A 144,179-nucleotide genomic window follows, 5' to 3' on the forward strand; every position below is an offset into this window, starting at 1 on the left:
CCGTGTTTCAGAAGTAATAAAATTTTCACTGCAAAAGCTACAATAGGTTACAGTTTGACCCATATGTCTGAAACAGCTCAGTTGTGACAGTTTATGAATGAATAGTCCTTTACATAATTTTTATCAAAGCATCAATGGGACACTTGGTCATATTTGAAAAGTGTGGATTTGCTGGATCCTCAGAGATGTCAGGCAGAGATGCAGGAAGAAATAAAAGTGTTCACAGAAGTATGTGCGTTGTGATTCTGCTTGCAATTTCCACATTTTAAATGAAAGTACAGATTAAAAACATGGATGCACACTGACCTTCACCTATATGCTTCCTGTTCTCTATTTTTTCCAAAACCTTTTCCTTTTGCATGGATCCTGTGGGTGGGTGAAGGCAACTGAGATTTAAGGATGTCCTACATGGAAATAATCTCTGTGTGTCACAGGAAGCTGCCCTCCACTGAATCAGACCATCGGTCTATCTAGGTCAGTACTGTCATCAGAGCTTGGCAGTGATTCTCCAATGTCTCAGGCAGGAATTTTTCTCTGCCCTATCTCCAAATGCCAGGAATTTAACCAGGGATCTTCTGCAAACAATGTGGATGCATTCCCACTGAGCCATGGCCCTTCCCCTAAAGGAAGTGTATAGTGCATTGAAAGATGTATGGCACAAGCGGTGCTTTTTTTCTGTAACTACACCAAATGGCAACCTCATCATCACCTCAGATGATGGCAACCTCATCATCTCAGGCTAAAAGAATACTCATGCCATATTTCAAAAAGCATAGGATACACTCTTATTTGCTTCAGGGAGAGTACAGCTTTGCTGTGCAGCCAATGGCCTAGTTCATACAGAACCATGGTTTAATCCTAGTTCTGCATGACACTCCTGACCCTTGGGCTCATGCACTCAACCCCTTCAATCCCAGTATTTTAGCTTGTTCATAAATTCTGGTTAGAACAAGCCAGGAATTGCTGTGTTCAGACATCACAGCAAATCCCTAAATCAGATGGTCAAAACTTTCCCCCCTTGTGCATGATGGGGAATGGTGTGCAAATGGCTCATGCCAAACCGTGATTAACCACACAAATTTTGAACAGGGCCAGGTTGTAATGGGGCCCTGAGAGCATTTAGAGAAACCATCTCAAATCTCACATAGTTTGTCATAAACCCAAGATGTGAGTTCCAAATTCAGCCTTTGCTAATATATGCGGGAGGCTTATCCCACTACCCATTCTCTTCTTTTCCCTGCTACCCAGTTAGACACACAAGGAAACACAAGGAGATTTAGCATAGGCTAAAAACAAGGGAGGTTCACAACCCTTGCTTGTAAGGATTGGAGATGGCTGACTTGGATCGTCCTTAAGGACACTGCCAGCTGAATGAAAGCTGCTGTCACAATTCCAGCAACACACTGAACTTCCCCATTGCTTTTGGTCTTCTCAGCTCTTGAAAAGACAACATTAAATCCCTATGAGTTATTCTTGTAACATACCATTGCACCATCATAGCCTTCTCTCCCTCCATCTTCAGGATCTTTGAGCTTGCATCTAACAATGTCAAAATCCCCAGCTGTTGTTTTTTAAGTGAACAATAGTATCACCATTGTAGAACACCATTTGGTTTTGTTTCTGAATAAAGAGTTAAACAAGCTGACACAATACAGATGTAAAATAGGTACCTCTTGGAGTTCTTGCTGGCTTTCCTGCAGAAGATCCACAGAAAATGCTTTGATTGCACCCACCTTGACAAATACTGGTCACTTCTAATTTATCTAGGTTTTATGTTCGTCGCTGGTGATGTATGTGAAGTTGCACAATTTCCCCAAGGCAGTTACATGAGATGAGACTTGGGCTGCAACTTTTCAAACTATTTTTGTTACAGTAGTTTCATTTTAATGAGACTATGCTGGAAGAAGCATGCTTAAGGTTACTATTTGTCCAGTCTTTGTAAGAGTGAAGTGGGAATGAAACTGGTCTTGCATTCCAGGACAAAAAGGCAGAACATAACCACTGGAGACTTGGAGCCCTTCAAGGTACTAATATAGATATGGCCTTAGTCAAATGTTAACGTGATACTTTAGCATCTAACATCCAACTTTTTTCTGGGAAAAGTAGAAGTAGTACATTGATGATAACCTATTGTACATTCAAAAAATGTCAAACTTCTGCAAGGACTCCAATCTATAAGATGATGTATAAACAGGAAAAAAAGTTTACTGTATTTTGTGAACACACACACACACACACCCCATCTGTATATTATATTAGCATCACGATGTATAAATGGACATTTTTGGCACACAGAATACAATGTAGCAAACTTTTAAAATGAGGATTATTTGCTATTTTAAGGAATCAACTTCTATATTGTTGTATGTATGCAAAGATGGTGGTTTCTTAGCCTGTTGAAACAGTATATAAAATCTCAGCCTGTCTGAGAATTTAATGCCAAAAGGGTACGTGTGACAGTATTAGCCTCTGACTTCCGTGTCTAAGAGAACCATTTTCAATTTAAACTATTAAACTCCTTTTATTAACAAGATAGCTGTTGGGTGTTTGAGTCTTCATGCTTAGTTAAAGGCAGTATAAGAAAAAAAGGCTCTTTCTTTTAGGACAAATAAATTTGAATGGCTTGGGGACATGGGTTGGACACATCCAACGTTGGACAGAAATGGCTTAATTCTAGGTAAGTAGAGGGCCGGCCCATCTATGAGACCAACTGAAGCAGATTTCTCAGGCAGCAGATTGGGGGGAGGCACCCATATCCTACTTGCCTGCACTGCTCCTACTCCTTCCTCTCCCTGGATTGGAAAAAGAAGGGGGGGCAGGCAGGAAAAAGGAACTGTGGAGGGGAGGAGAGTGCTGGGCTAGAACATCCGAGAGTGGAAGGAGCAGAGACAGAAATGTTATCACGTAAACGGGAGGGCAGCATTTGGCATGTTGCTTCAGGCATCAGGAGGTCTTGGATCTTGGTTAACAATTCTGGATCTCTTCCTCTCATTTGTGGCATGTGGGGAAGTGTTCAGTTCCCTTTGTTCCATGCAGCTACCCACTACTCTGTGTGTGTTGGCGGGGGGGGGGGTTTCTTTTCAATTGCAACATGACTCCTCTTTCTTGGGAACTCAATCCATTCTCAAGGATGCTTAAGGCAAAAGGAAAACAAGAAAACTGTCAGAAATTTACAGTGCAAAGCTAGCTTGTGAACAGAGGGTGCAAATCATGTTGGCCATTAGTTATACCTGGGTTCTAGGGATAGCACAGTGGAGAGAGGGTGATGGGCAGCTGTTAGGTGGAATGTGAATAAGGAGTTATTGGGGGAGAAAGGAGGGGAAAGAAGCATGGGCAGAGAGAGGTCAGCTATCTTCCAAGTTAAGATTGGTAGGTTTACTTTAGCAAAACGGCAAGGAAGCAAAACTGGTGAGTTCATGGGCTAAATAAAGTAATGCACTTTCTGATAGAATGTTTAAAATATTAACTGTACAGCTCAGCAAGCGCACGTGCACATTTTGATGGGTAAAGAGCGCATGTCGCATAACATCCTCATTCCTGAGAAGGGCAGAACTCAGAGTTTACACCCAAAATATTGCCAGCAACACCGACATTTTCTAGAAAGATTTGATCTGCCTAGGGTCCATTCCAAAGTTGCTTGGTTGGATGAGGAGCTCCCTGTGCAAACAAGGTTCTGCACAAGAAGCTTCTCTCTCATATCTTGCAACTGGGATGGGAGAGGGAGCCCTCTGGAAAAAAAAATGGTAATGATACACATCAAGGAATTCGTGGAGGCCTGTTGGAATTGGCTACTCTTGCACCCAACAGCTGATCGGTGCAATTACAGTGTTATGTGTATAGTCCTGACCGGAGAAGCAGCCACATGGAAACATTAGTATACATTCAATACACAGGATGAAAGTGGCCTAAAAACTTGCTTACTTATTTCTTTGAAGATGTGTACCTATTGCCTTCCAAATAAACATTTTTCAAAGTTATTTGCAATGCAAGAACACAAAGAAGGAGGGGGGCATAGAAACCATATCAAGAAAAAAAAGATACAAGACCCAAACAATATGAAAAAAGCAGTACAAGCTTCAGTATTTTTCATGAAAAATCATACAACAAGGATGTTGCACAATACGATATGATGCTCAATTATGGGCATACAAACACACTTGCCATTATAAAGAAGAGGCAAACAAACAAAAGGGCAAACAAAAGGTAGATCAGGTCCTGGGAGGGGGTGGGATTGGCAGTGCGCGCCATATCCTACCCCCCCCCCTTCTCGGACCAGATCCACTAACCCAGATCCACTCGGACTTGTGCCAGCGATTTAGTAGTGGACCCGAGTAGACCCAGTGCTGCAGCTGGGGCTTTCCCCAGGGCAAGGGGACAAATGTCTCCTAAACTTGAGGAGACCTCCAGACTGCAAAATTCCCCAGCAGGATACAGCACAAGCTTCTCTGGTCCCACCGCATTGGCAAGAGGGAATTTCAGTAGATTTGGGCTGCCCAGTTCTAAGCAGGTTTGGCCCTGTAAGCTGTTTAAATGGGAAACATATTTGTATGTAAGCTGCTCTGAGCTCATCCGAGACAGCACAGGGCATAACAAAAAAGCAACACAATAAACTTGGTACATGCCAGCAACCTGTACGCAGTGAAGAAATAGGTGCTATATTAATTAAAAGAATTGTGGCTGGGAAGTATGCTCTTGTGCATTGTCATGCAACTATTTTGGCTGACAGATTTGGTGTACAGTGTACATTAGAAGTAACTGAATATCTTGTCGAATAATGTCCCACAGGCTCTTTCCCAGCCTCCATTTCCTGCTCTGCCTTGCTTGTGGGTGCAAAATGTGCACGTCACTACAAGCCTACTCCTGCCAGAAGCGTGCAGGCGTGCATATTTTGCATTCAATTCAGTGACTCAGGCACATGTTTCTGCTCCAAGTGCTTCTCTATGTTTCAGCTTTTCAGGAAGCTGGTCGCGGAAGCGATAAACTCTAAACTGGCCTGTTCTTCCATATAATGATGGTGTTTATATTGGGATCCAGTCTAAGTTGTCTTAAGAGATGATTCACACTTCGCCTGAAAAGTTGCTCCAAAAGAAAAAAAGAAATTTACAAGAGATACTGAAGCACGACAGGGAGACTGCAGAGCAAATGGTTGAACTGAGTCAGTCTTCGCTGGGGAAGCCATTGACAAATACCCAATCTTCCATAAAAGAGCAATTCATACGTAAGGACATCTGAAGAACTATGTCAAAGAGCAGTGACCAGAGATTAAGCACTAGGGCTAACTGGGAAAATAAAAAATTAAATTTAAATTGTATTAAATAAAAACAACAATCATCATATTTGGATGGTATATACCCTGGGAGTTCTTAAAAGGAAATTGCTTGTCTCCCAACAGAGAGATGAAACTGGTTACTAAAATCTGCTTCTAACTGGCCAATTTAATATCAATTTTTTAAAAGGGTCCCAGAGGAATTTAGGAAAGTACAGGCTAGTTAGTCTGATCTAATATCTGATCTGGGTAAACAGGTAGAGCTATAATTATTAAACACATATAAGAACAACATAAGGAAGATTATATGAAAGTAACAATATATGGAAAGAAGTATCAACAATGCTACTTGGTTGCCATATAATTTGAGTAGACTGGGTCCATAACCAAGTTCCAGAGTAAACTTAACAAACATGAGGCAATACTGATCCTCCTTTGGATCCGTTGCTGGTTAAAGAACAGGAAGCAGAGGGTAGGAATAAACAGACCTCATAATGACAGGAAGTGGTTCTGCATCCCAGTGGTCTGTAACTAGGCTGGTCTAATTTAAATTTCTTTATAAATGATTTGGAGTCAGGGTTAGCAGTGAGGTGGCCAACTTTACAGATGAGATCCAATTATTCAGAATGGTAAAAACTCAGGCAGCAAAGAGCACCAAAACTCTCCCTCCAAGCTGGATAGACAAAATAGCAAATGAGGTTTAATACAAGTGATGTACATTGGGGCAAAAAACTGAGTGTTCATATATGGGTGTGCCCCCATAGTTCCGGGGGTTCTGTTCTGGAACCTCCTGCAGTTAAGTGAAACCGCAGGTATGGGCAAATGCCACCCCCCCACCCTCCAGAACTGAGGGGATCTCAGTTCCCCTTGCCTCTGAAGGTCTGTCTGAGCCCAGCAGAGGCCACGCACATCCATACCTAGCACCTGCAGAGCTCGGACTGAGCTTTAGAGGTAAAAAAAAGTAATGGGTTTTTTTTTCATAAAACTCAGCTTTGAAGGGGACCACACAGAGGAGTCCAAGGACCCAGTGAATCCACAGATACTGAATCCGCAGATATGGGCCCCCCGTATATGCTGATGATGTGGTCTGAACTGGAAATAATTAACCAGAAGTGAGATATTGAGTTTGGGGTGGATAATCACCTGGGGAGAACATTCATTCTACTCCAAATTGTGCCACAACTGCCTGGCAGCTGAGGCTGGGCATCTATGGCAAACCAGGTGTGCCAGCGCCATGACTACCAGGCAACCAAGGCTTGGTATCAGATCCATATCAAATGGAGAGTAAAAGGTCCATCTGCCAGAATTGGACCTATCTCTGGGTAGATGGCTAAAAGACTGTTCAGCCAATTGGGCCTGAGGGCCAAGGGTTGCACTGCTGCGCATGGCAATGGCCAGATGCGACCGAAGCTGCCCCTGCCTGGCATGGGCACCCATATCCACATGCACAGCTGCCACCACATATATGAATGATTCCCATGCTACATGCAGGAAGGTGCATGTAAGTGGCACAGACAGACCCAGGGCTGGGGGGGGGGGGTTTGCTGCTCCAGCTACACACACCAAGTAAGGTACCCTGTGCATCAGCCACATATGGCAGAAAGGACTACTGTCAGCATCCGGCCCCCTCCCCTGCCAGGGAGCCCACTGCCAGGTAACTGCCACTGGCAGCTGCAGACACACACAGCACCACCCCATCTGCAGCATGTGTTACCATCCCCATGGTACAGTGAAGCTGCACATGGGATTCATGGGGAGGGGGGAGAGCAAGGGACACATGGGGAGGTTTCACACACCTGGTGGAACCCCTGAGCGCTGATGGTATCGCCAATGGCTTTAAATATGTTCTGCACTGTTCAGTGAACCGGTACCACTGGCCCCAGCCCAGTGCCAGCTCAGGGGTTCCAAGTGTCTTCCTGACACAGCATTTGGAGCTCTGCCAGCCCAAAGTTGGGTGCATGGGAGCCCCAGGAGCCCTCATCACTAGAGGCGCATGCCTGGTGAGATGGTGCTGTGGCCCTGCCACCCTGGGAGGTCATGTGGCCTGTTGCACCAAATGCCCTGGGTGATGACTTGCACTGTCAGCAGCATTGGAGCAGCCGGCAGAGAGGTCTGGCAACAAGGCCTCTTCAGCATGTCTGCCCTTTATATACAGATGTTGGGGAGAGTGACACCCCTGAGCCAACAACAGTGACAGTTATGGCTCCAATTACCACTATTGCTAACAACGTGCAATGGGTGTGGCTCCAATTACCACTGTTGCCACCAACAGCACACAACAGGCGTGACTCTGGCATGCCACCAGCCCCTCTCTATATTTGGCACCTGCTGGCAGAGTGCTGGCAGAGTGCACCATGGAGTGCTGTGAAGATGACCAGAGGCAGTATCAGGCCCAGTTGTTGCCAGAGCAGCAGGAACAGCCAGAGAAGGCAAGAGCTGGGGTCTTCATCAGGGCAGGGATGTATGCCCATTTGTGTGCAGAGGACTCTCTCCTCACAGCCACCCTGCACCCTTCCTCCATGGCAGGCCTCCACAGTCACCAGTCAGGGGCTGATCCAGCCCTTGCACTCTGAGGGGCACATGGGAGACAGCTAGCTGCAGTATGAATAGTCCATGGTCCATGGGCGGGGGGCACATAGCCAACTGTAACATAGGGCTCAAAGGGAGAGGGGATGGCACCAGATAACTTCTGGATCCATGGGGGGGGGGGCTGCCAGTCTGGCAAACCGATCATTGATGAGGTTTCCCATCGGGCACAGTAGTTCCTGCTACACAGGATGTATGTGTACCTACTGTACAAGCCCCTCCTGGCCATGTATATAATGGATCAATTAGACCGGTACCGCTACCTCTGGTACCAGATGACCCAGCCCAGATCCATGATGGTCTTGATGACCCTGCAGTATCTGGGGACAGGGAACTTTCAAGGGGTGGTTGTATGGCTTCATGGCACCTCCCAATCCTCTGCCAGGTGTGTGGATGCATTGCTTGACGCAATGCTCCTCCCTGAGTTCATCACATTGCCAAGGGTGAGCTGAGCCACCAGTGGGAGGAGTTCTATGCCATCACAGATTTCCCCAATGTCATCTCTGCTGTTGACATGACACATTTAGATATCCTCACTCCACATGAGGCATGTATAGGAACCACCACCACCACTACACACTAAATGTCCAGGCAACCTACGACACACAGGGTCTCTTCATTAGTATGACACCCAAGCTCCAAAGCAGTGTCCATGATGCTTAGGTCTTTCAGGGGCTCCACCATCCAGGGCATCCTGGCCTGAGGGGACTGGCTGACTCTTAGGTAGGCCAGAGGTCTGGGGGGGATGGAAGGGTCCCTCCTTTATGGCCCACTGTCTCCCCAGAGTGACCATGGCTACCCCCTGCGGCCATATCTATATTCCATGTACAGTGGACACCATGTGCAGTGGAGAAATGCAGACTCCTGCCCACTGCTCTGATGAGTGCACCCACAGCCTCCAGCACCCAAGCCTTACGATGAGATACAGCCATTTTCCATAACAATGGCGCAATGTCGCAGTGGCTTGGCCACAGCGCACTCACTTCTTGTGAGTCTCCAGGTGCCTGTGAGGCACTAGTTGCCAAGCACCTAGCCAGTGTACCTGTCTCCCCCCCCCCGGCCACAATTCCTCCCATGGCATGCCCCCAGGACACCACCTGCAACAGCATGACTGCACTTGCACCCAAATTACACCCAGGTTGCACTGGCACAGGATTCCTGGGAATCTGTGCCAGTGCCGAAGCTGCATGTCGGCATAAGTTGCCTTCCAGTGGCATAGTTGTGCTTGTGCCAGCAGATCTCCTTTTACATCTGCACATTCCAAGGAACAGGATTGCACTGTCAATAATATTTGGACAGCTGGTAGAGTACTATACCAACCAGCACGAAAACTACAGATGGCCACTATGCTGTACAGTGACAATTGGCAGAAGCGCCAGACCTTGCCATTTTCAGCACACCACACAATATAGAATAGATGATCTCCTGGCCTTATAGTGTTCTTAGCTTTAGTCCATGGGGTGCCTGCAGCACAAGGATGTGGGCCAGATCATCTAGCATCAAATCGCTGCTGCCATGCCACACACAGGACAAGTAGCATAAACTGGTCGCCCCTGAACTGAAAGCAGGATCTTCCATACTGTTACTCTCTCCTCACGGATCAGCCTACTATGCAACAAGTTGTTCTATACATTACCGCAAGCAGAGTGCAGAGGCCAACAAACTACAACATGCCCAAGTTGCCCACAAAACAAACAGCTTCAGATGGCAAGGAGGCAAGAAATTGCTCTGCAGTCCCTAGCCATTTTTCTTCAGTCTCTAACCAGTTCTGCATGAGGAAAAGTAGACAGACGCTCACACATAGAACATTCTAGAGCTTCAGAAAGGAGAAGAGGTGCACTGTGTCTTTCCCCTCTCTTAAAGTGTTTGTAGATACATATCACATGGTCTGTGTAAGAGTTACTGCATTCTGTGTTTCCAGGCTGCTGCCAGGGAGCCAAAGGAGAACAGCCTTGTCTACTGACCAACCTTCACCACCAAGGAGCAACTGAAAAAGGGGGGTGGGTGGGCCAGGAGTAGGTCTATGCAGTGCAGGTTCTATCACTGGAGTGCAGAGCTCTGTGAGATGCCTGCAGGGACAGCAGATGCAACTGGATCAAGCTCACACAGGTTCCCAAAAGTCTTTGCACCTGCTCTGTGCAAAACAAGGCCCACCCCATTCTTTTCTAACCACAGTGGCCATGAACTTCTAGGTTCCATGGGGTGATTAGAAGTAGATTAGAAGTAGGCTGCCTCAGAAGGCCAGATACAAGGGAGTTGCAGTAAGATGCAGGTATCTTGTGGTCTTGTATGCTCCCCAAGGCAGGCCACTGTGAGATGCAAGAAACAGGACTAGATGGGCCTTTGGCCTGATCCAGCAAAACTCTTCTTATGTTCTTAATAATACCATTATATGCAAACTTACTCAGAAATAAGTTCCAGGGCTTTCAAAGGAGCTTAGTCCCAGGGGAGCATGGACAGGATTTCAGCCTTGATCAGTTAGACTTGTTCTTCAACCTGTGGGTAGTGACCCCAATGAGATTGTGAAGCCTCATTTGTTGGGTCATGGCAAGCTTTCAAAGTGTGAGCAAAAGAGGGCTTCGATCCAATCCAGTAACGGGACTGCATTATGAAAACTGAATTCTTGATATAATCCTGCACAGTCTGTTCTCACGTCCTTGCATCTTACTCAGGCTGCTGCCTGACAGGGTTGATGTGAAGGCACAAGGGAGAAACAGGGTGGTGGGAGGGTGGGCAGATTGGATCCAGGGGGATGGGCTCAGTGGTGGGTTCCCAGTCTCAGTTCTTATTTATTTATTGGGTTTATTGGCACAAAAAAGGTTGAAGACCAGTCTGTATTAGAGAGTGTTTCTCAAGGTTTCTCCTCTGCTGTACCACTTCACATGATCCACCTATATGAAGTACCACTGGAAATAATTGGTGATGACATCATCGCCAGTTACTTCTGGGTTGGAAGGCCAGATGCGACATGACAAACACTAATGCTAGGCTCAGAGTGGATGGGAGGGCTTCTGTGATCATGGAAAAGCAGGCTTTGGAGCTCTGCCCATCGTACCGAGCCTCCTACTGCTGTTTGCTGCATCGTACTCCTGGTTTCACTGCCAGGCGGCACAGGTTCAGGGGTCTTGCGAGAACCACTAGATATCACTTCAAGTACCTAACCCACAGGTGGTACCTGGTCGAGAAACACTGTGTTAGAGTTGAAGATTGTTATTAAGAATGTTTATATGCCACTGTTCAACCAAAAAGTTCACAAAGCGGTTTATGTAGCAAAATCAATCAGTTAATGGTTCCCAAAAGGCTCACAATCTACAGAGAGCTACAGAAGAGACACCATCAACAGCAACTGGAAAAAGCAGTCATGCTGGGATGCAATGGGCTCTCTCCATGCTAAATAGGAAAGTGTCTCCTGGTGTGGTGGGCTGCAACTCTGGGCATGCTGCCACTGTGGGCAGTGTCTTTCCTCTCCTTTTATAGGAAGAGGGGGGTGGCACAGAACGGTGTGGTATTTAGGCCAGAGTGGCTGCAACTCACAGACACTCTGGGTGCAATTCTGTGCCGCTCCTCCTTCATCAGGAGAAAGGTTGTTTGTTTTTTAAGAGGAAGAAGCTGGCAGAGATGCTGACTTCTTTCTCATTAAAAAAAACAACAGATAAAAGGGTGGGGGGTGAGGCTGGTACTGCTCCTGCAGGTATGGTGCCTGGGGCATTTGCACCCCTTGCACCCCCCAGGTACACCACTGGAGGACTCCACAGGTGTCTCTTAGCCAAATGCCTTTATGTCAGTGTTAACTGTGATCTATTGACGGTCAGCCTCTGGAACTGAAGAATAAATGGGCAACTGAAGGCTCAATCCTATCCAACTTTCCAGCACTGGTGGAGCTGCAAGGCAGACCCAAGGTAAGGGAACAAATGTTTCCATACCTTGAGGAGGCCTCTATGACTGACTCCCCACCACAGGATGCAGGGCACATCCCACTGGCACAGTTACACTGGCACTGGAAAACTGAATAGGACTGGACCCTGAGGCTACAATCCTAGCCACACTTACCTGGGAGCAAGCCCCATTGACTAGAATGGGACTTACTTCTGAGCAGACATGGATAGGCTTGGGCTCTCGCAGACCAATCCTATCCACACTTTCCTGGGAGTAAGCCCCATTGACTATAATGGGACTTACTTCTGAGTAGACATGGAAGCGTGGGCTCTCAGGTTGCAGTGGGGGGTGGAAACGGCCCAGCTGGGTGCCGCTTCTCAGCCTCGCTGCGCGCCCCGGGAGAGTTGCTGACGCCGCAGCGCCTTACCTGCCGGCTGACAGAGCGCAAGGTGGAGGGGTGGGAGAGACCCCCCCGCGCCCCAGCCCCGGGCTAGAAGAACGGCTGGCTGCCCGCCTGGAGCCTCCCCGATCCTCCTCCTCTCCCACCTGGGCTTGATTGGAAAAACAACTTCAAACGCAGCCAACCGCGGAGCCGGTGCCCGCCGTCGAGGAGGAGCGAGCGCCGCGGCAGCAGCCTATGGGAGAGGCGCGGAGCCGCGTTTGGGTTCAAACTCCGTATAAAGAGCGGGTGCGTCGCCTGCGCTCGCCCAGGAGCGCGTCCCCGGCAGGGCAGCCCAGGCCATGGCCAACCTGTCCCAGTGCCTGGACGATGCGCCCTGGCGAGGGCTCCGCGCCCGGGAGCCCAGCCCTGCCCAGGCAGCCTACAGCGAGGCGCAGCGCCTGGCGCTGGAGGAGCTGCTCGCCGGCGGGCGCCCGGCTCTGCGCGCCTTCCTGCGCAGGGAGAAGCTGCGCGCCTTCCTCTCCGAGCCCGAGATCCAGGCCATCCTGCAGGCGGTGGTGCCTGCCCCCGGAGCGGACGACGGCTCCGCCGCTGCTGCGGATCAGTCGCTGAGCGGCTCCTTGGACTGCTCCTCGGGCACTTACTTCCCCGTGCAGTCCGACGTCGAGCCGCCCCTGCTGGAGCTGGGCTGGCCGGCCTTCGCCAGCGGCTCTTTCCGGGGGCTCACCCGGGTGGAGACCCACTTCCAGCCCAGCTTCGGGGAAACTATCTACCCCTGCAAAGAAGCCGTGCGCAAGCAGATCCGATCGGCCAGGGAGGTGAGTGCGAGTCCTGCGTTGTTGGCCAGGGCAGCGCTCTTGGCTCAGGCTGCAATCCTGTGCACGCTTTCCTGGGAGTAAGCCCTGTTGAATGCAATGTGACTGACTTCTGAGTAGACATGCATATATTGGGCTCTAAGGCCAACCCTATCCACACTTTCCTGGGAACAAACCCTACTGAATTACTTCTGAGTAGACGTGCATAGGATTGTGCCTTCAGTGGGCTGCAGGGGCTGATTGGCAACACAATGGGGGTATGCTGACCCAGCAGCAAACCCAGCCTGCAGTCCTAGCCACACTTACCTGGGAGTAAGCCCCATTGACTGTAATGGGACCTGCATAGACATGCATAGGATTGGGCTGAAGTGTGTTCAAGCCTCCTCTTAGAGCCCAATCCTATGCATGTCTGCTCAGAAGTAAATCCCACTGTAGTCAATGGAATGGCTACCCGGAATGGCTACAAGAGGGACAGGCCACTTGCATGCCACAGTGAGACTCCCTTCAAAGCCTAGTGCTCTGCACCCCCTCTCTACTTATGCCACTGGTAGCTCTGCTGTTTATCAAAAGTCAGATTTGGGATTAACAGGACTGGTAAAGTACAAGTGGACAGTGGCTAAACAGTGATCATGTTGAATTGGATGACAGCAAGGGTTGTTTCGGGCTATACAAAAAAGATGTGCACACTTTCAGAACATATCTATGCCCTTTCTTTGCACTTCAGGGGATTTGGGCCAGTTCTCTTAAATCAAGTGGGGAGGATGGTCAGTGGCAGCACTAGGGTTTGTGTCACCCAGTATAGGAGGCTGGCATGTCACCCTCATGATGGAACTCCCCCCCCCCCATGTACTGGACAGGGCAACTTCTTGGGCAGTGGCATGTCAATGCACCATCACCCCGCCCCTACTGGTTTTGCTATAGAATAGATAGATAGATATTTAGATAGAATAGATATTTCAGTGCAGCTTGTTTCATTGCATTCAGCATGAAATTACGCACCCAATTACACACACCGCAGACACCCGCCTATAAGTCGACCCCACGAACAAGTTGAGGGCAGGTTTTGAGCCAACAATCATGGAATTTTCTATGACCCTCGGATAAGTCGGGGGTTAAACTTAGAGGGGTGTCTGACTATAGTTTTGTCTGATTTTACCCAAGGCCAGATCCTGAAAAATAACCTGCCACTAATTACCTAAGAACTGTAGTCTCTAATTTATTAAAAACACAGTAAAAGATCATAAGATACATTTTTATTCTTTTTAAAATTTTGGTCTTCACACTTTTTGTAAACACTGCCAGAGTAAGTGCACTGTAAACAACATACCAGTCATTCCCAACCTGATATTCATGTACTCCCAGGGACACTCAACAGGACCTCTAGGGGTACTTGGAAAAGAATGGAATAATGGCAGAAAAAGGCAGGCTGCGCTCCAAAATCAGAAGCAGGCTGCAGCAGAAGGAAGGAGATTAAAAGGTTAACTTTGGCTGGAATTTTCCAGTTACTGTAGAAAGGATCTCTGCCCTGCCTGCCTGCTGCCTGCCTGCTGCTTGAGAAACTTGGCCCCTGCCTGCCCTTGAGAAAGGAAATTTTTCAGAGTTGAAAGGCTTTGCTCTCTGATTGACCCGGAGATCAGGCGAAGTGAGAATTGGAGCTTGATTACTTGGCAGATTTCAGGTACTATACCCGAGTATCTATGGTAACATGATGGTATTAAAAAATACCAAGATTTAAAATTTTTTTGCTAGTAGTGGTGCCATCCCCCACCCTGTGCATGTCATCAGGTGTGGACCACACACCCCTAGTGACACCACTGAGGATGGCTCATCTGAACTGCCTATATGCATGTGCTGATAAATCAATGGTTTGGAATTCCTCAGATGCATGGGGAGAGCCAGGATGTGAGCGTGGGTGTGTGTTTAATTGTAGGCAGGGTCCTATTGGCCCAGAGTGAATAAAGTGAGACCCGTTCCAGAGTAAATTTCTTGTGTGGAAATACCCTCAGATTCTACATTATTCCAATTTCTATCTTATTGCATCCCGACAATACAATTCCCTTGCTGGTCCTTAGCAACTCTGCCTGTAAAATGGAATGGTTAGGAGATAACCCAAATCACATTTCGTGAGCTAGTATACATATCTTCTTAGGTACCACATCATTCCCTATGGAAAGGTGCAAAGCGGTTGTCTGAAAGCCTGCTTAGAGGGAAATAGACCTATCTTGGTTGCCATTCCTTCCCCTCCCTCCTTCCACTCCTGCCAAGAGCAAACCCAGCATCAAAGAAAGGTCAGGTGAGGAGAAGAACTTGAAAATGCATCTCCATTCTGCCCTAAAGCAGCAATTTGCATGAAGTATTACAGTGATACCAGTTACACAGGAGCTGAAGCTTTTGCATGGCTTTGAGAAACTCTGCGTATGTCAAATGAAATCCTCTTTAGATCAGGAGTTAATAATATGACTGTCTTCTCTTCCATCTCTCCTCTGTACTGAATCTAGAACTGCAAGTGGTCTATTCCACCAGGTGCTTTAGGTTTCTGATCTGTTAAGATCTATTATTTGATCTTTAGTTTTTTAAAATGTATGTGAGGCTCATTTTGAAACTGTCAAAAAAGGAGGAGCCTAATCCTGTCATGCCTCAAGAGCTGCCTTTGCTTATGGTCTGTAAAAGATCTGTTCATAATGTCCAGCCCTATAAATCTGCAGGCCAATTTGAATGGCGCAAGGACAGTTTGGCACTCTGTACTCCCTTGGAGTCGCAGTTATAGAGCTAGAGTTACTTGAGCTAGGGGACATCCACTAAAATTGAGTGGTAGGAGAGTTAGAACAGAGAAAAGATAATATTTCTTTACCCAGAGTGTAATTACTCCATGGAGCTACTTGCCATAGGATGTGGCGATGGCATCTGACGTAGATGCCTTTTTAAAGGGGATTGGACAGATTATGAATGAAAAGTCTATCACAGATTGCAGGCTATGAGAAGTAGGCTGTCTCAGAATACCAGGTGCAAGGGAGTGGCTACAGGATGCAAGTATCTTGTCTTGTATGCTCCCTAAGGCATCTGGTTGGCCAGTGTGAGATACAGGAAGTTGGACTAGATGGCCTTTGGCCTGATCCAGCAGGTCTCTTCTTATTTTCTTACTTAGCTGCTGGAGAGCTTGCACAGAGCACTGCAAAACTGCAACGTAACCACAAACTACAAGTTTCCTTTAGTCCATTTAAAATGTCTGGGCTTGAAGGCCATGGTCCAGCAGAGTACCTTGTTTACTGATATTGACCATTTCTTATACATCTAGAGGGAGGCTAGCATACTTGCATAATTTTTTCCATACTTTATTCATCATTATCTTAACGCAGAGCATAAAAAGATACCCTTCGTAAAAGTGATTAAACTCAGAATGCAAGATGAAAGGTAAGAGGAGGCGCTGCTGTTGGCAGGAGCTTAGCTGTGTCAAAAGAGGTGTGACTATTCTGGAGTTTTTTTTTCTCCTTCCCTTCCCATCCCTGTGAATTTGTGTGCTAGAGCTAAATTTAGACAAAACGGCTACAAATGCTGAAAAAGGAAACCACCTGAAAATGTATACTCCACAGGCATCCGTTTATTTATCTAAAATAGTTCTGTACCGCCTCTAAGTTCCTTCAAAGGAATGAATAATAATAGATGGGCTGGTCTGGGTAAGCCTTAAACACCTTGTGCTTTTTCTCCAGAAGAGGATGAGATGGATGTTGTTAAAACAAAGAATTCCAGTGAGTAACACTGCACTTGATCTGAAATATGGTCAAGCTTGATTATTTTGAATTAACAGGTGAAATGTACTCTTCCTTGTTGTGCTTGGTGCTTTCTCCCATCTGTTCTTGATTGCTCCCAATCCATTGATATTGGCAGTGCTGTAAAATAAGCCAGTATTGTGCCTGTATTATAAATAGAGCCATGTGGTGGGCACTGTGGCTGAGAGGAAGGGGCCAAACCGCACCCTGTACCAGGTGCTTAGTTTGACCTCTGTGTGCTAGTGGGTTTTGCTTTGTTCTGTTAATTCAGGGGTGTCCAAAGTTTTTGGCAGGAGGGCCACATCATCTCTCTAACACTGTGTTGGGGGCCAGGAAAAATAAAATTAATTTACATTTCAAATTTGAATAAATTTACAAAAATGAATGTATTAGAGATGGAACTTATATGAACGAATGAAGTTCTTGCAGTAGCTCAAGACCTATAAAAGGCCTTACGCAAAGCGAGGCCAGCCTTTCCTTAGCTGCCACTGCTGCATCACAGACGTGAAACAGCAAGTAGTGGAGGGAGCCCTCATCCCACAGCTCAGGTGAGAGGTCGAACAGTTGTCCTCATGCTGAGAGTAGTTGTGTTGGGCCAGCATGGGCTCCAGCAAGTCTCTGGACGGCCAGGGGCTCTAATGAGAGGGGACTGGGAGCTCTAATGAGGGGCCAGGGCCTCTAATGAGGCCAGGGGCTCTAATGAGGGGACTGGGAGCTCCCCGCGGGCCAGATTGAGAGCCCCCGAGGGCCGCAAGTGGCCCCCGGGCTGGGGTTTGGGCACCCCCTGTGTTAAATGGTTACAGATTAGCCGTTTGGAGAGTAAAATCCAGATTGAGTGACTTTAATCCTCTCCTTATGCTGCAGTCCTCATTTGGATCAAGCCATTTCCCCTGCCACAGGTCAAATGTATTTTATATAATATGTACTTTGGCTCAGTGACTCCCCTAAGGCCATGCCTGAGACTTGAAGCACATCTCCCCAGCTAGTAATTTCTCCACAACTAGTAATCATTGCACTGTATTGGTCTTTTCTTTCTGCTTTCCTGCAATGACACACACACACTTTTGGGGGATGCAGAGCCAGGAGCCATAACAGCTGGGACTTGGCCCTCTTGAGGAAGCCTACCGCTGCAGAGATTGAAGGCATCTGCTTATTAAGCATAAATGTGGCCACCTATTATTTTGGGGGGTCTGGTTCTCCATGGCTGCTGCTGCAGTCCTAGTGAGGCAGCAAGGCCCCCAGGTTCGTTGGGAAGATGGCTTTATACATCACTTCTTCCCCGCCCCGCCCCCTGTTTTTCTCTTAGCCACAGCCCTGAGTTCAAAGGGATGGGAACTGCTGAAACCATCAGTGGTTGCAGAATCATCAAGTGCAGTGTTTCTCAAACTGTGAATTGGAACCCACTAGGTGGGTTGCGAGCTGATTTCAGGTAGGCCCCATTCATTTAATTTTTAATATATTAGGCTTGATGCTAACATGGCATGTGACTGCATTGGGGAAATGTTACAGATCTGTACTTTGAACAGGCTCTTCTGTATATGCTTGTAACAATGATAGTAAATGGGACTTATTCCTGGGAAAGTGTGGGTAAGATTACAGCCTGGGATTGTTAAAATTTTTCCTGCTTGATGATATCACTTCCAGTCAGGGCATCACTTCCGGTGGGTCCTGACAGATTCGTGTTCTAAAAAGTGGGTCCCGATGCTAAAAGTGTGAGAACCACTGATCTAGTGAACTGCAGAGAGAAATCTGAAGAATATCTGGCCCCCAGCTGTCCCCTTCTTTTGGAGGAACAGAGCCAGGACCCGCATCAGTACTGGCTTTCATGGACTACAGTTGGTATTTTGGATTGTGAAGGCAAGAACCTCTCTGCCTCCAAAGCTGATCTTATTATTGTGAACTGCCCTGAGAATCATTATGGGTGAAAAGTAGCTTGCAGACAATCCTCCCTGTCTCTAGTACATCTTGAGCCATCTGCTAACCGGCTTCTAAATTTCTGAGCTCACTGGGAATCCTGTATCACACATCTGCTCTTGCCTCTTACGCCCTGTTTACAATAGTTACTCTTCAGCTCAGGTTGGCCATAACACACTAAGCTTTTACCTTACCAAATCAACCATCTTCAACTCTTGCATCTACCCTCGCTGTTTTCATCATTTCATGAATGTCTTGTCCTCCCAAGCCATTGAAATATGTACATAGCTGCTCAATAGTTGAAAAGTGAGCCTTGCGGACAAGATGGCAGGTAGCTTTATGCTTACATTAAAATAGAATTCTGGTTAAAGGACATCTGGCAGCACTATCCTGCATCATACAGTGAAACTATATTTGGTGTGGGAGAGGTTTAGTGACTTAATTCTTGAAATATTGGGTGGTAATCCTAACTAAGATTATTGAAATAGAGGTACCTGCAATCTTGTCTTGAGCCAATAATTAACAGTGGTTTCTGATGTTGGGTATGTCCTCATGATTAATGACTGCAAGGTGATTCAAACTGAGGAGGTGATTAACTGGTAGATATTCTTTTCCTGCAGAACATGGATATGCCTGTTCTGTTTCTTGCAAGACGAGACCAGTACAGTCAGTGGTAAGAAGCAAGGTTTTCTCCTTCCCTGTCATTGAGCCAAACAGTGACATGAGGGTGGGAAGAGCAGATTTGTTTGAATTTACCTTCAGTGATTAGTCTTGTCCATAATGCAAAGGAGGAGAATACCAGTGAAAATAGCAGAGACAGTACAAGAACATACCATCCCTGTTGCTACATGTGCTCATTTTTGTAGTGTAATTCTAACCCAATGCTATTGGTTTATTAGCGCTAGTGGTGAGTGATCATCAGGACTTTATTAGCATCAGTGATACTGTCATGTTGGGCATTAGGATGTCTTCAGCAGTCACATGGGTCTCATCACTAACAATCTGTGATTAAATGGCAGATTAAATTAAACAATCTGTGTTAAATGGCAGAGTGGACTTTTAGCCCAAGGGCAGTGAAGGTGTAGCCACCTTGGCTTCATTCCAAGAAGACAAGTCATTCCAAGAGGGCAAGTCAATATCGAATTGGGTTGGTACAACATTCTTTAAGGGTTTGGGGCAAATTCCCCAGGGGACTCCGCCTTGCTGCTGTCATACATGTTTATTGATACATGCAGTAGTTTTTTTAGTGGTCAGGGGTGCCCCTCCCCCAGTCCTGCCACCCATGTGTGCTCCATTGGAGCCAGATAGTGAGCAAAGTTCTGATGGACGATGGTGGTCATGATTTTTAACTTTAAGTACTATTTGTCACTGAATGTAGGACATAATCTTCCCTGGTCTTGGTGCCTTGCAGCCGGGGGGGGGGGCAGGGAGAGTGAAGTTCTGGGATAATGTCAACCCCAGCCTGGGCAGACAACTATTCCCAAGAAATGCCAATATCTCCACCTATTGCTTGCTCCCAGGAAACCTCTCTCCTTTCTTCCTCTGCTGTATATATGCAACGTTGGGCAGAAATGACTTAAATTGCTCTCACACTTCCCTTGGCCCTGCCTCCATGGGATCATTGCAAGGCTGACAACATCTTGTGCTTTCCTGGCACTCAGTGCTGGTGTCACTGCTGAGCTTGGGAAGATAGTGGCACTCACTCCTGCCAAGCTGAGCAGAACTTTTGCTGCTGTGATGGATCCCAGGATCAAAGAAGGGAAATAGTGTAAAGAACAGCAGCATCAAAACAATATGAATGTTCGCCAGTGAAGAAGTACTTTTTGATTTTCAGTGTTACAAAATGAGGTGAGTAACTTGGGCTTGACCGTGTCTAGCAGCAGCCCTTGTTCCAGGGTTTGTGTTCTTGGACCTCATCTAGTAGTCAGATCATCCTAGTAATCAACTTGTATTTGCTAACTCTTCCTTTTCTTTCAGTCACCTGTACTGGTGGTGGCCTCTGCTCCACCTAGAAACAGGTGGCCTGAAATAAGTAACCGTCTGACATCCAAGGTATAAACCTTCAGTCTGCTCTCCTAGTATTTCCAGCTGTTGGGCACCGCAACACCAACGATTTACAACTGATGTCCTGGCATTTCAAAATGCGAATGCAACTCTCAGTTTTGTGACTGTTGGCCTCTTGCTTATCCCATTGAAAATGATTCATTATGTGGCTGAACTATATCTGAACACTCATCTGTATAACTAGATGCAAGCAGAATATTATTGCTGTTTGCATGAAGACAAAGAAATCAAAGCCACAAACAGTACAAGTTGTTAGTGTATATTGGAATAATGTCACACCCATTGTGATCTTGGCCATCACTCCCACAGCTACAGGCACTGAGTTCTCATAGACATCTCCACTTGTTTGTCCTATGTGTTGATTAATATCCATTGAGGAAATAATACCCATATAGGAAATAGTATTCGTCTTGAAATTGCCACTGGGGTGGTGCTGGCGGCAGTGCCATATGAAGCACTCCTCTGTAAATTACAATTTAAATTACAATTGCTCTGATTGCTGGGGTAGGAGGGGGACACTGTGACATTTTAATCAGTCCAATACTACGGCCTACGTATGCCCCAGGTCATGATGAGATCGTAATCAGAGGATGTCTGATGAATGGCTTCCAACAAGAGCATTAGATTAAGATTTCAGTTTCCTATATTAGAGACTTGCAGAGCAGTCCCATGCTTGTTTGCTCAGAAGTAAACCATGCTGAGTTCAATGGGACTAACTCCCAGGTAAGTGTGTATAGGGCTGAAATAGGATAGGTAGTGTCTAGATGACTACCTTAAATGACCCAAGACTATGCTCAGAAGATGCTTGCTCCTTTGCTGAAACCAAGCACTTGGAGGTGTTGTAAGGAAACAATACCTGAGAGTTTTGGCTGCTGTAGTTTCGGACCACTGTCACTACCTGATTGTGATAACACATTTGTTGTTTGTCTGTAAGTCCAATATGCCTCATGCTACAGAATCAGACTTATAGAAGTGCATCCATTGCATTCATGCCTTTTGAGAGGTGCTGCTTTAATTACTCTGTTACTTTGTGTTAGGCCAGTAGTTCCCAGACTTTTAGCATCAAGACCCACTTTTTTAAACAGCACTCTTTTGGGACCCACCCAGCTTTGCAAGCCCCCCAAAAACATTTCACTTTACAAGCTGCTCAAGCCTCTGATTTTATCCTTTTTACTATGGTAAAAGACCAGATCACCTTCTGGAGCATTTGTTGTGCTCCATGTTTATTGCATTAGGTCCAGTCTGATGGCCTTGTGTTCCCATTTGCCTGGCCTTTAAAAGGAGCTAAGGCCCTTTTGCCTACTTGCAAGTAAATGTACATGTACTGCTCCGTTTTGGTTTCCATGGAGCTCAATACATTTTCCTTGTCAGCTATCAGCCTGTCAGTTTCACGACCCACCCAAAATTAGGTTGCAACCCACTGGTGGGTCCTGACCCACAGTTGGAAAACCACTGTTAGGCAAAATTATTTGGCTGTGAGTTCTTGAAAAAGAAAATGGTATAACCTAGGCCTCTGGCAAGATGCGAACTTCTGAATTTGCTTCTAGAATTTTCCAGAATTTATTATTCTCAGAAGAGGCTGCAGCAGTGGCTGGAATAGCCTGGTGTGACAACTTGTGAAGGAATGCTGTTTGGTCATGGTTTGGACATGTGACAAACACTAATTTGCCTTATGATGCTTTCATAAGGACATGCATATGCTAAGCAGTCTATTTTGAGACTGTTGGGACAAACTGGTACTCTTGATCTGTGTAAGGAAACATGGGAAGCCTGATAAAGAGTCACGATTATCTCTGGGCTCTTTCAGCAAACTACAGCCACCTGATCTTTGTACTTGACTGCAAACATATCAAAAAACAGTATTAATTATCCCCTCATTTTTTTTGCTTTTGGTGAAACTAGAAAAAAGTACATTGCATGTAGCTTGGTGCAAGTGAGGAGAGCTAATGCATACCTCATGTGTTTCATTGCACATAGAAAAAAAAACCACCTAAGTTCCCCCCCCCCCTTTAACCAACATATCTTCAGTTGGAAATGTGTGCCTACAACTGATCATCAGTGATTCTAACAACTTTTATATTGTTGATGGGGTGCTTTTGGAGAAGGAGGAGGAGAAGGCAACAATTCTGGCTTCATTGCTCTATCTCTGCCGATTCTGCAGTGCTTTCAAGTGACTTTTTAAAATCCAGAGAGTTTCTTCTCTTCTTGAAGAGGGGGAAATGCTGCTTGAGAGCTACAGTAAACAAATGATTCAGGTTCCTAAAATGCCAAGCAAGTATGAAATGGAACCTGTCTACAGAGTCCTCACCTATCAAATGTTTATGCCTAATAAAGGTTTTGTTGACTGTCTGAAACCTGTCATGATGCGCACACAGGAAATTCACAGAAGGGAACTGACCTTTGGCTGAAAGGCTAGACTGTTATTAGAAGTCAAGGTTTTTATTCATGTACTGTAATTGTTCTGGGATTGATTCCCTATAGCATAATATGTAATTAATTGGTGGCATTCACTGTCATAAGATGTGCCATACTTCCTATCTGCAATATTCATGTGATGCTGGCAAGTACGATAGAGTTTTTCTGCAGAGACTTGAGAGGCAATCTTTTTGCCTTGCATCACATTCATGATATGATCACCCTAGATCAGTGATGGCTAACCTAAGGCACGCGTGCCACAGAGGGCACGCGGGAGGTTGTTGGTGGGCACTCGAAGCCATCGCCCCAGCTGCCAGGCGCAAGCCTCTGCTCGCCTCCCCTGGAAGGCGCCAGCAGCCGGGAGCAGGGAGGGGCAAGGCCAACGGGGGAGGGGAGGAACAGACAGCAGGGGGAAGAGCCAGGCTGCTGGGGAGGAGTCACCCCCAGCAGCCCAATGGGAGCGCTTCCTCCCTCCCCTGTTTGGGGTAAGGCGTGTGGGGTGGGCTCAGCAAAGCTGCTGCTGCTTGGGGCTTGCTCCAAGGAAAGCGTGGCTGGGATTGCAGCCTCAGAGCCCAATCCTACTGTAGGATTGCATGTCTACTCAGAAGTAAGTTCACTGTAGTCAGTGGGGCTTACTCCCAGGAAAGTGAGGGTAGGATTGCAGCCCTAGTCAAAAGGGGGGGGGGTGCTAGTAGTTTAAGAGCCCAAGCCCATGCCCATGCATGTCTACTCAGAAGGAAGTCCCATTAGAGTCATTGGGGCTTGCTCCCAGGAAAGTGTGGCTGGGATTGCAGCCTGAGAGCCCACTCCTATGCATGTCTACTCAGAAGTAAGTCCCATTAGAGTCAATGAGGCTTACTCCTAGGAAAGAGTGGCTGGGACTGCAGCCTTAGAGCCCACTTCTGTGGATGGGTCTTTTTAAAAAAATATATTTCCTTGTTTGAGAAAATGAGCAGTGACAAGGTCCTGCGGCCACCCCCTCCCTGACAATAGTTCTTTGCCCAGCATGTAATTAGTCTGTGGAACTCTTTGCCATAGGAAGCAATGATGACAACTTGCCTAGATGCCTTTAAGAAGGGATTGGACAAATTTCTAGAGGAAAAGTTCATTAAGGGTTACGAATAATAGTGGGTAAAAGATGTTAATGTATGAGTTGTTTTTTCTAAACTAAAACCTCAATATTCAGGTTAAATTGCCGTGTTGGCACTTTGTGATAAATAAGTGGGTTTTGGGTTGCATTTTGGGCACTCGGTCTCTAAAAGGTTAGCCATCACTGCCCTAGATGCTTGTTTCTGCCTGTGTTGTAGATGAATGTTACATTGAATGTAGATGAATGTAAAATGGCTGGGGCCAGATGCACTAGACTAGATCCCACTTTTCATCTGGAATACCTGAGTTATATGCAAATTCTAAGCCATTCTTTGATTATATGTATTTAAAATCTGAGTACAGTATCTAGCTTCCCAGCTCATAACATGTTCTCAAAGCCACGTACAGAAAGCGGAAAAGTAGAAACAGCCTAATCAAAATAGAGTAAAATCAATTTGTGTATGCATTTAAAGCCAGCGGTTATTTTATACCACAAATGGCTATCTCATTGAAACTTTCTCAGTCACCCTCTGAAAAACTCATGAGCACCCTGGCCAGGCAGATCTTGAATTTCTCAGAGGACTGTAGCCACCTGCTTAGCTTTGGAAGACCGTGTACATAATGGGGGACTTGATCTCTGAGGACACAGGAACACATGTGGAAGAAAATGTCCTCTAGATCAGTGCTTCTCAAACTGTGGGTTTTCAAACTGTGGACCCACCAGGTGGGTCGCAAGCCAATATCAGGTGGGTCCCCATTCATTTCAATGTTTTATTTTTAATATATTCGATTTGTTGCTACCATGGTATGTGAATGCATTTGCGGAAATGTTAGGCTTGTACTTTTAACAAGCTACTATGTATATTCTTTTAACAATGATAGTAAATGGGACTTACTCCTGGGTAGCCCCTGGTATTTACTCTTTTCCCCTTTATTCAATCATAGAATATAGCTGGTTCTTGTGGTCTAATTTTCCCAATGGTGATTTTAGAATGTCTTCAGCTGTGAACACCAACTATGCTAGATCTAGAAGATGTAAAGCAGAATAAGGTTGCAGGCTCCTATACTAGTAAGACTGCACCAGTTCAGGGTACAGGCAGTGGCATCGCTAGGGAGGTGCAGGGGGTGCAAACTGCACCGGGTGACATGCATGGGTGGGTAACACCACAAGTTACTAAAATGGTGGTTTGTAGGAGTAATACCATCATGTTCAATACCATTCGACGCATAATTTACAGCAGAATGCAATTAAAAAAAAAAAAAACTGAGTAAAATATCTCCATTCTATCAAAAGCTATGGCCAAAAAATTAGAAAACAAAAATGCAACTGTCCGATGTAACAAAAAGGGAAATTTCCTTAATTCAAAACAAACCAATGACACTGATTGTTTGAAGAGCCAATGAGATATTACTAGACACAGCATGGTACCAATAAGGTGTTAGTAATGTGACACCCTTGGGGGGGGGTGACACCACTAGTGACCAAAATTGCTAAAACCATGGTTTGTAGGAATAATACCATCATGTTTTATACCATTCAATGTGTAATTTACAGTAGAATGCAATGAAAAAAGCTGTTTTGAAATATCTTTGTTCTATCGAGAGGTATTGCCATAAAACATACATCACCATGCCCACCACGTGGGGTTGCCCCACCCACTGCATGGGAGGAGGTCCATCATAGGGATGACATGCCCCCACACACCAGGTGATGCAAACCCTAGTCTGGGTACAGGTGAGAAGTAATACTGTTGAATGTACCCCTATGTTTAACTTCTTGAAATATGAGGCTAAAACCTTTATTCCCTACCATGCTAGCTTTCTTCTGGCAGGGTGTTTTAATGTGGATGGGTGTTTTAATTTGGGAGGGAGTTCTTTTGGTGTTGAAATGCCCCTTCTGTTGGCGGTCATGGCACAGTTGCTTCTCACTTCAACCACTACATATGTGAATTAGAATTAGTCTGAGCTCTGTGCGGGTATTACATGTGCTGTGTACAAGTGGGAAAAGTGGGACAATGCTGGCTATCTGTGGTCCCTAGTCGTGCCCCTTGGTATCCCTGTGTTCCGTGCTTGTATGCGAAAGCAAGCAAAATTGTGGGGAGAAACTCTCTCTGTGCATCAGTGCTTGCCTTTGTAGACTAGAAGAACAGATGGGGTGGATGAAACTACGGTATGTGGTTTCAGTGACTAGTAGGGTGTAGAATGGTGCATTGTGCCCTCTTGATGAGGCAGCTTCATCAGAAGTCTATCTGACAATTTGAATGAAAGGACTGAGATATGGAATGGAGAGCTGCGCAGTCTCGTGAGTTGCAGGGAGAAACTTTCAGCTTGAGGTCATTCACGGTCCAGCCAGAGGGAAGGGTGTCAGCCATCAAACAACATAATTGGAGATTGAGTGAGATGTCACTGATCAAATAGTAGCAGCTTAATTTTTGCTTAGTGACAGGTGAGTCAATATTTGAGCTTTTCATTTAGCCTTGGGACTTCTATTCAGTGCCTGATGACGCTGGCAGAAACACCCCAAAGCCACAAATTTCATCTTACCTGCCATTTGGTCGTCTTGTTACTCTTGTCAATGTGAACCAGAGACAAGTGTAGGTTCTAGTCCAGAGTAACCAGTTGTAACGGAGCACATGGCTCCTGTATCTCCTTAATCATTGTGAAGGCAAACTAATTCTAGCTGGTGAAGCTTTACATACCCCTGCCTTACAAAACCTGCCTATTGAAATAGCCTGTTTCACTCTTAAAGGGGAAAGGAACCCACTCCTCCTTTGCAGTTTGCTCCATTTCCAAAATACTCATGGACCTTGACAAAGTTCCAAATATTCTAGGACCCAAATTGGCCATGGTTTTGTTGTTGTTGTTTTCCAACTGATCAAAAATACAGTCTGAGCAACTGGGGGGGGGGGACGGGACTAGATTGTGTTTTATAAGGCTTCTGGGTCACTTTTCCAGTCTTGTGCAGGATGCTCAAAGTAACGTAAAACCAACAATATCCATATGTACCATTTTACAACACAATAACCACACAGTAAGAACACTGTACAGAAATAATGTGGGATCCATTGTTCAAAGCACTGCAACATCCTTGCTCTGAAATATTTAACTTTCTTTCAAAAAAATATAGAGACTGCTGTGCAAGTAGATTTGTGTACCTAGCTGAGCTCTGAACTCTCTTATTAATTGAACAGCTAGCTCTCCATACTGCAAAGCAAAAGGCATTTGAAAGTTGGCTGTGTGAGTCTTTTCAAAAGGGAATATTAGCACCATCCAAGATATTGTAGGTGCTTGTGTTTTGAGAAAGGGATGGTGAGCTGTTGGCTGCTCTCATAGGTCATCAATTGCCGGAGCTAGAAGGAGGAGAAGAGGCCACATTTCCTCCTCCATCCAAACCACAATGAGGAGAGCCCTGCTCCCCAGGGACATGATATTTCTGGTGGCAACAATCAGGGGATATTCCCCCTAGAACTGATGTGTGCAATGTGCCAAATCTAGTGGAATCTACTCCAAAGGGGTGATATGAAAGGGAATTGTCCTTTTGAGGTTGCCCTTTCAGAGACAACATGAGGGCAAAGGTCACCTCCTTCCATATGGCTATGGACTTGACTGTGTCAAGCATCAAGAATTTGCATATTCTTCCCCATTCATCCTTACTGCCACTTTTCCCTGTTTCCCACTGTCTTTTAGATTGTGAGCCCTTTAGGATAGGGAATCATCTCATACCCTTATTTTGAAAACCACTTGGAGAGAACCTTGTATAAGAGCAGTATACCTTTTTTAACTACATTGAATAGATAAAACATTGCCTGTCGCTTTTAAACAGCTAGAAACATGTAACAACTACAAGAGTGGCTGAGTGCAGACATGATTGTTGCAATTATTTATCTCTTTGTGGGAAGTCCGTACTTTCCCATAGGGTCATTTAGACCCCTGAATTGATTCAACAAGGGGCATTTTCAAGATGCAGAATTCAATCAATATGGGTTGTCAATCTGTTGGTGTCGGACATCTCTAGTCCAGCCATTTTCAACCACTGTGCCATGCACACTGGTGCTCTGTGAGTGGTCCACAGGAGTGCCACAGGAATTTGGGGGTAGGTTATTTATTAGTAGGGCCAATGGGGGATTTGAGCCCCCCTTTGGCAGCACAGTGTATCTTGTCAATTGTCAAAAACCTGATGGCATGTCTTGACTATTTTAGTGCCCTGTCAGTGTGCTGTGAGATGAAAATGATTGAAAATGGCTGCTCTAGTCTCATGTACTTAGAAAAGAAAACTTAAGCAACTGATACACTGCAAAATTTTCCTCTGATTATCCAAATATGGGGAGCAGGCAGGTGGCAATGCCAAGAGCTGAATCTATTTTATGCATAGCAAAGGGAAGGAACCTCTATAATTCATTATTACTTTTGTCTTTTTTTCTTATTCTTGATAATTCTTTAGCTCTTGTCCTTTGATTGCCATGTAAACCAAGAAGAACTAAATTCTCTCCCTCTGGCTAACTTGTCATAGCAGTTTCAAGTATTTCAGAGGAACTGTGAAGATGATGGTGTTAAAGTGTTTTGATCTGTAACCGCGTACAAAATGACTGCTATATATAATCTGCTTTTATTCATTGTTTTCCAACAGTTTTTCCTATTGAGACACTAAATGCATGATTTGCTTACTTGATCCTGGTTCACAAATTCATTTGAGTATTTTGGCAACAAAAAACTGCAAGGATGGGCCCTATGTGGCTTGGGTCCAGGATCATCTCCCCTTCTGCACAAACCTGTTCATACTTGTCACTTGGAGGCTGTGAGCCATATCCCATTGTCATTGGAGATGAAAAAGATTCTTAATTTATTGAGCCTTACCTTGAGTTGTCTTTTGAGTTTGTTGGTCATTTATTTCATTTGCTTCTGATTTTTCATCTCTGTTTTGTGTTTAATTGACTGATAATGGAGTTTCATTTTATTGTAATTGATTTACTGTTGCATTTTAGTCTATAAATTGCCTTGATGGTCCGTTTGAATGGGGCCGAAAGGCAGTATAGGTTTTTTATATTAAACAAAAAATAATTCATATGAATTATGATACAAATGTTGCCTTGGTGTAGACTCTATAACAACTTTTTGCAGGTGGAGCTGAAAGGGAGGAACTTTCCCAAGGCCCTCTAGGTGAGATTTGAACCAGCAAAATCCTGCTTTATAACTCAGTCCTGTTCACAGTGCTGTTGATTAGTGGATTGATTGGAAGGAGCTGGCTGGCTGACACCAACAAATTGACAACCCATATTGATTGAATATGATTGAATATTGATTGGGTGATTGGTGGTGGTTGCATTTCAGAGTTCAACTCCATGCTCTCCAAGGGTGGCATCAGGCAGGTTGCTATCTGCTGCTTCAGTTCTCCATCTGTAAATGGAATAAATTGCAAATACACTACACAAGATGGATTGCAAAAGTCATTAAAGCAATGCTAAAAAGTGATACTACTTGTGTGAAAACAAATCTCTGAACTTGCAAGGGTGGTGGTCCATTAGTGGGCTACTGCATGCAACTTTGAAGATGTGTCCATCTGCTTCCATGCATGGGGGGGGGGGAATGTTACCTGCGTAACTCACTCCCTGCAGTCCTGCTTTTGTGCTACTGTGCTGAACTGATATTGAATGGAGGCAACTGTGCAGCTACCGTATAACAAGAATTTAGGTCTTTAAATAGGTGTGTGCTGCTGTACCCTGACAGTAGGGATGTAGCAATGAACACTTCGACTATCCTGTTCTCATGAGAATCAACTGTGACTGTACCACACAAGGTGATCATTTTACGTAGGATGCCACACACTTTGGAATGTGTGGTGCAGTGTGCAAGTGCCTGACACATACTAGGCCAGTACTCCTGTAATACTTGCATAACCACTCCTGTGGAAGAGGTTCACGTTCATATTGCAGTAGAGATCTCCATCTGTGTCTAAATGAGAGGCTGGGTCGTTGATTAAATCACAGGGGCACATGGCACCATTCTAAGTTGGCGAGAGGCTTAAAACAACCCTGTCAGACCATTGATAGCATCAGATAGTCCTGGCATGTGGCTCAATGGTGGAGCATGCGTGTCATATACACAAGGTCCTAGATTCAATATCTGAGGTCTTCAGCTGAAAGGATGTCAGTGTAGACAATGTTGGGTTGAATGAACCAGTAGTGTACTATATAAGTTGGATTCATATGTCCTATCACAGTAGCCCAATGCAGTCATTCACAAAGCAGGTATAAGAACATGGGGATGGGGGAAGAGTTGCTGGCAAACCCCACTCACCAATTTGCACCTTTACCGCATAACAAATACAGTACTTTTGATGGGAAGAAAGCTTGGCATGTTGTTGCTTCCCCACCACCCATTCTTGATCCCACTTTGAATGATGTCTGTACAGGGCTTGTATTAGTTATATTAGCCCTTAATGTGACATCTGGGGGGGGGGGAATCAGGTTTCAGAGTCTGCAGCTGGTAGTAGTGCAAGGAATCAAAGGTTTGTAACATAGTCCCAAAGCCAGCCTATAGTCAAAGGGCCAGATTGGTAATTCAAGACATTTGAGGGTTCCAGTTCAAAGAAAAAACAAGAGCTTAGCCACACAAGGCCTTCTCTGATTGGACTGAAAAGCAGGTTCTGAGGCTAGGGCTCTGTGGAGCTTGGGGGACAGGGATTGGCTGTTGAGGTCAGCCGATATTCAACCACTCTAAGTGGCACCCTTGAACTACAGAGTTCAGTCTGTTGTGGCTGTGGCTGACTTTGAGCATGGGAGTCACAGGAGTTGAGGAGCCAGAGCCTGGCTGCTGGGAGCTCTAGTTTGCCACACCTATACCTGGCAGTCAAATAGGAGAATAAATGACATGGCTCCATTCCCAGCTGACTTGCATTCCAAATTAAGACAAAGATCAGGATTTGGCACAGCGATAACTTTCTTCTGTTATATCCTTATAGATAACAAGGATATGATGGCAATAAAGATGATGCTATCTTAGTCCAGGAAAGGCTTTATGAAAAAAGCAGCATCTTTAACAACCCATGGAATTCACTTTTCATCTGGAACCTTGAAAATGTTACCATTTCAATCTCACGGTAACCTTGTAGGTGTAGTCATTCCTCGATAACTCACACACTCGGTTCCCACAGATTCACTTATCCTCAGGGACACAGTTGTTACTGTTGCAGTATCCGCAATGGCCATCCTGCAGCCTGCAGCCTAATTATGTAGATTAAAAATTTACAATAAGTATAAAAAATATTTAAAATAAAGAACCCTCCTAACCCTTCCAAGCGGTTGTTGATCTTTTAAAAAAGAGATCAACTCTTCTAAATTCCCCAACCATCCCAAAGGCCGCAATCCTATCCACACTTATCTAGGAGTAAGCCCCATTGACTATCATTGTTATAGGCATTTACATCGTTGCCTGTTAAAAATACACATCTATAACACTTCCCCAAATGCAATCACATACCATGTGATCATCAAGTCTTAACAGATTAAAAATAAAATACTCATTGAAATGAATGGGGACCCATCTGAAATTGGCTCACGACCCATTTAATGGGTCCTGACCCTCAGTTTGAAAACACTGCTATAATCATTTAGCTGGTTTGGTGCCTTAATCAGGTCCTCCTGGCACCTAAGAATACTTAAAATTCTTAGGTAGTAATTGTGCCAACTGTAAACTGTTTTTTCAGCCCTGCCCTAATACTTGCAAAGTATGCAGAAATCGGGATCACGTGTGGCTTACAAACTTTGGTTTCAATATCTGGAACGCTAAATCTTCTAATGAGTAGCATTGGCCTTTGCAACAAGGCCTGCAGCAAGCTGGTGCTCAGCCCAACCTCCACCTGGGAGGAAAGGAGGGGAGAGAACTTGGCAAGATCACCAACTCTGCTCTGCAGGCAGTGAAACAAGACGAATTGCAAAAGGCCTCTTAAGCAAGGCGAAACACGTGAGTCCCTCAACGGTATCAAGAGGAAAAATGTAGTTAGGATCATTGTTTACCCTTCAGGTTATGAGAATTGATGTTCATCCAGGACATTTTGAGAAGAGTAAGACTTGCTGGATACCTTGCATAGAAGTGCTATTTCAATTGGTGTCCTGCAGTGTTCTCTGTGGGGCCATCTTTGAAGACTGTTCAGAAACTTCAGTTGGTGAAAAATGTCTGAATGGGGCCAGTTTTCAAGAGCGGGTTGCTCCTTTTTTTTAACTAGCTTCACTGACTTCCAGTCTATTCAATTGCCTTTTTAAATTTCTGAGCAACTTAGGATAGAGATACTTAAAAGGACTGTCTTTCTCTCTTCTTTCCTCATCCTCAACATTTGAGCAGGAAGCCATATTTAGTAGGAGGACAGAAATTATTCCAATTCATCCCAGCATCTTTCTCTCAGGCTGTTGTTGGTATCTCCTTCTAAGCTGAGAACCCCTTTGGAACAGAGAACAGGACACCTTCTTATTCCTTGGCTATATAAACCACTAATAAACAATATCAATATGGTTCTACCCACACATTAAGGTCACCTGGAGAAGACCTCTTCCACACTCCCTCTGCTGTCACAGGTTTGGTTGACGCATGTTGGCCTCCCGGTGATGGCCCCCAAATGTGGAGTGCTTCCTGGCTCCCAGCCTGCCCACTTTTTGATTGTCATCGAAGATCTGAAATTTTAGCAAACTTTTAACTGGCTTTGCAAATTAATTAAACAAAGTAGATTGTACCTACTTTGTGTGTGTTTCTGCTTTTGATTTTTGTGAGTGAATGTGTATTACTTGTTTAACATTGATTGTGAGCTGCTTTGAGCTTTCATATAATTGGAAATGCTTGATACAAATTTTCCTTAAATGAAATAAAAAAAACTGCATTGTGCAACTTCTCTTGCTCCTATTTAATATTTAATGTTTTTGTACCGCACTTCCTCCAAGGAGCTCAGCATGGTGTACATAGTTTTCCCCCCTTTTCAGTTTCTCTTTTTGTCCTCACAACAACTCTGTAAGACTCTTTCTGTAGACTGAGAGAGTGACTGACACAGGGTCACCCAGGAAGCTTCGTAGCTAGGCAGGTATTTGAACCTATATCTTCTAGGTCTAGATCCAGCTCCAGAACCACTCTGCCATCCTGGCTTGCACCAGCTTTTACTGCTGTGTAAAGCACCTTGATAACAGAAGTGACATTTCCCCACTTTTGATATATTGTGTGCAGTCCTCCCAAAAGATCACTTAAATCTCCCCATTCTTCTACAGTGCAATAAAGCAACATCTATTATAAGCATTCAATGTGTAGAGGAGGCAAGGGCATGAACAGGCTCTATGCATCCAGCTGTACACCTGGAGTGCTAATTTCATATGTTGGCTTACTATGTGATAGAGATCCAGCTAAACACAGAATTTTTGGCTGGGTGAACATTAGTCAGTTTCAAGACAGATGCACTAAGCAACTTGGATTGAATGAAGAGGTAGTGAGGAATGGGATTTGGAGGGCACCTCAAAGCATGAATCACTTGGGGGAAGTCTCCAAATCTCTATATTTAAAGCATGGATTTCATCTACATCCAAAAGTTCTGAAATACATTAGATGCTTCATTCATCATCTAGTGCAGTAGTGGCCAAACTAGCCACCACTGTGCAACGCAAATGCGGTCCGGACAGGGGCCGCATTTTACCATTCTGCTGGGTCGCTGGGTATAGTCCTGCTCAGTCAGGAGGCAGAAATGGTATGGGCAGTCATGTCTGCTGCCCAGCATCCCAGAAGGCTACTCAACAAGATGTCCAGGCAGATGCAACTGTCCAGAGCAACTGCCCAGGCTAGGGTTTGATCTAGTGTCTTTCGGCAATGTTTAGTTAGCAGTTTAAAATATGAGACCTAGCATGGAGGAAGGGACATGCTCATTCATATAGGGTACAATCCTATATACATGTACTTGGGACTAATGCTCATCAAACTCAAAAGAACTTACCTCAGAGTAGGTATGCATAGGATTGCACTGTTAGTGATGAATGAATTTATAGCTGGGGGATGATTGGAATTTGGAGTTGCAGAAGAAAATGAGGATCTGGGATCTGTGGGACATTGAAACACCATCTCCTTAAAGAGCCCTCTGGCTCAAGAGTTGTCTTCCAATACAAGCTACACATTTTCATTGTTTTGCAGAAGACTTCTTTAAGGTATCTGAAATTGAGGGTGGGGGTAAAATAATGGGACCCTTGAGCGTTTGCTCTAATTGCTCAATTGTTTAAACCAGTGGTTCCCAAACCTACCCAGATCATGAAGCCTTATTTTCCCAGCTAAGCTGGGTGCCACCATCTTGGATCTCACGAAATCTCATAAGATGCAAGATATTGGTGCCCAAATTGCACAAAATTTTGCAAGATCCAAGATGGTGGTGCCCAGCGGGAACAGGAGAGGGCCTGGGACATCCTGTGGTGCACCTATGAGTGTACCACATACTTTGGGAATCCCTGGTTTAAGCCCTTGGTGCAGAAGAATATATTCTTGGTACCAAAAGGCACAGCAAAAGTAGGACTATAGTTCAGGGATCTTTGTTGAAGTGGGCTATGAAGAGGGATTTAGGAGAAGCAAAGTGGCTTGAGTGAGAGGGAAGAGTTCAAACGTAGGAAGCTGATGGCAGAAAACTTAAAGTGGGAGCTTAAGGGGAAGATACCAGGTGCTACCAACTGCTGTATCATGAGAAAATCTTGCTAGACAGGTTCTAAAGGTTCTTATTTAAATTTTAAAAAATCAGTATAACTTAAAATTTCTGTCTTGCAGGTTATTGCTGTAGTGATGGATTCCTTCACCGATATGGACATCTTCTGTGACCTCCTAGAAGCCTGTAGAAAGAGATTGGTTCCTGTTTACATCCTTTTGGATCAAGCTTTTCTCATTCACTTCATGGAGATGTGCAAAAACTTGGAGTTTGTTCCTGAAGAGGAATATGTAAGTTGCAGAAGAATTGTTTTTCAAGAATAAATTAAGATGTCCTTAGGTTTTCTGGAGCCTACGTGTGAGTATGGTGGTATCTACTGATGGGGATGTCACTGTAGTCCTGCGAATAGAATCTGTGCAGACCTAATAACAGAAACCTGGAGCCTCCACTGAGCCTAGCAAAACTCGCTCCCCACCCTGCCATAGGGTACCAACCCACTCACCATAGCAAGGGTGGCAAGCAATATTGTAGAGACCTGCCTGTAAGCTTATTGCAACTGTATGGGTGAGTGGTAATTCATGGTTTGGCAATCTCCATACTAATGATTTGTTCACTCCTATGTCATACTCAATAGAGTCCACTATATCCCTAACGACGCAATCCTATCCTGCGCTGGAACAAGCAAGCCAAGAGGCTTGCGCTGTATCCAGCGCAGGATAGGGGCCAGAATTGGCTCAGCCAGAGGCAAGGGGAAGCTTTCCCCCTTACTCCTGGGTAAGATGCCCTGGCCCCTATTGGTCTCCTCAGACCTGCGCCACCACCTGAGGTGGCGCAAGTCCGAGGAGAGCAGAGAGGCTTCAAGCCGTTCTGAACTCCCTGGGAATGGGGGTTGGGACCCAGCATAACTGCTGGATCCCAGCCCCTCCTCCCGCTCCCCATTTGCCCGCCTCCGGGGCCGCCCTTGCCCACCCTCCCCAGTCCCAGAACGCCTTCTCCCTGCCCACCCCAGAGCCTTGCATCAGCCCAGCTGGGCCGATGCAAGGCTTGCTGCCTCCGTTGGCGCAGAGGCTTGTGCCAGCCTCCGCAGGCCGGTGCGCCTCTGCGTACAGGCCTTTGCTGACTCCCGAGCAAACTCCTTACGGCACATTTGCGACCCTCCTGCGCCAGCGCAAGAGACAATAGACTTGCACCGGCGCAGGAGGGTCGCAAATGTGCCATAAGAGACTTGCACCAGCCCATGTGCAGCTCAGGATTGTGCTTCATGTCTCATTTGGGTACCAGTGTTGGTTGTGTCCAGTGAAATCAACCCTTGGACTAATCTTATGATGGCATGTGCTATATACAGTAATCCTATGATCATAAGCAACATAATCCTAAAATAGCATTTGCCAATAATGCTGCTTTCCTTAGCACTGTTTCAGTACAGTGCAGCATATATTGGGTCAATTGGCAGCTACTTCAGCCAATTTGAGTGGTGTATTCTGACCAAGTGGCACCCGTTTCTTGCCTTATCAGTCAATGTCTCCCATTGCTTTGTTTCAGATACTGTTTGCCTTTCTGGAAATGGATCTGTAGGGAAAAGGGCTATGGGTGTAAATAAAAGTCATGCAGTAGAACATGCTTTTTTCTGGTAATTCCCCACCATCCCTCAGTAACTTGTTCCAAATGATTAAACAGAAGCAGAGGCAGTAAAAGAGTTAAAACATTTTACATAGCATTAAAAATATGTTCATTTCTGCTGATAGTTCAGATCCTAGATACTGGAATAGGAATCCTAAAGTTAACTGTTTTGCATAGGTGTGTGAGACTCATGGCATGGGGGACTCCAATATTCCTAATAAATAATAATGCAGCTGACACAGTTCTGGCTGGAGGGGAGGAAGGAAACAAAGGTAGGGACACACCTCCACAGGTGTCAGAGGACCAAAAAAATCTGAGACAGGTAGCCTCTGAAGTCATCTATCTCTTGGACAAATTCACTGCCCCCCCCATGTCCTGTAGGTCATACTGAACCCATTTCCCAGCAGGATTCCCCACATTACTGAAGGTAATGTAATCTGTACATGATGACTTCGTCATGCAGTACCTTCTAATGCCAGGGACTGATAAAAGGTTCTGTGTGGCAGCTCCCTCTAAAGCCTTACACACTGTATGTAGAAGGAAGTGCTTTGAAAGTCACAGATAAGTGCTGATGTTGTACCAACACACATGGTCTGGCTGAAGGTATTGCTTTAGTGATTTTTGTCTAACGTTCTTGCCATTTTGAAAACAGCTTATGAGAATCCGAACTATCACCGGAAATACATATTGTGCAAGATCAGGAGCCAAAATAATTGGGAGTGTCCATGAGAAGTTCATGTTGATTGATGGTGTAAGAGTGGCTACAGGTTCCTACAGGTGAGAAATGCTTTCCGGTTTCTAACAAATACTGAGAGAGCTTGTGTGGTCTAATGAGGAGGCTACCGTGATTATCTCTGGTGCCCAGGGATAATGTCTTTGAGTCTGATGGAGACTGCATGCATGAGTGCACACATGTACATTTATTTTGAAAAAGAGTATTTATTGATTTATCTCTAAGGCTCTAATCCTGCAGACTTACATGGGAGTATGTCCCATTGAACTTACTTACTTTTGATGTACTTACTTACTTACTATGTTTTCTTTTTTATGCCCCTTTTATTTCTGGTTGCCTGATTTGTTTTTGCTGTTGGACAGAAGAATAGGCATGCATCATTATTGTACACACAAGGGTAACAAATGCCCACTGATACTATTCTCTGCCCGGACATTCTTTGTGTCAGTTCTAATATGTGGCCAGGACATGGGAGAGCAGCCTTCAGTTCCGCCAACACTTGAGGTGGCCACTTGGTTGTGCCTCATCAACAGATTGGTCTTGTAGCAATTGTTTATTTGAACTAGAATGGATTCCTGTTGGTTTTCATTATCGGCCACAAGGGTGAGGAGTGGGGGTACCACCCCCCTGGAGTCTGCCAGTGTAAGGCATATAGAGATACAGAGATGGAGCAGTGTCCAAAGAAAATCCTATCCAACTGCAACTTTAAATCCATTTCAAGTGATGTGGTTTTATTTGCATCTCTGTGCTTATCCCTTGCTGACTTCTAGCTCAAATAGTGCCATGGGCAGTTTTGAATTTGAGCCATTAGTTCATCATTCTCCTTTGCTACTTTGTGCTGTTTATAACAGCCATTCAAGAGCTGACTTGAATTATTAAACAATAGCCAATTGGAAATATTTGCTGTTAACCAATTAGTATTTCTCTGAAGAGTTCTTGGTTCACAGAGATGCAACTTGGTACAAATGGATCCTTTTACATGGAAAATATTACATGGATTTGTTGATAGGGAAACTCTGGCACTCAGCTATAATTTTTGCAGGCAAATTATGTGTTGATAGGTGAGCATTGTCCTGGTATCTGAACCCTCAAACTAGCTGGTGACAGAATTACTTTGCCAACTTATTAAAAAATGAAGTCATCTTATCCAAACCACCGCAGGCACTCGCCCATAAGTCGATCCCACAGATAAGTCGAGGGCAGGTTCTGAGCCAACAATCATGGAATTTTCTATGACCCTCGGATAAGTCAGGGGTTAAACTTAGGGGGGTGTCTGACTATAGTTTTGTCTGATGGTACTCGAGGCCACATCCTGAAAAATAACCCACCACTAATTACCTAAGAACTGTAGTCTCTAATTTATTAAAAACATAATAAAAGATCATAAGATACATTTTTATTCTTTTTAAATTCTGGTCTTCATCACCTTTTTGTAAGCACTATCAGAGTAAGTGCACTGTAAACAATATACCAGTAAAACAGTGGTTCCCAACCTGGTATTCATATACTCACAGGGACACTCAACACGACCTTTAGGGGTACTTGAAAAAGAATGGAATAATGGTAGAAAAGGGCAGGTCATGCTCCAGAATGCCTTGCAAGACAGGAATGACTTGCAAGGACCAGCAAGGCAGGAAGGGAAGTAGCTAGTTGGCTAAGAAAGCCCCACCAATAGCTAGTTTTTGGTCATCAATTCATGTATGAAACTGTGATTGAAAACCAGCACAGTAAAAAAGCTGAAACATAATATGGAAAGTGATCAATCAGCCAGAATTTCTCAGCACACTTCTGGTGCAATACAGTGCAAAGGCAGAGTCTTCTGTTCTTCAAACAGATGAAAAGAAAAAAACATGTGATGAATACATGAAGTCTGGGCTTTCATATAGAGGAGATGAGGGCTTGTATTATTAATTACAAACATCTTGCTGATATGAAAGGTACAATTTGTGGAAATGGGCTGCCAAGGGATATGCAAGTGAAAAAGGTTGGGAACCACTGAAGGAGAACCAGGAATCAAATCCATCTTTAAGGTGGACATGAGGAGAACCATGAATCAAAGACACTTTTAAGGTGTCTGGTGTGTTAAGCCAGAAGGTCTACATACAACATACAACCTATAACACATAACTAGGATTGTGCAATACAATTCACAGCAGACAGATGCAACTGCATATATTTGCAGCCCTTTTTACTCAGAAGTAGACCCACTGCTTTCCATGGGTGTTATTCTTAAGTCATGGTGCACTGAATTGCAACCTGGGAAAGAGGGTCCCATCCTGGTGTTTCAAAAAGCAGACCTGCTTTGCAAGCATTTGCCAAGCAGAACCAGAACCAGGCTGCAGCAGAAGGAAGGAGATTAAAAGGTTAACTTTGGCTGGAATTTCCCAGTTGTTGTAGAAAGGATCTCTTCCCTGCCTGCCTGGTGCCTGTCTGCCGCTTGAGAAACTTTTCAGAGTTGAAAGGCTTTGCCCTCTGATTGACCCGGAGATCAGGGGAAGTGAGAATTGGAGCTTGATTACTTCTCAAAAATTTCATGTACTATCTACGGTATCCTTGATGCACTCTCCTAGTGGTGGCAGCCATTGTACTTGTTCCTCAGTTGAGTCATTGCATACACTCCAGTGAATAGGATTATGGGTGGGGATTCAGGGAATCAGGGTTCAAATTTCCAGGCACTCACTGGGTTTTTCTGTTGAGTCATTGTCTCGGCCTTATATTACCATCTGTGCAGTGGGAATGATGGTTATCGACCTTGCAGAGTGTTGCAATGAACGAGTTCATTTTGAAGAGTTAATTGGTCGTGTCAGATGCTTGAATTTGGGGCGAATTGGGTGCACTGCATAATCACCAATTGTTTTCTCTTTCTGTGTTGCAGCTTCACTTGGAGTGATGGGAAGCTAAACAGCAGTAACTTGCTGCTGCTTTCCGGCCAAGTGGTTGAACACTTTGACTTGGAGTTCCGAATCCTGTATGCACAGTCCAAGCCTCTTAAACCAAAGCAGCCACCCAGCTTCAAGAACAGCAGTTCACTTGAGCACTTGGCCAACAAGATGACACCCTGTAAAGACTTCACTGTGGGTAACCTTCTGAGAGCCGAGTTTGCTAGGCTTTCAAGCACCCCTAAAAAGCTTGAGAGAGAAATAGAACTGGCTAAAGAGGTCCTGGGAGGCCGGGTGAGTGCAAAACGTCCTCACCTTAGTGGTGAAGAATGGTCCAGCAGTCATGAGGCCCTACCGAAACCCAAGGTGACAATTACCCAGTCAACTCAGACTGAGCCATTGGAAAAGCCTACAGTGAGTTTATTTAACTGTGGTACGCAAACCACCATTTCAACAGCCACGACTGCCACCCAAACCACTACCAGATCCAGAATGGCGGGCACTCAGACAGCAGTTCTCTTCAAGTGTGCCATGACACAGACATGCAACAGTGAGCCTGCAAAAGTGGTCCCAGATCAGAAGATGCCCTCCAAAGAAGGTTCTCCTGTTTCTAGAAAATCTATGTCGACGTCTTCTAGCGCACGGTCACTTTCTTCTTTGTCCTCTCAGTGCTCCCGGGCAAGCTCTGTGGGTTCATTAACATCCCTTAGATCCGTGGACTACACTGTCAACCAGCGGGCAGACTACTTCCGTAATCTGCACAAGGAGAGGGAATTCCACTACTCTGTCATCCGATCCAAGCTTAACCGCATGGTTTCCATGCTCTCTAGGCGAGGGAATGTGGCAGAAAACTACATAGGCTGCCGTCCAATTAGGTGCAGTCTAAAACCCAGGCAGCAGATCAGCACCAGCCTAATAAACCTCAGAGATTTCGCACTGTACAACACAAATGACTGCTTCTGAGGAATTGGTGTGAAAAAGGGCAGATACATAATTAGCTGCCATACAGATGCCACTTACATTGCCTTCTTCACTATCCAAAAGTGTTCCTGAGCTACTGCAGGCCTGGAGAAAAATCATTTTCATGGCCTGCCAGTTAGCATACATGGCTTGTGGCATGAAGGCAGCTACTATAGCTACTAATGTCAAATAGTTGCCATGTGACCTTGGGTTCATATCCACCAATTATATGAGCTGCAGGTACATTGTGCTTGGTCCTGTTAATTATGTGGATGTGGTTCCTTAATTATGAACATTGCCTTCTGGTGCTTTTTGTCTAACTTCTTTTTGTCTAACTGTGCATAGAAATACAAAGTTATGTTTGTATATTTTTGTTTTTAAATCTCACTAGTGTCTTCCATTTTTTCTTTTTGCCCCCATACATGAGCATTGCAAAATTATACTGTTAATGAAAGGCATGACCCTGCAGTGTGGGACGGGATTATTAAGTGATGTTGAAGAAAAAGCAACATCTTGGTGCTCTGTAGCCCTTCCATCACTGTGATCATATCATTCATATTAAAACAGGACTAATTACTTGGCTTTCTTTTGTTTCAGCAATCAGAGTTGAGTATATTGATAGATTTTTGTTTTAATTTTTGAAAATAAAACATTACAAAAAAGTAAAAGTGTCATGGTTCTAGAAGCCAATTCTTATTCCATATTTATCTTGAGTGGTTGCAACTAACATTTTAACAATTGGTGCTCTGCTCCAGAAAGGTGTATTTGAAGCTCAGTTGAACTTCACATCCAAAGTGCATGTTTCAAATGAAACCAGTTCCTTTGGGCTAGGATGCCATACAACCAGATTCTTCTCCCTACCCAGCCTCCTTTCTAAAGAAATCTGTTCTGTGACTATATACTTCTACATTCAATAATGTGAAATGCAACTCCCAATAGTTGCTACAATATGAATGGGGGGGGGGGATGGATTAGAGGTCTAGTGCAAGAAGATGGACCAAGCTTTCACCTCCTGGAAACCTTTTCAGAGCTGGGAAAGTATCTGTGATGTGCTTTGATATTTTTCAATAAGACATTCACACATGTCCTACTGTGTAGGTCAATTCTTTTCAAAATACCTTTTTTATCTTAAAATGTGCTAAGTATTTAGAACATTGAAGTATTTCTTGTCCAGCAATCCATTCAACTGTTGATAAACAAGGAGAAGAAGTAAACCTTGATTTACAAACAGGTAAAGGGGTTGCTAAGGTGGGATAAGTTGATCAGAGAGTTCAGAAATCTTGGTTAAAGAAATGGATGTAAGGGAAGTGTCTATTGTAGTTTTAGAACAGGTGGCCAACCTTTCAACATTAGGGCTCCTGGACCTTTAACAATTGTGTAGAACAGGGGTGCCCAAACCCTAGCCCGGAGGCCACTTGTGGCCCTCGGGGGTTCCCAATCCGGCCCTCAGGGAGCCCCCAGTCCCCAATGAGTCTCTGGCCCTCCAGATACTTACTGGAGCTCGTGCTGGCCCAACACAACTGCTCTCAGCATGAGGATGGTTGTTCAACCTCTCACCTGAGCGGTGGGACGAGGGCTCCCTCCACTACTTGCTGTTTCACATCTGTGATGCAACAGTGGCAGCGAAGGAAAGGCTGGCCTTGCTTTGTGCAAGGCCTTTTATCGGCCTTGAGCTACTGCAAGACCTTCATTTATTCATATAAGTTCCATTTTTAATAAATTCATTTATGTAAATTTATTCAAATTTTAAATGTAAATTAATTCTTTTTTCCCCCGGCCCCCGACAGTGTCAGAGAGATGATGCGGTCCTCCTGCCAAAATGTTTGGACACCCCTGGTCTAGAAGAAGGAATTTCAGCTGGTGCAGCTTGTGCCCAGATGACAAGCTGCACCTTTTGAAATTCCCTTGTCTGTACAGTTGTTAAAGGTTCAGGAGCCCTAAAATGTAAAAGGTTGGCCACCACTATGTTAGAGCAAGAGTTTTTTCACACTTTTAAGGCTTCAGGCGCTTCAGATCGAGTGCGTGCACATGTACGCTCTTTTTGTTTCAAAGGGTTATACGTTTGAGTCCTTTCAAAATGGGGATCATCCTACAGTTAAGTTACAGACTTCCTTTTGGGGGAAAGGAATACAGGACAGAATGAATACAGTTCTCTCTAGCTCTCCCAAATGGCTGAGTGGTAGAACTTAATCTTTTTTAAATGAAAGGAGTTGGAGGATTACATAAAACTGTTAAAAATAGTTGAGATTCATTGGTATCTTTCTAGTTCAGACATTAATGTAGAAAAAGTGATTCAGTAACCAGCTCAGATACACTTCATGTGAAATAGCAGCTTGTTTGCACATAACATACATTACATTACATTGATGGTCCATCCTCATTGGCAATCTTTTCAATGTGGTCCACACTCGTTCCATGTGTTTTGGTCTAGTGCAACTGTTGTCCAGTGTGGCAGTCTCTGTTGTTTAAATGACCTGGGAAAGGTATCTTACCAGCGAGTAGCCGGTCGGGCAAGGGTACTTTTGACGTGATACGGGATCCAGTGCGTAATTCTGGTGCTCCATCAGTCGTCTGTTCAGCGGATGATATGTCCTGCCCATCTGTGCTTTGAAGCTATGTACTTGAGCAGGTCGCGGATCTTGGATTCTTGGTGGAGGTCTTGACTTCTGAGACCATGTTGCCATTGCTTTCGGCGATTCGTCCCGAGGAGGCATCTTTCAAGTGCCTGGTGGATGGTTCGCATGGCAGTAACTATGGTCTTGTTATCGGCCCACGTTTCTGTGGCATAGCACAAATCCAGAAGTACTGTACTATGTAGTCAAACAGGTAGGCTCTCACCTGTGGATTCTGGATCTGACTGGTGTCTTCTTGGATTGATCCCATGGCAGCCCACGCAGCTTTCCTTCGTCTCCTGATCTCAATTGTACATAACTTTATAAAATACAATAACAGGAGAAAACACTTTATTATTTTTAAAACAGGCTTACACAAAATACATGTGAAGCACCTCCACCACCCACTTGCTCCCAGCAGAGCACAGGCACACAGGGACATGGTGAGAGGCCCATGCAAATGGTGTGGGACAGCTGGGTCTAGTAGGCGAGGGGGGCAATAGTGCATCCAGGGGCACAGTGCCTTTAAGTGCAGCCTCAAAGTAAGCGGCGGGAAGGGTGTTGCAGCACCCAGCTTCTTCACCACAGGGGAGTCAAGATGCCTCAGGGGTGGGGAATATCAGGCCCTATGACAAGGTCTCACTGGCCTTCCTCAGCTCTTCCCCATCCTTATAGGAATGCTGGTTCTGTAGCTTTCCTCCCTTCCTGGCCCCACTCTGTTCTCCCAGCTGTTTCTCTTCATCCCTCATTTTGTCCTCCCCCATTCCCGCTCCTTTCCTCCCTCCAAGGTAAGACCAGAATCACCCTGCAGATTGTTCCCTGCTGGCATGTTCATAGCAGCTGGGAGTCTTCCATCAGAAGCCAGAGACAGTGTTGCACCTCCGTTGGCTGAGATGAGCAGGCGCATGTTCGGCCTGTTTTTGAATTGGCCAACTCCTCCACAACCAGGCTCATGGTCTTGCCCCAGCCTGATACTTGACTCTCCACCATCTGCCGGGTAATTCTGTACAGGCAGGATAGAAATAAAATGTAAAAGACATTTTGCACAATTAAGGCAAAGTGCTTCATTGTAGAACTGCTTGTGTTCAGTCAGTTACCATTTTCTGTCTTATAAGACTAGAAGCAGAGGTCATCCACTGAAAGATGACTGGCAGGGACTTCATGATGGACAGTAGAAAATACTACTTCACACAGCACATGATATGTGGAATTTGCTACTGCACAATATAATGGTGACTACCTTAGATGGCTTTAAAAATGAATCTGACATATCAATGGAGGGCCATAACTGGTGATTAGCCATGTCGACTATGCACAAACTCCAGGTTTAGCAACACCATGCCTCTAAATAATACTTGCAGGAAGCAATGATGGGAAAGGAGTAAAAGACATTCCCCTCTCCTGCTCGTAGGCTGGTGGGTCACTGTGGGAAACAGAATGATGGACCTTTGGCCTGATCTGGAGGGCACTTATGCTGTGGTAAGGGATTTGATTCATGTTTGTGGCAACCAAGAGAAACGGTTGGCCCTCTGGATGGTGAGGGAGGGAAAGGGGAGATAAAAGGAGACTTAGAGAGGGCAGAGAAATTAAATGAGTTCTTTGCATCTGTCTTCATGGCAGAAGACCTCGGGCAGATACCGCTGCCCAAACAGCCCCTCCTGACCGAGGAGTTAAGTCAGATAGAGGTTAAAAGAGAAGATGTTTCAGACCTCATTGATAAATTAAAGATCAATAAGTCACTGGGCCCTGATGGCATCTACCCAAGAGTTATTAAGGAATTGAAGAATGAAGTTGCAGACCTCTTGACTAAGGTACGCAACGTGTCCATCAAAACAGCCACGGTGCCAGAAGATTGGAGGATAGCAAATGTCACGCCTATTTTTAAAAAGGGAAAGAGGGGGGACCCGGGAAACTATAGGCCGGTCAACCTAACATCCATACCGGGTAAGATGGTGGAATGCCTCATCAAAGATAGGATCTCAAAACACATAGATGAACAGGCCTTGCTGAGGGAGAGTCAGCATGGCTTCTGTAAGGGTAAGTCTTGCCTCACGAACCTTATAGAATTCTTGAAAAGGTCAACAGGCATGTGTATGTGGGAGAACCCGTGGACATTATATATCTGGACTTTCAGAAGGCGTTTGACACGGTCCCTCACCAAAGGCTACTGAAAAAACTCCACAGTCAGGGAATTAGACTTTTCCGAGTGGTGAAGACCAGAAGTGATTGTGAGGAGCTCCAGAAGGATATCTCCAGACTGGCAGAATGGGCAGCAAAATGGCAGATGCGCTTCAATGTCAGTAAGTGTAAAGTCATGCACATTGGGGCAAAAAATCAAAACTTCACATATAGGCTGATGGGTTCTGAGCTGTCTGTGACAGATCAAGAGAGAGATCTTGGGGTGGTGGTGGAGGACAGGTCGATGAAAGTGTCGACCCAATGTGCGGCGGCAGTGAAGAAGGCCAATTCTATGCTTGGGATCATTAGGAAGGGTATTGAGAACAAAACGGCTAGTATTATAATGCCGTTGTACAAATCTATGGTAAGGCCACACCTGGAGTATTGTGTCCAGTTCTGGTCACCGCATCTCAAAAAAGACATAGTGGAAATGGAAAAGGTGCAAAAGAGAGCGACTAAGATGATTACGGGGCTGGGGCACTTTCCTTATGAGGAAAAGTGGGGCGTTTGGGCCTCTTCAGCCTAGAAAAGAGACACCTGAGGGGGGACATGATTGAGACATACAAAATTATGCAGGGGATGGACAGAGTGGATAGGGAGATGCTCTTTACACTCTCACATAATACCAGAACCAGGGGACATCCACTAAAATTGAGTGTTGGGCGGATTAGGACAGACAAAAGAAAATATTTCTTTACTCAGCGTGTGGTCGGTCTGTGGCATTCCTTGCCACAGGATGTGGTGCTGGCGTCTAGCCTAGGCACCTTTAAAAGGGGATTGGACAAGTTTCTGGAGGAAAAATCCATTATGGGGTACAAGCCATGATGTGTATGCGCAACCTCCTGATTTTAGAAATGGGTTATGTCAGAAGGCCAGATGCAAGGGAGGGCACCAGGATGAGGTCTCTTGTTATCTGGTGTGCTCCCTGGGGCATTTGGTGGGCCGCTGTGAGATACAGGAAGCTGGACTAGATGGTCTGATCCAGTGGGGCTGTTCTTATGTTCTTATGTTTTAGTTCCTGTAAGAAAGAACTTGGCATATGCAGCTTCAAATACAGGGTTTCAAAGGCAACTTGTGGACACAGTATATTCTTTATTTTTCACATTTTTTATAGCACTCCAAGGAGCTCAGGGTGGTGTACTTATTTCCATCTCTCTTTTTGTCCTCGCAACAATCCTGTGAGATAGGCTGGGAGACAGTGACTGGCTCCAGGTCACCCCGGAAGCTTTGTGGCTGAGCAGGGATTTGAACCTGAATCTTCCAGGTCTAAGTCCAACTCTGAACCACTATAACACTTGTACCTACAGTTCATAAATCTGGGGCTATGTATGCTGAAGCAATCTTCCAAATGTGCAATGCCCTTGGATTGACTGGGATGAGACACAGGCTGCTATTTAGTAATCTTTTGAGAGGGTAAAAAGGGCCTCTCTGTGATGCATCATTTTGTTACAGGTAGGTCTTGGCATCCAGTCACAGGTCCAACTTGTATGTAGCTCCAGTACAGGATCTTGGCTTGGCCTTCTTTCCATATGGTTGCCTCATCAGTAAAGATGTTCCCAACTGTTGCTTCATGCACTCTCATCAGTCCTTTAAGTAGGTTGATCAAATGTTCCCATTTCACAGATGGGAGAGTACCTGCATAAGGGTAATTCAATATAACAAAGAACTTAAGCAGGCAAAACCAAATGTTGTTCAATTTGATCTTTTTCCATATTGGTTTTACTTCATGAAAAATAATATGAAGTGACTATATTATAATAGATTATACTATAATCCATTATATTATTATAAATATTAAGATTATATACAGCTCTGACATCTGTATTTACTCTGTTTCAGTGGGAGTTCTGTGTCAAATTCTACATTTGGCATGGTTTCTGTGTTCTTACAGACTTTCCTCAGATGTTTGGTGCACTCACTCAAGTGCTCCTCTGTCTAGCTCACTAGCATTTCTTCCATTGGTAACAAAGCCATTGTGGTGTGAATGTGTGTGGTGAAGACTGCACTTGTTAAATAACACAGTAGGGCAACTAGGTGTAGTGGTACTGGAGTTGGACTTTAGACCTCGAAGATCCAGGTTCAAATATCTATTCAGTCAAGAAGCTTCCTGGGTAATAAACTGGAGAACTTTGGAAACATGTAGCTCAGAACTAAAGGAAGTGTGAGTTTGGTTTTGGCTACAAGAGGTCCAGCACTACAAAGCAGCCACTCCAAAAGCAGCAGCAAAAGGTAGGAGGCCCATTTGGAAGCAGTAATGCTATACTAGTGACTTTCAACCTTTTTCATTCATGGCATATTGACAAGGTGCTAAAATGTTCAAGGCACACCATCGGTTTTTTGCACAATTGACAAGGCTGCCAGTGAGGGGCTCCTATCCATCCTATCCACATACATAATTTTGTATGTCTCAATCATGTCCCCCCCTCTGGCACCTTTAGAACCCCAAATGAGGTGACCTGACTGACCCTCTATTGCAATACCATGTGCAACTCCCAGGCCTGCCCAAGGTGAGAAGTGCTTACAGGCAAGCACTGGCTCATCACACCATAGCTTCAGGCTGTGAGGAGAGCAGGGCTTGTCAAGGGAACCATTGTGCTTCTCCCACAGCCTTGTCATGACTCAGCTCTTCTCCACCTGCCTGTGTCAGCAGGAGAAGCACCTGAGCTGGCAGCTCAAAGACCAGATAGGCCAGCGTTTCTCAAGGGTTGTCCTCTGCTGTACCACTTCACGTGATCCACCTATTTGAAGTACCACTGGAAATAACTGGCAATGACATTATTGCTAGCTACTTCTGGGTTGGGAGGCCAGATGCCATGCAACAAACTTCAGTAAGAGTCTCAGGGCGGAAGGGAGGGCTTTTTCCCCAGAGCATGGAAAAGCATGCTTTGGAGCTCTGCCTGCTGGGCTGTACCTCCTACCACTGTTTGTTGTGTCACGTTCTTGGTCTTGCTGCTGGGCAGCAGGTGTCCAGGGGTCCTGCCAGTACCACCACCTCAAATACCACTGGTGATACCTGACCCACTGGTTGAGTGAGTTAGGTGACACTAGAGCTTGCATGAGCCTCTTTCAAGGGAAGCCCTCCGGCTTCCCAGCCTGCAAGGAGGGTGTGCAGTGGCGTAGCTAGAGGGGGGAAAAGCACTAAGTTCTGCATGGAGCCTCCCCAGCTCCCCTTCCCCTTTGGAGCCATTCCAAGTATACGCCTCTTTTTGCTTCCTCTACATGGAATGGCTCAGAAGGGGAGGGCCCTTTGCCCGCTGCAGGGAGGCTCCCTGCAAAACTCAGTGCTTTGCCCCCTCTAGCTACGCCACTGGGGGCGGGATGACTTTTTTGAACTCGGTGTACTCCAACACCCTGGCGGCTCGTTACCCTTGCGTTCAGCGTGGGAGCCAACCAGGGAAAGTGGGGTGGGGCCTCTCCATCTATAAGCCATGAGATGGGCGCTGGTGGCCCGTTTGCTCCCCGGGGACGTTGTCTCCGCATCCTGAGGGCGATGCGCTCCCAGTGCCTGGACGATGCGCCCTGGCGAGGGCTCCGCGCCCGGGAGCCCAGCCCTGCCCAGGCAGCCTACAGCGAGGCGCAGCGCCTGGCGCTGGAGGAGCTGCTCGCCGGCGGGCGCCCGGCTCTGCGCGCCTTCCTGCGCAGGGAGAAGCTGCGCGCCTTCCTCTCCGAGCCCGAGATCCAGGCCATCCTGCAGGCGGTGGTGCCTGCCCCCGGAGCGGACGACGGCTCCGCCGCTGCTGCGGATCAGACTCCGAGCAACTCTCTGGGCTGCTCCTCGGGCACGTACTTCCCCGAGCAATACCGAGCGGAGCCTCCAGGGCTGGAGCTGGGCCGGCCGGCCTTGTGCAGCGGTTCCGTCCGGGGACCCACCCGGACCCAGGTGGAGGTGCACTTCCAGCCCAGCTTCGGGGACCCCGTGATCTACCCCTGCAAGGAAGCGGTGCGCAGGCTGATCCGCTCTGCCAGGAAGGTGAGAGCTGCAAAGCCCAAGCGCGCCCTGTTCTTAGCACAGTGGTTCCCAAATTTTTTGCACTGGGACCCACTTTTTTTAAAAGACAAGCTATCAGGACCTATCTAGGTTTACCAGACTTGAAAAAAAGAAAGCGATCTAGAAAGAAATAATATTTTACTTATTTATAAACACTAATAACCAGGGAAAAAGGCAAATCTTTGATCTCCCTGTATTTACACATGCTTGCGAACTGCAGGAGCTGAGCTCAGAAAATTAGCAGCTGATTTTCTGAATAGCCTCAGGGCTTGAGGCAGTTATCTGATCTTCCCATCACCCTTCAGGGACCCACCAAAAATCAGGTTGCAGCCTACACGTGGGTCCCAACCCCCAGTTTTGGAACTACTGCCCTAGCACATTCTTTTGCTTCCAGGGTTGGTGGCAGAGTGTTACTGCTGCTGTAGGTAGCTGTTTCCTGCCCACTCACCTGGGCTGAAAGTAAGCTCCACTGCAGGTAGTAAGACTTTTTCTGAGTAAACCTGCATAGGGCTTGGGCTGCATGCATGTCTAGCACTGCCTCCTTGCCCGCCCCCCCCGCTTGATGTCTTTAAATATCTGCACAACAGATCATAATTCAACAGGTGTAGCAATTACATATTCAATGTAATTCAAAAGATGCACCTGTTTGAGTATCTGCCTGTCTTGCTGTTAAGTTTAATTTCTGCACTTTTTCAGGAAGAAATAGTGGTCTCACTACTAGATCTGTTACCTGAGGAGCAACTCCCAAATTCACTATATATTTCACATTGAGGGAAATAAGGGCTGGTAGCTGTAGGTACACATCGGACACCTTATTTTACCTTTAAAGGGCTTAAAACCTGCCCGGCTGCCATTGGCAACAGCAGCAGCAGCAACAGCAGCTCAGGTTGTCTCCCATCATTTTTAAAATCTACCTGTGCAACTGAACTAACTTTCCCCCTGTGGTTTTTTGCAGGTCATTGCTGTAGTTATGGATTTCTTCACAGATATAGATATCTTTGGTGATCTCCTGGAAGCCTGTCGGAAGCGGGACGTTAAAGTATACATCCTCTTGGATCAAGTTCTCTTTCCTTATTTTCTGAAAATGAGCAGAGACCTGGGTGTTGACCTAGAACAGGAAAAGGTTAGAGCTACAAAGTCCATGATCAGAGGCTAGAGGGCCTTTCACCTATTAAAGAGTCTGGCCAGGAAGCAGAAAAATAAATTTTCCTTTGAATTAGCCACTGTAGACCACACATTGTATTGGTATTGTATTGGCAACCTTCAGTCTCGAAAGACTATGGTATCGCGCTCTGAAAGGTGGTTCTGGCACAGCGTCTAGTGTGGCTGAAAAGGCCAATCCGGGAGTGACAATCCCTTCCACACAGGGAGCAAGTGCATTCTGTCCCTGGTCTGTCTCCCTGGCTATGGGCCTTCCTTCTTTGCCTCAGACTGCTGGCAAAGTGTCTCTTCAAACTGGGAAAGGCCATGCTGCACAGCCTGCCTCCAAGCGGACCGCTCAGAGGCCAGGGTTTCCCACTTGTAGAGGTCCATCCGTAAGGCCTTCAGATCCCTCTTGCAGATGTCCTTGTATCGCAGCTGTGGTCTACCTGTAGGGCGCTTTCCTTGCACGAGTTCTCCATAGAGGAGATCCTTTGGGATCCGGCCACCATCCATTCTCACGACATGACCGAGCCAACGCAGGCGTCTCTGTTTCAGCAGTGCATACATGCTAGGGATTCCAGCACGTTCCAGGACTGTGTTGTTAGGAACTTTGTCCTGCCAGGTGATGCCGAGAATGCGCCGGAGGCAGCGCATGTGGAAAGTGTTCAGTTTCCTCTCCTGTTGTGAGCGGAGAGTCCATGACTCGCTGCAGTACAGAAATGTACTCAGGACGCAAGCTCTGTAGACCTGGATCTTGGCATGTTCTGTCAGCTTCTTGTTGGACCAGACTCTCTTTGTGAGTCTGGAAAACGTGGTAGCTGCTTTACCGATGCATTTGTTTAGCTCGGTATCGAGAGAAAGAGTGTCGGAGATCGTTGAGGCAAGGTACACAAAGTCATGGACAACCTCCAGTTCATGTGCAGAGCTTGTAATGCAGGGAGGTGAGTCCACATCCTGAACCATGACCTGTGTTTTCTTAAGGCTGTGTTTTCTTAAGACCACACAGATGTCATATTAAACACATACTTATACCTGGAGGGTGTGTGGGTGAGGGGGAAGAGATCTGGATCTGGACTGCAGCATGGGGGAGGGGGGCTTTAACCCTTTCCCCCCATCATGATCCCAATCTGGATTTCCTTCCCCCCTCCCTGACATTATTTAGGAAGTAAATATTGAGCACAGAACCAAAGACGTGCTTCTTGTAATGTGTAGTTTAAACCCAAACCTTCAGGTGAAAAATGGAACAATACAGTGTATACCTGAAGTCCCCAAATTACATTCTAGTTCCATTCTGGACATTTGCCTGGAAGTTTGAACAGATGGCTCTTGCTACAGTGACTCTTTGAAACTACCAATGAGTGGACTGTGTCTGTGCAAAAGCACTGATGCAGCCGTCTGTAAATTGGATGTCCATAACTTGGGAACCCAGTGTATATGTAACCGATCCATCATAGGTTACAAGTCATAATCGGTATGTGCAAGCTCCTGATTTTAGAAGTAGGCTTCCTCAGAATGCCAGATGAAGGGGAGGGTACCAGGATGCAGGTTGTCTTGTGTGCTCCCTGAAGTATTTGGTGGGCCCTGAAGCATTTGGTGTGAGATACAGGAAGCTGAATTAGATAGGCTTTTCGCCGATCTAGCGGGGCTCTTCTTTTGTTCTTATGGATGCTTGAAACAGTTTGAACCAAGAATCCAGTGTCAAAATTATTACAGTGTATTAGGTAAAAAAATGCATACAAATCTGAAAGTGGTTGGGATGTTACAGCTGAATGGGGAGTGGGATGCACCTCTCTAATGTGCCATTGGTGTCTGTTTTAGAGGATTAAGCTGGGGATGTCATTAACATTATTAAATGTAAAGCTGACTTCAGTTACCTTTCATCCAATAAACCTCAGCAACAAATTGCTTTGTAGTGAGATGGATTTTATAACACTTGTACATTTTGTATCAGTTCCTTAGGGTCCGGAATATTACTGGAAAAACATTCTGTACAAGATCAGGAGCTAAGTTGGTTGGGAAAGCCCGTGAAAAGTTCATGTTAGTCGATGGCTTAAGAGTGGCAACAGGTACCTACAGGTAAGTCTTCTTACCATTTTCTAAATACATTGCCTGTGATTACTTTTGTCTGTTTTACTAGCAGAGCATTTTCCCCTAAAAGGTCTTCAGTTTGTAAGGTCACACTAGAACAAAGCATGCATTAGAGAGCTGCAGTCAATTTCTGTAATAAATTTGCTTATTACCAACATATATAGTAGTAGCGTTTGCATGATTATTTAGCCACCTTGATTTTCTGAAGGGTGGAGGGGTATAAATCCTCAAAATAAATAAAATAATCCCCCTGTTAGCAGACTTACTTGACACCCTTGGAACTGCTTTCCACTAAAGTGAACAAGGTAGCCCATGCATGCATCAGCTCAGTGTGCACCTGCATTTTCATATTTTAGAAGTGTGCATTGATACAGATGACACCACCAAATGGAAATTTACCACAGTGAGTATGTAAATATGTTGTAAGCTTAGTTGGTCTTGCCTCTCTAGCTGAGTAGTTCCCAACCGTTAGGAGCCTGCAACCACTGAGGCATAAACTGGAATCATTGTGGACCACATACAATCCCCCACCCCCTGCACACAAAAAATACAATTAAATTTGTAATAATTAGAGAAGATTTATTAATAGAGAAAATTTTGGGTTGCTGCTTTTGTTGTGGGCTGCAGCTGGTCTGCTCTCCGCCTTCTTTGGTGGTACATGGCAAGCACTTGGAAGTGCCAGCTGCAGCGGCAGGCGTCCTTCTGTCAGGGTTAGAAAACAACCCTGGGGAAATTTGGCCTGGATAAGGTAGGGCCTAAGCTGTGTAAAATGCGGAGTCACCAAGAATCAGGTGAAAAGAGAGCTCACTAATGAGACAGGTGATGAGCTAGCATCAGGAGGAGGAGACACCACCCTTCCTGATCCACGCACAGGGCATATAAAAAGACTATAAGAGCCCTCATATGGTAGAAGGCAGGTGAGGCTGGTGGTCATGTATGTAGCATGTTGTGCTGTCTCTATTTTCTTTGCTATGCTGCTGTTATTTCCGTTACCTTGTAAATACAGACTGAAATAATGAAGGATTTGTGTCTGAAGTGCTCTCTGTCGTGTGGGCTGAGTCTTTGAGGCTGCATTCCGCAGGCAGCAACAGATAAGAGGCTGCTCCCTCCTCGACACCTTCCTTACCCCTTGGTGGTCCATGTGGGAGTGCTCACTTGGTGAGACTCTGGAAGTGATCAAAGGCAATCTTTTTTCCCCCCCTGAGATCTTGTGGACCTCATCCCAGGGTCTCACAGACTACCTATGGTCTGCGGATCATGGGTTGGGAACCTGTGTTCTAGCTGATGAGAGGAATAATCTGGATTTCTAAGTAAGTGTAGAAATGTACCAAGATGTCCCTTGCTGGTGGGCAGGGCAACAGCACAGCTGAGCAGCTTATTAAGTGGTTACATGTACAACATGATAAATGATCTGTTGGTAAACCCTGTGTCTCAAAAGCAGTGTGAAATGGATTTCAGAATCATGACATTGTGGCATGGGACATGGGATGGGATGAGAGCTGTACTGAACACAGGCTTTGTGTGAGTTTATAGCCTTCTAACACATTTGCCTTCACATTTTCTATCTTATCCCAGCAAATCACAAGGTTAGTTCAGAGGTTTTTTGGTTGTTAAAGATTGCTGAACTTCTCATTCTCCCATGAGCCTAAGATCTACCTTCAGCATTGCAGTGAGCATAAGATTAGGTAATTATGTGTTCCAACCCACCCAGATCAATTGCTATAGGATGGGAGATAAAACATATGTGAATGGTACAGGTTTCAGATTAGCTGCTAATTGTGTTCTCTGTGAAAATTGTGTTTTCATAGTTTTACCTGGACCGATGGCCAGTTAAGCAGTAGCAACATTTTAATTCTGTCTGGTCCTGCTGTGGAGCATTTTGAGCGACGATTCCACATCCTCTATGCACAATCAAAGCTGGCCAACACAAAGATGTCACTGGTTCACAATAATACTCAGTTTGAGCAGTTTTTCAGGAAAGTCAAGCCATCCAATGAGCTGTGCAGGAAAAACATCTTGAGAATGGATTTTTTCTATCTGAGAGCATTTGCTGGAAATGTAAAGGACAAGCAGACATTTTTACAAGTTTCCAGAGACACACGGTATGAATCTGACATTATGATAAAAATGCCTTCACCATTAACAAAGAGGAATAATTCGGTATTCATAAGGGCACAAAAGAGCTTAAGATGGTGAAGGCTGGCATCATTGTGGAAGTATTTTAGTGTCAGCAATAAGAAAAATCAAGTCGCAGGGTCGGCCCATCTGTGAGACCAACTTACAACCCAATCCTAAGCAGGTGTAATCAAAAGTAAGTCCCATTATGTTCAGTGGGGCTTACTCCCAGGAAAGTGGGCATAGGATTGTAGCCTCAGCAGTTGCCTCAGGGCTCAATCCAGTCTAACCTTCCAGTGCTGGTGCAGGTGCAATGCAGCCCTGAGGAAAGGGAACAAACATTTCCTTACGTGAGGAGGCCTCTGTGGCTCCCTTCTACCACAGGATGCAGCGCATGCCTCATTGGCACAGCTGTACCAGCTCTGGAAAGTTGGATATGATTTGGCCTTCAGACAGCAAATTGTTGGGAGTGCCAATCTCTCTTTGCCTATTTGTTTCTGCTGTTGCTCTTCCAATCACTTCCTGGTTTGGAGGAGGAAGTGTGGGGCGGAGGAGAGTGCTGAGCTGGAACTTTGGAGAATAGGAGGAGCAAAGGTTGGCACATCATTGGGTAAAGGGGGGCAGCATTTGGCACAATGTCTCAGGGAAATCTTGGGTCAGCCTTGGCTAGTGCTGTGTCATAGACAAATGTGACAGTACTTTGATGGAAGAGACTTAATGCTCATCTATTTCATCAGAACACAGACATTACAGAATTGACTCTGCTTAAAATGAAAGCACTTGCTGTTGGGCAACTAAGAGATATCACAAACATTGACAGGCCTGATAACTGAGAGATCAGCTGCCCCACCCTGCTATGGATGGCCTGTGCCTGCCGCTGCCTGCATGAAGTAATGTCATATCCAAGTGAACATTCATAGGCTTGATTCAACCAATCTTTGCTTTGCTGGGTAAGATTGGGTGAACAGTGTTTACATTCCTACATACAGATCTTAGTTCAGGTTTTGTCTGTCTTCTGATGTGGGATGGGGTGTACATGCTTGAGGCCTTGCCTGAACCCAACTTAAGTCTGTATCCTCCCACAGAAGGAGCAGTTCACAGCTGTAACATACTGCTGGTATGTGACAAAAACCCATCCTTTGACATCAGCCATGCTAGCAGCGCTTTTGTCCCCAACTGAACTGTGAATTTATTGTTACTTATTAAAGTCAACGCTTCCCACTGAGTGCTCTTCACCCAGTCCTAACCTAAGATCTGTGTCAGGGGTCTCTAAACTTTTCAGCCGAAGAGCCGCATCAAATATCTGGCACAGTGTCGAGGGCTGGGGGAAAAAAATTTAACATAAAATTTAAATAAATACATCAGAGATGGAACTTAGATGAATAACTGGAATGAATGAATGGGCTCAAATGTCTAGGATTTCTCCAAGCACCAACACAGCCCAAGAAATAAAGCACACACCCTAAAATGGACCCCCATTCCCCTACCTCACAAGCACAACTCTGGTTGTGTTTGGTCAACTGCGCCAGAGGCTTTCAAGGGATCAGAGGCTGGCCATGGGCCGGATAGAGGGTCTCTGTGGGCTGCATCTGGCCCCCCGGCTGGGGTTTGGAGACCCCTGATCTACATGAAAGTGGAAGGAAAACAAGGTGTGGGTCAACTTTATATAGGAATGAGTCAAACTAGATGATGTATTCATTATATCATTTTCTCCTGTTTGTTAAAAAAAACAGCCATGAAAGGAGGGGAATTCTAGCTTGGGGGGGGCACAGGTGGAGTGGAACATTAATCCTTTACCTTACACTGCTTTTGTCACTCGGAATCACTTCTTTAAAGCAGTTGTTTAACCAAAATTATTTGCCCAGCTTTGGGGTGAATTTTCAGTTGGGAAACCTGTGCTGGCCAAAGGGTTAAAGCCCCCTTCTTCCTGTTTAGTGATCCAACTCCTGTGAGGTCACCTTCCTGCAAATATTATTTCAAGGAGAGGGAAAACATGCAGGTAATTTGTTAAACTCACCATCTAGTTTGGCCCTCAGTTCTGCGAGTCAGAGTAAATAGACCAGGTTGAGGGAGGGGATATAGCCTGATCCCAGAGGCAGGGGCAAGATCAAGCTAGAGTGTCCCCAGGTGTACCCTATTACTTCCATATCAGTGAATGGCTGTATGGGAAAGTGGGGCACACTACAGGCATTTCCTTGGTTAATAAAAGTGATTTATTCATGGGTTTGTAATACTAAAAATAAAAAATTTAAAAAACAAGAAAAATGAACTGCTCAATTGTGTGTCTGTTTACCCTGGGCATATAAAGTCAGTGATAACTGATCAATTTTTATCCTATAATTTTGTTTGGATGCACAAGTCTGTGCTTACAGAAAAATGGATCTAAGTTTTCTGCTTATTATTGAGTTGCAGACTGGCACCTCATCTGAGGCCCTGGTTGACCTCTGGAACGGGGAAATGTCCAGGGCAGTGGATGAGATTGCTCCGGAGCAACCTCTGCCACATCGCAGACTCGGAGCGGCTCCTTGGTTCACTGAGGAGCTGCGAATGATGAAGCGGCAGGGCAGGCGTCTAGAGCGATGGTGGCAGAAAACTCGTGATGAATCCGATCGGACACGGAGTAGAGCTCATTACAGAGCCTATTCCGTGGCGGTGGTAACAGCGAAGAAATCATTCTTCTCTGCTACCATTGCGTCTGCTGATAGCCGTCCGGCAGAGCTGTTCCGTGTGGTGCAGGGCCTCCTCCATCAGGCCCCACCAGTGGACCAGGAGGAATACACGGTCAGCCGCTGTGACGTGTTTGCGCAACATTTTGCAGATAAAATCAATCGCATTCGTTACGACTTGGATGCCACATTGACAATGTCTGATGATGTCCCCCTGGCAACTGCTTGTCCAGTGTTGTGGGATTCTTTTCAGCTTGTGCAGCCTGAGGATGTGGATGGACTCCTTTGGAGTGTGAGGCCGTCTGCCTGCCTGTTTGACCCTTGCCCAGCTTGGCTGATAAGAGCTGCCCGGGGTGGACTGGCTGAGTAGACGGGGAGGGTGGTCAACTCTTCTTTGGGGGAGGGGACATTGCCGCTTGCTTTGAAGCGGGCGGTGGTTTGCCCCCTCCTGAAGAAGCCCTCCCTGGATTCCACTGTGTTGAACAACTATTGGCCAGTCTCCAACATCCCGTTTCTGGGCAAGGTAATTGAGCGGGTGGTGGCGGCCCAACTCCAGAGGGTCTTGGATGAAGCGGATTATCTGGATCCTTTTCAATCTGGTTTCAGGCCGGGCTTTGGGACGGAAACTGCCTTGGTCGCCTTGGTGGATGACCTATGCCGGGGATTGGACAGGGGGAGTGCGTCCCTGTTGGTCCTGCTGGACCTCTCAGCGGCTTTCGATACCATCAGCCATGGTATCCTTCTGGGCCGATTGGCCGAGTTGGGAGTTGGAGGCACTGTTTTGCGGTGGTTCCGCTCCTACTTGGAAGGTCGGTCCCAGATGGTGGTGCTGGGGGATGCCTGTTCGACACCCTGGCCATTGAGGTGCGGGGTGCCGCAGGGCTCAATTCTGTCCCCCATGCTATTTAATATCTACATGAAACCGCTGGGAGAGGTCATCTGGGGGTTTGGAGTGGGATGTCATCAATATGCTGATGACACCCAGCTTTATCTCTCCTTTCCTCCAGACTCCAGGGTGGCAGTTGAGGGCCTGGAGCGCTGTCTGGAAGCAATGAGGATCTGGATGGGGGCTAACAAGCTGAAATTAAATCCGGATAAGACAGAGGCTCTCCTGGTTCGGAAATCCTCGATGCAGGTGCTGGATTATCAGCTTGCTCTGAATGGGGTTGCACTCCCTCTGAAGGAGCAGGTCCGCAGCTTGGGGGTCCACCTGGACTCGCAGCTGCTCCTGGATTCCCAGGTGGCGGCTGTAGCTAGGGGGGCCTTTGCTCAGCTTCGGCTGGTGCGCCAGCTGCGTCCGTACTTGGATCGTGCAGACCTGGCCACGGTGATCCATGCTACGGTGACATTGAGGTTAGATTATTGTAACGCGCTTTATGTGGGGCTGCCCCTGAAGACAGTTCGGAAACTGCAATTAGTGCAGAATGCGGCGGCCCGTGTGGTCACTGGAGCTAGGCGGTTTGACTCTGTCAGCCCGCTTCTCCGGGGGCTACATTGGCTGCCCATTCGTTTCCGGGCCCAATTCAAGGTGCTGGTTTTGACCTTTAAAGCCCTATACTGCTCTGGGCCAGGTTATCTTAGAGATCGCCTACTCCCGTACAATCCGGCTCGTCCTCTCAGGTCATCAGAGAAGGCCTTTTTACAAGTGCCGCCGCCTAAGGAGGTACGTGGGGCGGCGGCAAGAAATAGGGCCTTCTCAGTAGTGGCACCAACGTTGTGGAACTCCCTTCCCCTTGACTTGAGAAGGTCTCCCTCCCTCGAGACCTTTCGGCGAGGCCTGAAGACCTTGTTGTTTAACCAAGCCTTCTGACGTTATGGCCTTTTTAACATCTTTTATATATCTTTTAGTTGCTTTTTTACAGGCCCGATTCCTCTAAGAACTGCTGTTTTATGCTCTTTTATTCTGACTCTTCTGACTACTGTTTTTATGGGTTCTGCTAATGTGTTTTTTAATATGTTTTTATCTGTTTGTGAAATTATGTTTTAATCTGTTTTATATGTTAGCCGCCCTGGGTCCCTTTTTGGGAGAAGGGCGGGATAAAAATAAAGTTTTATTATTTATTATTATTATTTCCAGAAAGTGTGTGAAACAGAGGACATACTTGGGCAGTCAGTATTCAAACTTACTATAAGCACTGGAGCTGAGGTCTATTTGCGTAGTCTTATTGCTGTGCATGGGGTGTGTCACCTCTTTTCAAATGCTGCAACCAACTATTTTTCAGGGCCAGTTCCAGATTTTGAGGGGCCTTTTGGGCAATGCTCCTTGAATGGGTCTCTTTAAAACTGGCAGAGGCAGGGCATGCAGGCTGAGGATTTTAATGCATTACCCCAGATATCTGCGCAATAGGAGAGAGGGCATGAGCTTTGCTGATCAGATAGGCTTTCCCTGGCAAAGGCTCACTGTTATCCTCCTAAATCTGCCTTGCTGTTCCTTATGCTCTTTTTCTTTGCCAACATGACAGGAGAAAAAAATAGTGGGGGCCAAGTCCTACCCAAATTTCCAGTGCTAATGCATCCCTGAGGTAAGGGAACAAAAGTTCCCTTACTTTGAGGGGGACTCCATGACCCCTCCACTTCAGGATGCAGTGCACACCCTATTGGCATGTCTGCATCAGCCCTGGAAGGTTGGATAGGATTGGGCCGATTCACATATGTCTTCGGCAGCATGTGTGTCTTACAGTGTCTTTTGTTCATATTCAATCTTTGGAAACCTTTGTAGACTTACACAATTGGAAGGAATCAGGTCATCAAGTCCAGTACCCCACCCAAGTCGGGATCTTCCATGCATTAGCTCTCACTAATTTACATTTACATAATCCAAACCACAGAAAGCTAGTAGAATCATGCATGACAATATGGAGAGCTATCAAAATATTGTAGGCGGCAGTTTTTGTGTATGCCAATGCATGCTTGCTGGTGCACTTGAGAATCTGATATTGCAACATTGGGCATAACAATCATTTGCACCTATCCTCCCCTTTGCTTTTCATTATGGGCAAAGGAAATATGTTTATTGAAAATATTCATACCCTGCATATGAGGTGTCTCCATCGGGAGGGCTGTTCCCTGCACTGTTGTCAACAGAGTCTCCAATAAAAGCAACATCAGGAAGGTCTCTCCAGCTGATCTTAGGAGATGAACCATTTCATACAGGTAGAGGCAATCCTTGGTTGACTCTAAGCCATGTAGGTTTTTAAAGGTAACTATCAACACCCTGAAACAAACTGAAAGTCAGTGTAGCTAGTGCAATGGCAGCATGACCCTGATCATGACTTGTGCAGTTGTATTCTGCAACGGTTAAAGTTTCAGACTGGCCTTCAAGTGCAACCTAACTTAGGTTGCATTAAAGGAATCCAATCGCAGTGTAAATGATGCTTGACTGTATTAAGTCTCAGGTAAGTGATTCAAGTATGAATACAACTGGTGCAACAGCATAAGCTGTGCAAAGGCCCCCCGCAGGCCACTGTTGCCACCTGAATTCCAGAATCAGCATTGGTTCTAGAAGCACCCCCAAACTGTAGAACTGCTCCTTCAAGAGGAGTGCTACCCCACCCAGAGAAGGGCATCAACCCATCAGCTAAATCACAGGTCTCTTAAACTTGAGAACAACAACACTTGTTACATCTGGAATTAATTCCAACTTGTTCATCCTCATGTATAAGTGACTCCAGGAAGCAGTTAATGAATTCTACAATATTCCCACTATTATATAAATGGATATATAGAACTGAGTGTCGTCTGCATGTTGGTGGCACCCAACCTCACTCCCCTGGATGTGTTCCAACCCTCCAGCAGTTTCATGACAATGTTGAATACCATGGGCCACAAGACACAAGATCAGACCATGGTATAGAATAGGAGTTCCCTAATGCCACCTTCTGGAATCTACCTTCCAAAAGAACCAGAGCCACTGCAAAACAATGCCCCTTAGCCTCAACCAAGCTGGATAATCCAGACAAAAACCTTGATCAAGTGTGTCAAAAGCTATTGAGAGGTTAAGCAGGACAAACAGAAATACACTCCCCCATGTTCAGTCCCCTATGAAAGTCATCCAGCAGGGTAACCAAGGTTGTTTCTGTCCCAAATCCCAGTCAGAAGCCAGATAGTCCAGGAATCTTTTGGAATGGGATGCCACTACCTAGCATTTTGCCCAAAGATGGAAGTTTTGAAACTGGCCTGTACAGTTTCTCCAACATGGAGGGATCTAGGGAATGTTATTTCAAGAGAGAGAAGACAGTAGCCTGTTTCAGATAGGCTGGTACCACATCATAACTCAGGCTACAATCTTTTATATGCAGATTTTTGACAATTGACAAGGCACACCATGCTGCCAGTGGGGAACTCATATCTCCCATTGGCCCTAATAATGACCTTCCCCCAAATTCGTGTGATACAACTGTGGACCACTAACAGCACACCAATGTGCCACAACACAGACTTTAAAAAAAGGAGACACAGAAAGAAATTATTTATTTAGTTATTTATTTACTTATTTAGTTATAAGTAATAATCAGGAAGAAGACCACCAAACATTTACAACCCAATCCTATGCATATCTACTCAGAAGTAAGTTCCATTAGAGTCAATGGGGCATTCTCCCAGGAAACTGGATAGGTTTGGGCTGTTAGCTCCCTATATTGACATAGGCTTACAAATTGCAAGAGCTGAGCTCTTTGCAGGGTAATTAGCAGCTACAATATCTGATTTTTGAACTGCCTCAAAGCTTGAGGCAATTAGTTATCTGATATTTCCATTACTTTTTGGTGACCCACCAAAAAGAGGTTGCAACCCACTAGTGCAGTGTTTCTCAAACTGTGGGGTGGGACCCACTAAGTGGGTCGCAAGCCAATTTCAGGTGGGTCCCCATTCATTTCAATATTTATTTTTAATATATTAGACTTGATGCTACTATGGTATGTGACTGCATTTGGGGAACCGTTACAGACCTGTGCATTGAACAGGCTACTCTGTATATGCTTTTAACAATGATGGTAAATGGGACTTACTCCTAGGTAAGTGTGGGCAGGATTGCAGCCTAGGGTTGTGAAAAATTTTCCTGCTTGATGATGTCACTTCTGGTCATGAAGTCACTTCTGGTGGGTCCTGACAGATTCTCATTCTAAAGAAGTGGGTCCCAGTGCTAAAAGTGTGAGAACCACTGTACTAGTGCATTCCAGTTTGGGAACCCACTGGAACCTGATTTTTGGTGGGTCTCCAACCCTATCTATCTTAGAGACACTTAGAGCCCAACCTATGCATGCCTACCCAGAAGGCACCAAATTGACTATAATGGTGCTTACTCCCAGGTACCTGCAGATATAGGTGCACAGAGACATGCTCTTATGCAAACTTCATTCATCTGACTACTTTGAGCCAAGTTACAGCCCAACACAATGCATGTCTACTCAGAAGTAAATCCAATTGGACTTACTCCTAGGAAAGTGTAGACAGCATTGCAGCCTAAGAGCCCAAGCCAATGCATGTCTACTCAGAAGACCCATTATAGTTAATGGGGCTTACTCTCAGGAAAGTGTGGATAGGATGGCAACCTAAGAGCCCAAGCCAATGCATGTCTACTCAGAAGTAAGTCCCATTTAAGTCAATGGGGCTTACTCTCAGGAGTGTGGATATGATGCCAGCCTAAGAGCCCAAGCCAATGCATGTCTACTCAGAAGCAAGTTCCCTTACAATCAATGGGGCTTACTCCCAGGAAAGTGTGGACAGCATCGGCTCTGAGGCTGCCATCTTCTCCACACTTTCCTGGGAGTAAGCCCACTGACTCTAATGGGACCTACTTCTGAGCAGGCACGTCCACGCTTGGGCTGCGACCCCCGCCCCTTCAGAAGCGTCCCCAGGCTCTGCCGTGGGCAGCCGCCTCAGAAGCAGCACGCGTGGGGGCGGAGCCGTTCCACGGGCTGCCTGTCAGTCAGAGCTGGGGCCGGAGGGGGGGAGCAGCGGCGCAGGCCCGAGCGAGCGCAACCATGGCAACCACAGGCCAATCACGAAGCCCCCTGCGCGTGACGTGAGCGGCGCAGGCAGCAGCGGCGGAGAGGGCTGCTTCGGCGCTTCTCCGACCTTTCACCTTAAGATGGCGGCGCCCGTCGGTCCGCTGAAGTTTTGGAAGCCGGGTGAGGACGGGGGGGGGGGGACGCTGCTTGTGGGGCTGAAGGAGCGGAGGTCGAGGCAAGGGGTGGGGGACGCCGGTGCCTCCCTGTGGAGGGCGGAGAGGGGGCGCCGTCTCCCTCCCCGGTTCTGCAGGGGCTGTTCGAGGCACGCCTCCCCCTGCTGAAGCCTCAGAAGCGTTGGAGGTGGAGCTGCCCGGGCACGCGGTGGGCCCCCAGGCTGGTGTGTTGGGGGGAGGCGCCTCCAGCTGAGCCCCCTTCCCTGCACACGGTCGCCCGTCTCAGCAAGGGCAGCAGAGGGGAGCTGGGGAGGGCTGGCTGGGCTGCAGTGCTGGGGCTGGGAAAGGGGCGCTTGGGGGCGTGGTGGAGGCATGCAAAGCTCTGCAGGGCGTGGACAGGGTGGATGCTCTTCCCCCCCCACAACACCAGAGCCAGGGGACAGCTGCTCGAACTGCACCTGTGGAACTCCTTGCCACCGGATGTGGTGATGGCGTCTGACCTACAAACCTTATAAGAACATAAGAACAGCCCCACTGGATTAGGCCATAGGCCCATCTAGTCCAGCTTCCTGTATCTCACAGCGGCCCACCAAATGCCCCAGGGAGCACACCAGATAACAAGAGACCTCATTCTGGCGTCCTCCCTTGCATCTGGCATTCTGACATAGCCCATTTCTAAAATCAGTAGGTTGTACATGCACATCATGGCTTGTAACCCATAATGGATTTTTCCTCCAGAAACTTGTCCAATTCCCTTTTAAAGGCGTCCAGGCCAGATGCTGTAACCACATCCTGTGGCAAGGAGTTCCACAGACCGACCACACGCTGAGTAAAGAAATATTTTCTTTTGTCTGTCCTAACTCTCCAACACTCAATTTTAGTGGATGTCCCCTGGTTCTGGTGCTACGTGAGAGTGTAAAGAGCATCTCTCTATCTACTCTGTCCATCCCCTGCATAATTTTGTATGTCTCAATCATTCTTATTTTGGTTTAAGTGTTGTTACTGTACTTGAAACTTTTTGACTAGTAGTAGAATAAAATATCATATTTTGATTCTTATCTCTGACTAATAACAATTCCCAACTCTAGCAAATGGCATAATGCTACATAGGAGGCTTCAGTGACACTTGATGATGTAATGTTTCTATAATATTCTAAGTTGTAGTAACTTTCAAACAAGGGATATCTGGAAGGTGTGCGGACTTGTGTGTGATGGAAAGAGCAACAAGGTCAGAATTCGCTTATGTGGTGAAATGAAATGCTGTTCTCAGTAGTGTGAAACAATATGCACTGATGAGGACATAGCAAGTTAAATATTTTTGCAGCACTAGGCAATTGGAAAACTGCCTCTGATACTTTCATGCTCTTGAGGTGACTGTCCTAGCATGAAGGATGATTAGTGCAGTCTCCCTCTGTGGGAATGAAATTTTATAGGCCTATTAATATTTCATTTAAATTAAATCATTTTGCCTTTCTAGGTCTCAGGCTAACCTGCCTAACAGTTAGGAATACTGTTAATGGCAGCAGTTCCTGTCAATGTGTATTTTTTGTACATAATTGCATTTTGTTCCTGATACTTGTTTGACCTGTCTTGTAAGTATTTAAGAAAGAAGGAATTGCTGTTTGAACTAGCTCAAAGCTTCAATCCTGTGCCCACTTTTCTGAGATTAAGTCCCACTGTATGTAGTTAACATGCATTTTACAGGATAACTTATAGTTAACCTCCTGAGTTAACCTGCATTTGTCTGAGGGTTATGGCTTCTTGGGAGACCTGACCGTGAAAAATTTGATATAGTAATCTCTTTTTTACTTTTTAAATTTTACAATATTTGTGTATCAATTTTCCATAATGGTTTTCAGACCATTATTTCCCCCCCCCCCACATTTTTATACCACTCTTTCTCCAAGGAGCTCAGTGTGATTTATATTGTTCCTTCCATCCTTTTGGCCTCGCAACAATCCTGTGAGGTTAGGCTGAGATATAGTGCCTGGCCCAAGGTCACCCATGAAACTTCATATTGCAGCTCACAGTGTCAGATTTACAAGCAGAAGGTGTTGTCCTCATAATGATAGATATTGCAAGGCTGATTACATGTTATCTCTACATGTTGCATAGTTTGTGGCTTATTGATCTGATAACTTCCTTGGATGTAGATTTGAGTGTTTAACTATTCTATGCCTCTGTCAGTCATTCGAGGAATAAGGAAATGGTTTGGAATGGCAATTGTGGAATATCTAAAAACTGGAAATATAGTTCATCTTGATGAAGTTTACTATAGAAGGCTGAGTCTGATTTGGATCTTTACTATATCTCTGTGAATTGTGACAAAAAAATTTGTTCTTGGAATTTTCTTCCTGATCCTTCAGCAATTGTTCTGCAGAGAATGAGAGTAGTTGATACAAATCTCATCTGTTGGGATGAGGAGTAGTGTGGCTTGGTGAATAATTCATTCCTCATATGCTTTTCTGGGTACTTCTAATGCAGTAGATTATACACTGCTCAAAACAATAAAGGGAACACTTAAACAACACATCCGAGATCTGAATGAACGAAACATTCCTATTAAATACTTTGTTCCTGACGTAGTTAAATGTGCTGACAACAAAATCACACAACAATCATCAATGGAAATCACATTTATCAACCCATGGAGGTCTGGGTTTGGTGTCATACTCAAAATTGAAGTGGAAAAACACACTACAGGCTGATCCAACTTGAATGTAATGTCCATAAAGCAAGTCAAAATGAGGCTCAGTAGTGTGTGTGGCCTCCACGTGCCTGTATGACCTCCCTACAATGCCTGGGCATGCTCCTGATGAAGTGGTGGATAGTCTCCTGAGGGATCGCCTCCCAGACCTGGACTAAAGCATCCGCCAACTCCTGGACAGTCTGTGGTGCAACGTGGCGCTGGTGGATGGAGCGAGACATGATGTCCCAGATGTGCTCAATTGGATTCAGGTCTGGGGAATGGGCGGGCCAGTCCATAGCATCAATGCCTTCATCTTGCAGGAACTGCTGACACACTCCAGCCACATGAGGTCTAGAATTGTCCTGCATTAGGAGGAACCCAGGGCCAACCGTGCCAGCATATGGTCTCACAAGGGGTCTGAGGATCTCATCTCGGTACCTAATGGCAGTCAGGCCAGCTCTGGCGAGCACATGGAGGGCTGTGCGGCCCCCCAAAGAAATGCCACCCCACACCATTACTGACCCACTGCCAAACCGGTCATGCTGGAGGATGTTGCAGGCAACAGAACATTCTCCCTGCTGTCTCCAGACTCTGTCACGTCTGTCACATGTGCTCAGTGTGAACCTGCTTTCATCTGTGAAGAGCACAGGGCGCCATTGGTGAGGTTGCCAATCTTGGTGTTCTCTGACAAATGCCAAACGTCCTGCACGGTGTCGGGCTGTCAGCACAACCCCCACCTGTGGACGTCGGGCCCTCATACCACCCTCATGGAGTCTGTTTCTGACCGTTTGAGCAGACACATGCACGTTTGTGGCCTGCTGGAGGTCATTTTGCAGGGCTCTGGCAGTGCTCCTCCTGTTCCTCCTGGCACGAAGGCGAAGGTAGTGGTCCTGATGTTGGGTTGTTGCCCTCCTACGGCCTCTTCCACGTCTCCTGGTGTACTGGCCTGTCTCCTGGTAGCACCTCCATGCTCTGGACACTACACTGACAGACACAGCAAACCTTCTTGCCACAGCTCGCATTGATGTGGCATCCTGGATGAGCTGCACTACCTGAGCCACTTGTGTGGGTTGCAGACTCCGCCTCATGCTGCCACTAGAGTGACAGCACCGCCAGCATTCAAAGGTCACCCAAACATCAGCCAGAAAGCATAGGGACTGCGAAGTGGTCTGTGGTCACCACCTGCAGAACCACTCCTTTATTGGGGGTGTCTTGTTACTTGCCTATGATTTCCACCTGTTGTCTACTCCATTTGTGCAACAGCATGTGAACTTGATTATCAATCGGTGTGGCTTCCTAGGTGGACAGTTTGATTTCACAGAAGTGTGATTGACTTGGAGTGACATTGTGTTGTTTAAGTGTTCCCTTTATTGTTTTGAGCAGTGTATATCTGCTATGTATAGTATATGGTGAGAATTCCTGTTTCCTTTCCAGCTTGTGTGTCAGGTTTTTATATACCAAGTCAAGCAGTAGCCTTGTCATAGAATTAGAATCCAATGCAACTGAATTAGAATTAGAATCCAATGTAATGCTGTTACTGAGAAGTTCCATTATAGTCAATGGAGCTTACTACCAGGTGTGGATAGGATTGCAGCCTTAGTGGTCCCAATATTTTAATTATTTTTTTTCAATTAGACAAATTTTGGGTAGTCTTCTGTTGCTGCTTGAATTGAGAAAATTGCTGTAGTCCAGTAGGGAAACTTTGAAGGCATGGATGTCAGTAGGTGGGTCTCTAGTTTCCAGCAGTGTGTGCAAATCAGCGAACACTTTTTTAAAAAGGAGTTCTGAGTCACACATAAGCATGGTATTGGAATCCCAGAAGTAATTCTGAGTATAGAAGTACCCCAGCCTATGGATTTGCTCTTTAGGGAAAGAGAATGTTCCTATCTAGAACAAACATTTGGCTGTATGTTGAACCCCCACTATCAAACTCTGATATGTCTGTGTTGCACTCCAGTTCATTCACCTCATCTGTCCATCACAAATTCCAGACTTCTGTTTAGGAATCGGCCATTGCACCTAGGTTTGATGAAAAGGAGAAATGAAACTGTCAGCTGCATATTGAAGACATTTGCCATCAGAGCTCCCAGTGGCTTCTTCACCTGCCTCAGCTATTTTCATGTATTTCATGTAGTTGTTTAGAAAGCATGAAAAATAAATTGAAACATGTGAACCATTTCCACTGGAAGGAAAAGCCGTTCTCCAGCACCATCATCTAGAACCTTTCCTTCAGAAAGAAGCAGAACTCTGCCAAGTTGTTTTGCCTACTCCCAACCCAGAAAAACTCTTAAAATGCCAGTCTATGATTGCAAAAGTCAGTAAAAGAATTAAATTGTATCAACAGAATTGCATGCACCCTGTCTCTGTCCCAGTGTCTGCTATCAACCAAAGTGATCAAGGCAGGCTCTCTTCTGAAACCAGACTGAAAGTCTAGACAATTCCTTTCATCAATAGCATCTGGAATTGTCCTGCCACCAAACTCTCAAGTACTGGGCCTAAAAATGGTAAATTTGAAATTAGCCTTTAGTTACAGACACCAGCAGTATGTATCTTACATATGATCTTCTTTTTGTTTTGTGGGACTTCAGGACAGAACCTGCAAGTCAAAGCAAAATGTTTGTGAAACTGTGGATGTGTGAGAGTTTTAAAACTGTGGCATGCAAATACGTATGCAGGAGCATGCAACATGAGTACTGCTCATAGCACCTACAAATGTGTCCTGAGTATTGGGTCAAAGGTAGCCTGGAGTCTGGCATTATGAAGTATCTCCATTTGTTTTCTGCTCTTGTTTGTACAGCAAAGTTCTGACAAACTGAAGGGCAACCCAATGAACCTGTGCAGGAGGAAACTGCAAATTATGCATATTTATAATGAGCTTCTCTTTCTGTGATTGTAATGGTAATGACATGATTCAGCATTTATAGAGGACAATAGTTATCTAATAACCTGCACAAAGATCAGACTAGTTCAGTAATAATATGTTTTAAATTTTAAATTGATTTCAAAATAGTGTTTGCTTATTGTTGCTATAGACATGCTTGAGTGAGCCTGTGAAATGTTAACCCAATCTTATAAACATGCAACCTTAACATGTGTCTGGTTAGAATTAAGCCTGAGGGAATTCAATGGGCCACGTGTGTTTGTGGGTAGGATTGTGATCCTATATATACTTACCTAGAGGTAAGGTAATAAGACCACTGGTCTTAATGAATCCAGTGGTTCTGGCTTTTGAGTAAACATGCATAGGAGCAGAGCTTTCAGATCCATATTTAGTAAATGTGTTTAGGATTGTGGTCATGCACCTAATCCTCTGTATATTTAATCAGAGATAAACATCACTAAGTTCACTAGTGCTTTCTTCCAAATAAGTGTGCTATAGAATTATAGACTCAGGCTTCATTCTTATGCACATTGCAGTTTTGAACTAAAATCTCATACACAGTAACTTGAGAGCAAGTTCCACTGAAGTGGATCTAATTTCTTAGTCAAACAAAGTTTAATTCAAGGTGCTGGTCATTACCTTTAAAGCTCTGTATGGTTTGGGCACTCGGTACCTTAAGGTTCACCTTCTGCTAAATGAATGTACCCATCCATTGAGTTATCTGGGGAAGGCTCTGCTCCACATGCCATTATGGAGCAAGGTTTGACTAGCATGGATATGGGGACAAAGCTTTCTTCATGATAGTCCCCTGGTTGTGGAACTCCTTGCCTCAGGGAATTTAGGATGCGCTCCCTTTTACTAAGGTGTTCAAGACCCATCTGTTCCTCCAAGCTCTTGGTTTGTGAGTTGCTGCAGAAGCATTTTATTTCATGTCTGTGTGTAATTCATATTTTAGGTCTGATTTTGTTGTAGATATCTTTTTTAGTAGCCTTGGGCCTACTTGTGCAAGGCAGGATGAAAATGAAATAAATAATAATAATAATAATAATAATAATAACAACAACTACTTTATTTTTACCCCGCCTTTCTCCCCGAAGGGACTCAAGGCGGCTTACAACATATTAAAAACATAATTTAAAAAACAAATAAAAACATATTAACACATCATAAAAAAAACAGCAGTCAGAGTAAAAATAGGTAAAAAGAGCATAGAGCAGCAGCAAGTCATAAAAGAATCAGACCTGTAAAAAATATTAAAAGATGTTAAAAAGATGTTAAAAGGCCGAGAACTCAGAAGGCTTGTTTAAATAGAAGGGTCTTCAGGCCTCGCCGAAAGGTCTCAAGAGAGGGAGCCATTCTTAAGTCAAGGGGAAGGGGGTTCCATAGCATTGGTGCCACTACTGAGAAGGCCCTATTTCATGCAGCCGCCCCACGTACCTCCCTAGGCGGTGGCACTTGTAAAAAGGCCTTCTCTGATGACCTAAGAGGACGAGCCGGATTGTACGGGAGTAGGCGATCTCTAAGATACCCTGGCCCAGAGCAGTATAGGGCTTTAAAGGTCAATACCAGCACCTTGAATTGGGCCCGGAAACGAATGGGCAGCCAATGCAGCCGCTGGAGAAGCAGACTGACAGAGTCGAACTGCCTACCTCCAGTAACCACACGGGCCGCCGCATTATGCACTAGTTGCAGTTTCCGAACCGTCTTCAAGGGCAGCCCCACATAGAGCGCGTTACAGTAATCTAATCTCGATGTCACCGAGGCATGGATCACCGTGGCCAGGTCAGCACAATCCAAGTACGGCCGCAGCTGGCGCACCAGCCGAAGCTGAGCAAAGGCCCCCCTAGCCACAGCCGCCACCTGGGAATCTAGGAGCAGCTGCGAGTCCAGGTGGACCCCCAAGCTGCGGACCTGCTCCTTCAGAGGGAGTGCAACCCTATTCAGCGCAAGCCGATAGTCCAGCACCTGCATCGAGGATTTCCGAACCAGGAGAGCCTCTGTCTTATCCGGATTTAATTTCAGCTTGTTAGCCCCCATCCAGATCCTCACTGCCTCCAGACAGCGCTCCAGACTCTCAACCGCCACCCTGGAGTCTGGAGAAAAGGAGAGATAGAGCTGGGTGTCATCGGCATATTGATGGCACCCCACTCCAAAGCCCCGGATGACCTCTCCCAGCGGTTTCATGTAGATGTTAAATAGCATGGGGGACAGAATTGAGCCCTGTGGCATCCCGCACACTTCTTGTATAAATAAGCACACTTCTTGGTAAACAACCAGCAGACTGTAAAGCACTTGTAAATCATTCTGAATATGAATCAGAATTTGCTATAATGGGTAATTCTGCCTCGGGAGTAGGTCTTTAAAGTTGTAAGAAGCACCATCGTTTACAGCGGTTAGTCCAGATAATTTTCCTCCATTTTCCTGTGTGTGTTTCCTCAATTTTCTTGTGTGTCTGTAAAAGTCTTGACATCCTTTTAATAATGCATCATCTTTTTTTGTCACTTAGGCACAGAAGGACCTGGTGTAAGCCTCTCAGAGGAAAGACAGAGTGCTTCTGAAAGCTCTAGCGTTTCAGTCATTTATAATCCCTATGCTTCCCTTTCTATTGAACAACAGAGGCAAAAGTTACCAGTGTTCAAGGTATAAAAAATACTTTGAACTGAATTATGAACGATATTATCCTTCTATATATTGATTCACATCCTTTGTTTTACAACATGGTAAATGATAATCTTATAGAACTGTGCATTTTTATCATTCTTTTTAAAAATTCTGTTTCTTTTATGGTGAATTATGTGCAGAAATTCTGAGGAGACAGCAAATCATATATGCCGCAAGCTGACATTTGTTTTGTTGCACACTGAATTTAGTGAGTTTAAGTTTACCTAATTTGGTTCTGGACTGTGATCTTAGTAAATATTCTTATATTGTTTTGACTATGTGCTGACTTTAATTGGATCCCATATCCAATTGACCGCTACCTGCTTCTGATGCATGCTATCTAGCTCTTGAACAAAAGAGTGCAATTTTTTGCTGGTTTTTCCTTCCCTCACGAGTCCAAACTGTACTCTCTATATTCATCAGCAGATTGGGGGGGGGGGGGGAGGGCGTAGGAGGCTAGAGTGGGAAGGGGGAAGTGACAAAAATTGTGTCTCCTGCCTCTTGCAGGAGTGTATTTGAATACTTCTCTTTTTATTTTAATTTCAGCTTAGAAATCACATCCTTTACTTGGTAGAGAATTACCAGACATTGGTGATTGTCGGAGAAACAGGATGTGGGAAAAGCACTCAGATTCCTCAAGTGAGTGTTAAAATAATTACATAAAACTTATATTCATAAAGAAGGTACGCATCATCCAGGTAGCCACAGCAATGTTGACACCCCTTGAGTCTCATTGATTTTAGTCAGAGTTGGTCACACACTTACCTCTCTTCCACTTAAATCAAGGCTCCTTGAAGTTTATAACTGTGGCTAGGTCTTACAATCTGTTGCTGCTATTCATGGTGTATCAGAGTTGATGCATGATAGGTGGCAAAGATGTAAACTTAGAACTATGTTTTTCCTCAACATCTCATTAATTTCAGGCCTATTGTTTGCAAATTTTTACATTGAATGTATGATTGTTAGGTTCATCAATATAGAATTCTGAGAATTATGTTTCATAGCACTTCATTCTAGCAGAAAATGTTTTCTTTTTCTTATTCTGCTTATGTCATTTTTATTTCATCTTTTCTCCAAGTGTTTCAAGGCAGCCATTTCATTTTTACAACATCATCTGAACTAGATTGAGAAATAAATGACTAGAGCCTGAGGTAATTCTGAGGTAATTAGAGAAAGGTTAACAGTACAATCCTATGCATGCTTGCTTAGAAGTAAGTCTCACTTCTGGAGACAGTCCAAGACCTCCTGACTTGGCATGCTAAATGCTGTCCTTCTTACCCGATGATGAGGCAGACTCTGCCTCCCGCTCTCCAATGTTCTATCTTGTCACTCTCCTCCTCTCCACAATTCCTCTTCCTTGCTATTCCTCTCTTCCTTTTCCAATTCAGGAATTGGAAGGAGGAGGAATGGATGGAGGCAAGTAGATGGATGAAGGTGGGAGACCTCCACTAATCTGCTTCCTGAGGTGACCACTTCTGCTGACCTCATGGATGTGCCAGTCTGTTCACTGAGTTCACTGGGGCTTACTACCAGGAAAGTAGGATTGCAACCTAAGTCCCTTCAATGATCCCTTCTTCTGTGGTGGGTGACTTAAAAAAAAAATCCAAGGTTTTTGTTGTTAATGTCAAAGTATCTCAACAAAGTATCCATGTTTCATATGACTACAGAAACAAAACAGAGGTTTGTTTTTGCTTTCTTGGTGGCTAATGGCATTTCCCATCAGCGCCCAGTCTGATAAATATTCTAGTAATTAACTTGTCATTATGTAATACATAATACTAATACATAAAACAAGACTTGATATAAACATTCTATTAGTAATGTTTGTTTTTGTTTTTCCATTGCAGTATCTAACAGAAGCTGGTTGGACAGCAGAAGGGAGAGTGGTGGGAGTAACACAGCCCCGCAGAGTCGCCTGTGTTTCAGTGAGTCTCTTCTCTAAAATGTTTTAAGTTGAACTCTGTAGAATATTCTTCTGGAAAATCTGATAAGTATGTTGATAGTTTGTATAACACTTGACTTTTGCAGTTAGTGTTGTTATTGGCAATTTCCAGAGTATTCTGGAAGTAAGCATTCTTGAGTCCCAAGTCAGTGTGATAATAGGAGTGGAACCTGATTTGAATCTGGAATAGAGTCTGATAGACACTTGCCCAAGCAACATGGAATTTTTTGTACCAGGGTCTTCTCTGTAGTTCTCCTTGCTAATTTGTTCTTGGTATGAATGAAGCGACAAGTTTTGAAGACCTGTTTCCATCCAAAGTGAACATAGGCTCTGGTAGCTGTTTCCTTGTTGTTTTGATGGCCTCATAGTTGAGCAGCATAGATGAGTATATGCTGCTTGAAAATTACAGAAACTCATGATGGAGGAAGGCAGAGTAGATGACAGTGTAAGATAATTGTGTCTAAATTTGCACAGGGATGTTTTGGATTTTTAGCACTGAAGGGCCACAAGACCTCATTTTTAGGTCGGAGTTAAAACAAACTTCAATTACAGGCATTGAGTTCAGAGAGAAACTTATTACATTTTCTAAAATGTGGTGCTAAGGCAAATTGCTGGATATAGACACAGTTTGTATTTACATGTTTATAACTGTTTTTATTCACTGTTTTCTCCAGAGCAGTTGAAGTTCATTGTGTGGTTTGTTTTGATGAACAAATGTGAAACATACCTGGCTGTTTAGGCCTGTGGCTCAGCAGCTTTTGTTGAATTATACTTTTCTTTATAGCACTATAACTAATTGAAATTGATTTTTTTTTTTTTAGAGTGGATTGCTTTTCTCTTATTGCTGATAGAAAACAGTCTTGAAGGCACACAGGCTTGACATGGGCCCATAGCTTAGTGGAGAGAACACATGCTGGGACAGGAACCATTTAATTATTTGATTTTCTCTGTAAACCGCTTTGTGAACTTTTTTGTTGAAAAGTGGTATATAAATACTCTTATTGATGATGATGATCATAAACACATAAAAATTACTGTCTAAATCTCTCCCAGGAATACCAGTGAAGAATAGATCTTATAACCATAAAATTGTCAAGTGTTTGGTCTCTACTGAGTTTAACATTATCTCTTCTACTAGATTGCAGGTCGGGTAGCTGAAGAGAGGGGTGCTCTGCTGGGTCATGAAGTTGGATACTGCATCCGATTTGATGATTGTACTGACCCACAGTCTACGAGAATTAAGGTAGTGTCCTTGAATAAAATGCTGGTGTCCCATAATGCCTAATGAACATCACTTTGCCTTTAGCAGCACTGTTACAACATTGATCTGATTGTCATTATGTGAACTCCTGTACAAAGATCTAGCCATGTTTTATTATATGTTCTGAATATTCATGGAGTGGTTTTTCTGCTTATCTTGGATCTGCTCTGTTTGAAGCATGTTGAGATCCTCATCAGTCTTAGAGAGAGAACTGCTGTTCTCGCTTTCTCAGTCTTTTCCATAAGCATTGACTAGTTCTTTTTCCAGAATTAAAAAGTTAATACAGATAGCATTAGCACTCCTCCTTCTGCCTCTTTAAAGTAATAAAAATGTATGTATTCCTGCCTTCTGTATATAACACCATAGAAGGTATAGTGATGGTGGAGAATCTTTAGAAAAAATACACTAGAAAAAATGCATCTGTAATCTCAATTGTTCTTGAACAAGGTCATGGCAAAACAAGTTGTAGATTGTGATTTGTTTCTTTTTCTATTTTAGTTTCTGACTGATGGGATGCTGGTGAGGGAAATGATGGCTGATCCTTTATTAACAAGATACAGGTAAAAATGCTGTTTGTAATGCTGTGTATGTGTTTATTATGCAAACCTGTTTTTGCTCACATCAGTCAGTGCCTTGTTCTTTGCTGAAACTTAGATTGTAAGTTTTCAGGGACATGGACCTGCATTTTTTGGTGGTTATTCTGTGTTTTGTTTAGCAGTTCTTACCACATATATGGATGTACAAGCAACTTGTTAAGTTCCAAGTACTGAAAGATATTGCTGACCTTCTGTTACTACTTCTTCCTGAGTAATAACTGTACTTTTTTTGTTCAGTTTTTTGCTGTGATTCTTCAGTTGATAGTTGTTGCAGATCAGCTGGAGGTGTAAATGTTGAGTCACGGGTGTGTGACTCACAAGATCAGTTTGCAGGATCAACATAATTATTTGAACTGTGCCTATTTATTTAATTGGTAACGCTGATGTTTTTAGGTGGCCTTAATATCAGTATTAACACACAATATTGGAACTGCTTCTTTTTGTTTTGATTCAGTGTCATCATGTTGGATGAAGCTCATGAAAGAACCTTGTATACAGACATTGCCATTGGCTTGTTAAAAAAGGTTAGAGTTCTTTCACCATATTGTGCTGCTTCCCCCTGTGTTCACTGTTTTGTGCCACTGGGAACAGACCAAAGGGTTGTAACGCTGCTGAAATCTGGTTGTCAGCTACCAGCCGTTGTGAGTCCATTCCCCAACGTGTGCCATTTTCCAATCTAAACTCTATATGAGCACAAATTAAAGGTACTCTTGTCTCCCTGTTGTTGAAAGAGGTATTCACTGAGTGTTCGCTGCCATAAAGGGATAGCAGGTGGTGTTTTGTAATATTTTATGATAAAAGCACTATAATATTAACTAGTATGAATGGAAAAGATGGAAAGAGCAAAATGCATCCTAATACTTTGGTTGACAGAATATAAGACAAACTATCTTAACAGTATTTGGTAAAACTTTTGTTTAATTTTCCTAGTGGTTTTCAAGTAAGAGTTGTTTATGGTTAGATTTATCTTGGGTATATTGCCCTTCATTTTACAGAGATATGTTCTCAGAATTAAATTACACAGGACTACAAAATTGAGTGTCAGAAAAGTTTTTCCCAAACTTCTTGGTGGTTTGATATGAATTTGGGGTGCCGATTCCAAAAATGGCATCCGTTTTGCCTTATCACATCTAGTTTTGGAGATACAGTATAGCCTCATTAGTGAATGGTTCAATCAGCTTCCTCATGAGGAAGCCATAGTGTAGGCTTCCTCATGAGGAAGCTGCTTGAAGCATTCACTAAAGAGGCTATACTATATCTCCAAAACTAGACGTGATAGGGCAAAACGGATGCCATTTTTTTTGAATCAGCACCCCAAATATACCCAGGAATTGGTGTAACATTTAAGGAAGCAAAATGTGTGTTGTCCTGTGTTATTGTCCAGCGTAGGGAATCTACGTAGAGTAATGCGTATTTGCCCTGTCTCAATAGGTTGTGGATGAGTAGATTGTTCTCCCACTCTGAATTCTGATTTTGCAATTAGAATACCTTGTCATACCACTATTCCTATAGGTGCCAGTTTGAAACCATCTATATTCAAATATTGTCAGCAATGTCGTCTTGATCTTTCCTCTTTTATTATTACACTCACTGTTGTCTTGGTCACTGCCTGCTGTGCTTTTTATTTGTAATATTTGTTTAAGATAATTGCTTATTTTTCATTTTATCAAAGTTGTTAGCCATAGGGTCAGCTCCATTATGGAGGTGTATGGTAAGGTGTAACTATTTAAATGTTACCTTGTGTGCTGTATGCCTAAGAGGCTAACATTTTTCATACAGTCAGATCTGGAGCTTTATGTGACATAGCTAAGCAATTTCTTTTAAATATTCTCTCCTCTCCCCAATATCTTGCAGGTTCAAAAGAAGCGAGGTGATCTTCGTCTAATTGTAGCATCAGCCACACTGGATGCAGAGGTACAGCTATTAGACTAGGCTTAAATAATTTTCCTAGAGTGTTTCATTTTCTGATAGAAAATGATGTGAATGTCATACTTACCTTGTGAAGAGTCTTGCAGCGTGTTGAGCACTGCAGTCTGAGCCACTGGTTTTCACACGTTTAGCACTGGGACCCACTTTTTAGAATGAGAATCTGTCGGAACCCACCAGAAGTTATGTTATGACTGGAAGTGACATCATCAAGCAGAAAATTTTTTAACAATCCTAGGCTGCAATCCTACCCGCTCTTACCCAGGAGTAAGTCCCATTTACTATCATTGTTAAAAGAATATACATAGTAGCTTGTTAAAAGTACAGGTCTGTAACATGTCCCCAAATGCAGTCACATACCATGGTAGCATCAAGTCTAATATATTGGGACAGGGAGCCATTAGTTATTTGATTTTTCTCTGTAAAACACTATGTGAACTTTTTGTTGAAAAGCAGAATATAAATACTGTTAATAATAATATTAAAAATAAAATACTGAGATGAATGGAGACCCACCTGAAATTGGCTTGCAACCCGTCTGGTGGGTCCTGACCCACAGTTTGAGAAACACTGGTCTGAGCAACACATTGAGGTACAATCTGCTGTGTCAGGTCCTACAAGAATGAATGGGAATTGCCTGTCTGCTGAGTCAGGCTTGACTGTGCTCAGGGGCTCCCAGGCAATATATAACCAGTATTTTGATACCTGGCTTTCTGGAGTGCCAGACTATTGGAGTTTTAGTGCAATTTCTTTATAGAAAATTCTGGATAAGGTCATGTTAAACCAGAAGTTGCTTGGTCAGTTTATCCTGTTTGTGACTGTTTTTGCAACAAAACTCTGCTTTGATATTCTTTCCCTGCTGATGAAGAATAAGGCCCGGGGGTCGGATGTGGCCCGCAGAAGCTTTTTATCTGGCCCTAAGGCTCTCAGCTGCGGAGCAGTGCTGAGGTGGCACTGCTGAAAGGGCAGCCCACATGAAAATTGGACTCTTCTATGTCTTGAGATATGATCAAGATTTGTATATTTTCTGTCATTTGCAGCTAATGAGTTCCTAAGTGAGAAAAAGTGCTTATTTTTGGTTATGACCTGTTTAATGACATCACTTCCTGCCTAATGACATCACTTTCGGCCCTTAGCAGGCATCATGAATGCTATTTGGCCCTTGGTATGAAATGAGTTTGACACCCCTGATTTAGCTATTATAAGCATTTGCTATCAAGCATGCCAAATATTTCCAAACCAAGGATTAGCTCCCAGCTAAGGAAATTAGCAAAAATGCACAAAAGAATACATTGTTGCTAATTCAAAAAGTTTTTTCACTAAAAAAAATTTAACTTTATCCTAGAAATTTAGGGATTTCTTTAACCAAAATGAGACCAACGATCCAAGCAAAGACACCAGCATGATCCTCACTGTTGAAGGGCGAACATTTCCAGTGGATGTCTTCTACATTCAGAGGTCTGTTCCTGTTTAATACTCGTAAGTGGTGATTAGAGGAGCTTATATCTTTGATATCTGCTGATTGAACAAAAGGATGGGTGGGGAGGGGATAGTAAACAGACCTTTAGGTATACTTAAAAAAAAAATCATCGTACGTTGACTTCACTACCAACAAGTTAAGGATGTAAAGCTGAAATCTGTTTTCCAATTGAATGTGTCTTTCTCCTATTTTGTGAGCAACAGGCGCAGACTTCAGTGGAGGAGGGCTTCGGGAACCTTCCCCCGTCCCCTTCTGCACCGGCCAGCTAGAGCAGACTTCAGACGAGTGCTACGGGGACTCGGTGGAATCTTCATGCTTTTCCTCCCCTGGAATCTTAGTCCTTCCCTTCCCCCTCCACAGAAGGCATATGGGCAAACCTGGCAACACCTTCATGCCCTCTCTCCTCCTCCACAGAAGGAGATGGACAGGTCCGAAGGCAGAAGTGGGCTTGTTTTCTTTACCCCTACACACACAGTGCTTGCTTTGCGCTTGTGCTGAGCAAGGAAATGTGGGTGTCATAGGCAGATGATATGCTTGGGAATCATGTTCGTTCATGTTCTCGTGACCTCACTGTTTGTGTTGGTCATAACTGCAGAATGTTCGAGTAATAGTAGTAAAGTTTTGGGAGAGTAACCATTAGTCTGTGGCAGCTAAAACAGGCTGTCCTGTGGCCTCTTCAAAGCTAACATTTTATTGAGATATGAGCGTTCATAGGTGGAATCTAGATCATACCATCAGGTGCATGAAGTATTTTGTTTTTATGCATAGAGCAGGGGTGCCCAAACCCCAGCCCTGGGGCCACTTGTGGCCCTCAAGGCCTCTCAATGTGGCCCTCAGGGAGCCCCCAGTCTCCAATGAGCCTCTGGCCCTCCGGAGATTTGTTGGAGCCCACACTGGCCCGATGCAACTGCTCTCAGTTTGAGGGGGACTGTTTGACGTCTCCCGTGGGCTGTGGGATGAGGGCTCCTTCCACTGCTTGTTGTTTCATGTCTGTGATGCAGTAGCAGCAGCAAAGGAAAGGCCAGCCTTGCTTTGTGCAAGGCCTTTTATAGGCATTGAGCTATTGCAAGACCTTCATTCATTCGTATAAATTCATCTTTATTATATTCATTTATGTAAACTTATGTAAATTTATTCAAATTTTAAATGTAAATTAATTCTTTTTTCTCCGGGCCCCCAACACAGTGTCAGAGACAATGTGGCCCTCCTGCCAAAAACTTTGGACACCCCTGGCATAGAGTAATGAAGTTATCTGATTTCCATGCCTTGATCAGACAGACCATGGGGCGATAGATTATTATGGATGCAATGAGAATTGAATTTCCCACTGTACCCTGTATCTGTCTTTTAAAAATACAAGTATTTTCTGGCTAATTCATGCTTCTTGAGGAAATCTTCAGCAGAAAATGAGGGTAATTGGTTGATACTTATGAAGTAGAAATTGTTATTTATGTCTTACCATTTACCATGTAGTCTCAGAGCAGCTCACAACATCTTAAGAACAATATGACCCCCAAATAATAGTTTATCAAAACGCTGTAACATTGTTATGTTAGTAGTAATCATTATACAAAAGTCTAGTGGAACAATTAGGATTTAAACTGCTATCTGAAGATGAGTAGGAGCTTCCCACACCTCTTGTAGCACATTCCAAGTTTGAAGGACCACTACAGAGAAGGCCCCTTCCCATGTTAAACACCTGTAGTATCTCCTAGGTGGAGATCTGTTAGGTGAAGATTCTGCTACCTCAGAAGATCTTAATGGGCGGATAGTTGCCCACCTGAAAAGGTTGCTTCTAACATGTACATAAGGCTGGTTCACACATGCACTTTATTTTAGTACAACATTTCAGTAACTGGCAGTTTTTGGTGTAAACTAGTGGTACTCAAACTTGACCCCCGTGGCTGTTGGCCATGACTCCATCATGTTCCTGACGGCTGGAAGTGACATCATTAAACAGGAAGTGGCCAGAAATATTAACTATATTAATATTAATTATATTAATCATATCATTAATTAAATGCAGATCTTAAAAATATATTAATACACAGCAATATACATGCTTTATAAATGATCAGCTGCTGATCACTGTTTGAGACAGGATGCTGGAGTAGGTAGATTTTGTCTGGTCCAGGAAGACCCGTTTTTTTAAACTTTGTAAGCATACCAATAGAATTGTTTTATCAAATGAACTTTGTGAACAACCAGTCTGACCAACATTAAACATGCACACCCCTGTGGACCCCAATCCAACTAGTCATTTCTCCCATTCTCCTTGGATAGGATTGAACCCTTAATTTAATTAAATTTTTCCAGCAACTGGTGGGGTAAACAAAAATAGACCATGAAAATATGTCAGAGTTGATAAGGGTTTGGTTAGGAAGTTGATTTGTCTCCTATACTAGGAGATGCACAGCTCAAGCCTATGCATGTCTACTCAGAAGTAAGTCCCATTAGAGTCAATGGAGCTTACTCCCAGGAAAGTGTGGATAGGGTTGGGCTGGCAATCACTTCATTAATGGCTGATAAGAATTCCCTTCAAATAGCAAGAATCATCACTTTAAAAATACAGCCTCTCCTCTTCAGTCAAACAACAAGTTTAATAAATCACTTTAAAAACAGTACCCCTTTTCTGCTCATGGCCAAGTAAAGTGTGTGCTTGTCTCTCCCCCCCCCCCTTTGCCAACTGCATGGAAGCAACTTTAAGACCCCTGGTGACTGGTAAAATAGGAAGCGTTTTATTTGGGGAGGGGGAGGAAAGCAGGAAGGTTTGGAGATTGAAAGGAGGGAGTGGAAGAGGGAGGAGGTTGAAAAGAGAGATTTCGCTTTGATGAGAACAATCCCAGGCTGGGAACTAGGAACCAACCAGACAAGGATCAAGGAGGGTTTCTTTCTGATGGTCAACAAAGGCAAGGACTGCAAAATGAGCATGCTTAGTACTTGCCAGATGGGGGTTGGAGTCGAAGAGCTTTGGAAACAACATGCAGCAAACACGGCAGCCTCGGAGTGGAGGGAGAAGAGGGCAGGGCGGCAGCAGCCACTCTTGAAGTCACTCTGGGAGGGAGCAGCTGAGCAACTCCTGTTTCTTCTGCTTTAAAAAAAGCACAGATGATGGGCAGAAGACTCGTATTCTGCCCAGGGGTGTGACTGTATTGCTGCGAGAGGACATCCCACGCCTCCCCTTTGACTTCCTGGCGCCTCCCTAAAGAGCTGCGCCTCACAGTTTGAATAACACTGGTGTAAACTGATTCCATTGGAAAGCATTTTATTTCAGGATGTGAGAGTTCTATCTGTGGTGTTGTATCCAAAATGTATTTGAGGTCAGTAGATGATTTAGGTTTTAATCATACACATACTTTGCTGGGAGTAAGCCCCATTGAACAAGGAGATATTTCTTTCTGGATAGACTTGCTTAGAGTCTGTCATTATTGAATGATGAACTTCAGTATGTGATCTAGCCAATAGTTTAGTTTAACTTTAAGGACTTGATTTCCAAAGCTGCTGTAGGATTTCGACTGTATATTTTTAGAATTCTTTGTTCTGTATAGGCAAACACTAGTGCAAATGAGGTTTTTTTTTCTGTTAAACATAATCTTTAGTATATGTCCAATTTATTTATTAAACACATTTTTTTCTTTGTGACACAAATTCATAATTATACTGTGGTTGCAATCCTATCCACACTTTCCTGGGAGTAAGCCCCATTGAACACAGTAGGACTTACTTCTGAGTAGACGAACATAGGGTTGAGCCCTGTGTTATATAAATTAGAATTTGTGATTCAAGGAGACAAATTAAGTGCTTCTAAGTAACTTGAGAAGAGTTCAGGAAGGGCCAATCATTAACATTGTTAATGTTGTGATCAGATAAGAATGAGATCTCTCTGAATTATCTATGAAAAGCTAACTGTTTATTCTTTTTTTCCCCCTGCTGGTAATAAAGAATTCACACCATCTAGTACTTAAGACTTGTGTATATTTTTTTTTCCGACAGTCCTGTTCCGGATTATGTGAAATCAACTGTGGAAACAGTCATGAAAATTCATCAGACTGAAGGAGATGGGGATATACTGGCATTTTTAACTGGCCAGGTAGACACAAAAGAAAAGTTTCTGTCCTGTTGAAATTGTTTCTTTGATGTAAGCTACTATGTTCATCTTATTCCATGCAAGAACTCTTGATTTGGTCTAGCTGAAAACATTGCTTACATACGACATTTGTGTGTGTCTTTCTTGCCTGTATACACATCTGAGAGCAAACCATACTAGTTAAGTATATTTTTGTAAGGTTACTGTATTTCTCATTTAGAATCATGCCAAAATGTAAAATACCAATGTAGTTTGGATTTAAGAAGCTACTAAACTACCAGTGGTCATCCATACACATTTTTTTCACTGCCGGTATGCTTTTGTTCCAACAGCTGCCTTTAAATTCGTTTGATCAGTTAAATTTCACTTCAGCCAAGCTTTTTAAGTTGCTATGTGAGCTGCTCTGTTTGCATGGTGATGGTATGCAAATTCAGCATTCTTTGATTCCTTCAGATATAATCTCCACTCAGTACTTATTGCTTTACCAACCTTGGGGATGACAAGTGCTTCTGAACTTTCCCTTCAGTTGTAATCAGAGCAGCAGAATGAGAAAGGGCAGTAATAATGGTATGGCTCTACAGGGGCTTGCCGCTGTGCAAACTGTCCACTTCCTGGCATCACACTTTTTTCATTGAGGTACAAAGGGCACAGTTCTGCCACATATGTGCCACTGTGGTGGCTGGAAGTTTGTTGGAGTTAACCTAATCTCCAAATAGGTAGTGCAGAACTGCCTGTAGGAAGAAAAGTAAAGTTGTTATTACTTTTTGTCTGTGTTTCACATCCATACAGAGGCATGCAGACCAGTTATAGTGCATTATGATGCCTCTGTTTAAATGGAAGCTTAACATAGAGATTCTGGAAGATGAAGCATCAGGTTTTCCAAATCAAACTCTGTTCTTATCTAAAATGGAAGGCCAACTTGTAAATGTTTTCTCCACATTGACTTGTTTTCATTAATTTGACATTAATGTAAGCTAGGAAGAGTTAATGGTAAAGCATTGGACCAAATTTATATGTTGTTGTGGTTGATCTGTCTGCATCTTTATATATTGAGGGGAAGGCTCCTAGAGAAAAATGTTTTATAAGTATGCTTCAACTTCCAGAATATCATCTTAAAACTAAAACATATCTTTGGTCTGTTATTCTTCTTGATGGTTTTCTAGGAGGAAGTGGAAACAGTTGCTTCTATGCTGATAGAAGAGGCTCGGATCCTTGCTCGCACAGGGATGAAGAAACATCTCCGTGTTCTCCCTATGTATGCTGGGTTGCCTGCTTCTGAGCAGATGAAAGTATTTGAGAGAGTGTCTCGCAATGTCAGAAAAGTAAAGTCCCTGTATTTATTGACCTAAATCTAGGTTAATAGGGTATCAAGTTCTGGCAGTGTCTCCAGTAAAACTTCCGAAGGGATACCCTTTGGTTGCTGTCAAAATAGCGAAGAGTCTTGTAGCTCCTTAAAGACAAGCACATTTATTTCAGCATAAGCTTTTGTGGACTAGAGTCCACTTCATCAAATGCTTGACATGTTGTCCTCAGCTAGTTGGTATCTAGTAGATAAGCTTATGCTGAAATAAATGGGTATGTGTCTAAGGAGCTACAAGACACTTAGTTATTTTTACTGTGTAGAGGCATATCTCTGCAGGATAAACATCATCTTTTTTTTGTCTAGCTTCCTACATTGTACAGGTTATTTGTATGTCAAGTTATTTGCCCATATTTTCATGTGGTGAGCTTTGTGCATGAGTTAGGGCTGGACCTCTTCTCTTAACAGTTAGCTTACACATGCTGCTTGATGAACACAAATGATTGTTTATTTTTGTATTTCTTAGAAACTTGTCACTCGTTTGCTAGCTATACAGTTTTAGCTTATGCTTGCCCATTTTGCTCCTAAAAATTGATGCATACCAATATGTCTACCTTCTTTAACTTCTTTCTGGTAGCATTGCTCCACAACATTGTGAGCTGTAAATCTTTTGTTTCTGCTTTATTTTTGTGGTAGTTGATCTCATTCATTAAAGTCAGAGCTGTTGTTTTTCTTCTCAACCCCAGAGTATAAATCTGTCCTCGTAACATTTAATTACGATAATACATTAGTAATAATTTTGAATGGGTAAGTTTTTGCCTCTGTGGTTTTTGCCTCTGTTCCTTTCCCCGGTTCACAACATTGCATCAATATATAGTATTTACAATCATATTTAGAATTGCTACATAGTACTGCCTTTCTATAAACTCTTATGGATCAGTCCCTCAAATGCAGCTTGGACATGATTTGATTGAATGATCTTTTGGAAAGCCTCTCAGTGTTGTTTTTGTAGTGATTCCTTACCTATCTCTTCAGCAGGTGGTTGCCTGTACTCTTGATTTTCTAAACTCTGCTGAGGCATCTTTATCAACTCTCTGTTGCAACTGCCACAGTTTGTTGTGTGTAATTCTTCTTTAAGTCAGCTCTTCAGGCAAGCATTTTTGCTATTTGCCTTACACTTTTTCCTATTAAAATAGCTAATTTTCCCCCTATCTATTATTTCTGCACGTCAAGTTATTTCTGAAGCTGAGCTAACTGTAAAAGTAAACTGGTTTTCTCTCATTCTTATAGGTGATAGTGGCCACTAATATTGCAGAAACCTCCATCACAATCAGTGGCATTTCATTTGTGATTGACTGTGGCTTTGTGAAGCTCCGTGCCTATAATCCAAAAACAGCCATTGAATGTCTTGTGGTGGTCCCTGTATCAAAAGCATCAGCCAATCAGAGAGCAGGCCGTGCAGGTCGGAATCGGTCCGGAAAATGCTACAGACTTTACACAGGTGGAGTTTGCTTAAAGTTGGAGCTGTCACTCTTTCGTGCTTCGAAGTTCTGTCAGTGTCCTGGATTCAATTAAGATTTATGGTCCATCGTATAAAGTGTTTATAATGCATTTAATAATACTTTACAACTTCCTGGGTTAATCACATAGGCAGTTCCAACTAGCTGAAGATTGCATGGTGAGACAATGTCAAATGCTACATAGCAAACATAGTTTTGTCTGTGTGACTTTGGCTTGGATCCAAACAACCACACCTAGAGTTTTGCTCATACTGGGGCTTTTTGTCAGCACGTGGGAGGCAACCCCTCCTAAGGGTCAGGGACAATTTGAGGATGGCATGCAGTGAGCTGCAGCTGGTTGAGAGAGAATTTTTGGAAGTTTTTTATTTCATTATACCTTGTAATGGCATAAGCACTTTCTGCTTGCACAGCAAGCACTTTGGATCCATCCTGATGACACTTGAGAGCAAACAAAACCAATTGAGGGAGAGGGAAGAGTAAAGCAATGGGTGAACATTTTTTCAGGCATCTCCCTTTGTTGAGAGAGGGGATTGGTTCTTGACATTGCTGAAAATTTCCCCAAGATAGAATTGTTTTGTTTCAGCCTCATTTTTACCATGCATATACCATATCACAATAGTTGGTGGAGGAACTAACTACAGTGCCTAAATTGTGTCATCCTCTACCAGATATTTTGTATAGAATCATGGTTATGTAAAGTCTATTCTTGGTCGTTGATTCTTTGATCTTACTGGTGTAGTTGGTGTAGACACTGATGTTGTCTTGTAGCAGTAATTCAGATACATGGCACCTAAAGCAAGCTTTTAAAAAAAAAGATCTTGATAAGGTTTTTAAAAAAGAAACAAATATTTTAAAGACCAAGTTCATACCTCTCACGTTTATACCGAAAATTTTTAAATATATGTAGGTAGCTTAGGAAGGATGTGTGGAGCATCCAATGTTCATCTTAAAACTAGAATCATAAGGCACCTGTAGAACAATTCTGTTGAGGCATAAACATCTGCACTGCTCTACTTAATCCACTTTGTTCAGTCATTGATTTGTAAAAAATGTATAATGAGCTAAATGTATTATTGGGCTAAAAGCAGTGTTTATAGGTGCAATTCAACTGCCTTTAAATTAAAGGTTTAGGTTAAACATTAAATATTAAATTAAAGGTTTAGGTTAAATATGCACTACGGTCCTGATTCTGGTCACCATCCAGAGCTGTAATTTAGCTTTTAAAAATTGCAAATTCAAACCATGCATTTGACACAAAGTGTAGTTTAGCTGTTAGATCAACTGACTTTTAATCTTTGATCTTGTTCTAGCTTTTAAATCACTCCATTGTAATGAATGGGTTCTGTTCTCAGTATATGATCATGTTGATTGGTGTTTTAATGCTTGAAATCTTGGGATTGTGCCTCACAGCCCTCACAGTGACCATAGACACACCAATGGTCCTGTGAGGAGGCGTAGTAGTAGTAAATATTTTATGGTTTCATGTACTTGTATATTTTAATTAATGTGAACCATCCTGGGAGGCTTTTTCATAGTCTGAGAAAAATCTCCCAGATAAATAGTTTGCCACTTTGAGCTTAGGAAAAGTTGATTATACATTTTTAACAAACAAATGAATGAAAGGGTTAAATGCCCCTTTACCACATCCTGTGGTTCCAATTGGAATTGCCTCCTGTTGCAGCTGCTTTTTTTTTTTAAACCAAAGACACAGGGCCAAACTGTGCACTAAAAATAATGTGTATTTTGACCCTTAAAATGTGTCTTCTATCAGGCCCACATTCCGTTAGCAAGGCACTTTCACTTAGTCCTGATTAGGCCCCTTTCCTCTTTGCAGTCTCTGTGCTCTGGAATATTCAGTAAGGCACAACTAGCTTTTGCAGTTGTGGGAGAAGCTCCCCACCCAAATCGTCTGTAAAATTGCCTCTTGGATGTTGATTTTCTCATTGCAGACTGTGGTAGATCATTATCAGTTATCTTATATAGCTAGATTGCAGACTGAGCATTTTTAATAGTTGGCATGCCTTAGGTTTGATCTTATTGTTTTTCTCTGAGTCTGGAATCTTATAATAGTCAGCTTATTAGATTGGCATTTGAGATCTGACCTAAAAGAACTTTGCCCTTACCACAGAGGAAGACTTTGAGAAGTTACCACAGTCCACCATTCCTGAGATGCAGCGCAGTAACCTGGCACCAGTCATTTTGCAGCTCAAGGCCTTAGGAATTGATAATGTGCTTCGGTTTCCCTTCCTCTCTGTACGTATCAGATTTGTTAACTTTTCAACTTGTTAGATTTTGACAAAGCTTAAGCATGGGACACATAATAACAAGGAAGTCTACTCTTTTTTTACCTGTGCTCACGCAAAATATGTTCATACCATTCTGATGTGTACCAGAGCAATAAATATTGGTTGACATTTTATTTATAAGGATTGGGTTTTTGTGGGCCTCATTGTTCCTTTTGGCAACAAGGATGCTAAAAGTCTGTGGATTGAAAAGATCAGAACAGAGAGTGAGACAGAATTGGGTGACCTGCGCAATCTGTGAAGATGGTGGTTACTTTGCAGACCATCCAAAGTGATTCACCATCTAGTAACTGCTGCTCTGTTTCCCAGGAAATAAAATTTGATGGATACCAAGTTAATTGCAAGGTCACTGTTGCATATTTAGAATGAACTGAAGATTTGAACAAGAGAGGTTTCATAGTCTAAATAAGCAAATACACTTCTTTCTCAGGCACATCTCCAAAAGAAAGCATCCATTTTGATAAAAGCCTTTTAATCTTTTCCCCTCAAGATTCAGGAAAAGATATATAACTAGACTTCATAAATTCTTTCATGTTTAGTTAATGGCCAATACCATTATTAGCAGGATTGTAGTGCCTAGGGATCTGTATGGCTGCCAGCACACTGCAGCATGCAGAATATGAACTCTAATCTGTGAAAAAAACTTCTGCCAAATTCTGGTAACGATAAATGTTTATATTAGAATGACGTTCTTTCAGCCTTCATGTTTCCTTCGAAAAATGTAATTCACAAATAGCTGCGTTGACACTCTTCCTATCTTCCATAGCAGGCGATGAAGCCTCATGGACAACATGTCTCTCAATGGCTGTTAATCATGATGGCTATGTGCTTCCACTAGGTTCTGTGGCAATATGCCTCTGAGTACCAGTTGCAGGGAACTAGTGATGGGAGAAAAGCATGCCTTTCTCTCCTACCTGTTGACATCTAAGAGGCAACTGATGGACCACTGTGGAAAAGAGGATGCCAAAGTTGATGAGTCTTCGACCTGATCTAGCAGAGCTTTCCTATGTTATGTTTATACGTATGTTCCATGACACTGCAGGGTGTGTCTGTGTATCTCCCACAGAAGTTATGACTAATCAGAACACAGTAGGACAAGTCCAGAATGCTCAGAGCTGAAGAAATGGGGGTATTCTGTGTTTGCAGCTTCAATCTGGGAGCTGTTGCAACTGTGTTGATCATATCTAGTAGAAAGTATATGGTCACTAGGTTGTGCAGTATGCAAGATTCTGGGGGCATGGGTGAGTGTGTGACTGAGAGATTTGTTGGAGTCTGCTGTCTAAAGTGATGTTGGAGGGGTTGCCTCTGCAGATGCATTTGAACTTGCCCTTACATGCTAGCATTGGCAGCGTATGGACTAAAATTTTATTTTGCACTTCTTTGTCCCTACTGTGCATTCCTTTGCAAGGTCAGTGTCTCTTAACGCCAGACTTTTGAGATTCCTACCCCTCTAATACCTGGGAAAAATATTTGAGGGCACAGCTCCAGATTTTGCAAGACTTCTTCCATTCTCCCCTGTGTAACCACTAGCTGCCATGTGTAAAGAAGCAAAGCATTATAAACCTAGCATAGTGTAATCATTTATTCCATTAGTAGTAGTGGAGACTACGAGAACTCTAGTAGTGGAGTTCTAAATTTTTAGTGCAGGAACCTGGAATTTAGTAGACTTTGTAAAAAATTTGGATTATCCAAATAAGAAAGAGCTGTCAAGGAGCTCACAGTGCCAGGAAATTATAGAGTTTGTAGTTCTTTGTCTTTCTGCCTTCAGAAGACTATTCTGGACCATTTCGGAGGGGGTTCTGCACAATGAGTTTAACTCCTTGAGGAAAAATTTCTAACTTTATTAGAATTGGTCTGTCATTCAACAGGTAGAGGTGCAACTGTAAGAAGAGAAGCTAAATTAAGTGCTTCTCATTTAAAACTAAATCCTGAGACAGGTTTGTGCAACATTTTACCCACTAAATTGAACCCACTAAATTTTACCCACTAAATTGAAATCACTCCACAACCATATATTGTAGACCCCCACCATCACCATCTGGCAGCCCCAGGCAGGTAAAAAAACCAGTTGGTATTATGTTCCTAGTGCATCACCATGCATGGTTGTTGAGGAGTGTTCGGTTTGGTAGGAAACTTGTTGGCTGAGTCCTATACTGAGAAAAGCAATGTTTAAAATGTTTTGACCATGAAATGTCTTATGCACACCTCTCTACACAAAGCAAAGTGTTTTATGTTTCTTCCTAGCCACCACCTGCCCAGTCAATGGTGCAAGCATTAGAGCTGCTTTATGCATTAGGAGGTAAGATTATTTTTTCATTAATTACTGTAAAGATGTAAGACGGCAACATCTCAATGGTTGTCTTTGCAAAGCAAATTCCCCAGATGTTTGTGCAGACAAAGTATTAATTACAGACATCACTGTACGTAACTAGAATCTTTTTCTTGTAGCCCAAAAATTATATGAAGTAAATCATGTATCACTTGAGCATGGAGTACTACCAGTATTTCTTGTTTGTGTAAGTGCCAGATTCAAGGATATGGATTAGCGCAGTGGAAGAGTATCTGCTTTGCATGCAGAAGGTTCCAGGTTCTGTTTCTGGTAACTCTAAGGAAGAGCAAAAATTCCTATCTGAAACCATGGAAAGCTACTACTGTCAGTGTCAACAATATATAAACCTATCCAGTTTTAAGAAACAGTTTCTGTATGTGGTGTCTGGTGTAACCCCAATGGTAGTGTTTCCTACAGAGTATTTGGAGACAAACCGATGAGAAACCTAGGCATGTGTCTAAATCCCACACCTATATACAGCAACACTTTTTAAGTGTTCAGAGTTACGTAACAGACATTTCAGCAATCCTTACTACAAGGACTTAAAAAGAAGAACTGATGGTTATATTCTCTCACAGTAGCTTGACTCTTGGGTTACCTTCTTATCATACAGTGGCATAATTGTTGTCATGTGTAGTACTCAGGGAGATTAAAATCCCCAGAGAGCTCTTTTGATTATTATTTTTTTTTTGGTCCAAACTGTCTTACACTCTTGGACAAAACTGTGGAGAGTGGAGAGATGGAAACCTCTCTGCTGATTACCATAATATTTTCCAGTTGAATGGTGGAATGTTGCCAGCAATGCTCTTAAGTTCTATAAGTGAACCTTTTAGATTTAACCCCCCCCCCCCCAAAAAAAAGAAGATAAAAAAGCAAAACTTAAATGTAATGGGAGATTTTTATTGTTAGCATCTTATTAAGAATACCTTTATTTAATACTTTGAGATTTGGGGTTCCTCGGAGACATTGCATTTGATTTAAAGATTTATGATGATCCTACAGAAAAATGTCTTGAAAAGCAAAGGAAATATTTTAGGTTGTTACTTTCACATGTTGCTCCTGTGATGGCAATCCTAATTGGTTTACGTGCAGTTGTGTGTGAGAAACATGTGCATGGCAAACTACTGATAGTTTTTATGATTTCTTCTCAAGAGTGAACATATGAATAAATGTGTTTATTTAAGTAATTGAGAATTATAGGAAATAAAAACAGTTCTTAGAGATGAGGAGTACTCACCAGAATCCTCTCATTTTTACTAAAATATAAAAAAGTAAAATTTTGGGTTGCTGTCACATCTATTTGAAGGACGTGCATATTGATAAAACCTTCAGTAAGTGTGCGGTTGTATATGCATTTCATGTGAAACATGCCAACAACACAGAAGTATATCTGCACTGCCTGTAGATGTGACTGAAAGTATTGATAGACAGCAGCCTGCTTCGTGATGTACCTGTGGTTTGATTGCCATAGAGCAGGGGTGTCCAAACTTTTTGGCGGGAGGGCCACATTATCTCTCTGACACTGTGTCAGGGGCCAAGAAAAAAAGAATTCATTTACATTTAAAATTTGAATAAATTTACATAAATTTCCATAAGTGAACATATTAGAGATGAAACTTATATGAATAAATGAACGTCTCACAGTAACTCAAGGCCTATAAAAGGTCTTGCACAAAGAAGGCCGGCCTTTCCTTTGCTGCTTCACAATGTGGAACAGCAAGCAGTTGAGGGAGCCCGCAGCTCACGCAAGAGGTCAAACAGTCATTCTCATGCTGAGACCAGTGTAGGTTCCAGCAATTTTTCAGAGGGCCAGAAGCTCATTGGAGACTGGGGGCTCCCTGCAGGCCGGATTGGGGGTCCCAGAGGGCCACAGATGTCCCCTGGTCAGGTGTTTGGGCACCTCTGCCCTAGAGCCAGGGTTTTAATATTCAGTTGCACTATTGTTATAAAAAATTATATACCACTTTTCCAAAAGAGGTCACAAAGTGGTTTACATAGCACATTAAATAAAAAGATAATAAGCAGGTTATGGAATGCTCATAAAAGCCATCTTGTGTGTTGCAAAATGGTTTATCCCAGGTTCTAATTATTTGGTCAGAGGCTGACCACTTCTGTCATTTTTCTGCATTTTAGTTTCAGGATATGATGACTCAGGCAATGAACAAATGCCCAGAATACATTTTAGCTGGAATCTTAGTTCAAGTCTCTGGAGAGATCTACACTTACAATATCTGTACAATTAAGTTATTTTGAAATATTTTATGACATGTGTGGAAGGTAGGACCACAGCTTAGTAATGGAGCACCTGCTTTATATGCAGAATATACGGGTTCAATCCCTGGCATCTCCAAGTAGGGCTGGGGGAAACCGCAGTCTGGAACTTTGATTGCCAATCAGCATAGATCAGTGTTACTCAACCTTGGGGTTGGGACCCCAATGGGGTTGCAAAGTTGTTGTGGAGTTGCAGCAACTTATGGGAATGAAAATGTTGAAGACTACTAGACTAGAGCACCACCAGATAAAGGGGGAGGCATCTGTATCCCTTTAGGTACCAGGAGATCATATCCTAGTCCTGCTCAGGTTCTTGGCAGTTGTGCTAAGATAGCTTTCACTAGTGCCAGGTTTCATGGTAACTTTTTCTGCTCTAATAAGACTATTTGGTTGCAGTGAACACTGCTGGCAGGGTGTTACGGGGGTGGGTGGTGATGGGGGCAGGATGGGCAGATCCCACCCTGGGGGGGGGGTGTGTGGATTGACAGTGGTCCCCAGTCTCATACTTCATCTATTTTTTGGGGTTATGGCACAAAAAAGGTTGGACCACTGGCATAGATAATCGTGAACTAGATGTACCAGCCATCTGACTGTGCAGAACAGTCATACACCTCATCAGTATTTAGGTTCTGAGTTGCTGCTTTTCTTCCTACAGGGCTTGATAAATACTGTCGTCTCACAGAACCTCTTGGAATTAGAATAGCAGAGTTCCCTTTGAATCCAATGTTTGCAAAGATGCTCCTAGAATCAGGTAATTCCAAAGAAAGTGCACATTGTCCAGCATTCAGCTTGTATATTGTTAACTACCCTGTGCTTTGGTCACATAAAAGAATTATTTTCTATACTTATACAGACATTTGGGTTAACAAGAATAGGAGGAGAGAAAGCAAGGCAGGAAACCTCGTATTCAAGTTTTAGCACGACAATCTTAAACTGGTTTCGCCGGCATAATGGATTGATTTTGCTCTCCTAGTTATCACAGGCTCAAAGGCCGTCTAAGAGAGCTGTTTTATGCTGCAATTCTATATGCACTTACCTAGACGCAAGTCCCATTGAACATGGTGAGACTTACTTCTGAGTAGACATGCATAGGCATGCAGTGTTACAGTATTTGTTGTCTGAAGCTGGGATCTAAAGGACTGTGCGTTGTATTCTGGGTGTGCGCATTTTCAGGCCGCTCTTCCTGCTGTAGTTCCTCACCTTCACTGAAATATTACTTCTAGCTCTGGAATTCAGTGCAGTGTGTGTGCGTGTGTGTGTAGAGAGAGAGAGTTATAAAAACAGTTATGGTCCCTGAGCTCATATGGACAAATGAATCTTTGGATAAGAAACTTTCTGGTTTAAAAGCAGTAGGGCAGAAAATAATAGTTACAATATTTGGCAAATTGGACTGAAACACTTAATTCATTGACAGAAGGTGGAACAGAACAAGGTCACAGTTGATGGTATCAGATATTTTGCCAGAACATTAGGCAACATGAAGTGGGTTAGCAAGTTATTGTCATACCGTTATGCACGGTAAGCTGCTTCTTTTCCGGTGTGTACGTGTTGTCTTTGGTGAGAACTGAACATTCAGAGTGCAAGTTAAATAGTATGTAGTCTACAAATTGCTGCTGTTGTGTTACCTGACCTGCTGTCACTATGGTGTAACCCAGCATTCTCCAAACTTTTTGGCCAGAGGGCCACATCAAATATCTGGCATGGTGTTGAGGGCTGGAAAAAAAATTAAATATAAAATGTATGTAAAGAAATCAGAGATGGAACTTAAATGAGTGAATAAATGAATGAATGGGCTTATTCATTCAATCTCTCTGGCCCTTCAGACCAAATGCAACCCTCCAGACACAACCAGAGCACAGTTCCAGTCATGTTCGGCCAAGTGAGCCAGAGGCTTTCAGGGAACAAGAGGCTGGCCGTGGGTCGGATAGAGGCTTGCTGCAGGCTGCATCTGGCCCCCGGGCTGGGGTTTGGAGACCCCTGGTCTAACCTGTAAAACAGCTGTTACCAGGAACATTTCCAACTAACATTTAGTATAACATTTAGTAATAACTTACATTTAGAAAGCAGAAGCCCAATAGCAGCATTTTCTCTTACATAGTTCTATAAGATACAGCATGTGGGTCTGTTGATGGCAATTAAGAGCCCAAACGTATCCAAATTTCCAGCACTGATGCAGATGTCCCAATGGGGCGTGTGCTTCATCCTGCAGTGGGGGGGGGGGCAGTCATGGAGTCCACCTCAAAGTAGGGGAGCATTTGTTTCCTTACAACAGGGCTGCATTGCGGCTTCATCAGTGTTGGAAAATTGAATAGAATTGGCTCCTAATTTACATGTATTTCTGAAGTGATTCTCTTACAGTAAGGCCTCTTTTAACCTCTTTTTTTCTCAACCAGCTCCATTTGAACTCTTCACATTTTGCCTTGGTTTGTAGCTGCTCTGCTTTCATCATCTGCTGGAGGTGTTTTAATATGACAACTGTAAAAGAGTGAATACTTTTTTTCTTTTATAGCATTGGCAGTGAGAAACTGAAGAACCTTTTTTTCTCTTTAAATCATTTTTGCAGGGAATTTTGGTTGCTCCCAGGAGATCCTGAGCATTGCAGCCATGATGCAGATCCAGAATATCTTTACCATTCCTCCAGGCCAAAAGACACAAGCTGTAAGAATTCACTAATCACTCTGAAACTCTGCAAACTCGTTGACATGAGATGTATAGAGCCAAATATTCTAGTTATAAAGCAGAGAATTGCAGTTTGGTAAGACAGGAAAAAGAGGGGGGATGAAAGTAAAATTATAGTAAGTTTTAACTTGTTTTATCTTTCCAATGTTTTAATTTTATTGATTTATATGCTTTGCTGTTAATAATTGCTTTTTTGATGTTGGGAACTACAGTTGGTAGCTGTATCTTAGTAGCCACAATTGAGAGGAAGGTTGTCAGTATTTTAAATACATAAAATAAAAGTGAACATACTTAGTGAGCCAGCTTGTTTTTCTAATAATTTATGTGTTTATTTCTTTAAGGAACAGGTTCCTATGTTTATATTGCTTGTAGGAGAGAGGAAAATATTTACTTTAACTTTTCTGAGAGGTTATTGGGGAAATGAAGTATTTAATAACTGAAGAGACTACTCCATAGATAAAACATTAGATAAAAGATGCAATTTTTGCTCAAAGGTGACTTCTTGATTGCAGTACGTTAATGATACAATTCTATGCATTTTATTCAGAAATAAGTTGCTCTGTAGTCAGTGAGGCTTAAGTGTGTATAGGATGGGAGCCTAAATAGTCTGAAGTATGCAGTGGCAGTGGTTGAGAATCTCTTTATATGCTTGATTTTTTTTTCTTCGAAATTATTTTAAACTCTATATAGTTTTAAATGTTGGGCTGCTGTAGCAAGTGATGTAGGTTCAATGAGAATGTAAATAACCTGGTTTTTTTTTTTTTTGCCAGACTTCCTATGCTGATAAAGTTTTATTGATGTCAGTGAGATTATACTAAAGGAAATTAACTATGACTCTTGTTTAAAAAAGTTTTTCTGTTTTAGATCAGAGAACATAGAAAATTTGCTGTGGAGGAGGGTGATCATCTCACTATGCTTAATGTCTATGAAGCCTTTATAAAAGTAAGCAAACTAAAGTACATAAAGTACGTGAGACCAGTCAATTTTACCAGTCTTGAATCTGGTTGGTATGAATCCATTTGGAAATATCCAGGATACTTAAATAAAAGAACTGGATGTGTAGCATGCGTCACATGAAGTCATTTCTGGTTTTGATGGAAACAAGGAGTTACTCGGAGCACTGAAGCTTCACCCAGATCACAAAAAGTGTTGTTCAAATCTTTGATTTCTGGAGTTTTGCTGCACCATATACTTTTTCACACTTTAGTGTATTTTGAAACTTATCTCAGTTGCCATAAGAAATAGAAACTTGGTGTATACGTGTAATTTTTTTAAAAACTAATGTTAAGTTACTCAGGATGCTGAATTCTTCTGGTAATGGAAGAGGAGGGAGACTTCCAGTGACCACCTGCTAATCCAGAGCAGTGATGCCTAGTGCCAAGCACTCACTCCCTTCTGTCCTCTACTCTTCCATTCAGTTTTAATGAGCAGCCTGGTGGGACTAGACCTTGTAGATCCAATCTACTGCCACCAGCCCTAGAGATCTGGTTCCTAGAGGGATTCCTTGGGCAAAACTCCTCCCCAAGAATGCTATGCAGGGTTGTTAAAATGCTCTCACCCTGCCAGTAATACCTGCAGAGTGGGGAGGCTTGCAAATTCACTGATTCCAGAACAGGTAGAGATTTTAGGCAAAAAGGTTTTATTAACAAGTGAAGAGAAAACACCATTTAAACAGTCTTGGGTTCTTACAAATAAGCCCCGAATGGGGCTGGCCCTGCAGGGAAACCTTCACGTGCAGACTGAGACTAGGCCGGGAGCCTGGGTCCACACTCGGCCTAGAATAAGCTGAGGCAACAAAATCCTCCACAGAAGCCACAACTGTTAAGTATTTCATTGCATCATCAATCTTATGAATTTGTAGAGTACACACATAGCTAGAATTTTTAACATTTGGAGTGCGGCTGCACTTGTATACGTGTGTGTTATAATTACAGGTATCCCTTAACAGTTCGTTTTCAGACGATCTGCTCTTTCAATGCATTTCAGTTACACCCGGAAGTCATTCATTCAACATGTGCTCTGCTTTTTCAACCTCTTGCTGCTGTTCTAAAGAATAAAATTGCCGCCCTCCATGTTGATTTGCATATGACATGGTGATTATCCTGTTTTGGTGTAGCCACCTCAACTTGCAGAGGTAGCTATGTATCAGAGCTTCTTTTGCCAATGTGAATAATTACCCTTTCTTGCCAGTATACAATTTTAGATTGATTTTGACATATTGTAGACTGATTTTTGGCTTGCATTTGCGTTCCATCTCTATATTTATGAGAGCACTTTGATATTAACCAAATAGGTCACAAATTATAACTGGATAAGTTAGGTTGTCTCAAGAGAACTAATGATTTGAAAACTTTTTTTGCCATGCAATTTACCTGTCCCCATTTCTTTGCAGCACAACAAGAGTTCTCAGTGGTGCCAGGATCACTTTCTGAATTACAAAGGCCTTGTCAGAGCAACAACTGTGAGAGAGCAGCTGAAAAAACTTCTTGTCAAGTTCAAAGTACCAAAAAAATCCAGTGAAGGTAGGAAGGATAGAAGCACTTGGCCGTTTCTTGTTTCACTGATTTATTCTCTGTTAGATATAGAAAACAAAATGTCCACATTCAGCCTGCATTTCTCCTTCACAATGCTTGTAGAGGTGGTTTCTTTGCTTAAAGTTCATTGTGATCACTTAACATCCATTCATTTCAAATAGATTCAGTGTTGTATGATGTGTACTTCTAGCTTTTACTTCCTGTTATGGTCCTCTCATATTCTCCTTCAGGAGTTGGAGAGAAATTAACTTTTTCTTGTTAAAAAGAAGTTTATTTATTAAAGGATTTTTGCTCCACCTTTCTTCTGCTGGAGTAGATGCCCAAGGTGGCTTACAAGCTAACTACCATAGCTAGAAATATTAAGGGTTTTGGAGAGCTGGGGTAAGCGTCATTAACTTCATAGACAACTTGTTGTAGCTTCCAGTTTGTAGAAAAGCTTTTCCCTGTTGTACATCTCGCAGCTCGGACAAAATCCAAACAATGCAATGTCTCTCAAAAATTGAAGTGAACACATGCAGCCTGATAATTGTTTGTGTTATCTTCATTTAAAAAATGCTCAACACTCCCCACTTGTAAAATTCGCTTTTTTCCAGTATTTGCTTTTGTTGCCTAAGCATTTAACTTCCTCTTTACATGAAATATTGATCTGTCATATTGACTTTGTAGAACAACCTGGTCCTCTTCTTCATTTCAGGTGATCCAGACCCAGTTCTGCGGTGTATAGTTTCTGGATTCTTTGCAAATGCAGCCAGGTTTCACTCTACTGGAGCCTACAGGTAGTTTGCCATTGTTAAGTCTCCCTTTTTCAATGAAAATGTTGTTCTAGCTTTCCCAAATTTAGTGGTTCAGCTGTTGATCACTAGAGTCCAATCCTTTGAACAGTGACTATGAAAAGCGAATACAGTGGCACTAGATCAGGCAAGGTTGTGTCTTTGTCTCTGAAGAAGGGTTTAATAGAAAGGCACAGCCACTGAAAAAGAGTGGTTTGTGTCAGAAGCTGCCTTCATGCGAATGAAGACTAGGTGGACTGCCAACCCTGTTCTGATTTTCATTGGTTGGCCAGTCACTGAAGCCTTTGAAAATGTCACTTGCATATGGCGTATTGATTGGGATATGCACTGAGAAACGGGTGCCTTTTCAGGCACACATCTGAACAAGCTCCAGTGCTGGTGTGCCTTAGCAGATCAGACTCTGCATCATGTCAGATCCTATTCTGATGGATGCAGCAACTCTAAATTACCACTTTTATCCCAGTGCATACAAAGGCAGGAGAGGCAATGTGTGTGCAAGCACAGAGCTCAGTTTAATTATCACATAATAAATTTATTTTCCAGGTTTCAAAGCCACATTCACCAAGTCTAGATACTATCCTGATGTTTTGCCTTAAACTTTGTAGAGCATTATCAAGGGAATAAAGGAAAATGCAACTAACACCTGGAAATTCTGAAACCCACTAGAAACAAGAATATCACGATTTACTGCATGAAACAAAAAACTATGGCAAATAACCCTGCCAAAAGTTCAAAAGAACTGTAGGAACTCTTAACAATTGCAACCTGCTTATAGCAGAGCTGACTCCAGTGTAAACACTAGGACAAGAACAAGACTATTTACAGTCAGACTTTACTAAACTAGCTGCTGATCTAATTCCATCCCCAATTACAGGTTGAGCCTCATTATTCGTATGGGTTCCGTTCCAAGCACTCATGTGGATGGCAAAAAATGCACTATAGCAAATCAATTTAAAGTTTTTTTTTGCAGTGATTTACAAACAGCCTTGCTGACCTTTGTGATGTGTAAGATAAGAGTCATTAAGAAGACAATCATCAATCAGTCCTCCTCCAAGGGCTTAGAAAGGCACTTCACTCAGTCCCTCCCTTCATCAATGCAAGGTGATCACCTTTCTTTCACTTGCTCAGGGGGAAGGGAGGGGTCGCCTGGAGAGAGAAGGATTGATGGATTGTCAGCCAGCTGCCCCCCCCTCTCATTAAGGAGGCTATTGTTAAAGGACTGTTCAGTTTTTTAAAGGGATGCATTTTTCCCATTCTCCAGGGATCAGCTCATTTCTTCTCATTTGCAGTGGCCATTCCTGTTGAGTCAAATCTGTGAATAAAAAATCCATGTATAACAAGGTTGGACCTGTACCACATTACAGCTCTTCCATCACCTCATTGTTCAGTTCCTTTTTTCTTAAAGGCACCTGTTATTTCAACCTGCTCTTTTTTGAATCTTAAAATGCTGGTGTTGCTGGGTACCCAAGTCCAATCATGACTAAGACTAAGGGCCCAATCCTATCCAACTTTCCAGGACCGGTGCAGCTGCAATGCAGCCCCGAGGTAAGGGAACAAATGTTCCCTTACCTTGAGGAGCTGTCTGTGACTGCCTCCCCACCACAGAATGCAGCACATGCCTCATTGGCATGGTTGCACTAGCACTGGAAAATTTGGAAAGGATTGGAGCCTAAGACTCTCCTCTTTTCCATTCACGTTCTGGTGGTGTTTATGAATTTCAGTGGCCTCTCTGAAGATCCACACCCAATTTTGCAGTTTTTTAACTTGTGTCTGGTCAGAGCTTTCTAGACTTAGTGAATATGACCTTGAAACCTTGAAAATGAATTTCTCATTAGGTGACAACTGCGACCATGGAAGCCTTAGTTCCTATATCAGTTTAATTATGTTTAATACATAATGCAGCACAACATCTGAACTGGGTTATTGTCTAGTTGTTTAAAAGTAAAGATAGATTTGCTTGTGGTATTTATATTCTGCTGGACCTTAAAAGACAAAATGTCAGTTTTTCCTTAAATATTGCTTGATAATTTGCATTCTTCTTCAAGCACTTTCTTTTTTTGTTGTTTGAAATCTCTGCCAGAATTTGATACTAAGAGCCAATCAGCCCATGCCATATCTGTCAGGATCATTATTCTCTACTCTCCTTAATTGCATTGTCTTCAGGTAGTTATTAATAAATATTGCTAACTCTAAAATAATGTTCTTTCAAGGACTATTCGTGACGACCATGAACTACATATTCACCCCACCTCAGTGCTATATGCAGAGAAACCTCCTCGTTGGTATGTTTTAATGTATTATCTAATTGAGTTTGCAGTTCATCATGCAGAGTTGCAAATTTCACTACATTCAGTGCATGCTGGAAGACTGTGAGTTCAGAATGCTCCTGGTTCTATTAAGTTTTTATTACATCTATACTGAGGGGAAAAAAAATCAAAATGTGGCATGTTACCAGAAAGAACAGAAATATGTACATTGTTGACTGGGAAACTAGGTAGATGTTTTTACGCTCAAGACCAGAATCTAGAGCCTTAAAGGGTATATTTTATGTAGCATTTCTTTTCTGGGGAATATTTTTGGAATGTTTTGTAAAGAATACGTATGAAATTCATAATCGGCCACTCACATTCTTCATTTTTGAGACATGATCTAATTAGTACTAACCAGTACTGTTGGCTTTTATTACTATTTTTGTTGTCTTTTGGCAGCAGCTGTTGGAATTTACTGCCCTATTAGAGGATGGTCAGAATGTGTTTTCACACTAGATAGTTAATTTCATTTTAATTTGATTCTGTCTACTAGCCCATGAGAAATGAGCCGTAAGTCTACTGACAAATGTTCAAAAGTAATGTCCTGGGAAGACAGTGGGCAGTATGGAGAGGGATAATAATAATAATAATAATAATAATAATAATAATAATAATAAAAACTTTATTTTTATCCCGCCCTTCTCCCTAACGGGACCCAGGGCGGCTAACAACATATTAAAAAAAACAGATTTTAAAAACATTAATACATAGCAGATAAAAACATTTAAAAACACATTACAGAGGCCATAAAAACAGTAGTCAGATTAAAAGACAGAATAAAAGAGCAAGTCACCGAGGAATCAAGCCTGTAAAAAACTAAAAGATGTATAAAAATGTTAAGAAGGCCAGAAATCAGAAGGCTTGTTTAAACAACAGTGTTTTCAGGCCTTGCCGAAAACTCTCAAGAGAGGGAGCCATTCTCAAATCAAGGGGGAAGGGTGTTCCATAATGTTCCATAATGTTGGTGCCACTACCGAGAAGGCCCTATTTCTTGCAGCCGCCCCCCAGACCTCCTTGGGTGGCGGCACTTGCAAAAAGGCCTTCTCTGATGACCTGAGATGGCGAGCTGGATTGTACGGGAGTAGGGAGTAGGCGGTCTCTAAGATATCCTGGCCCAGAGCAGTATAGGGCTTTAAAGGTCAAAACCAGCACCTTGAATTGGGCCCGGAAACGAATGGGCAGCCAATGTAGCCCCCGGAGAAGCGGACTGACAGAGTCAAACCACCTGGCTCCGGTGACCACACAGGCCGCCGCATTCTGTACTAATTGTAGTTTCCAAACCGTCTTCAGGGGCAGCCCCACATAGAGCGCGTTACAGTAATCTAACCTTGATTATAGAGCCTACTCCGTGGCGGTGGTAGCAGCGAAGAGATCGTTCTTCTCTGCTACCATTGCGTCTGCTGATAGCCGTCCGGCAGAGCTATTCTGTGTGGTGCGGGGCCTCCTTCATCAGGCCCCTTCGGTAGTCCAGGAGGAATACATGGTCAGCTGCTGTGACGTGTTTGCCCAACACTTTGCAGATAAAATCGATTGTATTCGTCGCGACTTGGATGCCACATTGACAATGTCTGATGATGTCCCCTTGGCAACTGCTTGTCCAGTATTGTGGGATTCTTTTCAGCTTGTGCAGCCTGAGGATGTGGACAGACTCCTTTGGAGTGTGAGGCTGTCTGCCTGCCTGTTTGACCCTTGCCCAGCTTGGCTGATTAGAGGGGGGGACTGGCTGAGTGGACGGGGAGGGTGGTCAACTCTTCTTTGATGGAGGGGACATTGCCGCTCGCCTTGAAGCGGGCGGTGGTTCGCCCCCTCCTGAAGAAGCCCTCCCTGGATTCCACTATGTTGAATAACTATCGGCCAGTCTCCAACATCCCGTTTCTGGGCAAGGTAATTGAGCTGGTGCACCAGCTGCAACCGTACTTGGATCGTGCAGACCTGGCCACAGTGATCCTTTTTCACAGAGTGTACTGGATTTTCTCTAAACCTTCACAGTTCCAGACTGTGTTTTTCAGCATGCAGAGAAAGGTCCCTTGCATGACCTTTGGAATACTCCTATCCCCTTCTCATCAAGTGGGGGCTTGCATATTCCTCATCTACACAGGGGTGCCCAAACCCCGGCCCTGGGGCCACTTGCGGCCGTCGAGGCCTCTCAATGCGGCCCTCAGGGAGCCCCCAGTCTCTAATGAACCTCTGGCCCTCCAGAGATTTGTTGAAGCCTGCACTGGCCCAACGCAACTTCTCTCAGTGTGAGGGCGACTGTTTGACCTCTCGCATTACATGTGGCATGAGGGCTCCTTCCACTGCTGTTTCACGTCTGTGATGCAGTAGTGGCAGCAAAGGAAAGGCCAGCCTTGCTTTGTGCTAGCTTGAGCTATTGCAAGACCTTCAATTGTTTATATAAGTTCATCTTTAATACATTTATGTAAACTTATGTACATTTATTCAAATTTTAAATATAAATTAATTCTTTTTTTCCCCGGCCCCCGACACAGTGTCAGAGAGCTGATGTGGCCCTCCTGCCAAAAACTTTGGACATCCTTGATCTAGCATATAGGCAGTGATTGTGCCGTTAAGGGTTGGTGTCTACATCATGAGGCCATTTTTAGTGGTCTCACAAATGGGTATTTATTCAAATATTTGTACCCCACCTTTCCCCTTCCATAGGGAAGTGTTCAGTGTGGCTGCTGAGTGCTCTGCCGATAGCACCATATATTGTCCTTATATTGTTCTTATGTTCTTATTGTTCACCATATATTGTTCTTATATTCTTATGGCCTCTTGCTGTTTTTAGGGTAGTCTACAATGAAGTCATACAGACCTCAAAATATTACATGAGAGATGTCACAGCCATTGAATCTGCTTGGCTATTGGAACTAGCCCCTCACTTTTACCAGCAAGGAACGGTACGGGCTCGGCATAGACTCCAAACGGTACCATTGCCGTATTGGCAGCTCTTGTTCTGTTCTTTTCCAGTGCATGTTAAATGTGCTTTGGATTAAGATAATTTAAAGGAATTATGTTTAGGCAAGAGCCTGTATATGATATACCCAACACAACCCATAATACAGTTTAAATGTTGAGGCTTTTTTCTACCATAATATGGAAAACTGCTTGGCTGTTTGGTGGGCCGCTGTGAGGTACAGGAAGTTGGACTAGATGGGCCTACGGCCTGATCCAGTGGGGCTATTCTTATGTTCTTATGCTCTGTCTGTCGTTCTGTCTGTCAGTGAAATATGAAAAAAATGGTTGAAAATGTATATGGTGAAAGTATGACTATTTTTGCTTTTCAAGCCAGACTTTTTGTCTTACAGCACCATCCTATCCAAAACAATTGGCATTACAGAACCATGTCAGTGAGACTGGTGCAGACACAACAGTCCTGATTATTTTACCACAGTTAGAAGCAGACGATGGGATTATCACACTTAATGGAACTGTCACCACCAATATATAATTTGTGGTTACAGCTAATGAGATTACCCTCTGAACTAGGAATCTGGATAGCCATAAGCCTGGAACCCTCTTAACTAAGGGTGTCATACACAGAGCAAACACTTTCACAGAGCAGGCCAAATAGCATTCATGGTGCTTGCTGAGAGCTGGAAGTGGTGTCATAAACAAGTGTGACCAGAAATGAGCGCCTTGTTCTCACATACATTAGCTGCAAATGGCAGAAGAGAAAATATGCAAATCTTGATCATATTTTCATGATATGGGAGAGCCCAATTATCACATGGGCTGCTCTTTCACCTGTGCCGCTTCTGGTGAGTCATCACTTCATAGCTCAGCAGCTGAGAGGTTTCTGCTAAGTGACACCTCTGCAGAAGTGGTGTGGCTGGAAGAGTAGCCCGCATGATAATTGGGCTCTCCTAGCACTTCAGCAGCATCTCCTCCTCTTATCCCTGTAGTGTTTCTTGACTTCTGAGGTTTCTTTCCATTTCTCCCAGACCCTGTGCAGAAGTGGCACAGCGGAAAAGGTGGTGTTGGGAGAGCCCAGTTATCCAGTTGGGCTAAAGAGCTTTGTAGGCCATTTCTGGTCCGCAGGCCTTAATGTTTGACAGCCCTGATCTTAACCATAGAAGGGGCTTCAAGGGGCAGAATGTGCAATCATTTAGCCTGTCTCCTTTATTCCATGGTGTTGAGTTTGAGTCCATTATTGAGTTTGAGTCCATTATTCCTGCTGTAACCTGTAGCAGCACTGACTCCCTCAGCCTTAACCCTTCTGTGAGCACAATCCCATGCACATTCTGCTGTAAGTTCTATTGTGTTCAGTGGGCTTACTTCCAGGCAAGCGTATATAGAATTACAGCAAGCAGTTCAAGAACCATTATGCTGACCTATGTTAGCAGGGCTGTTAGGATTACTGAGCTAATTTATGTGAAGTTCTTTGAAAGTTTGAAATGCTAAATATTATTGATACAGAATAGTACAAAGGATGCAGTGTTTTTCTATGATGAAATCTTAAGTGTTGCAGAGAAGCTTAGGGCAACTAGTCACAGTAATGGATCACTGGATGGATTCCAAAGTATAGTCTAGCAGCATGTTTTTGCCATTAACCGACTGTAATCTTTGTGGAATTTGCAGGTGGGTGTACCCCGCCCAAGACACTTTGTAGGAGCTTCACAAATTTGCCATAATTGGCAGGATGCCAGCAAAACAGTGGCAGGATGTAAAATTGTTGGCTATGTGCCAACTTTGGCATTCACGATTATTATTTTTTTATTATTTATTCAATTTGTATTCTGCCTTTCTCCCTGAAGGGCACCCATGGGATCAGGTCTACGTCATAAGAGTGCTGCCGCTGCTGCTCTTTGAGGAAAGCCAGAATGGAATGGAACATATTAGCAATTTAGTAGAATGCAGCACTGTTAAGAATAGGAATACACCAACCTGCTTGCAAGCTCAGAAATTTCATCAGCAAGTTGCTAGCTAGTAATGTCAATTAATCGAAAGGGACCTATCTATGGTTGTGGACTTGCTATCTTATAATTATAATGAAGCAACAATTCTCCTGCAATAAGGAAAGCAGGAAACAATGTACCACATAATCCTTGAGTATATGAATACTTGGGGATTTGTCCACGATTCCTCAACCTTCAGGGAGTTGTAGCTGAAGGTGCTTCCTCTTCAGGCCATGTTCACGGTCATGCAAGTGCAACAAAAACAGCTTCACATTCAGAGCCTCAGGTGCAAGCAGTTGTGCAACACCTAGCCTGACTCTCTCATATAACCATCAAGCAAAATCAAGACTTCAGGGTAGAACTGAGCAGCTTGCAGAATGCCACCACTGCTCTACCCCTAGTTACAAGCATTACTATGGATGCAACCCATTATGTTATTCCTTGTCATTGTTCGTACTGTACACTGAAAAGAGGATAACTGGTTGATTACCACATATGTTTGCTAGCTTGTTCACAAGCAAGTGCCAAGACAGGACCGCTGTTTACTGCAAAACATGTGCATGTTTCGATACACACTGCTAGAATGGTGGTTTCCTTGGTCTCTCACTGCTTACTGTATTCTCTTATGGAACTTTTGTGTCCTTTCTTGTGTCACGTGAGCAGACCTCTTTAGTTTTTTAAGAATGAGAAAATGTTTGATAAATTAACCAATTGGTTATATAACAAGCTAGCTTCATAGGGCTAGTTGTTAACAGGACCCCTTAGAACAGTGTTTCTCAATGTTTGTCCTTTGCCATGCCGTTTCACATGGTCCACCTGTGAAGTACCACCAGAAGTAACCAGCAGTGACATCATCACCAGTTTATTCTGGGTTGGGAGGCCAGATGTGATGCAACAAACACCAGTAAGAGGCTCACAGTGGATAGGAGGCCTTTTTCAAGTGTAGAAAAGCATGCTTTGGAGCTCTGCTCAGTGAGCTGAGCCTCCTACTGCTGTTCCTGGTCTTGCTGCCAGGTGGCAGGTCTCCAGGCATCCAGCGAGTACTACCAGACACCACCTCAAGTACCACTGGTAGTACCTGTGTCACTGGTTGAGAAACACTGCCTTAGGAAAACTACAAAGTGGTAGAATTGTCATCCAGAGCCACTCTCTGGTGTGGGTTAGTCAGATAGGAGCAGAACTGCTACAGTCTGATGCATTGAGTCTTCCAGTTCCATCTAGTTCAGAAGGACTGGATAATGTCAAAAGCCTCAGAGGTCCAGAAGCACCAACTGGGAGCCCAGTCCTATCCACCTTTCCAGCACTAGTGTAGCCACAGTGCAGCCCCGCAATGCAGAACAAATGTGTCCTTGAGGAGCCTTTATGACTGCCTCCCCACCACAGGATGCAGTGCACACCCCATTAACACAGCTGCACTGGCACTGGAAAGTTGGATAGGATTTGGCCCTGAGTCAGTCATCCTGACAAACTGTAGATGCAGATTGTCCCTTGGATCCCCCCAAGGTTGACCCCTGCTGAGTACATCACCTTCTATGCCTGAGCTATGTATGTGAGCCTGCCCTATTGAACTGTCTCTGCCTTATGTCCTGTAATGCATTGAGATGGGTGGTGCTGCAGGTCATACAGGTTCTGGAGTTCTTTGGTCACTTAGCCCAAGTGTTTCAGGTATGGTATGATAAGGATATGAGCCAACATTACAATTATATAAAATCTTCTGGAATCTAGTAGATAGCACTGAAACATGCTGACACCACATCTCCCCATGTGTCTACAGTATGTTTGTCACGTAAGAAGCGGTATCTTGAACTGCACAGCAGTTATGCAAATAATTGTTCCATTAATTATCAAAAGTGACTGGCAATTGCTCTGGTAATTATTTACAATTACCATACTTCATATTGAATGGCACCATAGCTGAGTAACTTCCCTCCTGTGACTAGAAATTCTGGCAGACTCTTAGTGAGTAGCATGGTAGTTTTCAAAAAAATATTTCTAGCAAATGATTGATTTATCTTGGTCAGATTTAAATGCAACACATGGTTAAGCTGAGCATTGTGTTTTTCTGGAGAGGAGGCTGGTCATGGTCATAGGAGAGAAGTTATTGTTCAATGAATAGAAAGCGTTTCCAACATTCAATTCAGTGTGCTTGGAATTGATTGAATATTGTAGCAGAACACTTATGAAATTATGACACCAAGAGTTGTATGTTCTTTTTATTGCAGCACCTTTCCCTGAAAGCCAAAAGAGCTAAAGTAGATGACCACTGATTCACTGTGGCTTGTTGAACTTCACAACATGTGATGCTGAATCTGCCGCCGATTTGAAACTGTGCTACAGTTCATCCAACAGTTAGTTAATTAGCAGCCTGACCCCATATCATTTATAAATGTTGAAATGCCTGCCTGCCAGGATCCTGTAGGGATTTGTGCATGACCAATACATTGTAACACTTAAGTAGAGCTTGCATTGTGGACATTTTTATCCTGCAGTCTAATTGTGACCACTCCTGTTCACCAGGGCACTTTGCTCCTTTTAAACTAGGTAGAAAAATGTAACAGTATAAAAGGAGACATAGAAAATTATTGGAAATGTTTGCAATGCTTGGATAGCGATGCAAAACACTTGGGGTGGAGAGGGGAAGGGGGAGAGAATGTGCCCTCAGAGTGAGGAAGCAGAGCTCAGGATCCTTTAGACCACTGTGAAAGCTGCTGGCCATCCCGGACCTGTTTGCAAATGGTAGGCAGATTTGGGACCACCAGCAAAACCTTGAATTACCTTAATGGTTTGCATTGAAAACCTTGAAACTGTGATTGTGCCTAACTGCTGTGATTTTTTGTTGTTGTTGCTATGAAGCAATAGAATTTGAATCTTTTACAGACTTTCTCCATTTCTCCCTCTCAAATTTTTGGTTTTTATACATTTGCTTTCCAAATGGAAGCTGTCATTTTAGTACACACATAATGTGTTCATCTGCACCAAGCTTTTCATGTGGTCCAAGCTTTTTTAAGTAGCTGTTAATTGGGAGGGTTATAGCACAAGCCCTTAGTTGCTTGCTTTTTGTTTCAAAACTAAAGAGATTGTGGCTAGTCTCGCTCAGAAATATCCAAAAACCTGTGTGCCCGGTCTGTGGCCTAGCAAAATGTATCTTTTGGCTTAAGAGACATAATTGTCACCAGTCAGTCACTGAACTCTCAAATGGAGATGACTGTACACTGGTGAGGGCAGGAGAACTTAGAAGGAATTTTTTTCGTGATTCATAGGTAGGAAGCTGATGAGGTGCCATGAATTAGGAAGTAGGGCAGTGGCAGAGTTTAAGCCATTTAGGCTTCACTAGATGGTCTCAGAACCATCTCATGTTGCACCAAACAAAAGAGCATTTCTTATCTTGCTGCTAATGCTACTCTGTGTAGGAAAGAACGATGCTTAGTGAAGAGGGGCGCACTTTTCTGCTCTCCAATAGTCTCTGTAGCCCCCTTTCTTGAGTGCAATTTGATGAACTCCACTTCAGACATGAGGACATGTCCCTTAGCTTGTCCAGTGTTGCATTGTGGTACAGTCATACAGAACATGTGCAGGGGCCCTCTATTCCCTACATAAAATTGTATATAAAATATACACATAAAATTGTGTATAAAATTGGCCTATTTTCAGAAAGCTCCCATCAGATTTGAGCTATTGAAATTCTGTTGTCTGTGCTGCTTTTAGCTGGGTTTAACAAATGCCAAAGTGTGCTTTCATGAACTGGGTAAACTCAAGTGTATTTTTCCCATTTTCCCCCAGTACATTTTTAATAAAACGTTCTGCTCGTTGCAGCTGTTAGGACTGCCTTCTTCAAAGATGGTGGGTGATCTATGTTGCCAGCACTGGTTAGCCTGTGCATTGGCTGCCTTTCCACAATTCCCCTCCTTGTATTAACAGTATAGTTTTGGATAATTATATATTTATTTTCAGATGATATTTATTTTAGAATGATTTTTTTTAAAGAACATTGGTTTTGTTGAATGCCTTGTTCTCTTTTTCAATTTTTTTAAATGTATGTAAATGATAGCAATTTTTACATAGAATAAGTGTCTTCCTTGCCCTAGATATGCATTATGAATCTCTTTCAGATCTTCCTTCCCATTCTGCTCCCCACAAACCTGCAGAGAAGCTTGTTCTATCAATGTGTGACCTGAGTAATGTCATTGTATTATGTATATATATCAGCAGCTTAACAAGATAGTCATTCCCACTTCTGGATTTCTGATGTGACTGGTTTTCTGTGTACTTCTCTCTCTTGGTATGTGAGCTCTCTAGAGCTGGGATTGTCTTTATTTTTCTGTTCTGTATGGTGTCCAGAATATTGTCAATGTTCTGTAAGGGGCATCTGATTGCATCTAAAGCTACTCGTCCTTCAGAGGAGCTTACAAAGGCCTGGATACAAAGATATGTAAACTTTCCATGTTGCTTTGATCTCTAGTAATACACTTTAGAAAAAAATAAAGCTGTGGAATCGAGAAACCTTAGTGATTTGTGTCGAACAGTTTTTTTTTCTCAGTATCATTTGTCAGGCCAAATCTTATATTATTTATTTCAAGCATGTCCTGCTGTTGCATTAAAATAATCAAAAGTGACAAAATCGTAAGTCGTATTACAAACTAAAGAAATATTATAGACAACATTATTTTTAAAGTTCACTAGTCAGCAACTTAAATATCAGAGTGGAAAGTAATAGTCAATTAAATAGCAGAGTAAGGCCACACCTATTGTGTCAAGTTCTGGTCGCCACATCTAAAAAAAGATATAGTGGAAATAGAAAAGGTGCAGAAGAGAGCAACCAAAATGATTACTGGGCTGGGACACCTCTCTTATGAGGAAAGGCTACAGCAATTGGGACTCTTCAGTTTAGAAAAAGGCACCTGAGGGGGGGGGATGGATTGAGACATACAAAACTATGCATGGGATGGATAGAGGGATGTTCTTTTCCCTCTCATACAGCACCAGAATAGGGGACATCCACTAAAATTGAATGCTGGGAGAGTTAGGACCAAGAAAAAGAAAATATTTCTTTACCCAGTGTGTAATTTGTCTGTGAAACTCCTTGCCACAGGATGTGGTGAAGGTGTCTGGCCTAGATGCCTTTAAAAGGGGTTTGAACAGATTTCTGGAGGAAAAGTACATCACAGGTTACAAGCCATGATGGTTGTGCAATCTCCTGGCTTTAGAAGTTGGCTACTTCAGAATGCCAGATGCAAGGGGGTGGCACCAGGATACAGTTCTCTTGTTGTCTTGTGTGCTCTCCGAGGCATCTGGTGGGCCACTGTGAGATACAAGAAACTGGACCAGATGGGCCTTTGCCCTGATCCAGTGGGGCTTTTCTTATAGAATCATAGAGTTGGAAGGGACCTAAGAGGTCATCTAGTCCAACCCCCTGCATGTAGCAGGAAACTCTCCTAGAGCATCTTCAACAGGTGCTTGTCGAGCCTCTGCTTGTAGATCTCCAGTGAGGGAGAGTCCAACGTATCCCTCAGTAATCTGTTCCACTGCTGAACCGCCCTTACCATCAGGAATTTTTTCCTGATGTCCAATCGAAATGTCTTCTCTTGCAGTTCATACCCGTTGGTGCAATATTCTTAGTGACAGAGTATATACTGAGTATGCTGTGTTCTTAGTGACATAGGGCAGTAGCACCCAAAAAACCCCACTAGAGAAGGTATGCTTTAGTCGCCTGTCAATAATGGTTGGCAACCTTCAGTCTCAAAAGACTATGGTATAAGCCTACAGCACCCGGTATTCCCAAGCGATCTCCCATCCAAGCACTAACCAGGCCTGACCCTGCTTAGCTTCCAAGATCAGATGAGATCGGGCACGTGCAGGGTAACAAGATGAGGCTAAGCACACTTCTTTTGAGAGGGCACTGTAGCCTCAGCAACACAACAGAAGGAACATGAGACTTAGCGCGTTAAGTTTTCTTCACAGTAGGCAGATGGCATCCTCAGTTCATAAACAGGCTATGCAACTTGGGTGTTTTTTAAGAACTGAGGGTGGAGCCACCCTTACCAGTTCTAACAGCTGCAAGTGATTTATGTCACTTGAAAAAAATGGTTGTGTACCTGCACAGGTTGCAATCTATCTCATGAACCATAGCAGCGTTACCAATCTTTTAACTGTCTCAGCCCATTTTGTCCATGGTAGGTTTTAACCCAGTGGTCAATGTTGCATTGCAAAGCATTTCTGGGAGCTGTGGAGTCTGCTTTTGGGTTGTCTCAGGCCTGTGACCTCTGTAGGCCTATGTTCATGGACACCCTGCAGATACCAAAAACCATGGATAACAAAATCTGTGGTTGTTGGAACCCTCCTGAGCACCAAAGGTGACTGTGGCATTTCTCCGGTCACATCTGGAGTCATTCTAAGACCCATAGAGGCCATGAAATGGCCTCCAGAGGTCCTAGAAATGCATTTCCGGTTTTCAACTGAAAACCAGAAGTGCACTTCTAGAACCTCCAGAGACTATTCTGAGTCCTGTAAAAGCCATGTGCGGCTTCTATGGGCCTTAGAAGAGCCTCCGGAGGTGACCTGCTTTGAGCAAGATCTGCGGATATAAAATCCACTGGTAAGTTGGCTCAACTTGAACATTCATGAGATTGGAGAATGAAGCAATTGCTCCCTCATTTGGTCACAGTTCCCACCCAGGGTGACCAGATCCAATGGAGGACAGGGTGCCTTTTCCTTTAACCATTGTATAGAAGATGGAATTTAGGCAGGTGCAGCTCAGCATGGAAGGCTTTAAAAAACTGCACCTGCCCCATTTCCGTCTTATAAAATGGTTAAAAGTATCGGCATCCTGTCTTCCATTGGATCTGGTCACCCTTTTCCTGCCTGCCTCTGATAATTTTTAAAGAGACAGTTCATATTTTTTGAATGTAAGGGATTTTCAAGGTAATTTTGAGTATAATTCTAGCTTTACGTGCTGATTTTGAAACATAACCCTTGCCTAAGATGAGGGATGACTGTGACTGATGTCTAGGTGACAACTATCTGATTGAAGGCATTATATGGGTTTCCTGTGGGGTAGGGGAAAGGCAATTGCTGCTTTCCTGGGAGGCAGCCCATGTTCCCCATTTTACACGTTGTTGCCTCTGGTTCCCATACCTTATTTACTTTTATGAACATAGATCAGGTTCCATACTTTGTGAAATGCTTGATGCAGATGGTTATCTGTGAACACGTGTGGTCTTTAAAGGGTACTGTAGTGTCAAAGATTAAAGGCCAGAGTTCCCAGAACAGCTTGGCAATGGCTTATGAAGAAGAGCAAATGAAATGGATTATGAAACTGGTGCCAAAAGCAGCTGCAGCTTTAACCGAATGAATTGGAAATGTGGCATCAGCACCTTCGTTTTATAAAGCCTCGAAACCACTCAGTGTTTTATAGGAAGGCTTCTAGCCAGACAATAAGACTCAAGCCAGGAGGTGGGCGCTTCTTTCATGACGCCATAAGTGACCGTGGTTAGCATTTCCTATAGAGCACTGCTGGTTGCAACGATTCAGAAATGGTAATATAGGCTGGAGTGGTATAAAACTGGAGCTGACAGGTACTGTTACTATCCATTTCTTCTGAATAGCACGAAGAGCTCTTTGCTGATCCCAGGAAAAGGGGTCTGTTTGAATGAGGGAGAAGGTGTATTTCAGAACTGAATAGCACAATGCAAGAGCTGGAGAAATGGGACAGTGGGCTTTTTTTAAGTCTAGAAGCATTGTCAATTTCTGGTGGCAGCTACACCTATTGATCATTTAACTCTTTTTGAGGTGTGAAAAAGAATTGCTGGGGGGGAGGAAGCTACTTGTAACCTGCAGTGCTAGAAAATAATTTATTCCAAGTATAGTACTGTAATGTGATTTAAAATAGTTGGCTAGCTCAGCATTAACTCTTGGACTCTGCAACTCTGTAACTAAAGCATTTTCTTTTGTCTGTCCTAACTCTCCCAACACTCAATTTTAGTGGATGTCCCCTGGTTCTCGTGTTATGTGAGAGTGTAAAGAGCATCTCTCTATCCGCTTTATCCTTCCCATGCATAATTTTGTATGTCTCAATCATGTCCCTCCTCAGGCGTCTCTTTTCTAGACTGGAGAGGTCCAAACGCCGTAGCCTTTCCTCATAAGGAAGGTGCCCCAGCCCAGTAATCATCGTAGTTGCTCTCTTTTGCACCTTTTCCATTTCCACTATTATCTTTTTTGAGATGTGGCGATCAGAACTGGACACAATACTCCAGGTGTGGCCTTACCATAGATTTGTACAATGGCATTATAATATTAGCCGTTTTGTTCTCAATACCCTTCCTAATGATCCCAAGCATAGAATTGGCCTTCTTCACTGCCACCGCACATTGGGTCAACACTTTCATCGACCTGTCCACCACCACCCCAAGATCTCTCTCCTGATCTGTCACAGACAGCTCAGAACCCATCAGCCTATATGTGAAGTCTTGATTTTTTGCCCTAATGTGCATGACCTTACGCTTACTGACACTGAAATGCATCTGCCATTTTGCTGCTCATTCTGCCAGTCTGGAAAGATCCTTCTGGAGCGCCTCACAATCACTTCTGGTCTTCACCACTCGGAAAAGTTTGTTGTCATCTGCAAACTTAGCCATCTCACTGCTCAACCCTGTCTCCAGGTAATTTATGAAGAGGTTGAAAAGCACTGGTCCCAGGACAGATACTTGGGGCACACCGCTTTTCAACCTCTCTCCATTGTGAAAATTGCCCATTGACACCCACTCTCTGTTTCCTGGTCTTCAACCAGGTCTCAATCCAGGAGAGGACCTGCCCTCTAATTCCCTGACTGTGGAGTTTTTTCAGTAGCCTTTGGTGAGGGACCGTGTCAAACGCCTTCTGAAAGTCCAGATATATAATGTTCATGGGTTCTCCCGCATCCACATGCCTGTTGACCTTTTCAAAGAATTATATAAGGTTTGTGAGGCAAGACTTACCCTTACAGAAGCCATGCTGATTCTCTCTCAGCAAGGCCTGTTAGTCTATGTGTTTTGAGATGCTATCTTGATGAGGCATTCCACCATCTTACCCGGTATAGATGTTAGGCTGACCAGCCAGTAGTTTCCCGGGTCCCCCCTCCTTCCCTTTTTAAAGATCAGTGTGACATTTGCTATCCTCCAATCCTCTGGCACTTTGGCCATTTTGAGGGACAAGTTGCATATTTTAGTCGAGATCAGCAACTTCATTTTTCAATTCCTTAATAACTCTTGGGTGGATGCCATCTGGTGACTTATTGATCTTTATTTTATCAATGAGGTCTGAAACATCTTCTAACATCTATCTGACTTAATTCCTTGGTCAGGAGGGGCCGTTCAGACAGCGGTATCTGCCCGAGGTCTTCTGCCGTGAAGACAGATACAAAGAACTCATTTAATTTCTCTGCCATCTCTAAGTCTCCTTTTATCTCCCCTTTCCCTCCCTCACCATCCAGGGGGCCAACCGCTTCTCTGATGGGTTTCCTGCTTCTAACATATTTGAAGAAGCTTTTATTATTCCCCTTAATGTTGTTGGCCATGCGTTCCTCATAGTCTCTTGGCCTCCCGTATCAACTTCTTACATTTCTTTTGCCACAGTTTATGTTCCTTTTTATTCTCCTCATTAGGGCAAGACTTTCATTTACGGAAGGAAGCTTCCTTGCCCTTTACGGCCTCTCTAACTTGGCTGGTTAGCCTTGAGGGCACCCTCCTGGACTTAGTTGAGCCCTTCTTCCTTTGCGGTATACGTTTCTGCTGGGCCTCTATTAGTGTTGTTTTAAGCAGCCTCAATGCATTCTGGAGAGATTGGACTCTTTTTACCTTCCCTTTCAATATCCTAACCAACCTCCTCACTTGAGGGAAGTCCGCCTGTCAGAAGTCAAGGGTTTTTGTGAGAGATTTGCCCGGTATTCTTCCCCTGACGTGCATGTCGAAACGGATCGCAGCATGATCACTGTTCCCCAACGGCTCAGTAACATTGACATCTCTAACCAGGTCATGAGTACCGCAAAATATTAAATCCAGAGGCACCTGTCCTCTGGTGGGCTGCATGACTAGCTGCTCTAAGGTACAGTTATTTAACATGTCAAGAAATCTGGCCTCCATTTCGTGACCAGTACACAAATTGACCCAGTCTATATGAGGATAATTGAAGTCGCCCATGATTACAACCTGACCCTCCTTGTCACCTCCCTGATCTGTTTCCTCATTTCAAGGTCCCCTTCTGGTTTTTGGTCTGGAGGACAATAGTACGCGCCCAGTATTACATCGCTCCTCAGGCCTGGTAATTTAACCCACAGAGATTCTATGGTGGAGTCGGACCCGCCTTCAATCTCTGCTTTGCTGGATTCTATCCCTTCCTTAACATAAATGGCCACCCCACCTCCAACACGCCCCTCCCTGTCCCCCCTGTAGAGTTTATAGCCCGGGATCGCGGTATCCCACTGATTCTCTGGATGCCACCAGGTTTCCGTTATGCCCACTATGTCAATGTTTTCCTTAGCCACCAGACATTCCAGGTCTCCCATCTTTGCTCGGAGACTTCGGGCATTTGCATAAAAGCATTTGTACATGGAATGCCCCAGGATGGGCTGCTTATTCCCTCCTTTGTCCCCACATCCTCTCATTGTGCCAAACCATCTATCACATCCCATCATGCTACCGTTCCCAATTTCTTCTTCTACTTTGTCTTTGTCTTGTTGTTCTCTAACCTCCCCATCCTCGTCCCTTAGGGATGAGGAGTCCCAAACCGGAAGCCCCTCGGCTCCTGTTGGCCTTCCCCCAGGGATCAGTTTAAAAGCTGCTCTGCCACCTTTTTAATGTTATGTGCCAGCAGAAGCGCATGTGGCCTCTGGGAAACCAAGTGCCCTGGGAACAAAGTGCCAGGTAAGGCACAGCGAGTTTAGCCTCTGTATAAGGAGAAGGCAAGTGGACCTCTGAGTTTTGGAGAAGGAGGACTCTTGAGTTGTGAAGAGGAGAGGAGGAGGACGAGGAGAAGGTAAGTGTACTCTTTCTAACTCTTTGTCTTTCTAAGTCTTTGTCTTCTAACCTTAAATCAACATTGAAATTTAGCTTTACCTTTAGCTTAGCTTTACCTAAGCTAGCACCTAATCTAACCAGAGGGAGGGAGTCTAAGGTCCAGCAAGTTGGGGCACAGGAGCTAGGTGAGGGCAATAAAAATAAATACGTAAGTGTGTACATAGGTCTACTCGGAGCAGGAGTAGAGTCCTACTCATGAGTAAGGGCCCAAGGTTCATACACTTGGAAAAGTAAACAAAATATAGGAGGATAAAGTAGAAAGCATGTTTTTCTACTTTGTTTAAATTAACCCTATACTTAACCCTAGTTAAATTTAATCCGAGTTAGAACATAATCTAAAGGTTCAGTAAATTGGGACACAGGATCTAGCTGAGAACAATAAACAAACACAAATAAATAAATAATTTAAATAAAGGTGCATGCTCAATAAAAGTAGGAGGTATAATTTAGATAGGGAGCTAGAGCCCAAACTAAACAATGAAGAGGGTAATAGGGGAAGAAAGCACGCTTGGTGTCTATTTTATAAACAGGGCAAAACAGGATTTAAATCTTAGTGTGTAAATTCTGCCAAGCTCAAAAAACTCTTAAACCAGTGCAGTTTAAACTCAGATAAAAAGCAGCTTGAGGTTAAAAAACAGTCCAGCCTAAGAGAACTGAAATAGGAGGGCAAGAAACTAGGAAGGGCCCATTCCCAGCCAGTCAGGGCAATTTAGCATAGTTATTGTCCTTTAGGTCATAGCAATTGACCTTTAGGAGTTGATAAGAGCTCCATTAGGCAAATCCAAGCACCTCATTCAGGAGTTTGCAGAGTAGATTAAGCCCATCAGCAGCCTTTTGTCTTCCTGATCTTTTGTAATCTCAACTGGGAAGACCAGCCCCCTTTCAATCAGCAAGGAGGGAGGGAGGAGGAGTTAGCTAGGGGTATAAAGCTAGTGCCTGCCACCACGTGAGCCTCTCTGCAGAAGCGCGCATGGCCTCTGGGAAACCCAGTGCCTCAGGAACAAAGTGCCAGGTAAGGCACAGCGAGTTTAGCCTCTGTGCTAGTTCAGCAGCAGGGCGATGAAGCCAGGGCCCCAGACACTGCCCTTCTCTTCCCTTGAGAAGAGGGCAGCAAACCAGTGAAGGGTTTTTAAGTACCCCTAAAGAAACAAACAAAAAAAACAAACTATGCAGTCAGACAGCCAGTAGCAGGGTGGGGGCTATCCACTGTTTTGCATCAAGTGCAACATAATAATAATAACAACAGTATTTATATACCGCTTTTAAACAAAAAGTTCCCAAAGCGGTTTACAGAAAAAAAAATCTTCTTGTAGGGGCTTCTTGTAGTGGGGGATTCGATTATTAGAAACATAGAGAAGGGGGTTTGCGACAGATGTGAGGACCACATGGTGACTTGCCTTCCTGGTGCGAAGGTTGCGGACATCACTTCTCGTCTAGACAGTCTGGTAGATAGTGCTGGGGAGGAGGTAGCGGTTGTGGTATATGTTGGCACCAACAACGTGGGCAAGTGTAGCTGGGAGGTCCTGGAGGCTAAATTTAGGCTATTAGGTTGGAAACTGAAGGCCAGGACCTCAAAAGTAGCATTCTTGGAAGTGCTACCTGTTCCACGCGCAGGGCCAGCAAGGCAGGTGGAGATCAGGGGGTCTCAATGCGTGGATGAGACCATGGTGTAGGGAGGAGGGGTTTAGATTCGTTAGGCACTGGAGAACGTTTTGGGGCAAGCGGGGCCTGTACAAGAGGGACGGGCTTCACTTGAACCAGAATGGAACCAGACTGCGCCAGTGTTATGCGCAAGTGTTATCACTACTGCTGCACGCCATCCTCTTGCCACCCTTTAATGGGTGAGAGGAGACAATGGAGAGAGGAGACCAGCTGCCTAGAGAGTATGACATGATCAATATTTTATTTTCCTTTATATCAAAGGGTGCAGGAGACATGCATCTACACACATGTACTTGGCACTGAGTGCCAGACCAGTAACCTGGCTATTGGCTGGACTGTTGGCAAGAGCCCTCAGATTCACAGGCAAGGAAGGCCACATTTTAAAAATTGTAACCTGGTGATCACCCACATACACATCCCGCCATTGATGCAATGGAATTAGGTTTGGAGACTTTTCCTCCTTACATTCAAATGGAGTTTTCACCGCTTCAGATTCACATGGAGCTCACTGGCTCCTGAGAGTTCTAAACTTGGGGGGAAAAAAGTTCAATGAAGCAAAAGAAAGATACTTGACTCCAATGGTCCTCACCAACCCCATAACTGGAATTCAATCCAAGAGGCACATTAATGAGTCAATGGATCTCCAAACTAGTCACGGAACTCTCAACTGGGTGTGAAAGATAAAGATAGAGCTCAGCAGGGGTTCTCAACTAGCAAAGGAGGATCCGCTGATTTGTTCACCCCACTTAGGATCTCATAGGATTCTATGGGGGAAAAGTCTTCAAAAACTCTGAGCACTAGAGCCTCATCTCTTCTTGATGCCATCATTTGTTATCCTGCTTTGCTGTCTGGATTGTAAGCTGCTGGTGCTGTGATAAGGCACCTCAGTTCCAGCTATCATCTAAGGACTAATATGTTAGTAATGCCCCTCGCCCCCTTTCCATATTTCCTCCTCCTCTCCCAGAGTGCAAAGCCACTGAGCCAGCGTAGACTGGCCAGCTAACCTTTGTGGGCCACCTCTCAACTTGCCGCCTCCTTTCCAGGAAAGCTGTGTAGCTCCCTTGCCCAGCGTCGTTATTAATGAGTCATTAAGGGCACAATCCTAAGCAGGTCTACTCAGAAGTAAGTCCTATTGTGTTCAATGGGACTTACTCCCAGGAAAGTGAGGTTAGAATTGTAGCCGTAAGCTACTGCTGAAATTGCATGCCAGAGCTTGCTTTATAGCCCTTTTCAGTCTGCAAGACCCTGCTTTCACATGGGGAGTTTTGCTTGTCTTTCTTACCGACATAGCCCCTGCAATGCTACACTCTCAAGCCTTGGATCAGTACCGGATTGGTGACCTTGTTTGTAGGCAGTTGGCGACCTTGTTTGTAGTGTAACTTCATCAAAGATCCACAAACTCCCATCTTTCCTCATCTTCTCATGCATGATCACAGTGGTAGGCTAAGTGTTTCTCACTTTCCTTTCTGTGACTGGTGTGTGGGTCATGAGTGAACTCAGTCTGTTCTTCAGCTGTTTAGTAGAGGCTCAAGAGCAACCCTGAGACTTTTCCCCAAACAAATCCCTGTAACTGATTTCCACTGACTCCACGAAGTGGAAAAATCCAAAATAGGGGTTTTCTTTTGGGAAAGATTCAAGAAAAGATTTTATTTGGAGATTCCAGTTAATCTCTTTTTGGAGACCTGAAGCATCTGTCAAGCTGCTTCAATGCTTGAAGCTGCTTGGAAAACCAGAAAGTGACCTTGGCCCTATAACAAAGCAGAATTGTAACTCAGGAGTGATCTGATTCACTGCCCCAGTCATTTCTTCGTTCCAAAGGTCAAGCAGGGCTTTGGATAAATCACTGGCCTTAGCAGTAGGAAAGTGTCCCAGAGCCCTTCGGAAATCTTCAGGATACATCAGCTTCTCGGATGGACCATCAAATTCATCCCCCTGCCCTTCCTAAGGTAAGAGGTTGCAACCAAGTTTCATTTCTTATTCTCAGACTCTCAGATGTCAGAAACCATTACAAACCTATGGCAAATTACTCAATATGCTGGCTGGCTCCACAATTTTGGACATCTGTGTTACAGAAGTCTGTGTTGGCACTTTTGTGCCGGCACCAGAACAGCCTTTTCTGCCTGCCCCTGTTCCACATTACATGTTCCTGAAGAACATATCTGCCCCCCAACATGTTCTGGTATCTTGATCCATTGTACTGCATCACAATACAAAACAGCTTGCACTGTTGGTCAACACACATTTCTTTTGAATGACAATTGAAATGGCTGCACTGAGCAACTTGGGGTGGAACCATAGCTCAAGAGTAGAGCATGTGACGTGCATGCAGAAGATGCCATGTTGAATCCCTGGCACCAGGGGACTGAGACTGAGTCTGAGACTGAAACTGGGCTGAGACTACTGTCAATTACTGCTGACAGTACTGAGCTAGACTAACCTAGATTTGACTCAGTATAGGGCAGCTTCCTATGTTCCTAACTTCTGTGATGCTGGCTTTTCTTCTCATGGTTAGTGTGTCTTGGTTGGGTTGAAATGCTGAACTCTCGCAGGATTGCTATACGTGCCGTCTTACCATTGTTGGACTGGCTCCTGTCCCTCTTGGTCTTGCCAAGTAGGAACTGGACAAGCTGGACGATGGAGAAAATTGGAAGGCAGGTTGCTGACAGAGACAGCTGGTTCTTGGAGGCACTCAAGTAACAAATTGAACAGTGAATATCGTCAGACAGCTCTGGTTTATTGTCCAGATCGGGTCAGTGGAAAAAAATATTGGGAGGCTGAACAAAGAGATGGGCTCTTTTAGCAGATAAATGGACTGATCATTTCATATTGAGGAACAATCTCTAAAACATAGTTTACGGCGCAGCTGAGGGCTGAAGCATTTGCTGATGCCAAGAGCTCCTGCTCTGACCCTAGGCACGAGGGGAATTAAATGGTGTGCTGTTTTTTGATGGTTAAACTCCCTGAAGAAGACACGCCATTTGTTACCGGGGCTCTGATGAAGTAAAGTGCGGTTTATATGTACAAGGCCGGCCTTCAACTCATCTCAGAATGAATGGAGAGGTAAAATTGAATTTTACACTCCTGCTGCTATGATTAATGTTCAGGCTGTCAGGTGCTGCTTTGAACCACAAGGGGGCACTGTGGGCTTGCGGTCGCTGGCCTTTTGCCGGTTTATGTGCCAAGATGCCAAATGGAGGGGAGTCTACATAAATGAATAAAGGTTGCAAGAATAAACCTGTTACAGCAATAAATTCCCTGGGCGCCCACCTCGGTAAAATCCTTTGAAACGATGCAGTACCTGACAAAGGAATAAACTTGTTAGATGAATAAAAGAGCCCATATATGTTAAATCATAGCTCTTAGCACCGCAGTACAACTACAGAGCTGCGGTCCAAAGACAGGGCACAGAAGAATTGCAGTGCAGGTGGAGAATAAAACCAGGTAAAGTTGGAGAGAGCCAAAGGCCACGCACTAGCCCAAAATATAATGCAATCCTGTCTGCACAGGTCACTGGTGTGCTAATGGGACATCATTTCCAACTTTATGTGACTTCTTCTGCCGGCAGAGGAAGAGGGACAGACAATCTGCTACTACAGACGGTTGCCCTAGAACAAAGATGCCCAAACCCCAGCCCAGGGGCCACTTGCAGCCCTCAGGGACTCCCAATCCAGCCCGCGGGGAGCCCCCAGTCTTCAGTGAGTCTCTGGCCCTCCGGAGACTTGCTGGAGCCCATGCTGGCCCAATACAACTGCTCTCAGTGTGAGGGTGACTGTTTGCCCTCTCACTTGAGCTGTGGAATGAGGGGTCCCTCCACTGCTCGCTGTTTCATGTCTGTGATGCAGTAGCGGCACCAAAGGAAAGGCCAGCCTTGCTTTGTGCAAGGCCTTTTATAGGCTTTGAGCTATTGCAAAACCTTCATTCATTTACATGTTCCATCTCTAATATATTTTTATGTAAATTTATGTAAATTTATTCAAATTTTAGATGTAAACTAATTCTTTTTTCCCCCGGCCCCTGACACAGTGTCAGAGAGACGATGTGGCCCTCCTGCCAAAATCCCTGCCCTAGAACCAGAGATGCAGAACCCAGACAAGTCTCCTGGAAGTCACAAGTGATATCACAAGAGATGAAGACCGTAGAGGTCAGTGTGCCATGAAAAGAAAAACGTTGATAACCACAGGCCTAGTGTAGGGCTTATTTTCACTTCCAAATAGTGTTAAAGGGTTCGGTCTGGATCAAAACTACCGTGTGGAGGTAGAGGGTATTTACAGGTCCGTCAAAAGCACTTTGGCTGGCTGGGTTCAGCCTCTGAGGCACTGCCCTGCATCTCGCCCACTTTTTTACTCCTGGAATGAAAAGGTCATCCCAGCAGGGAAAGCAGGAAACCCAGGAAAGCAGTTCAAATTTGCATAGAGTACTTAAGCAGTGATTGAGTTAAAACAATACAATGAATACAGTAATGTAGGAGACACAGTAAATCATTGTTTAAATGTCAGACTTCTTCCTAGAGAGGTAGAGGTTGTGTAGCTTGTGACTTGACCTGAATTTGGCCTGTGTGAGAAGTTTAATGCGTTTGCATAAACAGTGATTGGATTAGGAGACACTTTTGCATAAACAGTGATTGGGTTAAAACAATACAATGAATACAGTGACCACATGGAAGTGGAGGTTGTGTAATCCATGAGCGTGTAGCTTGACCAGAGTTTTTGGAAGTTTTGGCCTGTGAGAAGTTTGGCCTGCAACCAGATTTAAAATCACAACTAAGGAAAAAGGGGATTTTCACGTAACAGGTAAGAACGAGCAAATGGAAGTGGGGGGGGGGGAAGCAGGGAACAGTGTGGGACATGGGGGGTCAGCCGCCCTGAAAGTGCTGTCCTCCCTAAAATCTCCACCAGCCCTTTTGGGACCAGCACTGGTTTCCATGGGTATTTAACCATTTTCTCATAAAAAATTTTTCTCATCACCTATAAGGTTGGTTTAGGGGGAAAACAGCAGTACAGGCTTACAACACCCCAACTTCCATACTGTGGTTCCAGTCTGGATTGTAACCTTGCACAGTGGCTATTTTCAAACAGAGAAGATGATACCAACAAGGGACTGAACATCACACCTAGTTTGACCCTACTGTTTAACAGGAAAAATATCTCTGTCCTGCCAAGTACGTTAGGTTGAGGGATGTGGTTGGCACTAAGTCAACTGAGCTCTTTAAGGGATTTGAAGCTAGGTCACTCACTCACTCTCACCCATTGGTTTCAGTTTTTCACAATTTCAAATAGCGTGCCATTCTGAGTACCATGGTGACCCAACCCCCCGTCCCTGTCACTCTCATGACTCATCTCTGTTTATCCTCTGTACCCACACTGGCCTGCTTTACTTGTGTCCAGTTAGCCTCTAGCATTCTTGCTGTCTGCATTTGTTGCAGTGTTATTGCAGTGGTGTTGTGAAAATAGATATAGATCAGGGGTGCTCAGACTTTCAACTTTAGGGATGCTGGACCTTTAACAAGTGTATAGAAGAGAGAATTGCAGCAGGTGCAACTTGTCATCCCACAGATGACAAGCTACACCTGCTGAAATTCTCTCTTCTATACACTTGTTAAAGGTCCAGCATCCCTAAAGTTGAAAGTTTGAGCACCCCTGATATAGATCATAGATATGTATGTAAATAATGATGTATATAAGGTTAGCTATTATCCACGGTTTTAAGCATCTGTGGTAGGTCTTGGAACCTATTACCCTCAGATACAGTGGCGTAGCTAAGGGGGTGCAGGGGGTAGCAGTTGCACTGGGCATAAAGCTTTAGGGGGCCAACAAGCTGAGCTTGATACTAGTGACCAAAATTGTAAAAATCTTGGTATGTCTGAATAATACCATTGTGTTATATATCATTGGAAAGGTAATTTAATGCAGAATGCAATGAAACAAACTGCACTGGAATATCTGTATTCTATCAAAAGCTATGGCCAATTAACCAGAAAATGAAAACACAACTGCCTTGTGGAACAAAAAGTGGATTTGTTTAACTCCAAACTGACCTATGAGACTGATTGTTCTGACTGTCAATGAGATGTTATTATGAAACAGCATGGAACCAATAACTTTTTATTTATTTACTTAATTAAATTTGGTTTTGTCATTCAGGGGGGACTACAAAATCTTTTTTGACCCCAGGTAGCAGATATATGCCTTAGCTATGCCACTGACTGGGGGGAAGCAGCAGAGGAAGTGGGTTGTGAGCTGCTGGGTGGAGGAGGTGGGTTCCTCCCAATTTTAACTTTTTAAAAAGCCTGGGCATGATGTCACTTCCAGTTCTGACATCACTTCCGGGGCAACATTTTGAACTTGGCACTGGGCTACACACTCATTAGCTACACCACTGCTTGGATAACAGGGTGACAACTACTGTATGTTGTTCTAAAAAAGCTCTAGCAAACAAATTAACAAAATGACTCTTCAAAGTATAGCAATTAACTTGACTTAAAGCAACTGCATCGCTGAGACGTCAGTAGTAGTAAAGGAAACTTTGCCTTCTGCAAGGTTATGAAATAAAGCTCATGTCATCATCAGAATGGAGATATTCAGATCTCTCTGATTCAGAGCCTTGTATTGACCTCGGTGGCTGCACATTACCAGCAAGAGAGCGAAAGCACTTACTTTTATATAGATGCAGAGCAGTATATTCCAAAGCCCTTTTGTGCCTTCTGTCTCTGGGGGCAGAGTTTTTACAAGCCAATATAATTGCATGTAATTGGATCAAAGAGAGGGGATCAGCCAGGTCATAGGACCTCCCCTCTCCTTCCTAACCAGGCCGATCAAGACCTATTTCTCTGGCATTTTCCAGCAATGTCTTCTTTCACACTCTGTGAGGCAAATGGGTAGGTCCATGTCTTCCCATCTGTAATTTTCCCATGCTTGCCATTTATAAATAATCACTTCAAGCCTTATTGTGTTCTGTGGTACTAAATTATGGCCACTATCATGAGTCACCTTAATCTTGTCTCCTAATGTTTGTGTGAGGAACCAGGCTTCTTCCCAGGTAGGAAATCTCTGGAAAATAGAAAGAAATCTCTTCCTAAGAAGGAAAGAAATCTCTCCTTATGGCTGCAATCCTAACCACACTTTCCTGAGAGTAAGTCCCATTGAACAAAATAGGACTTACTTCTGAGTAGACCTGGTTAGGATTGTGCCCGATGCCACACATGGTGAATTTTTTAAAAATTTACATTGATGTCAAGGGTATGTACTGGGCTCAAAGGCATAACGTGGGTGGAGTCTGAGGGGCACATGCCCTGGGGGGCTACGTGAGGGGGGTGCATGACTGCCACAGGCTCTGCTCAGTTGTCCCCAGGATGGGGTGGCGGCGGCTTTGCGCATACCATTCCTTTGCCTGTGGAGACTCCCAACCTCCAGAGGCAACAAGGTATCTATGGCATCATCTTTCCTAATTTTTTTTTCCCATTTTAGTTTAAACCAGGGCTCTCTAGGCTCCGGGCCATGGGCAGGATCTCCTTGCCACAGGATGTGGTGATGGCGTCTGGCCTGAACGGCTTTAAAAGGGGATTGGACAAGTTTCTGGATGAAAAATCCATTAAGGGGTACAAGCCATGATGTGCATGTGCAACCTCCTGATTTTAGAAATGGGCTATGTCAGAATGCCAGATGCAAGGGAGGGCACCAGGATGCAGGTCTCTTGTTGTCTTGTGTGCTCCCTGGGGCATTTGGTGGGCTGCTGTGAGATACAGGAAGCTGGACTAGATGGGTCTATGGCCTGATCCAGTGGGGCTGTTCTTATGTTCTTACCCTGTCTAACCCCTTCCCCATGTGAACAGCACTTACTATTCCATGGGGGAAGCTTCTTTTCCTGCCACCGATCTCCCTCAAACTGCGCTCCAGCCCTCAGTTTCTGGGTTCTGTTGCCCTAGCAGCCACTGCATTCGGATTTCTGGGCAGATGCAGCTGGCTGGGGCACAGTTTGGGGGAGATTGGTGTGGGGAAACGGAGGCTCCCCAGTGGAATGATAAGCACTGTTTGAGCCAGGGATATCTTTTACAGCATGCAGTAGTCTGCAGTTTGGAGACTGCTAGTTTAAACTACTGCAAGCCCCTCCATTTCATGTGAGATGAAATGATCTGTAAATGAAAAATAGTTTTAAAGTAGGAATAAGTGGCACTAGAATAAAGTTATTTCACAGCCTGCCAAGGGGTTCATTCCTTGCCTGCAGCCCTTGAATCAACTCAGCAACAGTCTTTTGCTGTGGCCTGAACCACAGGACCCATTCTCCCATCTCTTTCATTCTCAGCCCTCTGGTTGTCCTCCTCTCCCCTTTCATCTATACCCAGGTCTCTCTGGTAAACCCACACAATTTCCCTACTTCCCTTCTCCCCTTCTTTTCCCCCTGTACACTCTCACCATTACATGCTTCCTTTTTCCTTCAAAGGTCTTTCTTTCTCCTCCCCTTTTCTCTCTTTTGGCTCCTTTGTTCTATAGTAACTAGTTACAGTTAAGTCTTAGCTGCAAATGAATGGCTAAGGGAGGAATCCTAACCCCTTATTCCAGTGTTTCTCAAATTGTGGGTCGGGACCCACTAGGTGGGTCGCGAGCCAATGTCAGGTGTTTCCCCATTCATTTCAATATTTTATTTTTAATTTATTAGACTTGATGCTCCCATGGTATATGACTGCATTTGGGGAAATGTTACAGGCCTGTACTTTTAACAGGAATAACATTTATATTCTTCTAACAATGATAGTCAATGGAACTTACTCCTGGGTAAGTGTGGATAGGTTTGTAGCCTAGGATTGTTAAAAATTTTCCTACTTGATGATGTCATTTCTGGTTATGACATCACTTCTGGGGGGTCCTGACAGATTTTCATTTTTAAAAAGCGGGTGCTAAATGTGTGAGAACCACTGCCTTATGTCAGTGCTTTCCAGCAATGGGACATGTGCTGCATCCTGCAGTTGGGTGTCACTCACGGAGGCCTCCTCAAAGTAAGGGAATGTTTGTTCCCTTACCTCAGAGCAGCACTGCCCTTATGTCAATGCTGGAATGCACTGACATAAAGGGTTAGGATTGCACCCTAAGAGTATTTAGACATACTGCATTGCTATATTTTGATTCCCCTTCCTTATTATTGTTAATTATTTCCACAATAAAGTTTGTTTGGCTGCACCTTTCACCCTTATCTCTCTCTTTTTCCCCCCTTCTGAACCACTGAGCTGTACCATTAGCTGTATACTGGATCCCAGCACATGAGTGGATTTTGAGAAAGGATTGGGAAAGCATGGGTATATACCTCATTCAACCATTAGAGGTATGATGAATGGAATGGAATTATTCCATCACATTGCATTACATTCAGCACTTCTAGGGGCTGAGTGGAGTATATACCTGTGTCTTCTGAGCTATTTATAGCTGAGGCTGAGGAACCTCACAGGCTAGATAAAATCCTTCAGAGGGCTGGATGTCTGAAGGCCGGTGTCTGAAGGCTCCTGCCTTAAGTAGTTCAGGATAGATTGCCTGGTTAGTCCATTGTATCCTCTCACCAACCCTGTATCAGGCTGAAAAATATGTCCACAAGGCACTTTATGTCCTATAGATTGACTTTCCCTATATCAACTTGATCATCACCATTGTTCATCAATGAGGTTCTTCTCTATTTACCATTTATTCACGTAGTAAGAAAACTGCAGGAGAAGCAAGGCCTTGGCAGCTGTGTCCCCAAAGAAGAACACTGTGGGAGAACGTTGTTCTAGACAGATCTTAGGCTTTGCTTGCATTCCAGAAGTTCAGTAAAAAATTTTTGCCTGACCTTTGGGATTTCTCCCTAGAATAACTTTGCAGTCTGGCTGATACATTTTCCAGTCATTTGGTTTTGAATGACTTTATATGGTTGGCAACCTTCAGGCTCAAAAGACTATGGTATAAGCCTACAGCAGCCAGTATTCCCATGCAGTCTCCCATCCAAGTACTAACCAGGTCTGACCCTGCTTAGCTTCTGAGATCAGACAAAATCAGGCATGTGCAGGGTAACAGTTGCTGTAAGGGACTTTATATGATTAGTTCTATTTCTTATTGTTAGAAATAAGGGCAACATCAGCTGCAATTGCTGAAGGGAGTGGCAGAACATTACCTGGGCAGGAACATTTCATGAGGCAGCAGTTACCACTTGTCAATCATCAGTGACTGTCTTTTCCTGAACTTCTAGAGAGATGGACGTGCCTTCTGCTTTTTTTCAGTAGTTAGTACTCTCAAACCAAGAGAGATTAATGAACTAGGTTATGCTGATGTGTTCAAAGTTGTTAGAACCTCTGGTCCTAAATCAGATGCTAGACAAATAAGTATTTGAAAACTGAAAATAAAGTATTTGTTTGATCTTTGATTTGTTTGATCTTGTGCTCTTTGCTCTTAATGAGATATTTAGGTTGCTCACTGGCTTTTAAGAGTAATATTTATATTTTAAAATTTTTTATAATGCTTATATTTTTTCTTGTACTATACTTAGAAGTCGTATTTATTTTTATTTAATTGTTTAATAAAAACCATTTTTTATTTGTACTGTATTTTATTTGCACCATATTTGGAAGCCGCTTTGAATGCCCATGAAGGAGATAAAGTGAGGCATAAATTTGTAAATAAATAAAATAATGTGCATCATTCAGTCATAATAGCAAGCAATCTAGTGACAGGAAGTAGTTTTGATTATAAGAGGAGCTTTCTTCTTTCTTTGCCACTGAACTCTGCTTACCAATCACTCCAACACTTATTTGGTCTTTGAAGAAAAGCCCACTAAGGCCACAATCCTATGCGCACTTTCCTAGGAGTAAGTTTCATTTAACACAATAAGAGTTACTTCTGCGTAGATATGCATAGGATTGTGTTTTAGATCCCCTTACTGTAACTAAGCCTAAGGCTACAATCCTATAGGCACTTTCTTCGAATACAATTGGATTTACTTCTGAGGATGCCTAGGATTGCTCTGTAAGTGCATGTAACAGAAATAAACACACATTCACCCCGTTTTCCCCACCTTCATTTTCCCCTCATCTATTATCACCTCCATATTGAATTATATAGATTTTAATTTGCAAACCCTTTGGGGAAGGGACCTGCCCTCTTTGCCTTGTAAAACACCAGGCACGATAATCTCTGTTGTAAGAAATTTTGAACAAATGCTGGACAAGCAAGCTGTAAATATTTGAAATAAATAAATAGGTCTGAATAGGCACTCTCTACGCCACAGCACAGTCTCCTGAATTGGCAGAGGAAGCCGGCATTCTTTAACTTGTCCCCACGTGCCTAATTAGGTTGAAGAAAATATTGTAGAGAAAAGAAGCTTCAATTTACAGCATCCTTTCCTTTCTGAAATTGCAGTGATCATGACAGGGGCAAGGAGAAAAGCAGGAATCCATGTGACAGACAATAAATGGTTGAAGGATATCAATGAGTCAGGTTCCCCAAAAAGAAGGAAATTGTTTTTTTGACAATCTGCTGTTGTGGGGATAAAAAAAAAACCCTGTAAGAACAAGGAGTTTGTGTAGAGAGGGATAAGTTAACATTAAATGGGCATCCTGTGACAGGGGAGGAAATGGTGGGACAGCTGGAAATGCAGAAGGAGAATGAAGAAAATCGATACAAGATAAGCGTTCCAGGGGTAGCGCTGTTCATCAGGTGACAAAGTTAAAGGCAGCGAGACACTAAAAGGGAGAAAATATCACTGACCCCCTGCAATATTGATCAAACAGCTGAGACACCCAAGGCCAAACTCACCAATAAAGTGAGACGTATCAGCAAGAAGCCCATGAGAGCAGATTGAGCTGGTCTGCGAAGGTCTTAAAAAAATAAGGGGAAAGAAAAAAAGCTTAGCTGTGAGAGTTCTTGTTAACCACCTCCTTTGTCTTGTTAAAGTGCCAGGCTGGGGAAGGCAGCCCAGAGGAGACTTAAGCATGCCATCTGCAACCAATCTGAGAACTCATAAGTACCAACCTGGGTCATGAGGACATGGGTGGGTTTCAGATGCAGTGGATCTTTGGAGAGCTGGTTCCAGTGTACACATCCAATGTTGTGTGATTTGAATTTGACTGGGGGGGGGGTATTTACAAGGCAGACTCTGAACACTATTTAAAAATAAAAGGAACCGATCTGTTCAAAAGCCCTCTAATGGGCAGCAGTGGCATACCTGAAGAAGAGCAAGGGGGGTAAATGCCACAGGTGCTAGTCTCCCCCTGTGGCACTCAGTAACTGATCTGAGGGCCACACCCTGAGGGCCTCCCTCTGAGGCATTCTGAGGGCTGGGGAAGCTGTGTGTCGCAGTTTTAATCCTAAAACTGTAAGTGATGATTTTTGTCCCTTAGAAGGCATTCTAGGGCCAGGGAAGCCGTGGGCAGCCTCACCTCAGAATGCCTCCAAAGGTGTGGGGTGGGGACACCCCCTGAGGTGTGGCCCTGGGAATGCCACAGATGGGCAGAGGGGATCATCTAGCCAAATATCTGGGCTTTTTCGCTCTCTTCTGCTGAATGGCAAACCCTCTTGGGCTTGGTGTGTCAAAAATTAATCTGCACTGGTTAGACATCACCTGCCCAATTCTGGGCACCCCACTTTAAGAAAGATGCAGCCAAACTGGAACAGGTTCAGAGGAGAGTGACAAGGATGATCAGGGGGCTGGAGTACAAGATCTATGAGGAAAGGATGAGGGAACTTGGCATGTTCAGCCTGGAGAAGCGAAGGCTGAGAGGGGATATGATAGCTCTCTTCAAGCACCTAAAGGGCTGTCATATAGAAGAAGGGAACAATTTATTCTCAGCTGTCTCTGAAAGTAGAACTAGAACCAATGGGTGCAAATTGCTAGAGAGGAGATTTCGATTAGACATCAGAAAAAATTCCTGATGGTCAGGGAGGTTCGGCAATGGAACAGATTGCCCAGAGAGGTGGTGGAGTCTCCCTCACTAGAGATGCGGTAGATCGCGAGGCAAAATGAGTAGATCACGGAGTGCCGACCCCCCCTTCAGGTTCCTCTGGGAGGAAACGCCGGGAGTAAGGCCCATTGTACTCAATGGGGCTTACTCCCAGGTAAGTGTGGCTAGGATTGCAGCCTCACAGCCTAATCCTAGGCATGTCTACTCAGGAGTAAGTCCTGTTATACTCAGTGGGGCTCAAGGTACACCAACATACATTGTACACATAAATGTTATATGTTATGATGGCGCGAACATTGTAAAAAAAAACTCTGGTAGATCTCCGGGCCTTGCTGGGTTTCAAAGTAGCTCTTGAGCCAAAAAAGTGTGAGCACCCCTGCTCTAAGAGGATTTCCTGCCTAAGGCAGGGGGTTGGACTAGATGACTGATTAGATACCTTCTAACTCTATGATTCTGTTTCTATGAAATTCAGAAAATGCCTAAGTTGACTGCTAGCGTGTCACTCCCCCCCAAACAAAAGTGAAACAATTCTTTACATATTCATTTATTTAAAAAATAGAGTCCAATCATGTGTGGTGCTACGTATTATATAAAGAAACATCAAATAATTACGAATGTGAAATGGTCAGGTATTCGTGAACACACTAATTAGTGAGCGTTAGTGTCACTCAAAACGTCAAAACAATTAGTGTCACTCAAAATGTCATGGTGTGTCACCTTTGACACACAGGTCAGAGGTCTGCCATCACTGGTCTAGTCTGACTCTTCAAGGCAGAGAGTCTGTCGCACTACCTGCACTTGTTGGTTTGTTTTTTAAATGCATATACCAGTTAGGGCCTGCCTTAGACCAGATGGCATCCAATCTCAAGCCAGAAGGATCTTTGCTCCCTCTGCTCGTGCTCAACTTTTTGATTCCTACTTTAGTAGTGCATTTGTAGCCCCTTTTACAACTTTGATGCATTTCCTTTTCGCCTTATTGAAAGTTTATCCCTACAATTAATATTTCTGGGTTTGCACCCATATCTCAATCTCTCTTATCCTTGGTAAATGCCAGTTTCCTTAGGGGTATGTCACCAGCAAATGGATTTTTCCCAAGAAGCACACTAGTTTCTAGTTCTTACTAGGCAATATTAGAGATCTTGAATACTGCCAGATCCTTCCAGTTTTTACTAGTTAAAACTAGTAATGTTGAATTTCACGTTTTTACTATACATACCTCAGCTTGTACTATACTGAACCTTAGGTGATGGCATAAAAACAGAGAATGACGCCAGCCATCTCTGGCTTTGTACCAATAATTCCAAGAGCAGAGTGAAAAAATAATTTAAAAGAATTAAAATAAAAAAATGGACCAAAGCAAGAATTACATAGCTTCTGGCATGCCAGCTTCAAAGTGTCTGTGGCCCATCACTTTAAATTTTGTTACCCTGCACATGCCCAATCTCGGAAGCTAAGCAGGGTCAGGCCTGGTTAGTACTTGGATGGGAGACCGCCTGGGTATAGGCTTATACCATAGTCTTTCGAGACTGAAGGTTGCCAACCACTTGTAGACTATGAATATCAGAATCTCATAACAGACTTATTTTTCCAGTGTGTTTAGGTCACTAGCAGAAAGTCAGTGGCAAGAGTGTGGGACTGATGAAGCTTGGGCTTTTGAATTTCAGCTATTCAGTTCAGCTATTAAGTTCACAGGATGCCTAGGCACCATACTTCAGCTTCAACTTCCTCACAGGGTTCTGGTGAATCTCAAAAGGGAGGGGAGGGAAGGTCTCCTACACGTACCACGTAGAGCAACTTGGAGGAAGAGAGCCAGGATAGTGTAGTTGTACTGGTGCTGAACTTAAACCTGCAAGATCCAAGTTCAAATCCCCACTCAGCCATACAGCTTCCTGGATGACCTTGGGCCAGTCACTATCTTGAAGTTTAACCTAACTTACAGGGTTGTTGTGGTGGCACAAGGAAGGAAGGAACCATGTTCACTGCCCTTAGCTGCTTGGAGGAAGAGTGGTACAAAAATGAGATAAATAAATATTACATGACAGTCGCAAGGCCAACAAAAAGAGAAGAGTCATAGAGGAGACACACATCCACAGCCTGTGAAAAAAGGCAGTTTCTGGTGTTGCTTCAGCAGAACCAAAGGAAGCAAAACTCACTAGGGGGAAGAGGCGTGATACACTTTCCCTATTGTCAGGTTCAGTCTGGCTGATAAGTAATTAAAAGTGGCTGAGTGAGCTGCATCTACCACCTGCAGATGGGCTGATCTTGCCACTGCTGTTCCTCAGCTCCAAGTGACCTCCTGTTGCTTGAAAGAACCTAAGCAATATCAAGGGGTGGTAAGTCAGGAATAGTACTAGCTGGGTTGGGATAGGGGGTTCTTATACTAATAACTATGTGACCTGCATAATAATACCTTTTGGTCTGGTTTAGAATTAGGTTCTTAGATGATGCCTTTTCTTGGCTACTGTGCATGTACTGAGACACTCTCTCAGTACTCTCTCCCTTACACTGGCAGGTGAAGCAGAGAGCAGAATTCCTCTGAACAGGAGAAAAGTGTCTTTCCTTCCCTATCAAATAACTGAATAACCGTTTGTTCTCAGGTGTTCAAAGACATAAAGTGAAAAGCCTACTTGTTAAGCTCCCAGCAGGAACTCCAGCATGTGTCCACCTAGTCACAGTGGCCATTTATATGATCCATATGTCCCAGAATGCAATGTCACTGATGCCAAAAAATGTCCACTACCATGAAACACTTAGAAATGAAAAATGAAACATGCACACACACAACACCTTCCCTTTGTTGTTCTTTCACACACCTAACACACAGGAGCTTATGCAGTGTGTGAATGGCAATAAAGTGGGAGAAGTAGAAATTCATTAAATAAAATACAGTGAACTTGGGAAAGAACAGGATGCAAAGAAATAACAGTGGAGACCAAAGCAGTGATCAGAGTAGCCCTCTTTGCCTGGTATATTTTCCCCTGATGAATCTAGTCTAGTTTTCAATGACTGCCATTCAGACACATTAACCAACAGCAACTCTCTCTTATCACTCACTCTTTGCTGGTCTGTCTTACAATCAGCCTTTAACACAGTCATTATTTATTAAGGCAACAGTTAAGTGTGAAAGCTATTTTTCTCCCTTTATCACAGTTAAGATTCCCTGACTCAACAGACAGGAAGAGTGGAAATACAATCTGCATGTTCAGACTGATCTGCTATTAATAGTGCAATCCTATCCACTGCCGTGCTTTGCGTGAGCCAGATAGGATTGCCTATAAGTGCCTGTGCAACATTTGGCATTGTCACAGCTAGACTGGCCACTGCAATCTGCCGGCACATGATATTTATATTGCCCTGAAGTGACTATACATGCAGCTGTGCTGATGACATGAGACATGAACATCTCACTGTATTCTCCTGCTACACAAAATAATGACCAGCAATATGGTACATGCACTGGAAAAAGTTTTTTGCTGCACATGTTCAACATTTTCTAATTTCTTTTCACACTTGCTCTTTTTGCACATTCATTCTGCTTCCTTGATGCATGGCCTGGCTTGCTTAGATCAGTGGTTAACAATCCTTTTCATCTCATGGCACACTGGCAAGGTGGTAAAATTAAGAACATAAGAACAGCCCTGCTGGATCAGGCCCTGCTGGATCAGGCCATAGGCCCCTCTAGTCCAGCTTCCTGTATCTCACAGTGGCCCACCAAATGCCACAGGGAGCACACAATTGTCAAGGCACACCATCTTTTCTTGACAAATGACAAGGCACATCATGCTGCTGATGGGGGGTTCACATCCCGCAAGGGACCTGACCCTCCCCCAAACTCCCACAACACACCTGTGGACCATTTGTGGTACACCAATGTGCTGTGGTGCGCTGGTTGAAAATTACTGGCTTAGTTTTAGACAATACAGATAAGTGCTGCTGCCCGTCACTTTTAAAAACTGCCCTGAGTGCCAGGCTTCTAGCTTGGGGAGAGGCAGTATAGAAATCTTTGAAATTAATAGTACATAATAAATAATGTGAGGGGAGCAGTCTGTGTGGTGCATTGTTAGTGCATGCCTGCACAGAGTGGCTCACCTTGATATGCCACAGAGCCATTCCCAGCCTTTGGCTTAAGACTTGCTGCCTGCAGGTTTTTCCCTGGAATAACTGCTAGTGCCAAAGGCTTCATGCAGTTAGTTTAAAAAAAAAAATGATAGAGGGAGGCATTAACAAAAGGAGACACGCTTGTCTGCGAGAGTATTATGCTCCAAAGAGAATGTGTGTTTGCTGGGGCTTTCCTGCTATTTCCCCATCTGCACATCCCTTGCCCAAATCTTTTTCAACCTATATGACCTGAAAAGCTGTGTTTGGGGGGCTATGAGCACGCCCTTAACTCCAAAGCCTAGTTTCAACCAAACTTGGTAAACTTGGATTCCAACCTGGACTTGGAGCCCAGATCTACCTGCTGGGTAGACCTGGGCCCCCAATTGAGCTTATGGCCTCCATGGCCATTTGCTGGGTGGGTAGATCTGGGCTCTTGCCCAGATTTGGAGCCCAGATCTACCTGTGGGGTAGATTTGGGCTCCCAGTTGAACTTTTGGTCTCCATGGCCATTTGCTGGGTGGGTAGACCTGAATTCCTGCGTGGACATGGCGTTCAGGTTTACTTGCTGGGTGGAGCTGGGCTCCCATTCCAACTCAGCTCTGTCAGTCGCCAATGCCCCACCCAGTGGACATTCTCCTGGCTCCTGACTTTGCTCCCCACTGTTTGGGGAGGGGCACACACCCATGTCCCCCCTCCCCCTTGGATCTGCCCATGCCTGAAAGTCTCCTTTCTAATTCTTGGTGTGACCAGGAAATGCGGAGGGATCATGGCCTATTTGTCACTGATGATGATGATGATGAATGTGGTATATCTAATGACACTCCAGGTCGTCTGTAATCGAACAATCCAGCCCCTCTCTGACACTTGCCTGGGGTGGTTTATCCTGTTGGGTGGAGCTCTTGTTCAGTGCTAGTTTAGGATGAAAGTGCATTGTTAGTAAAGCAGAGTGCTAGTTCATTGCAGTCATACAGTGTTTGCATTAAAGCAAAATGTTCAATGGAGTTGCACTGCACAACAGGCCCTAATGACAAAAATTAACTTTATATGTTTTTATCACTGATGCATTATTGCTTGGGAGGGGTGTTTACATCATCCTGGACCTACTCTGGAGGACCTCTGTAGTTCCCTGGGTTGTACCTTTGCTGAAAGATAACCTTCTCAAGCAGGTGTTTTTAAAGGCCTGAGTCAACTTCTGGATACTCACCACATCTGTGTGAACCCAGAGGTGCCCCAAGTGACCAAGGGTCTTGGAAAATTGAAGTCTATGTTTGGAAACTTGGAAAAAGAACCAGAGTTCCACCAGTGGCATGGCTAGCCTGTGCACTTTCTTTTCAGGTGTTGCCTGCATGCAGAGAATAAGAACTGAACAAAGCTAATTTCTACATACGGAGGCACTCATAATTGCTTCTGGTGCTTTGAAAAGTAGTCTTGTGATGTTAAGTCACAGATTTGTACACAAATAGCTAATTAATTATAGATGTTAATTCATAATTTAATAGATAGTGATTTGGCCAAATAGTAGGTAGCAGTGTTGGTCCATTCGGATTTTATATTTTGGCAATTAGCAGAGTGATTTTTGAACTGGAGAGGTTAATCTTCTACCACTGGATGATGGCACTTAATGTTAAGAGGGGTGAAATGCTTTACAACTCTATGCAATGCATCTGATTCAGCTTCAAGTGGAACAACACCTAAAACATATTTCTTCCTTTGCCAGTAGAAAGTCTGTTGTGCTTCTCTCTTCTTTCCATTCTCTCTACCTTGAAAGGAACCTGTGTGTTTCAATTAGGTGCTGGGGACTGGACTGGACTTTTACATTATGCTTGCCTTTTATAACTAGGAAGAGTTCTGTACAACCCGAATGCTTATGTTCAATGCTTGGTTACTCTTAAGTTGGTGAAAATGTTGCTTTCCTTAGAATTGCATACCATTTGCTGACATTTCCTCTTTACAAAATGTCTGTTTAAGGGCCTGAGTGCCCTAGAACAATGGTTCTCAACTGGTAGTATGCATACTAACAGTGGTACGCCCGGTGGTGTTGGGTGGTATGCATACCACCCACCAGGGTCTCTGAGAGGAATTTTATCAGGGGGCAGGAAATTTCTTTTGGGCCCCTTTGCAAAGGGGGAAGGGTGAAACAGAGTGGGGGAGGGTGGTAACAGGTGAGAAGAATGGAGGCAGGGAGGGGCAAAACAAGGTTGGGGGGAGGGTGGAGACATCTGGAAAAGTCTTTGAAGCCCAGGCCTACCCACCCATGTAGCATCACAGCTAGATACAGTAATACGGAAAACCAAACACACCCCTAAGCGGTTGTGTAGCTAAGGGGGTGTAGGGGGTAGCGGTTGCACCAGGCATCAAGCTTTAGGGGGGCAACAAGCTGAGCTTGACACTAGTGACCGAAATTGTAAAAATCTTGGTATGTATGAATAATACCATCACGTTATATATCATTGGAAAGGTAATTTAATGCAGAATGCAATGAAACAAACTGCACTGGAATATCTGTATTCTATCAAATGTTGTGGCCAATTAACCAGAAAATGAAAACACAACTGCCTTGTGGAACAAAAAGTGGATTTGCTTAACTCCAAACTGACCTATGAGACTGATTGTTCTGAGTGCCAATGAGATGTTATTATGATACAGCATGGAACCAATAACTTTTTATTTATTTACTTAATTAAATTTGATTTTGTCATGCGGGGGGGGGGCTACAAAATGTTCTTTGACCCCAGGTTGTAGATAGATGCCTTAGCTATGCCACTGACTGGGGGGAGGCAGCAGAGCAAGTGGGTGGTGAGCTGCTGGGGGGAGGAGGTGGAATCGTCCCAACTTTCACTTTTTAAAAAGCCTGGGTGTGATGCCACTTCTGGTTGTGACATCACTTCCGGGGCAACGTTTTGAGCTTGGCGCCGGGCTACACAATCATTAGCTACGCCACTGTTCCTAAGTCTCTCTAAAATCTTTTAAATATAGAAAATCATGGAAAAAATTAGCATCATCGTATTTAGGCTCACACTAGAATGCAAAGTGTCCTATGTGTACCAAAACTTGCTTCTGCAGCAGCTGCATTCTTGCAGCTGCGTCCCTGAGCTCCTGTACACTCCTTCATGGTAAGCGGATCCACAAGTCAAAGAGCTACTGTACCAGGCCAGTTTCCTGCCAGGTTTAACGTTGTGTTAAGGAGTATCATGTATGCATTCCTTGGCCCAACATATATGGCTGCAGTAGCTGCAGCCGCATACTCGTCTGAGTGGATAGGAAAATGTAAGATCCCAGGAAATTTCTAGGCCCCCTCCTTTGACTCTTGGGCTCCCTTTCCGACCCTGGGCCCAAGTACAAATTATCCCCTTTACCCCTAACTCCTAGGCCCTGCCACTCACTGCCCAGCAGAGATTGCAATGGGAGCTTCCAACAGCAATAGAAAGCTAGAGCTGGTAGGCAGAGCTCTAGTGCATGGATTTTGAGCACAAGACAAAGCTCTCCCACCCATCCTGAGCCTCTTACTGATCTTGGAAGGTCCTGTCACAGTTAATGAACCTGGATGTAACTGGTGATGACATCACTGCCAGTTATTTTTGGTGGTACCTCTGAGGACAGCATGGTAGCAAGTGGTACGTTGCGGGAGCGGCGTTGAAAAACACTGCCCTAGAAGGTCTGATTCAGGAAGGCACTTCTGATATGGCCACAACCACGGATCTTGATCTATTTACCTAGCAATCATTGTCCTGTCCCATACCCACCCTGCCCCAAGGAAAGCAGACTTTTCCCTTGACTTGCACTGAAGGACCACATGGTTCTGGGCAACGTTCTGTGTCTTCCAGAGGCCAGACTTGACTTGTCGGATAACGAATGATGTGCCACTGCCTCAGCGCCTCCCAGCGCTGTTAGATCAGCACACTGCCCGCTTGTTGGTATGGTAACGGCCCTTTATTTAGTGGGACATGCCATCCATATCTCCGTCTGGCTATTTGTACTTGTCTAATTATTATTACTCTTTGCATTTTCTTCCAGTGGATGAGTAATGGAGGAGGGTTACAGGGAAGGGAAGAGAGCAGTGATTGTGGAATAGGTATCTCGTCTCTGAGAGGAGAGCATTTATCTTGTTGCACTTCAGCTCTAAGCAGAAATCTTGCTGTATAGGAACATGATGTACCCACACTTACATACAGCATGCATGTGTGTACTTTACATGCACGTGCAGTGCAACACAGGCACTCTTTTTGGAGGTAAGGGAATATGTTTTCTTGTAGAACATAATTCATTCTCATGGATGGCTACCATTCATTCCCACGTGTTCTTGCCTGAACCCAATCATTTTAACTTTGGAAGATGTGGATTAAGGAGATCTGTTGTGATGGATGCCACAGAGCACATGCTTGTGGTGGCAGGCCATGCAGCGGGTGTACCATGTAATAAGGTCTCATCCCATGCACTGGCCCAAATGTGCAGAGAATCTCCACACCAATCATCTTATGCGGCAGTGCTGGAGTGGCAGTGCTTCAGCCAGGGATGGGAACTTGAGTCAGGTGACTTGGGTCCCAGTTGCAAAAACATGTGTAGACACCTGCGTGGATGACTTGGGCATTGACTTGAGTCTGAGGCCACTGACTTGGAACTCAGTCCCCACACCTACAGATTTGAGTCTTCCTGTGTCTGGGTGTGCTTGCTTACTTATTTTTGCAGTGTGAAAGACCTTGTGGGGCCATGGGGTGATGGGGTGAGCATCAGGGAAGTTCCAGCCAGGAGGCAGGGAAGGGTTAACAGTTTGCTTTTCTATGAAGCAGGAGGGGAAGAGGAAGGAGTAGGCTATCTTGTCCATCTCTGAAGGAACCAATGGTCATTGGACGAAGGATGGGTGGTCTGATTTTTTCCTTTGGATGAGGTAGGGCAGAAGGAGACGCCCAAGGGGGTTCTTGCCTTAGGACTGGCTGGAGAAGCCCAGGGAGGGGGAGGTAATGGTAGGGAAGTGGGGGGGGGGAAACAGTTCATCGCAATCATGCTTTTCAACAACATGGCTTTTTCGGTTCTGTTGTCACTTGGGAGGAGGAAGCCTCATTGAACAACTGGCGTAAATTGAACTCCTTCTGAGTAGAGCTGAAAAAGATTGGGTTGTACTGGCTCCTAGCTACTGCACGTGACCCTCCTCCCTCTTGTCACTTCTGTCCCTGTTTTCACGCAGTCCATCCCACACCCACCCGCCTTGTTTACAGATGGAATGGGGACATTAGGGGAGTGTTTAAAGAGAACTCTCTCTCTCTCTCTCTCTCTCTCTCTCTCTCACACACACACACACACACACACACACACACACACACACACACCCAGCAGCAGCCCCATTTTTTCCCATTAGAACTCAATTTAGAGTCGAGTTGGGGGGGGGGAGAGATACTTGTGCTTGATTTGAGTCAAGTCATGCTGAACTTGCCCATCCCTGTCTTCAGCCACGGTAGGGTTGATGTACAGAATAAGAGCTTTTGTAAACATTTTGCTTTACCCATGGAGCTTCACCATGGGTAAGCAGCATTTTAAGTTAAACCTATCAGTCACTACATAATTGCAAAATTTCCAAAATGAAGTTGAATAGTGATCTGAAATGTAGCCATGTGGCAATGCAATCTGATGGCTTCTTCACTGTATGTTTGATTTTTTTACTGATTTGATGCACCTGTTCCTTGCCCATGCTAAAATAGCCATCTCAAAGGGTTTAAAATCAAAGCAGCTCAATGCTGGTTTGAAAAGTTCTGTCATGAATGCTTATGAAATTAAATCAGTGGGTGGTAGTTAATCTGGATAAAAGTTCAAAAGAAATACGTTACTTGCAGACCATAGTAGATTACATGCATCTTCTGAGCAGGATCAGAGGCTCTACTAAACTTGGGGAACAGGGAACCCTAAAAGCTGTTCCCTTTGTATGCAAGCATGGTGTGGATAACCTTTGAGCTAGGAGTTCAAGCAGAGGACACCATCCTGCATGAAGTCTGGAGATCAAGAAACACTTGCACATGCCTGATCCCATCCGATCTTGGAAGCTAAGCAGGGTCAGGCCTGGTTAGGACTTGGATGGGAGACCACCGGGGAATACCGGGTGCAGTAGGTTTATACCATAGTCTTTCGAGACTGAAGGTTGCCAGCCATGTGGGGAAAGGGCAGGAAGGAAGTAGAGTTAAAGGGCACACCTACAAGAACCCCAAAGAGAAACAGGTAGATGGTCAGGTGACCAGACAGTACTGTGTCCTCCAGAGACCTGCAGGCAACATTGCACAAAACTTCCAACAGTCCTGAACTCTGGGTGCAGAGCTACCTCCTTGGTCTGTTATTCTCTACAGTTCGGGAGCCTGCGCAAAACACCATCAGAGAGAGGCCAGATGGCAACACCTCTCCTGACTTTGTTCAGTCCAGCTTTTAGCTGCTGTCTTGAACCCAAAACCTCTTTAACTATGTGCAGCTTCTATAAGGAGGAGCAGGCCTCTTGTTTCAGCAGGCTCAGGGAAGGATGACTGAGGCTTATGTACAGTGAATTTACTCTGCCTTTTAGAATAATAAAAAAATCAATGTGGTCGACCATAATATATGCTTAGGTGTTGCTTGGTAAATGAATTAGAAAGTGCTTGTTGGCTGAATTAAGCAGCAATTACAACTCATGTCGCTGACGATGGAGAGGGCGGCATATTTTGAATTTCACAGGTTGTATTTACTTCCGATGTTATTAGACAGGGTGGGGTGGGTAATAATGAGGACAAAAGACCTCGGAGAAAAAGTCCGCACTACAAGCTCATTGTAGGGCAAAGTGTGCTCACAGCCAATTATGATGGTATTATGAAAGATGGCATTGCAGCGCTGAGATATTGATTGGGCCCACGGCTATGGCGAAGCATTGAAAAAGATAAAGAATGAGGGTGAAATCAATATATGCATCTTTAGACCTATTTATTGCTGGGTGATTTCTTCCCCCTTCCTGTTCAATATGGCATAATTTACCTTCATAAAGTGTTCAGAGCCAGGGGACCATTATCGGAGTAATCAGTTTTGATTAGTAGAGAAAAGGGTACAAAATTGTTTAGCCTCTAGATAGAACTGTGAAAAGTGAGTAAACTATGCTTGACAGCACCTAATGCAGTTAGAATGTAGACTTAATTTGATTCCAATTCTTTATGGCACCCCATGATTTCAAGCATCTATTGGTTAGTTAGCGGGGAAAAATATAATAGGAAATGGGCCATGGCAGGTGGGAGGGGAGAGGGAGGAGAAAGATAATTTAGGTTTGCATGGTGCAATTTTCCTCAATATAAACATTCTAATGCAATTTGATGCCTGCTTGTGTTTTGGTGTGCCTGGGCAGGAGCATTTAGCCATCAGCTTTATTTTTAGAAAGCCGAATTGTGTACATGGGATGACCAGAGAAGTGTTTTGCTCCATTCTTATATGGTTTTCCAAGCTTCAGAAATTCTCTTCTCTCTCTCTCTCTCTTACAATTTTTATGTGTAGAAAGATCCAAAAAATCCAAGAGACAATGTGAAGTGGGGGAATTGGCTTTGGATGTGGGAAACCCAAATGTAAATGCCTGCTCTGGTTACACACAGGGAGTGTTCAGGCTAGGCTACAACAGTGCCACTGTAATAGAGCACATGGTTTGCATGGAGTAGGTTCCGGATGCAGTCCTTGTTAAGCTGGGAAAGACCACTGTATGATATCCTGGAGAGGCATGACCAATCAGTGCAAGCAGCAGTGGCATAGCTAATGCATTTGATATCCGGGGCAGGTGTCACACTCCTCTTCTATATGACAATTTTTTTATATGACAACACCCTTCTCCTCTATGACACCTTCCTCCTCCTCTCTCTCTCTCTCTCTCTCTCTCAACTAAGTTGTATTTAATAGATCCTAGCAGCCAGCAAGAAGGAAGTGGGGCTGTACTCCCTTATGGCTGGCACCCAAGGCAGACCGTCCCTCCACCCCTTACTGCTATGCTACTGGCAAGCAGTACTGAGCTGGATGGACCAATGACTTATGTCAATGACTGGGTGTAAACCAGCTTCCTATATATGCAAGGGTCAAGGA

General features: G+C 43.9%; 3 protein-coding genes and 1 pseudogene across 4 annotated transcripts; 3 read left to right on the forward strand and 1 right to left on the reverse strand.

Annotated features, from left to right (window-relative positions):
• Nucleotides 1–12,469: 12,469 nt before the first annotated feature.
• On the forward strand, nt 12,470–41,446 carry LOC136649220 (protein FAM83D-like). The gene is made up of 4 exons (XM_066625682.1): nt 12,470–12,946; nt 34,963–35,130; nt 37,113–37,237; nt 40,069–41,446. The coding sequence occupies exons 1-4, from the start codon at nt 12,470–12,472 to the stop codon at nt 41,033–41,035; spliced, it is 1,737 nt and encodes a 578-aa protein (XP_066481779.1). The 3' UTR covers nt 41,036–41,446.
• A 7,866-nt stretch (nt 41,447–49,312) lies between these two features.
• On the forward strand, nt 49,313–55,237 carry LOC136648574 (protein FAM83D-B-like). Its single transcript, XM_066624692.1, has 4 exons — nt 49,313–49,792; nt 50,766–50,933; nt 52,905–53,029; nt 54,850–55,237. The coding sequence occupies exons 1-4, from the start codon at nt 49,313–49,315 to the stop codon at nt 55,235–55,237; spliced, it is 1,161 nt and encodes a 386-aa protein (XP_066480789.1).
• An 8,673-nt stretch (nt 55,238–63,910) lies between these two features.
• Nucleotides 63,911–110,905, forward strand: DHX35 (DEAH-box helicase 35). Of its 2 annotated transcripts, none has more exons than XM_066624084.1 (22): nt 63,911–63,950; nt 72,020–72,153; nt 72,721–72,813; nt 74,022–74,099; nt 75,255–75,359; nt 75,876–75,937; nt 76,428–76,497; nt 77,828–77,887; nt 79,245–79,357; nt 83,373–83,469; nt 84,630–84,788; nt 86,057–86,267; nt 88,415–88,539; nt 90,834–90,888; nt 93,845–93,940; nt 95,753–95,847; nt 96,733–96,810; nt 98,261–98,390; nt 99,097–99,178; nt 101,404–101,475; nt 104,291–104,429; nt 108,623–110,905. In XM_066624084.1, the coding sequence occupies exons 1-22, from the start codon at nt 63,911–63,913 to the stop codon at nt 108,665–108,667; spliced, it is 2,139 nt and encodes a 712-aa protein (XP_066480181.1). In that variant the 3' UTR covers nt 108,668–110,905. The 2 variants fall into 2 exon arrangements, with proteins under 2 accessions (XP_066480181.1, XP_066480182.1); XM_066624085.1 differs by having other exon boundaries at nt 104,291–104,402.
• An 18,128-nt stretch (nt 110,906–129,033) lies between these two features.
• LOC136650056 (5S ribosomal RNA) lies at nt 129,034–129,151 on the reverse strand (annotated as a pseudogene).
• Nucleotides 129,152–144,179: the final 15,028 nt, after the last annotated feature.

Source organism: Tiliqua scincoides, chromosome 4 (assembly GCF_035046505.1).
Source record: "Tiliqua scincoides isolate rTilSci1 chromosome 4, rTilSci1.hap2, whole genome shotgun sequence".
Classification (NCBI taxonomy): Eukaryota; Metazoa; Chordata; class Lepidosauria; order Squamata; family Scincidae; genus Tiliqua; species Tiliqua scincoides.

Excerpts from the sequence above, each read along its gene's own strand:
- DHX35 (XM_066624084.1), top strand. The coding sequence starts at position 63,911 with ATGGCGGCGCCCGTCGGTCCGCTGAAGTTTTGGAAGCCGG. Across the intron at positions 72,154-72,720 it reads AAAAGTTACCAGTGTTCAAG|CTTAGAAATCACATCCTTTA; the intron begins GTATAAAAAATA and ends TTTTAATTTCAG. Across the intron at positions 83,470-84,629 it reads TGGCATTTTTAACTGGCCAG|GAGGAAGTGGAAACAGTTGC; the intron begins GTAGACACAAAA and ends ATGGTTTTCTAG.
- LOC136649220 (XM_066625682.1), top strand. The coding sequence starts at position 12,470 with ATGGCCAACCTGTCCCAGTGCCTGGACGATGCGCCCTGGCGAGGGCTC. Across the intron at positions 35,131-37,112 it reads TTGTTCCTGAAGAGGAATAT|CTTATGAGAATCCGAACTAT; the intron begins GTAAGTTGCAGA and ends TTTTGAAAACAG. Across the intron at positions 37,238-40,068 it reads GTGGCTACAGGTTCCTACAG|CTTCACTTGGAGTGATGGGA; the intron begins GTGAGAAATGCT and ends TCTGTGTTGCAG.
- LOC136648574 (XM_066624692.1), top strand. The coding sequence starts at position 49,313 with ATGCGCTCCCAGTGCCTGGACGATGCGCCCTGGCGAGGGCTCCGCGCC. Across the intron at positions 49,793-50,765 it reads TGATCCGCTCTGCCAGGAAG|GTCATTGCTGTAGTTATGGA; the intron begins GTGAGAGCTGCA and ends GGTTTTTTGCAG. Across the intron at positions 50,934-52,904 it reads TTGACCTAGAACAGGAAAAG|TTCCTTAGGGTCCGGAATAT; the intron begins GTTAGAGCTACA and ends ATTTTGTATCAG.